The following is a 125,452-nucleotide window of genomic DNA, read 5'->3' on the forward strand; positions in this document are numbered from 1 at the left end:
CTCCAAGCTACATGGGGCACTTGAAGGTGTTATATTGTGCCTTTATAAAGGACATTGCTTAATGTATGGTTTGATTCACACATTGCTCCTTGTCCAAGAAGCAGCAAATGTGCCTTGAGCCATAATCTGCCAAATTCTGCTTTGAAAATTTCTTTCAGCTTGCTGCATGACCTCAAATGAACTGTTCAACCCAAATCATAACACTTGCTCACCTGTCAGGACTTTTGTGGGGAATATTCAGCACTAAACCAGCATTATGATGGCTGATTAAGTTTTCAACCTACAAGACAAATAAAGAATAATTCGATTATAAAACATCATTACCGAGCTGCTCACCATCATCCACCTGAATGTTTTCATTTTCCCAGAACAGCAGCATAAATAAAATGCACCAAGCTGCAACCCTGCTCAACCTTCAAGCCACTTTAGGTCTGCTGCAGTCAGCCAGCCATGTCCCTGCCTTCATAGGAGAGGAGCACCCGGATCCACTCCAGCTCCTTTACTGGGTAACAAAACCAGCATCTTGCACCAGTACCTTCCTGGAGCACAGAGCAGGTCTGCCACAAAGGCACCTTTTAAATAAGAAAAAAGCAGAAGAGCAGCAGGATGAAGGACAAGTGTTAGGGAGCTCCCTGCAGCCTTGGGTCAAGATTTTCTTAGGGTACTGGGACAACCAAAACCACCCCTAATGCAAGCACCTGAACTGTTCACCTACTGGACGTGCCACTTGCCAAGAAGCAAGAGAAGAACGTGAAGGTTGAGTGACTCAGAATGATCAAAGGGAGGAAACACCCATGTTAACACCGATTTGTGTCTCTTCTTTTTGCCTGAGCTGCCTCAAGCAAAGGGATAAAGATGTCAACCCTGCTTAAAATCTCCCCCAAGCAAAGAATAATGGGTGTTTAATCCACCCTGTTACGTTCTGTGTTCACTCACCATCCCCAACCAGTAGCTTTCCTGAAGGAAAAGGATCCCCGTGGCTCAGCATTGAGGTCCACGTGGAAATTCAGACCTGGAGGGCACCGCAGAGAGAGCTGTGGGCAATCACGCTGTGCCCCCGGGTTTGCCAAGGCACAGTGAAAAGGTACCTGTTACCTGCAGACCAGCACAGGTCTCCATGTGGCAGCGCAATAGCAGGTGATCTCCTGATACCCTTAACAACTGCAAAATTTGGGTATGAATGTGAGTCACCATCAAGTCAGGAGGGTTTGTGCCAAGGCGGGAGGAACAGGCCCTGGGAGGAAAGAGCCAACTGCACCCACCTGTGAAATGGATGCTTCCTGGAGCTTTTCCACTTCGTAGCTTACTGCATGCTTAATTATCCTGAAGGAAAACTGCAGGGAGGGAGGGGAGGTTTAAGGTGGACTTCAGCTCAGATAAGGAAGCTGCCTGATCTGCAGACTCCTCTGGTGCTCTGATGTATCTGAATATGCTCTGTCTTTTATGGGATGTGATCCCCGCACAGAAGCAGCACAAAATGATGTGCTCAGTAATACAGCTGGTGAAAGAGGAGGGACTAACGTGAGGGCGCTCTAATTATCGGCTACTGCATCCATCACTGGGCTCTGCCGCTCCCTGAATAAGCAGCCACTGTGCCATAATCACCAGGAGTTTTTTCTGACACATAAGGCAGGCACTGCTCTGTCTATACAGCCACGTCTCGGGGGTGCAAGCAGGAGTTGTCCCCTGGATCCCAGCTCTCCAAAGACCTCTGGCATCACCAAAGCTCAAGGGATGTCTGCCCGAAAATCCAGGACTCAGCCCCTCACTCAAAATAACTCTCCTGAAATCAATATCAAAACAACTCTCCTGAAATCAATATCAAAACAACTCTCCTGAAATCAGTCGGGCTTCCCTAATCTCACATCTCACACAGACTCAACAGGCAGCAACAGGTCCCTGGGCCCTGCCAGGCGGGCAGGACCTGGAAGGGTGGGTGGCCCCCCAGGACCTGTGTAGCTCTCATTAGAGATTTGGGATTCAAACAGGAGCCTGCCCACACCTTTCCCATTCAGGTTTTTGGAAAAGTTCCAGCTCGTTACACGGAATCAGTGAATAATTTAGGTTGGAAGGTCGTCTGGTCCGCACACACCACTGTAAGTTACACACCGATGAAAAATAATGTGTTAAGTGTGAGACTTTCACTTACTTGTTCTTAATTTTTGTTACAGGCACACATTTGTGAGGTTGATCTTTCCTTCCTAATAGATTTTTTCCAAGTTTCACATCGCAAATGTTAAGAAAAGACAAGTCTCAAGCTCCATGAACAGTCCTGTTATAAGAATGGCTCTCTTCCCCAGAAACTCATGTGATGTTAGAAACCCTCTTGATAAATTTAGAGGTGACAGTTTTATTAGCTAGTAGTGGAACGTTATTAGTTCTGCCTACGAACGCTGCATTTTTTCATACCATTTTATATACAGATACAACAGCATTACTCTTACAAACCTGCTTAAACCACTTAAAGTTCAGAGCCTTCATTTTCAGTATGGCTTTTGCCACACTGTCTTTTAAATAACCTGTTGCTGGTAAAGCAACGACTGTAACAGACTACTAAAGCTCTTACAGCGTAGGCCATTTTACCCCAGAGATACAGCAACAGTTTTTTTTCAAATAAGCTTTACAAAGCCTCAGTCTGCTGTTGTTGTTGCTGTTTTAAGGAAGCTATTTGAACTGATAATTTTCATCTCTATAGTTTAAACCATTTCACCCTCAGAAGCGTGATGTCATCTGGCAACAGATATGGGTTTGAAAGCAGAGTTTAGGTGAATAATATTCACTTGTTTTGGTTGGTTGGTTGGTTTGTTTGTTTTCCCAGTCTGATCCCTGCAACACAGCCATCAATCAGGTAAAAAAAAAGCTGTAGCTGGTTCAATTCCTTTGCCAGGCAAGTAGCCCCAAATCATCTTTACTCTAATGCCTTTTTTTGCAGTCATTTCACAATGTTCTCCCTTGTGCATTAGACTGGAAGTTTATGACCTGCCTGGTAGAGATAGGCAAATCTGTGAGGTCAAGAGGTTTTGTTAAAAAACAGTTATTGGAGATTCTAGAATTATTACAATTTTGAGCCCAAGGTGTTCTGACCCCCCAAAAAAGAGGATGTGTAAAATGAAAACAACAGAGCCTGGCTATGTTCCAAGGAGGCCAGGAAAATAGTCTCTTCCTGCCAGGGCATCTCTTGGTCTCTTGGCACTCAACACCTTCAAAAACCACTAGTGACGTTCTTGACCCTGGTGTTAACTGTTAGAACTCTGTGTGTCCCTGGTGTTCCGAGTGAGGAGACAACCAACCAGCTGCACAGACTCACCAGTGTCGTCGCCCTTCCGCTGAAGCAGTGAAACTCGCGCTCTCCACGGGACAGCGGAGTCCCTCCTCTGCTATGCTCATCTTCCTTCAGAGGAAACAGCGCGGGCCAGGACACTGCTCAGATTCCTGCAAGCCTGTTCATTCTGCCCCAAACAAGGAGGTTCCTAGAACCAAGGAAACAAACAGAATTACTTCCAGCTTCTCAAATTCTTCTCAAAATAATATGTCAGCATAGTCTGTGCTGCTATCCTGTAAAAAGAATTTGGAGAAACAAAAGGAAAGAGACAGATTCCCAAGGTCACACTGGGGCTGCTCACTTTACCAGAATGTACGTGGGAAAGAGCTTGTGATGGTATTTTAGGCTTTAGGTGGATTTCAAGGGGATCGCAGCTGAAGAGGCCAGGTTGTGCTGAGTCAGAGGGGAATCCCACGTACCAGCCTCATGACAAGGATCTAAGACCCTTCTTCATTCTTCACATGGCCTAAAACCAGAGTTGAAAGAAAGAATCTTGTGGCAGAAAAATTGCCTGCAACAAAGGGACCTCAGGAACAGAAGCATGAGGTTAATTTGACACTGTACTGATATAGCTAAAGCCAGAACTTTACCCCTAGCATTCCTGTGGCAACTGCACAGTGATTATGCCAGTCCCTGGTTCCATCAGAGAATGGTTTCAGCTGGCAGAGGGCTCAGGGATGTGTTCACTGACCGCTGAACTTCTGAGGTTACTCACACAGCGCTGGCAGTCGCTCCCTCTCTGGTCATTTTGAGCCTGACTTTATGTATTGTCATCCCCCAGCTCAAACAAAGTGTTGTGAGGTACAGAACATTCAAATCAGTGTTTGGTCGGCAAGGCTGTCACATTCCAAAAAGACTATGGAAACCTTCTGCCAGTGCATCTACTGGCCGTGCGCCTTTTCATCAGCAGCAGCCGGTCTCCACAAGCAGACGTGAGGAGCCCTGCTAAGAGCAAAGCCACACAAACAGCAGGCAGAGAGCTCAGCTTTCTGGAGAGGGGTTCCAACAATCTCAGTCCATGGAGCTGTGTTCACACCAGGTTTCAGTGACCTGGACCCAGATCTGTGACCTCAAGACCAAATACATTCTCCTTTCTCAGTTGCAAGGCCCGAAATGGCGTTTCCTGCACAGACCCCCACGGGGCTTGGCAGCTGCTGGTGCAGCTTGTGCCAGGGACTGCTCAGCTCTTTCCCACACTCAGAATCCCATCTCTGCTGTTCCACAGGCTACAGCATCACCAGCCTTTAGGGGAGACGTGTCAGTACCTGCACGCTCCATCTCATCTGCTGCCACGGTACAGCCTCTCCTGCACAGCCAGCACTGGGAGGTCAGTGCTCACTTTAGTTTCGAATGCCAGAAATACCCAACTCAGCAGAGATTTCTGGCTCTTCCATAGGAGCCCCCGGGGAGGGGAAGGGATAGGATTTGCTTAATTGTTTTGTTTTTAAAGTAGCACTCACCTATCCTATTTTTGTTCTAGAGTTGTTTTAATTGGACAGCTCTACAACTCTTCGCAGCTCACTCAAAAGGAGGGAGGGAGAGCAGACCCTTCAGTTTTACCCCTTTTGCACAGTCAGCAACAGTCTGTCCCAGTCTCTTCAGTGCCACTGTCACCTCAGCCTCTGCATTAGTCAGATCTCTCCTACAAGATCAGAACCAGGTCCTTTCTTTTTCCCAAGAGAGAAATATCTGCCCTGGCGCTCCTGGGCAGACAATTCCACGTGCAGCTTTCAAGAAGCTCCTAATTCTGGAGTATCCAGGGTTGTTCTGCCCCAGGTAAGAGCTTAATGGGCAGCATGAACCTCTGGATTTTGGAGGGCATCAGAAGAGCCATGGCAGGAACAGCCAGCAATCATCAGTCCCCATGTTTCTTCTCTATCAGGCTCTCTCCTCAGCTGCACCTTTAGACCCCAACTACCCTCAGCTGAGCACTGCCTCTCCATTTCTTCTGGCAGCCGGGCTGTTTGATGAAGGTTTTGGCTGCCCAGAGGGCTCAGAGCCAGCAGAGGAGCCACTGTCAGCACCCCAAAGCTCAACCCCCTCCTCTGGCAGAGCATCCTGCTCCCCCACATTCCCATGGCAAATACCTGGCACTGCCGTGACCGCAGCAGGATGAGTCACCGGCTCTATGGCCGCAGGATCTGTCCCTCCGCAGTCCCCCGTGGCATTAATCAACATGCTCCTTCTTTGTTTACAAACTAAAGAAACCCAAATTCTTGCATTACTGAGAATTTCCGCTCAGCTGTGGGTCACATTTGAAGATTCCTCTGTTTTTCTTTCCAAGTAACAAATGTTTGTTTTGCTGAAGAAAAACCGGGAGTGATCCTGTTCAACTCAAATGGGTGTAAATCAGGAGTAATTCCACTGAACCTAAGGGGCCAGGAGCAGGGAAAACCCAGCATGAGAAGCAGATACTGCCCATTTCTACGAGCATATGAGGGCCAGATTTCTTAATTCCTTTGCCCCCCCCCGGCTTTTGTTCTCTTCCCACACTTGCCCTGTCTCCCTGTTAGAAAGAAAGTCATGACTGGGATGTCAAAGAACAGTTATCACTAGATGTTTGGTTGTTTTGTATTATTTTTAATAAATATATCATTTTCTCCAGATGCTAAAGAACGAAGTGGGCTTCAGATGATCGCATCTGCTCTCATTTACACAACTATAAATCCTGAGTCACTCCACTTAATTCAGCAGACTAACGACAGATGCAAGCAGAGAAACTAAGATCAGCACCCAACCCCGAGCAACTCAAAGCAAATTGACCAACTGCATTTCTTAGAGAAACTTTTACAATAATTAATGACAAACAGACAAACAAAAGAGGAGCCTTGGGACACATTTCTCTAAGTTGCAGCAAATTTCACTTAAGCAACTGGGACACTTTTTTAAAGCCCCAAACAAGAAAGACAAAACAATTTACTGTGCTCAACTGACCTAGTTTATATGTTTTTTCTTCTTTTTTAAGAAGATACACACTTACTGGGAACATGAATGAAAAGGTCCTGTTCGCAACTTTGCCTTGACATGGCCTGAACTAAAAGTCATTTGGGTTTAAGTCAACATGGGTCAGACATCAGGCAAAAAGACCGTTCCCACAGCCCCAGAGGAGGATCCCTTGCACACTTTTTCTGATTAATTTAGGTTTGACATACACTTAAGTCTCCTGCTTGTGCCACTTCTGAATTGAACCGTGGACATTTGTGTTGTGTTGACACAAATTTATGGACAAGGTTATTTGATTCTTTGAATGTTTACAAGTTCTTTTCTACTTGAGTTCAGATGTGTCAGCATGAGCCAGGACACCTTTCAATATTCTGGTAGCACAAAGCAGCTGTAAATCCAGTTTAGTCAGCCAGTTAAAGTGGATTTGGTGGTGCTTTGGACTTCAAGCTGCTCAGACAGCCAGAGGATATCAGTGAATACTGTCTGCACATGGCACATTTCCAACGGATCCTTACAAAAAGTGCATATTTCCCTTGGAGAGATGTTTGTGATACTTCATGCTCTCTTCCTTCCGTAAACATTAGGCATTTTACTGAAAAAAGCTGGATTTGCACCAGTGTCAAAGAGATGACAGTCTGTGCCCATCTTGTTCTGACATTTACAGGTGTCAAAGATGGTCAGTAAAGCACTTTTTCCTTTGAAGGTGCAAAATGGATATGGCAAGAAAACTGCATTTTAGACACTTGTACAACCTCTTAGATCAGAGTGTCTGGGCACGTTAAAATCCTTTTCACATGGCTTAGTGTTTACTGGTGTCAGAGGTGGATAGCGCAGAGCAGCTGTTTGGCTCATTAGCTCGCAGACATGGAGAATGTTTGTCCTGGGAACAGTATTTATAACCTTTCTGGGCTAAAGAGAGCCAAGATATTTCAAAACACAGTTTATACTGGAGGCATATCTGTCCTCCCAAATAACCCACCACAAAAGTTTCTAACTAGTCTCTGGGATTACCAAGACAGCGAGGAAACAATGGAAAAAGTGTATTCTAGATTTTGTAGGCCAATCCTGCTTTTGGTTAGGTTAAAGAAAGACTAACTTCTTGAATTAATGGATCTGCGGTGTTACCTGGGCAAAGCAAGTTAAGAGCGAATTAGTTCCCATTCCTCTACTATGAGTTTGTGCAGCAGGAGAGTTAGAACAAACTGTTTGCTAATGCACTCTTATTATTAAGAGTTTACAAGAAGGCACAGGTGAGGCTTTCTGAAGTGTTTAAGTGCTACAGGAGTCTATTCGCACCACTAAAGTCATTCTGATCTCATCAGTAAAAACTTTTGTGACAAGACAGAGAAAAACATTTTCTGCAGAATCAGTCATTTGCCTTCTTCCAGATTGAGGTATGGCCCAAAGGAGAACTAATCTCAAATAAACTGATAAGTATCTATTTGGAGATCTTCTGGCAAGTTTTACAGTATCACAGGGTTTCTTAAGAAGCTTTACCAGTGCCTGTGAGCACACATTTTCTTTCTCCACAGAAAAGCAGCAGCTATTTGACATTCTACTCCTCAAGGTGCCTATTTCCTGCACTGACAGCTCATCTCCGAATGACGGACTTCTGTGACCAGCACTGTCCAGACAAAGGGAGCTGCCCGGCTTTTCCCAGGAACATGAAACGGCCGCGTTCGAGAATCTCAAAAGCAGGTAAATATCCTCCTTTTTGCAGATGAGGGATAAACAACTACTCAGCAGAAGCTGTGAAGACAAGATTTGACCCACATCCCTACACTTTCACTAGCAACTGGTGACCCAGAGTATTTTCCAGTCTTGTGCTATATGACGTATGCTTTGCTGTGTCCCTGGGATGCCCCTAACCCATAAAACATGATTTCTGAGCATGACTTTAAAATCTTATAACTTCCCAGGCTGCTATGTAGCATTCAGGTGTAACAGGAATTATGAGGTTGGTTTGCTTAGTGCCACTTAGAACTATATCCAAGGTTTTGATAGATTTAGGCTTTGCTTAGCGCTTTCATTTTTACCACAGGACAATTAACTGGCTGTTTGTGATAAGGAGAAATCTGAAAATGTAAACTCATAATGCAGCAAAAAGAGGGAAAAGGATTAAAAGTGAGCAAGGCCAAGCCTGCTCCAGTGTCACTTCTGATCACACCCAGCCACCCTCTTTCTCTCTTTGCTTCAGTCGTCATTTTCACTGGTGGCAAAAAAAAAATCTGTCTCATAACAAGCTGACCTTCCAGCTGAACCTCTCAGCACCTCCTCACCTTGCGAATCACATGCAAATAATTATACTGATATTGAACATTTCCCTATTCCGGACATAGCGTCTTCCAGCCACAAGGCACCTTGCAGAGTTTACAAGCTCGATGCACCACGGGCGGAGCTGGGCACGGGGAGAGCGGTAACTCACTGGAGGCCACACAGTGCAGACGGCAGCTCTGCTCACTCCCCGCTCCGAGCTTGAGCCAGCCGCTGCTTTTTCTCCAGCACCAAGACAGATATTACAGTGATCCCAGTGAACAAAGAGGCCCCTCTCTGAGCTGCCGCATGCTGCCATGTGTCCCCCTGCTGTCAGTGATTATCCTTGGGATTCCCAAAAAGGACCTGCAGTCACTGGCAACATCTGCTCTGGGGTTTCTCAAGGGGCTGAGGACGGGCTGTTTTTCGCCTTTTGTTTATTTGGACAAGTTCATGGCTTGCCAGAAGTGTTCCCCCCACTGCACACACATGCACACCCCCACGCGCTCTTTTGAGCCGGAGAGGAGGGGACCTTCCATCCCACACAGGCCGCTTTGTAAGTCCCAGCTCTGCAGCAACGCTGCAGATCAGACAAAAGATCTCACCCTCTGTCGGGCTGGGGAACACAGAGGTTGCTGTCATGAGTAAGACTGTTTGCCTGATCAACCAGCATCCTGCTTCTGGCAGTAACCACCCACCCTTGAGGCATTAGAGGAACGTGACCATCCCTTCCACCGGCGCATCTAGCTAGCCATGCAAGGATAAACGTTTCCTTTCTATCCAGCCAACAAAACAGGAAAGATTGAGCTCCTGCTGTCCAGTTGTGTCCCCAAGCTCCCAAATACTTCTTTCAGAGGGAGCCAAGGTGACGTGCTCAGAGCTGCGTGAGCTCTTGGGCTTAGACCAGAAAGGGCAAAGACCCATATTCAAGGATGCTGCATGATGTTGGAAAAGTCCCAGATGTAGGAAGCGCTCAGGAGCTGGATGTTCAATACAGGCATCACACAGAATTGTGTGGACACTTATCACTTAAAGGCACTTACAGGCACGATGCTTATATATGTGCTGGACTGCCAGCCCTGTTTATCAGGTCTCCTCTCACACAGAGCAGCGCAGGACGAGGCTCAAACAGGAATCACTGGGAGCACACGAGACTAAATCTGTTTAAAGAAGATGGTTCACACAGAAGTGACCATTGCCATGCCTGTCTTCCTCCCGGATGTTTTTACTGCGATCCAAAGCTCTCTGGTGCACTTAGCTCTTTACTGCTACAGTTACCAACAAAGGAATTAGTTAAATGGCAAAACAGAAAATATAGTTCTGTGAAATTTTGTTTCCTCTGACAAATCAAGAAAACTCAAAGAGTTCAGAGAACTCAAGAGCCCTGCTCCCCTCTCATCTGTTTGCCAATTTGAAGCGAATCCATTCACATTCACAACTAAACCCCTTTAATTCAGAGGTTTAGTTAATTTGCTGCCAGAACAGCCTATTTTGGAGATGCTGGGATATCTTGAGGTGCTGAAAATCAATTCCAAACATCAACTCCTTAAACAAACAGGTGCAGTACCTATGCTGTAATACATAATTAGGGAGCAATGCTTTGTCTAGCACTCAACATGAGAAGGTTGGCTGCATTTAGATATATTCTAGGAGTATTTTGCAGCGCTAAGCTTTATCACAATGAGCGGGACCTTCGCTGATGCGAACAGCTAAGCCGGGCACAGTAACCAACAGATGGATACAAATTATGTCCTCTGAGGAACACTCACACCCTGCAGGCTTTGGTGCTGCCAGTTCATTACCAACAGACCTCCCAGTCGCTCTTAGCGACTTCTGCAGAGATGTTGCAAGGTCAGGGCACGCTTCAGGGTTGTCAAGTTGACACAGCAGCTAAGAGTGAAATGAAGGTCAGCAGAGACATCAGGAGAAAGGAAGCCTTGTTACGGGTTGTGTCGGGTCCCAGGAGGGAACTGCAGTCACTCTCCAAGGCATTATGAGATCAACAAAAAGAGAGATTCAGCCTGGTCATAAGAAAAGAATGTCTCTGATCCCCCGCTCCTCGCCAGCAACAGGCCACCCCACGCAACAGCGAGGAAGGATGAGTAAAGCAAACACACAGCCCAGGCACCCAATAAAGGGAATTGGTGGGTCCAGAGCAAGAGAGAAGCCCCAGGTTTGTTCCCATTGTTCGGGGTGATGGGTTTGCACTCTCTTGTATTCAGGGTGACCACACAGAGCTCATGTTCTGCCACGGCTGTTGTTCTGCGTGACAAACACAAAGCCTACGGTAGGTGAAATTGCATGTTTGGCTTATTTTAAAAAGCATTAACATTTCAGGAAAACTAGGAACTCATACCACTTTGGGCTAAATCTGAACAACAGAGAAAATAAGTCAGAACAGGCTTCACATACATACTTTTCTATGAAGACAGTTGTTTACAATGCGTATTACACTCCAGAATAAATCTGGGATAAACAAAGCTGAACTCTTACTCCTCTCTGTCCTTTTTCCTGGGAACAAGTCTTTCCAAGTAAGAACCAGCTCACAATCTACTTACCCCATAAGCCCTGTTTAACTTGCTGTGAATATCAGCGCAGACATTGTGGAGGACAGTCTTCTCATCCTGCATGCTACTCAGCTGTGCTGGTGTTTCCCAACGCTCCTTCCCTTGCTTTGCTAGACAAAACACACCTTTCCCAAAGACAGCAGAACAGCTATGGATCTCTTCTGGCAGGCAAGAACCAGCAGCTCCAGCAGAAAGCAGGAGAAGATTAAATCATTAGTTCTCAGGAAGGGCTTAGCACAATTGAAAACTAGGACTTCTTTTCCCTGTACCTGAATGTTTGTACCCCAGGGATTTTATGACAACACCTTTATGCATTCACCAGTAACCACCAAAAACTTGTCACCCGTTGGACCATTAGTCAGATACATTGAATATTGTGTCTGTGATGATGACCAGTTCCTTTCCTACATTAGCACACGTCATTGTGTTATGCAAAGAGGTGCACTTCAAAGAATGAAAAGTAACACCCTAATTTTTGAACATGCAGGATTTAACTTTAAGAAGTCATGTTCCTGAAATGCAGTGAACCCAGCACTTTCCAATCTCCATACGACCTGTTTTTTCCTGAAAATCTAGAGCCAGTCTGTGAGCTTGTTGACCATGGCAGAGCTTTTATGCCCACCAAACAGCAGAGCTTTCTACCTTCTGACCAAACCCTGAAGACACAAACTGTCTCCTTGGACACAAACACCCAACCACACACATAAGTCTTGCTCACTCCTGCAGCCAAGACTCACTTTGAGGTCCCCATGACTCAAAGCAGAACAAAAGAGCTTCTCTTAGTCCGGGCTTAGCCTCTTATTGCACAAGCATTCATTCCACTAGAAGCAACTCCCACATTTCCATCCCTTGTCACCCTCTCACTGTCTTCATGACTTGTTTCTGCAGCTGAAATATGGATTAAGGAACTGACCTGCAATAAAAATAATCTAACAGAAAGAAAACCAACAAAGGGGGAATTTTATTCTTTTTTCTTTTTGAATTAATTCCCTAGCCGGGCCATCACAGGTATGGCAGGAGAGGGGAGCAGAGCAGGCACAGGAACCCTCAGCCACAGCAAGGAGAAAATGGCTGCATTCTAGAAGTGCGCTGCTGCTGAGAAGAAATACTTGCGAAACAAAATCCTGCCCTGTGTTAAGCCTGCCCCAGTTTGGAGGTATTTGTTTTGCACTGGAGACTTGAGAGCCTATCCACTTCTGACTGGGAGCCTCCTATAAAGCAAAATCTTTGCTTGGCTGCCCAGTAACTTGAAGGGATCATTGTGGTGCAGTACTGCCACATTCTTGGGTCCATCTCTGACTCCTTTGAATAAAAACAGCCAGAAAGTTTCAATTGAAAAAATAACTTCGTTGACAGAAGAAGAAAAAAATAAACCTGTTAATGTAACTATTGCTATTAATAATCTTCAAACACCCAGGCTGAAAGTTGGGTAAGACCCACAGGAAAGCAAGAAGCAAGCTCCAGGTCCTCGTGGTTCATGAGAATTTCCTTTCTTGTCAACACACATTTCCTCTGCTTCGGGGAGGGATGGCATCCAAAGCAAATGACATTCTTTTTCTTCACCGGCCACAGTGATGTTCGAAGGAAGGGGCAGCTGAGTAGCTCTAACGCTGACAAATGGTGATTTAAAGACTGAACCACCAGAAGACCAAGCCAAATCAGATATGGGGCCTGAGGGATAGTGGTGGTGACTCCAGTAAGGATGTGCAGATATTACTAAAATTAATTCTGACTGCTGCTTTCCTAAGGAAGCTGTATCCGTGAAATGCTATAGGCTCAGGGAAGAGTAGCTGGAAAGCGGTTCAGCAGGAAAGGATCTGGGGGTGTTGGTGACAGCAGTTGAACATGAGCTGGCATGTGCCCAGGTGGCCAAGAGGCCACCAGCATCCTGGCTGGTACCAGCACTGGTGTAGCCAGCAGGCCCAGGGCAGTGACCGTCCCTGTGCTGGGACCTGGGGAGGCCAAACCTTGAATCCTGGGGAAAGTTTTGGGCCCCTCACACCAAGAAATCCTTGAGGTGCTGGAGCGAGTGGAGAGAAGGGAAAGGAGCTGGTGAGGGGCTGGAGCACAAGTATGATGGAGCGGCTGAGGGATCTGGGGAGCTCAGCTGGAGAACAGGAGCTGAGGGGAGACCTTCTGATCTCTGAACTGCCTGAAAGGAGCTTGGAGCCAGGGGGGTCGGGCTCTGCTCCCCAGGAACAAGCGCCAGGAGCAGAGGAAATGGCCTCAAGTTGCGCCAGGGGAGGTTGAGGTTGGATTTCGGAACAATTTCTTCCCCAAAGGGCTGTGGGGCATTGGAACAGGCTGCCCAGGGCAGTGCTGGAGTCACCATCCCAGAGGGTTAAACAGACAGAGATGAGGTTCTCAGGACATGGGGCAGGGACAGGGCTGGGGGAACAGTTGGACTCAATGACCTTGAGGGTCTTTTCCAACCAAAATGATTCTATGATTCTGTGTTCTTTTTCATCAGCAGACAAACTTCTGGAAATCAGACCCTTTTTCAATCAGATGCCCATGTGGGGACTTAGGAATCTGGGCCATCAGGTTTGTAAATGTTTAGGGCAGGAAATTTCAAAAGCATTTGAAGTATGTGCTTGTGAAAATCCATCCTCTAGCAGTAAAGACCTCAAGGTGTCATGGAAATGTCCTTTAATTAGTACATGTAATTTGTGAGGTTGAATTATTTCCTCAGCCCCACTTTGAAGATGGGAAAGCCAAGGTACAAATGAGGCAGCATGTTTCCCAAGGCTACATAGTGTGCTAGTGCCCGAGCCAGAACCACAACCTACCACTTCTGACTCCTGGATTCTTGCTCTAATTACCAGAAAATTCCTCTCCTCTATGGCACAGCCAACTGGTTCCAATAATAAATCCAAGCTGTTGCAAAGATCAAATCCATTTTTTCACTGCTTAACCCAAAAAAGCATTTAATTTTTAAAACATAGGTTTGGCTTTTCACCAGAGAAAGGATTTGTTTTTCATTATTCATCTGTTTTTTCTTTTTTCCTCTCTTTTTAAAAGTCAAACACTCAATCACTCTGTTCAACATAGAGTTCCTAGGCTAGGAGCACTGTAACTATCATTACTCTATAAATCTTCATTGTTCTTACTATAAATACACTTCTGGAAGGCAGGGACTCCAGAGAGAGTGAATTTGCAAGAGATCAGGTTGCCAGTGACACCAAGGCACAAAAAGTGTGACTTGATAACAGATTGTCTTTATTCAACAGGGTTACCAGCTGCGCGTCTTACTAGCTATCTTGATTTTATGCCAGATTTTGCAATGTTGTAGGGAAGAGCTTGGAAAAATGACCTGAGGGTGCCCTAGGGACTTACAAATCAGAAAATAAATACAATTGTGAATATGTTTTTAATCTTATGATTCTAGCACACCCACAATTACTGAAGAGTTGGTGTTCTAGAACAATCAGTACTGGCCATGCTGCAGGATGATGAGAGAGACACAGGTCCTGCCCGGCACCAAGGATTTTCACTGTCTCCTGCAGAAATGCAGTAAGAGTCAATGTTCACTTTTCATCTGCAGGGAAAAGCGGAGTGAACAACTTTTCATTCTACTCCTGGTTGGTTTCACACATTAGTCACTGAAATGAGAATGCTCCAGGGCAAGATTCGAGGGAAAATTCACACATGGCTTCCGAAGGTTCGGAGGTTTGGCTCTATCGCTCAGTGCTGCTCACATCCCACGATAACAATACCCAATTTCACGACCTGAAAACCCCCAGCCAAGAACCAGCGGCCTTGTGCTGCCCTCCCACGGGCTGCAACAGAGCAGCAAGATCTCTGCTCGCTGAGACGCAGCAGCCACAGAGGCAATAAATAGCACGGGGTTTGGAGTGTCCCTGTCATCATCAGCGGGATTTATGGTGTGCTTGGGCAGCTCTGCCCCGCGCCTGGATTTCCAAAAGAGGGTACAGGGCTTACAAAGCGTTGGGTGATGCCAAAATACCAACCGGCTCACACGCACAGCCCAGAGCATATAACCACATCTTGTACCCTCTAGCAGTTTTACCTCCTCATCTCAGTAAGCCACGCTGAGGCTTTCGCCTTCTGCTGACATTGCCAGCAAGTGTGCGTCTGTGTAAACCATGCGCCAGCACCAACGGCAGCGGCCTCGTCTCCTTCCAGTCACCAGCCTTGGACCCCTCATCTCATCCCCCTCCACTTCAGGCCCACTCACAACCCCACCACACCCCAAACCACTTCCACACACCCCAAGCCTCCTTTAAGAACCCCAAAACGACCTCCTCCCGCCGCCCCAAAACCTCCTCAAATATCCCCAACCCTCTTCCTCTCCTCACATCCGTTCCCGTCTTGCGTCCTCCCTTCTCGTCACCGTCCCCTGCCTGCGCCGTTGTCGTTCCTCCTGCCGGCAGGGGGCGCTGCCGCGGGCCGGGGCGACCGTGGCGGCGGGGCCGCCGCTCTGTCCGCCCGCCGGGCGCCGCGGAGGAGGCGGCGGGGTAGCGCGGCGGCGGAGCGGGCCTGGGCTCGGCGTGAGGCGGCGCTGGCAGCGGCGGGGCCGAGCCGGGAGGCGAAAGCCACGGCCCTGCTGAGGCCGCCCCGGGGCCTGCGGGAGCAGCATGGCCGCCAGCCTATGGATGGGGGACGTGAGTGTCCGGCCGGGACCCGCGCGGGGCTTTGTGAGGCGGGCATCGGGGCGGCCTGGCGGGCGGGAGGTCAGTGGCTGGGGCGGCTGGGCCTGGGGCGACCGCGGGCTGGGGCGCACTGACTGACTGACCCCCTCACACTGACTGACTGACCCCCTCACACTGACTGACTGACCCTCTCACACTGACTGACTGACACTGACTGGCTGGCTGACCCCCTCACACTGACTGACTGACACCCTCAAACTGATTGACTGACACGCTCACACCAACACCTTCACACATCGACACAGCCACATACACACTAACTCTCGAGCTGACACTGTCCCACACGCACTCCTTTGCACTCTGTCAGACTCATGCAGTCTGACACACACTCAGAGATGCAAACCCCAGCCCAGCAGGTGTGTTTGTGAGCAGTTATGTGCTCACAGACACAGTTAGACACACACACCCCGCTGCGTGACCCCCATTACCTGCCTGCTGCCAGGGTGACAGGCACACTCATGGCACTGACACCAGTGTCCCCTGCTGCCTGTGCTCACGCTAGTGGGCAGGCACGCTCATGGGCACTGACATGTTGCCACGTTTCCCTGCTTATGCTCTGTTACACACTCCTTTACACACTCATTAGCCTGTACACTCACAGGCTGTTAGGGTTTATTTAGGCACTTACATGCTCACAGGCAGAGGCTCTAAGGCACTTACTCATGCTTGCACTCACGCTACTAGGCTGACATGCTTGTGCTTACACTTGTAGGCACTTATGCTTGCGCTCGCACGCTTGTAGGCACCTAAGAATATCCCTCATTGCTGGCTGTGCACACATGTAGATGCCCTCACACGCCTATAAGGATTTGCACTCTCCTGTGTGCACAGACACTCCTAAGCACTTACTCACCCCAGTATTTCCATCATTCCTGCTTGCATGTGAGCCTGGCAGCACGCTCACACTCACTCCTTCACCTGCGGGTGCCTCTCACTGTCTGCTCACCTGCACACTGTGGGCACACTCAGATGATGCCCCTTGTTGTCTGCCCTTTGCACACCCCCTCATACTTGTGCACCTGTGTCCCTTACTTCTTGCTGCTGTACACACACACTTTCATACATGCAGATGTGTACTCACACCCAGCATATTGTGGTTTGCCACCCACGCACACGCCCAAATGTGCTTATGCTGTATTGTAGTGTCTGCATTTTCTGCCACTTTTACATAGTCCCATATGCAATCCCACTGCAGTACCATAGTGTCCTTGCTGCCTGCCACATGCTTGTATACACCTGCATATACATACAGATGTGCACATGCAGTTACACCAGTGTATCACAGTTCCCATGTTGCCAGTTAACTTCCATGTACATCTTTCTCCAGCCACTTTCTTACACACTCACACCAGCACGTTGCACAGTCCTGCTTGCACATTGGCATGCATCTTATAGTCTTCCTCAGCCTCTCTCAGATGTGTGCACACACAACCCAGCACATCACTGGGGATCCCACTCACAGCTTTTCTCTTGTACATGCACACCAAGTTTGCCGTTGCATTGTACACAAACACTGACAGATCAGGGAGCCTTCTGCTCCCTGCCACTCCTGCAGACATGCTCTGTAGAGTCTCTTTTCTCTTTACCCACACAAAGAGTTATCATCTACCACCTTTCCACCATAAGGTCATCTTATTTTTCAGTTAGCTCTCTCACAAGCTCTTTGAAATACACACGTACAGCTCCAAGCAACAGTTACCTGTTGCTGTTACAAATCTGACTTTCCTGCACACACACACCACAGGCACAACTGTACAGAATAGTGCCACCTCCTGCTTCTGACACAGGTGACAGAGCCCTTTCTGCTCTGCGCTCACACCTCCTTTTGCATGTGTGAGTGCAATATGGTCACCTGCTCTTGCATACTACACCAGTCCCCACCTTCTGTCACACACACAAGTGACAGAGCCACCTGGTACCTGACAGACACACAAACTGCTCGAGAGTTGTCAGTTACCACGAGGCCATCTGTCTTACGCAGGTGTATATATGGATATATGTGGAGATATAGGTATATATATCCCACACCCCAGCCTTGTGTTAGCTGTCACCTGCAGTGCTCCCCATCAGTCTGTGTATTGCACAAAACCTGCATTTCAGTTAGTTCCCTCCTCCACTTTCTGTTACATCCTTTTCTCTCAGTCCATCACAGATTTGGTGCAAATCGCGGTGCTGTTTCATACTTTGTTTTAAATCCACAGCACCGCTGCCCTGCACTTCACATACACTCTGACGTACACACTGCCACCTTCTCACCTGTGACATGGACACAGTCAGCGCACCCACCTGCAGCACAAATCACAGACCTACTGCGGGACATGAATCGAGGTTTCCCCTTCAAGCGCTGCCCTGCTCCACAGTTACTCGAGGCGGACACAGCTCTGCAGATCCCTGCCCAGCTCAGTGGGCGCTGTGGTACTCAACGTCACAGCACCCCAGGCTGTGCCCCACCTCGCGTATCGATAGTGCTGGCCCAACCTCCCTGTGCGTACAGAGGAGGAGCCTGCCATCTCCTTGTCCCCTGCTCTGTGTAGTGACCGCTCTGTTTGTTGCTGTATGTTTCTGAGTGGCTTTTGTCCTTCTGTGAAAACTCCCTGTTCTCTGAAATTCATGCTGTCTCTTGGGTTCCACTTTGCAGACTGTTGAGCCTGGTTCATGCATGCCTGCTGGTATTGAGTGGCATCGACCCTCTTAAATGAGTCTTCTTTTTGAAGTGTAAGGGTAAAATACTTCTCAATCATGTTTTAACTGCTTAGGGTGACATTGACACATATTTTCTCCTATTTGTAGATGCTTTGGTTTAACTTTTTTTTTTTTTTTTTTGCTTTTATAGCTGGAGCCATATATGGATGAAAACTTTGTTTCAAGAGCTTTTGCCACCATGGGAGAGCTTGTACTGAGTGTAAAAATCATTCGAAACAGGTTGACAGGGTAACTGTTTATGCTTGTTCTCAGTTTGCATTTGGATTGAACCGTTTGCCCTCTGCGTGGCATCACTTTGGTCCTGTCCATATTACAATGATCTTCCCTTTGAGCTTTTTGCCATTGCTGCCTACAATACGAGTGTATTGGTGATAGCAATGGAGAGGACAATTGCTGGCTCTTCGACCTCCTCATCAACAAACCAAGGGAAGTTTGACTTTAGAAGGAGCCATATGAGGGCCTTTGAATTCATTTGGAATAAAAGGAGTGACCATAGGCAGAATAGTTTCTTGTTCTCATAAATGTCGTAATTTCAGTTTTCAATTGTTTAAATTTGAGTGTGAAATTTATACAGTCAGTGAAAGTAAGAAGTAAAAGAATTGTGACCACAACTATTTTCTATGTTATGTTGACATGACTTACTGGTAAGTAGGAGCTATTGCTTAAGAGCCAAGATGACTTTCCCAGCTTCTTTTTGGTAGCTAATGTTTATACTATGAAAAAGAAGTTGTTCTGAGTATTGCAACTATAGGAAATTCCCTACTAGTTATATAAAAATATAATATTCCTCCTCAAATGTGTTTTAAATCTGAAATCTTTCTCTCTGTGTCTATGTTCAGAATTCCAGCAGGCTATTGCTTTGTAGAATTTGCAGATCTAGCTACTGCAGAGAAATGTTTACACAAAATCAATGGAAAACCGCTTCCTGGTGCTACACCGGTAAGTAAGTGAAATCAGCCAGTTGGGAAGCAAAACTGGGAAGGAATAGATAGTGTAGAATCTGTATTTTGAATGATTGGAGACAAATTTGTAGTTGGCACACTGGGATCCTTCTTCTGAGTTTCACTAATAAACATAAAACTATTAATGTTCTTGCTCAGAAAATTGTTGGAAAAATACTCATTTCTGTGTGAATGTCTGGATAAAATCCAGGTGCAGAAATGTGAGGTGGTTTTCTTTTTATTTCTGAGCCTTTCTACTGTTACCAAAGTTGGACTAACGAGAAAGCAGAGAAGAACAAGGAAGAGATACATTGACTATACCCACCACCACCCTTCCCTCTCTCTTCATTTGTAGTTCCACATTAATTTGTTACAATGTGTATGTTGTTATAGGTGTACAGGATGAACTTGCAAGTTCTCACTGGGTTTTGAGCGACTTTGATTTGCAAGAGAAACATGACTTTTATGCCTTACATTATTCTGGGCCCTTAGCAAACAAAAGTTATTAAAACCCATTTGCAGTGGAGAAAGAGCTAGTCCGTGGTATAATTGCAATACGTAACAAATGTCTCGGATACATAAAAGCTGTGTAGTTAGGAAGAAGAGGAGGAATAGTCATAGAGGCTAATTTTAGGATGTTGACTCGAGTGTGTGGTAGATTAAAATGGGACGGCGGACACAGCTGTCCCTTGTACCCACAGGAGTTGGCTGCAGTCACTAGGGTGACTGGTTCACACAGCAGCTCTAGAATAACCTCGGTTACAGTCTGCTATAGGAAGGTAAACTGGTTGAATTAATTCAATGATTTAATTGATTTATAGAACACATGGAGAGAATTACAGAGATCCAGCATGGGCAGCCTCAATCAGTGCACTGAGCAGGCAGCTGTCCAGCTCATCTCTTGTATTTAGATATTTTTTCTCTTGTTTGCAGAAAACCGAATGTACCTCACTCTTTTATTTACTTTTAAATACAAGTTGCTGAACCCTGGTAGGCTGGGGTGGGGAGTTCCAGATGTGCCAAGGGGCACAAATGTGGATTCCTGGGAAACTTGGTTAAAAAGAAAACCAGGTGCAAAGTTTAGGGAGACCTCCAGTGTTCAATGGCAGGTCAGGCTTTCAGAAAAACCTTAGTTTTAGATCTTACTAAATGAGCACATTTGAATGTATGTATGGATTCATTTTTGCCTTGTTTCAGGCAAAGCGATTTAAATTGAATTATGCAACGTATGGAAAACAACCCGATAACAGGTAAACACTCAATATTCAAGTATAAGTTTAGTTTTGCCTTCTTAACGTCTCTTTATCAATTACCTTGCAAAGAGGAAAGAGGATTCAAAACATATAAAACTACAAATTCATAATGGCTTGGTGAGACATACAGCTAGAAAATCTGCATAGGAGAGCACTCATGAGATTTGTACCATTTCGTCCAGCAGTGCCAGATAACTAAATCCCGTAATTAAAAACGCAAGTCCCTTTCGTAACGCCTGCCCAGAAATGCTCACACAGTCAAAGTAACAATAGCACCAGTTTGGGCAGGTGTGTAAAAGGGTGAAAGCAGCACAGTCCTGCAGATTATTAGAGTTAGTCATATTTCAGCAATTATATTTTTATTTTAGATGATTATAGATCTTTTAAAAAATCTTTTTAGATTAGAATCAAGGCACAATAGACAGGGAAAAGAATGAGATTTACATTTGGTAACTAATTCTTAGCAGTTCTTTTTACTCTGAAAATACAGATGGATAGCATAACCTTTCTGATTCCAGCAGCTTGTCTTTAGCAGAGGGAGGATAACTTAGGCTGCCTGTTGGTTTTATGCTTTACCTTTGGCATACCAGATTGTCAGGAGTGTCTTTTGAGATATTTAAACTTTCTAGCATCTATGTATCCTAATTCATATAATTTAAGAACAATATGTTGGAAATTGTTCGCTGTTACTCAGCAGACCTTTCTCTTGTATGATTGTGCTCAAGAAGTTTTCTTTTGATTTCTTTAGTCCAGAATATTCACTTTTTGTGGGAGACTTGACTCCTGATGTGGATGATGGCATGTTATATGAATTTTTTGTTAAAGTTTATCCATCATGTAGAGGTGGAAAAGTTGTTTTGGACCAGGCAGGAGTATCCAGGTAAGTCATCTTTTATTCATTCTTTCACTTCACTGCAACAGTGGACCTACTGTTCACAAACAGAGAAGGGCTGGTGGGGACATGTAGTGGTTGGAGGCCGCCTGGGGCACAGCGACCATGAAATAATAGCATTTTCAATACTCAGAGATGTACAAAGAGAGCCATTACTAAAAGCAGGGACAGCCCCAGCAAAAGTGTTTCATTTACTGTGTTTTTCAAAACGAATTTTGACTTGACTGTAAATATTTTTTTTAAAGTGGCATGGCTTTTTGTTCTTGTTTTATATGAGTTACTCTGTATCTCTGCAGAGGTTATGGCTTCGTGAAATTCACGGATGAACTGGAACAGAAAAGGGCGCTGACAGAGTGTCAAGGAGCTGTGGGGTTGGGCTCTAAACCTGTACGCTTGAGTGTGGCTATACCAAAAGCGTGAGTATAAGTGCAGCCTGGCGTTTGTATCAGTTGATGTGAAATCACATGTATTTATAAATGTCTTTTAGTGGTTTGGGTGCATTTCCTGGATGTTTCCATCACAAAGTAAAGGAATACTCACAAATATAGTAAAGTAGCTGGAGAATCAGAATGCACAGGAATTTAAAAAAATATGACATGAGATCAAGGCTAAGCATTTTACACTGTTTTTAATTGTATACATTATTAAATACACACACATGTACACACACTGTATTTAAATATTATTATTTTTAAAGTATGTGTTCCTTTGCATTAAATTGAAGTAGTCTGAATCTGCTTATTGATTTCTGGATCGCAAAGCTCAATTACCTTGCTAATTCTATTATAATGTCTACTAAATATAAGTCTTTTGGGGCAGAGATTAACTTTTTTTTCTGTGTTTGTTCAGAACCTGATACAATGAGATCCTGGTCTGACTTGGGGCTCATAGCACTAGGGTAATATGAATAATAGTAATTGCTCCCTATTTGAATAATATTTAGATTTTCAGTGACCTCAGAAGTCTTGGGGGGATAAGGAAGAGAAAAGCAGGAAAAGGGGGTGTATCATGGTGAGAAGATTGTTTCCTTCTTCCTACTTCTCACTAATTTCATCATTAGACATAGCTTGATGTGTGACATATTTTCATTTCCAAACAGTATTTGTCATCTCATTACTTCAAATCTTGCTAATCAGGTGAGATTCCCAGTTCCTTGGGAATGCTGCCACTTTATGGCAAGGAATGGGAATTTTGCTCAGCTCACAGGCTATTTCAGTGTATTTCTTTAATTACTTGTAGTCCTTTTTACTTCGTGAGCTCTTCCAACTGTGCATTGGAGACCACCCAGTTCAGTGGGAATGGGGACAGCCAGTTGTTGGTTGGGTGTCTGTGGCAGAAGGAAGAGGTTTTTGTCCATTTTTAGTAAGGAAAACCCCAGTTCTTTTCCAAGGCTCGAAGTCTTTAGCTCTTCATGTAAAGCAAACTCAATACCTTGTGTCAGGAAGCTGCAGAGTACTTAACTTCATCCTGTTTATCAGAAGGAAAAAGGGACCCCAGAATCTGGATCCTGGTTCAGGATTGTTCTAAGCTGAGGCTCACAGTCCTGAACTCTCCTTCCCAAAGCCAGGAAGTGAAACTAAATTAACTCATAAAGAATGGAAGCAATCTTTATTGATGAAGGTGAATATGAATACTGGAAAGGGCGTTAAATTTAAACCACTTATTTCTTTCTGCAAATGTAAGCAAATGATAAATACTGCTGCAGTAAATAGTGAATATATTGTAAAGACTGAAATTTGCATGTTAGACTAAGCCTTGTCTATGTACCATATTTTATCTTAAGCTCTTCTACTGTTCTTTTTTTTTTAATTTTTGTAATTCTTCTGCCTTATTTGCAACTTATTCCTGCTTTATTTTTTAAAGTAATCGTGTGAAATCAATGGAGTATAATCAGATGTACAACTATAATTATAACCAATATTACCAACAATATCACAACTACTACGCCCAGTGGGGCTATGACCAGAACACGGGCAGTTACAGCTACAGCTACCCGCAGTACGGCTACACGCAGAGCACAATGCAGGTAGGAGAACACGATGTCCTCGCTCTGTCAGTACAGAAACACAATGAAGCTTAAAAAAATGGGTGATAAACACATTTTCTTGTCAAGTTCTGGGGTCTTACTGGAACTGCTTGATGAGGAAACAAAACTAATTAGCAGAGCCTGGTATGTATCTTGCCTTGGGGTGGGGGTTGTTGCTGGGACTGGAGAGCACAAAGAGTCTCTTAAGAGAATTGTCATGTTAGAATGGTTCTCTTGATAGGAGCAGTGCTAATGTTGTCTTCTGGCATCCTTCATAAGCTTTGTTTTAGAGGAGAAAACAGGTCAGGATTGAAGAACTGCTGCCTCTGTTAAAAGCTGTGTGGGATTTCCCCTGTGGAGTCTGTTGGGAGAGGAACATGGGGCTTATACAAGAAGAATTCTGTTATAATCACTTAGATATAGAAGTCAGTATATGACAGCAGTAATCAACAGATGATATTTATAAAAGAAAATATAAATATCTGCTGTCCTAATGTTTATTTTTTCCTTGCAGACATATGAAGAAGTTGGTGAGGATGCGTTGGAAGGTATGTTTCTTTAATTTGATATCGAAGTCGTTGTTCTGCACTGATTAGAGATAGTCTTTCTCAAATTGACCCTTAATTGCAGTGTATAATATACCTTTATCTTTGGGTAAATCTGAGGTCTGAGAAGATTAGTGGGTCACAATCACCTAGCGCAATAGCATCCTTATTTTATAGCTGCTGTTCCTAGCCTGAACCTTCTCAGGACTGAAACTAATTGATAACCTGAGCTGTAGGTTGTAGGTGTTACTAGGTGAGCTTTACAGCCTACAAGTGGTTTGGGGAGTATGATGAGTCGATTATTGCCAAATGTGTGCATTGGTAGCGGCAGAGTTGTATCCAGCTCCAAAGTACTTCACAAACATCTCTTTCAACTGTAAAATAAAGGATATATTTGTATGTAATTCACTGGGCGTTGCTGACACTTCTTCGGTTACTAACTGTGAACTGCTTTGAGGTGTTTGCGGCTTTGGCAGACAAGCTCTGGTGACTCTTGTTGCAGCAGCGTAGGATCTACCGTCCCCAACCATCCACTCTGGTCCCGTAGTGGAGGTAGCAGAATGGAACGTGTGCCTGCGTCTCCACTCCTCCACTTCGCAGTCCGGTGCCTTAGTGCCAACCCACCTTCTTGGGCAGTTTAGGTGGCTCCCCTGGGCTGCGAGGTGCAGGTATGCGTTCTCTCTGTTGACTCTGCTATGGGGACAATCACCGCTGCAAAGAGGGATGTATTAGGGTGTAGTTGTTTCTTATCCCTTTGCAGGAAGATTTACTAGGGCTGACCTGGTCAGGTTCATGATTGGGCAAGTGCTGGGAATGTTTTGTGAATCCCCCCATATTTGTTTTGGTCTCTCCTCTCAAGTAGCAAGTGATAGGATGAGAGGAAATGGCCTCAAGTTGTGCCAGGGGAGGTTCAGATTGGATATTAGGGAAAAATTTCTTCCTGGAAGGGGTTGTTGGGCATTGGAACAGGCTGCCCAGGGCGGTGGTGGAGGCACCATCCTGGAGGGTTGAACAGATGGAGATGAGGTTCGCAGGGACGTGGATCAGTGCCAGGGGAGGGGTAACGGTTGGACTCTATGATCTTGAGGGTCTCTTCCAACCAAAATGATTCTATAATTCTATAATAAAACTAAAATGTTTACAGGGTGAGGTTTTTTTCCTGACACATTTGATGTGTTAACTATTCATGTCTATCTTTCCACCTTTAGATCCGACACCTCAGCTGGACGTGCACGAAGCAAATAAACAGTTTATGGAACAGAGTGAAGAGCTCTACGATGCCTTGATGGACTGTCATTGGCAGCCTTTGGACACTGTCTCGTCAGAGATTCCAGCCGTCTTATAGCCTCATTGCTGAGGCGCTGTGTCTGGGTGACAAACCCGCCAGCGTGCTCCGGACCGTCGTGCTGCACCCGGATCTTGCAGCAGTCGGGGGTGGCCCTTTTCTCCACCCAGGTCTGGTACTCAAAGTACAGGAGGACTGTGGCCTTTCCTGTACGGAAGGAGTATTGTAGGAGCATCGTGGTACTTTCTATTCATGGTGGAAGTTAGAAATGCAACAGTTTGATTCCTTTTGTCTTGAAATGAACTCTTAATACTTCTTGGAAATTGTAATTTATAAACTTCAGATGAAATGGCACAGGGGAAAGACTCTACTCCAACGTACAATAAAAATGTTGGTCTTTTAAGTAAAATTACCCTTTGCATTTTGGTTCCTGCCCATCCTTCTGTTTTGCTGCCCATTTAATTGTCTTCAGTCATTTGACCCAACTCTCATGAATGTGTTATTTTAAAAAAATCATTGCTGGATACCACAAAAATGTCTCAAAAGCTTTTTCAGTGGCTGGGTGAGGTTGCTGTAACTTGAGCACAGGAAAGAATCATGTAGATGAAAGTTTATGTTCTGCTTAACCTTAATCAAGATGTGATCTTGAGCTGGCAAGTTTGTAGCTTGGTGTTCATAAGGAATCTACCTGAAGAATGTTTTGGAGAGAAAAGACAGAAAGGAGCGTTATAAAACTACTGCAAACCGGTGCTTTCTACCCGGTGGTGTCTTGCACATTTACCTCTCCTCTCCATCTGTGTATGAAGAAATAATCCCCATCAGCCAACCAGTTTAAAACATTTTTACCAGCAACTTTGTTTAAATGTTATTTTGTGTATCATGCTTTTTTTTTTCCTTGTGGACACCCCTTGATAGTCTCATTGAGATGTTCAGATTTCATAGCGTCTTCCACTGTCCTGTCAGAGGGAATATGGTGAAACTGAAGATCTTGCAGCAAAAACGGGTCAGAGCAATCTAATCGATATATTGTGCAACAAATTGTTGCTGACATGGAAAATGTTTTTCTACTGGATGTTGTATAAGCCGAATGGACAAGCAATATATTTAAGCTAATATTATGTTGCATTAGAGGTGACAGTAAAAATAATAGCACTTATGTATGTGTTATAAGCCCTTTTCAGGCTTTTGTGCCTTAAGCTCTTTGAGAAATAGGAACAGATAAACTACCTGTAATAAATGTCTATCCCAGAAATAGTTTGGTAACTGAAATTGCGACTGCAAAGCGTTTAATTGCCTCCCTGCCCATGTTGATGCAGAGATTTGCCACAAAATTTAAATACTTTCATAAAGCCTACTTCTACTACACCTTTGTTTGTGTCCATAATTATGGTATCTTGTCAGTCTGTGGTCTTTTTATCAACTGCAATGGTGAAAGTACTGTGAATTTGAGGGGAATGGTGACATACGCTGGATTTGTTAATAGCGTATTTCTGAATGAGTGGGACTGGACTACTGGCCCCCTGCATTCTCATCTGCTGTGAATTTTTTTCGCCTCCTGTGTGTCTGACTGTGCTGTTCACAGTGTCCTAACCCCGTTCCTCTGAATTTAGGGAGACGGATGTTCCCTGCATGTGCTGGTTGTGTTTCGGAGGCAGCGGAGAGCTGAAAGAGAGCAAAGTGCCTTTTTTTTCTTCTGATGTAGCTGTTCAGTGGGGCTGGACACTCAGATGATGTCCTGCTTCTTGAAAAGTGCCTGTTCCATGGAGCGGCGTTTCAGAGGTGATGTAAAGAATGATTTCTTTATGTTCTGCTGTTTAATGCTTTCTGGACTAGTTATTCTGTTACTGTGTTCCCATTGAATTCTCCTCTTTTTGACCTGCCCTTCCCTATCCCCCCAAATTTTAGCTTTTATAATGCAGCCCTTCTCATTTGCTATGGGAGGTGACCTAAAGCCACGGTTTATCGCTATGAATTTATGCTGCTGTTCTAAGGCTTGCCAGCGTTGCTGCCCTGTGGAATATTTCCTAACACACAGCTCTTGGCTTTTGTTTTTGTGGCAGAAAGCTGGTAATGATGAGTCTGAGCCATCACAAGTGGCATCCCCTGGTGTCCAGGAGAACTATGTAGAGACCCTTGAGCCCTTATGCAGAGAATGATTTTTGGTGTAGAGAGGCCAGCAAAGATTATCCACTGCAGCTTGTTTTTACTGATGCTGCAGAGCTTAAAATAGCTCAAACATTTCCTTTTAGGAGAGAGGTTGATGTGAGGCTTTAGGCCATGGTCCCTTGATGTGTGAGCCAGCCTTTTGGGATTGCCTGGGAGAATCTCAGCTAATGTGCTGTTGAGCTGTTAATCCCTCTGAATTTTTTTCTGTGCATCACTTATTAATGTTCATTTTCAGCTCCCGGCCACTATTGCAGCATCTGAAGCACAGAGGAGACTTTTATGTGGAGCTACAAAGCAGCCAGTCACCTGGATTTTGTAGGGTTTGCATTTTGGAATCCAAGATAAACAGAATGTGGGATTTTATTTCTCGTGGATGGCTACAGGGAAAGCCCTGATTAATTACCATTTAGCACGACGCAAGACGAAAGACAAGGACTCCGTGTGGTAAGGTAAATTCTGCTTTTATCTTCATGTGCTAAAGGCAAGAAATCCAAGGCAGATGATAACACAGCTGACTGGGATTATGTAATTCTTGAAAATTGCATCAAAACCTGTGACAGGGATTATGGAGCGTTCTGCCTTTCAGCATGCAACATTTCCTAGCAATTACAAAAATGACTCAAACGTTATTGACGAAGCTGTCACGAGCCAATTTACGCTACTGGGAAATTCAGGGACTCTGGGATTACCGTCTGATTTACACAGACTGAAAAACGCTGAGCCAGCTGCAGAGCTGCAAAGATGTGGGCGTCATTCCTGTTGGCCATGAAGCGGCAATTTCCATAGTGTCAAACTGCAAGGCTGCAGGCTTCCCTGTTGCCATTAACATGTGTTTAATTAAAAGCTTGACAGGGGTGGCCTGTGAGAAATACGGACCGGTTTCCAGCGGGATGAGGAGTTTGAAACCATTTCTTTAGCAAATGCGAGTCTGTGCCAGCGCAGCCCCATGTATGGGTCGAGGGGTTTGTCGGGGGCTGACGATGATGTTTTCTGTGTGTGATTAGAGAAAATTCCTGTTCTTGGACCAGTTTCAGGAGACAGGTTCATATCCCACACACTGAGAAGCACCAAACACCCTCAGGTATTTCTCTGAATCCTTTTTGAGGAATGGAGATGTTTGATCTTCACGTACTCAGTTTCTTGTTACTGCCTCGCTAATCCCCAGCTTCTGCACAACAAGATCTGGGAGGAATTTTTACCTTCCAGCCTTGTTATCTGCCAGCGTATCTTGTTCAGCATACTGGATACACCAGTTTCTGGATTTAACTAGGGATTTGTTTAGACATGAAATTAATTCAAAATCAGGATAGGATATGAATTTTAAATGCAACAGCTGCATTTAGAAACTGATAGACCTAGTTCAGAAAATACCGCTCTGACAAAGCTCGCTTGACCTTTTTGCCTGGTTAGAGCATTTCTTCAGAAAATATCTCTCTTGTTTTTTTCAAGTTACTCTGCTTTTCTTCCTTAGCAGTTATCAAAATGGTTTTACCAAGCACAGTCAGTTTGTAAGGAGGGTTTTGGGGGTGCTGGTTGGTGCACACCCCGTTTTTCTCAATGTGCTGCTTTTGTTGTAAAATTTCCAGGGCCAAACCAATGGTAGATAACACAGTTATGATGCTATAGATGGAGATCTCTGTGTGGCTGCGGCTTGTCCCCTCACGTGTTGGATCCCTGAGGTACTGCAGCCCACCCGGATCATTAATTAATACTTTTCCTTGCTGTTAATTTTCCAGAGAGCGCTTCCCTGCAGTTTGTCTGCTCCTGCCTCTCCTGCGGTGGGAACTGCAGCCTCTGCCGGGGTTTGCTCCCCATCCCGCATGTGGAACAGACTGATGTGATGCTCCCAGGTGTCATCAGGGCTTCGCTGACCTTGCGGTCGAGCACCACAGACATGCAAAGGGATTTTCTCTGCTCCATCTTCTCTCTGTCCATCTTCTCATGATGGGCTGAAGTCTGCTGAGCATCCTTTGGTTTTTGGTATTGTTCTTTGGGGTTTCTGCCTGTTTAGCATTTGGAAGATTCTCTTCCCAAACACTTGGTGTTTACCAAGGTTTGAATTTTTGGGGAGGGGTTTGTTTTGGGGTTTTTTTGTGACAACGAGCTCCTGGTTTCTGTCCTGCCCTGGGATCTGACAGGGAGATTTCAAGGTTTGCTGTGCTGAGGGGAATCCAGGCTGCCTGGGAAATGGCTCCGGACTTGGCAGAGCAGCTGTGGGATCTGTGGAGGATGGGACCAGCCGTTTGTAACCTGTCCCCTCAGCCGCGACAGGGGCTGTTTTTAGAAGAGCTTGGTCATACAAGGTTTGAGGCTCATTTCCAGACTGACTTCTATTTTAAACAGGCATTGAGATTATTTTTTTGTTAATAATCCATGTTTGTGGTGGGGTTACCAGCTTGAAAGGGTGATTCCTGAGCACTGCGAATTTTTTGATTGTGAATTTTGCACAGAACAGATTAAAAACTTAATATTGTTTTTCCTCATCCCTTTTGCACTTTCTCCAGGGCAGGAAGCAGTTTAGGGTTTTTCAACCCAGTTTCTCACAGTGGCCACAGCTTCAGCAACAGCAGAAATTTCAGCAGTCCCTTCCACCCAGCTGGCAAATGCTCTTCTAAAATCCTTTCCGTTGATTACGGATCAGGAGCCAGGACAGAGGTATTATTTGACAGCAACATTTTTGTTTCCGAGAAACTTTATTTCCATTCCCCAAGGGTGGGGTGTGCCCCCCTGCCTTCCAAAAAGGAGGAACAAATGGGAAAAACGTGGCTGTTGCCTTCATCTTTTTGAAGAGCAACCCCTGACCTTCACTTTTTGGGGAAGAAAAGAGAGAAATCGGGTTTGTCCCATATGGAGGTTATTTTGGGTGGGGAGAGGGAGCGTGGCGCAGCCTCCAGAGCAAGTGGGGCAGTTGCAGATCATGGTGGGGGTGCTTGGGGATGGGATTCCCTCTGCCTGCCTTGCTGGTGCTGGAGGAGGGGACGCGTTAGTGTCTCGGGGAGAGCGCTGACATGGCGGCGAGGCGGCGGCCGGCAGTGGGAACTACAACTCCCAGAAGGCCCTGCGGGAGGACTCAGCCCCAACAGCCAATCAGCGCCCGCGTTGCTGCCCTATAAAAGGTCACCGCGGCCCGCTTTCTGTCTCTGTCTGTGATGGCGGCCGGGGGTTGCGCGGCGCCCGCTGTGCAGGGACAATCCGCCGCCATCCGCCCTCTCCCGGGCCTCTCCCGCGCCTCTCCCGCCTCTCGGCCCCGCCACATCGACGCGACAGGTCGGGGGCGCTCCGATGGGCTGCGGAGGGGCAGTGCGGCTGCGGGAGGGCCGTGGCCAGGCGCGTAGGGAAGATGCCGCGTCCGCCGTGGGTGAGTGGCCTCGCAGTGGGATGAATTTAAAAAAACCCACCCCGGGAGAGGCGACTGCGGGGCGGAGGCGCCGTGCAGGCCTGGGCGGCCCTATCGAAGCTGCGTCTGTCTCGGTGATGTGGCAGATGTGGTCAAAAAGGAGCCGAGAGCAAAAGGTTTTTCCTTGACGGTCGCCGCTCAGTTTGAGCCTCTGTAACTGTCCGGCAACATTTCAGGAAAATACATGGGCTGGGAGGCTGTGTGGAGGCCAAATACCTGCTTCTGGGGTCCAGATTGGTGTACGAAGGTGGGAGGTGGTGGATATTGCAGCTTTTCTGTTCTAAGATACTTCTTCGATCTTAAAAATGTCCTGAAGCTCAAGATTCTGCTTTTACCCAGCAGCATCCTGGCATCAAAGGTGATCATGGTGCATGAGACGGCTGGTGATGGCCTCAGCTCAGCAGCGTGGGGCAGGTAAGATGTGAGATTCAGGCTCTAAAATCTCCACATATGTTGAATAAAGTAAATTGATCTCTCCAGTGTCACTGGACCTGGTTGGTGGCAGAACTGGGAATCAGACCTTGATCCAGAGCCAGTCGATTGATGCCTTGGCTGCATCTGTGGCTCTGGAGCTTTTCCAGGCGAGAGTGGCCATGACTCTGCATGTTTATCCAAGAGCTGTGGCTCCCTGCAGTAGCCTCAGGTCTCCAACTACATGCAAGAGCAACGGGAAGGTCTTTGACTGCTGGGCCTCTTCTGCCCATTGCTGTCACTCGCCCCTCCTATATATATTTGCAGGAATTAGGCTGTTTATTCCTCCAAGGTGCCGTGGTTCTAGAGTGGGCTGTGTGGGTGACTTGTTCCGGTGAGCTTGCTGCTGACATTTGGGTGTTTGTGATGTGTTCCAGGGTCGCTTGATGTAGCCTGTGGCCTTTCCACCTGACAGATGCGAGGTGAGAACATAGCCCCGTGTTGCAGCTCGTCCCTCCAGATCCCTTTCCCATCAGATCTGAGTACCGATCTTGTGGTCAAAAAAGGAGGAAAAATAAGATCCAAACTGGTCTTGGTCTCTTTGCTGGTGCAGTCCTGCTCTGAGAAGGGCCAGTTTGGAGACAGTCTATGCTGGCCTCGCTCCTGCGGGAAGGCTGGGATGGGAGTGCATCTCCCACTCGAGGCGGCATAAAGGTTGGGTGTGGAGGTGCTATGAAGATTTGCGGGCTGGTGTTTGCTTGGCTGGATCTGGTGCATCGATTCCTGGTGTACAGTGGCCCATTGACTCCAGATACTTACTAGGAGCTCTGTGTTTTTTCAGGAATTACTCGCTTAGTGGAAAAAGCCGAGAGCTCATGAGTCCCCAGTGGATTCTGTTTCCTTAAGGCCTGAATCGCAGGGGAAGCACGTGAGTGTCTTTATGTAACTGCCGGGTGGCGGGTGTTTTGAGTGGGATCTCTCGGGTCCCGGAGGACAAAGGAGAGTTCAAGATGCCTGTGCTGGGAGTGGCCAGCCCATAGTCTGGGCTTCGTAGGGGAATTGTAGAATCATTTAGGTTGGAAAAGACCTTTAAGATTGAGTCCAGCCATTACCCCACCCCTGGCACTACCCCATGTCCTGAGAAACTCATCTCTGGTCTGTTCAACCCTTCCAGGGATGGTGACTCCGCCAGTGCCCTGGGCAGCCTGTTCCAATGCCTGATAGATTCATTAGAAAGGTTCTTAATTGGGTAGGCTATTTGTAGGGCAGAGCGTCAGTGCCCTCTGAGTGCAGCCTGGTCCGTGATGACTCCTTTCTCTGGAGACTGTTGGATGAATCCTGCGGATATGGGGCTGAGGCCAGGCAGGAACCAGCCAAAATAATATTGCAGGGAGAGGCAGTGGCGTGGAATTCCTTAACCCAGGTGAAACCCGAATCAAAACTGAGTCAAACTGCTCCTTGTTCAGACTGGATTGTATTTTTTATCCCCTCTACAGGTCTGAGTGTGGAGCTGAGATGAGCCGCTCCCTGCGGGTTTTGGTGCTGCAGTGGATGACTTTGTCCTTCTCCAGCGCTTTCTTAAACACTTGGGATGGAAGAATCATCCATTCTGTGGAGTTTTCTCTTGAAAAGACTGTCAGGATGAATAAACACAATCACTTGAAACTCTTGCGGAGTCTCCTGTGCTCATGTTTGGGTATGTTGGCCCTCAGGGGTGGGCGGTGCTGAGGATCCTCATCCTGCCGGGTGATGTGCATGAAACTTGACTCGTGAAACGCGAGCAGCTTCTTCCACCTGAGGTTTTGGGTGCCTCTCCTCCATTGAGTCCTGGGGGGCTCTGTCGAGCTCTGGAGGTCCCTGTTGGGCCCTGTCCTGAGCTCTGGGTCTCCTTTGTGCCCTGTAGGGCCTTGTGGGGTCTGCCAGGCTCTGTTGAGCCCTACTGGGCTGCCATGCCCTGTCAGACTCTGTCCGTCCAAGCTCAGGTTGATTCAAACATCTCTCCATTTTCTATATAGCTGCTCTAGAAAGTACAGAAAGGCCACAGTAAGGTCTCCCCAAAGCCTTCTCCAGCCTGGACCACCCCAACTCTCTCAGCCTTTCTCTGTGGCTTTGTATGATGTACAAGGCTTCAACCAAGAGACCCACCACAGTGGCAAGGCCAACAGGTGCTTAAGTCACCCCAGAATCCAGTTTTTCCTTCTCCAGGGGGAAAAACTAATTGCTGGACTGTGGCTTAAGTAAAGCATGAGGCAATAACTTGAATTGCTCCCTGTTTAGGATCACTGAGTCATTTTGGTTGGAAGAGACCCTGAAGATTGAGTCAAAACATAACCCCGCCCTGACACTAACCCATATCCCTGAGAACCTCATCTCTGTTGTCTGTTCAACCCCTCCAGGGATGGTGACAGGAGATGCAAATCTGTTACCTCCACCCAGATACATCACTAGTATCAACCCTACTGCTTCCTGACTTAGTGTTTTTCTCCCTCATGCTTGAAAAATAGTTTAAAGAAAAAAAAAAAAATCTTTTTTCCAGAAGAAAAGCCTCTCAAACCGCACGTGTGCAAGACTACCGCAGTTAAACTTTATTGGAAACATTCAAAAGCTCTGGTAACAAGATCACCTCCTAGTACAAATATAAATTTAAATGCATAAACTAAACCAATTAAAAATCTATTCATGATTACTGTACATGAGTGGAATACTACTGTTTGCTACCCCACTTTGAATTAAATGGAAGGAAAAGTTGAGTTAGGAGAAACAGCTCTAGAAACAAAAGACAATCGGCCCAGGACAATATTAGAAAGAGGTTCTCCTTTCTAACACAGGCACCCTCTGAGGAGACAAAAACAAACTCAAGGCTCTGAAGCTTTGAGGAGTTCAGTTTTCCTATGGCTGTTTACGCTTTCAGTCACATCATCACAGCATTTGAGTCCAGTTAAGAGACTTTCTGCTTGTCCTTGAATTCCAAGGAGGCACTCGCAGAGTAACCAGGACCTTCATAGGCTAGAAAGAGCAAAGACCACCATCCGCATTGCAAAGCTTGGCAGGATAACTCGATACACAGACAAGCATTTGCTTAGAACTAAATCCCTCTGGAAGTCTCTTCACTCGGTATCTGTGGACTTGTAGTGATCGTCATCCACAGTGGAGTAGATGTGTCCCTCGCTGCTGAGGAATTCAACAGCTTGCCTTAGAAGAAAAAAATACAAACAATTGCTAAGTAGTTCCTATCAACACCTTTCTCTCAGGGATTTCCCATTTATAGACCCCATCCCTGCTGTTCCCTCCTGTATTAATTACTGTCTTTGGAATTCAATGTTTTTTTAAGCCTCAGGGAAAAGTTACAAGAAACAGCAAAGGAGAAACAATCTATTCTATCTTGACTAGTGGGCAAAGAGCAGGGTTGTCCTTGAAAAGAAGAAAATACTGGAGGCACCGCAAGACTGCCAGGTACCTCCTGCTTTGCTACTGAACTGCTCAACAGCTTGTTTTGAAAATAGGCAGTGAAGCTTTCTATCACCCCTTCGACTGGCAATGGCTCATTCTAAGTGGCTACAGACTCCAGAAGCTCTGGCTCGCTACCTACTGGGAACATCTGGCAATGTTGAAGAAGTAAAGATCCAGGGTTGTCCGCTGTTTTCCTCTCTGTCTTTTATCAGACTCCAGGAAGGACCATCTGGATTTCCACAACATCCCTTGTTTCTACAAACTTACTTGATTGTTGACATGCTCATATTTTGGAGCTGAAGTTTCAACTCTTGCAGGCTCATCCCTTCGGGGACAGGGCAGTTTTTAATCAAGTTCAGCACCTGGAAAAGCAAGAACCACCATTAGTACACAGCCAAGCTTTTCTGACATCAATGGACAGCAAGGTTGAGGAAGAACTATGTCTTTTTAGAGTAACTGAGCTTGCATTTCTCTGTCACACATGATGCTGCAGCAGCACCCGCCCTGTTCCTGGAGAAGCTGCTCCTACCCACCTGGCTCTGATGGGCTGTGAGTCCATTCACGGCCAGGCTGCTGCCTCCTCCATAGCCCTCCATGTCAACCGTCCCAGCAGAGGAAAACGACTGAGGGACTCTCGACGCTGGCTGCAATCACGAGAATAAGACCGCTGCGGTGACACATGGCATCACAGACTAGGTCTTATTTCAGAAAGACAGTAATTAGAAGTTGATTCCCCAAAATAAACAGCTGAAATGCACCGCAGCCTCCCCAGGGAAGCCAGGATTCCTGTCACATCTTCACCGAAGCTCTTCAACAGCTTCAAGCTTTGCAGCCCCACAACTCATATACAGTTTCTGCAACAAACCAAGAAGCCTCTCTCTTTGGGAGATAACCAGTAACCCAGTAAGGACCAAGATGTAATCAGGATCTTCAAGTACGTACCATATGACTTTTCCTGAGGACCATATGTGCGTGGACAATCTCTAGTATGTGTGAGGTGAACTCATTCATGTTTTCCAGAGGCATGATCTTAAATGCCACCAAGCTTTTCTTATTCTATCAGAAAAAAATAACATCACAGCAACATGTTTAACAGCCAGCCCAACCGTTCTCTCCAGCAACAGGGACAGAGGTGGTAGGAGCTTGTTTGCATAGAACTAATCCAACGTTTTCTGACTTACATTTTCATATGTGATTTTGTAAGACAATGCAAACAGGGTAACTTCTCTTTCTGGTAAATAATTGCACTTTGCTTTAATGTATGCACCATTATTTGAATATTTCTTCAAATATTTAGTTAGAATATTTAGTTGTGAGGCAACCGGATCACATAATATGCTCGTGATAATACACAGAACCTCTTCTCGGCTCTACAGCTCAAACACCCAAAACGCTGGTAGCCAGTGGTCTGTTCTGCCATGAGCAACACGCCAATGCAGAACAGCATTTTAAATGGGTCCCCTGTCCTTTGCACTTAAGAACAATTAAAGTGTTATTAAGTACAGCCCTGGCAAAAATAATTTGAGGATTTGCCCACAGGAAAGGATGAGCAAAGACCACAACTAAGTGGATATTCCACAGGGAGCCCACCAACACCGATCCTTCACGCCACTGCTCAAGCAGAGACAGGCAACACGATCTTACCTGGAACGACCGGACATGACCAGCTATTTTTACGTAAGTTCCTGGAGGCACCACAATGTTCTCACTACCTGCCTCCTAATGGAGAAAGGAAAGTTTTGCTGATGCACACTTTCATTTCTCAATTATCACAATAAATGACTTAGGAAAAGAGGCTTATCTCAAGCAAAGACAAACAACATGCATTCCTGTGTCCAGCAAGAGCAGTTAGGTAGACATAACGGTAAATGAAAAATAGAGAAAAATAACATGGGCTAGTTTCACAGGCCTTCTATACTAGCAGTGAAAATTATCAGCATGCATCAAAAAACAAGACAATATCCATTGGTACATGGCTTTGCCTTAATCACTTGGCCACACAGAAACATCTCTGTTCACTCCCTCTCCTCGTATTTCATAGAATCATATAATCATTTCGGTTGGAAGAGACCCTCAGGATCATCAAGTCCGGCCATAACCTAACTCCAGCACTAACTCACGTCCCCAAGAACCTCACATAAATGCCCTTTAAACCCCTGCAGGGATGGTGACTCCACCACTGCCCTGGGCAGCCTGTTCCAATGCCTGACAACCCTTTCCATGAAGAATTTTTCCCTAATATCCAATCTAAACCTTCCCTGGCGCAACTTGAGGCCGTTTCCTCTTGTCCTAGACAAAGATACTGAGCACGCACCCCTCAGTTCAGTTATGAATTAACTGTTGAGCTTCAGCAGCTAAAGTCTAAAAAATTATTCAAATTATTGTGGAACCACATATGAATTACAAAACAGGAGAAAAGTCATAAACAACACTGGTGATCTCTGCTACAGCTGCACCTCCCTTGGCTTTCAGAGGCGTGTTATTCCTAAAACAGTTATCAAAAAGTTGTGGCTGTTCTGAGAAGTTCTCCCTCAAAATTGAGCACGTCCATAAGGAACCTGGTGCTTACATCGGTATCGACCCACTGCCTGACATCCATCGGAGCCGCCGTCATGTCGTCCACTTTGTAGAGAACATTTGTCGGTGCTTTCTCGGCGTGTCGAATGAGCCCCACGATGGTGACCTGCAGTGGAAAAAAGACAAGTCCACCCTAGGAAACCGGGAGGGGTTTTCCCCGCCGCCGCGTTCCCTGGGCCCACCTGGGAGATCTCCGTGTCCCGGATCCGGAACGTCTCCTCCATGTGCTCTGCCGCCAGCAGCTGCGACACGGTGCAGGGCAGGATGCTCTGGGAGCGGATCCGCTGCAAGGGCCGGCAGGGCCGTCAGCGCCGCGGGGAGCGCCCGCCCCGCCCCGGCGCGCTCCCGGCCTTACCTGCTTCTTCTCGCCCTGGGTGCCAGCGGGGGAGCCGAAGCCCCCCGGGGACTGCATGTACCCGCCCGCGGGGCCCGAGCTGCCGTACCCGCCATCGAAGGTACCTGAGCGGGAAGAGGGAGAGCCCGTGACGCGGCGGCGGGGACGCGCCCTCCGGCCCCAACGCCTCCGCCATCACAGTGCGAGGCGCCGGCCACGGACCCCGCGTCTCCGGCGGGCTCGGACGCCCCACGCCGCCCTCAGCCCGGCCCGGCCCGCACCGTGTCCGCTCCACATGGCGCCGGCCGAACGTGGGGCCCAGCCAGCCCGCGCGCACCGCCTCTCCCCGCGCCGCCGGCTCTCGCCCAATCCGTGGACGTCGCTCGGCTGGCCGGCAGCCAATCGCGACTCTCCGTCTTCCAGTTCCTTCCAATACGAGGAGGCCGCGGGGAGGCGGAAGGCGCCATTTTGAGTGTGGGCGCTGCGGTGAGGAAGGCCGAGGAGGGGCGGGGCCGAGCGGAGGAGGGGCGGGGCCGGCGGCGGTGGGGCGGGGCCGAGATCTGCCCGGGGCGCGGGACGGGACGGGACGGGGAGACCGGTGCCCGGCAGACCGGGGCAGCCGCCATGAAGCCTGTCATGCTCGTCCTGCTGTTCCCGCTGGCCGCGGCTCTGTCCGGTAAGGGCAGGCAGCGTGCCCCGCTCCCCGGCCGGCCGAGAGGCCCCGAGCTGTACCCGGCTGCAGCTCCGCGCGTCCGCCGCGCTGAGCCCCGCCGCCTCTCGGCAGGGCCAGGGCGCTTCTGGCACGTCACCGACCTGCACTGGGACCCCGAGTACAACGCGGCGGCGAGCGGCGCGCAGGTGTGTCCGTCGGGCGGCTCCCGGGCCGTGCCCTCCGCCGGGCCCTGGGGCAGTTACCTATGCGACGCGCCCTGGCGCCTGCTCGTCTCGGCCGCCCGCGCCATGAAGAGCCGCCTGCAGCGGCCAGACTTCGTGCTCTGGACCGGGTGAGGATGAGGGGGCAGTCGGGCAGGGTCCCGGCGGCGGGGACACGGGCTCGGAAGGCGCTGTCTGGTGGGGCTCGGCTTGGGGTCATAACAACCCCATATGAACGCTGCGGGCTCAGGGAAGAGTGGTTGGAAAGGAAAAGGACCTGCGTATGTTGGTGACAGCGGCTGAACACGAGCTGGCATGTGACCAGGTGGTCAAGAGGCCACCTGCTCCTGACTTGTATCAGGAATAGTGTGGCCAGCAGGCTCTGGGCAGTGACCAACCCCTGGACTGGTGAGGCCCAACCTCAAATCCTTTGTTCATTTTTGAGCCACTCATCATAAGGAAGACATTGAGGTGCTGGAGAGAGTGCAGAGAAGGGAGGGGGCTGGAGCACAAGTGTGATGGGAGCAGCTGAGGGACCTGGGGGGTTCAGCCTGGAGGACAGGAGCTGAGGGGAGACAGGGACACAAAGAAACGGCTTCGAGTTGCGCCAGGGGAGGTTGAGGTTGGATTTCGGAACAATTTCTTCCCCAAAGGGCTGTGGGGCATTGAACAGGCTGCCCAGGGCAGTGCTGGAGTCACCAGCCCTGGAGGACTGGACAGACACAGAGATGAGGTTCTGAGGGACATGGGGTAGTGCCAGAGTCAGATTATGGTTGGACTTGATGATCTTGAGGTCTTTTCCAACCAAAATCATTCTATCCTCTACAAATGCCATAAGCATGTTGGTGAAAACACAGCAGCGTTTGTCTGCTGCGCTTGCTTAGGCAGACCTTGGTGATCACAGCCGTGTGGGAGCCATTCCTTTGTTTCTGTTGCTGTTGTTTTTTCTAGAGATGATACTCCTCACGTCCCTGATGAGAAGCTTGGAGAAGAAAAGGTTCTGCATATAATAGAAAACCTGACTTCTCTGATAAAAGAGACATTTCCAGGTAGGATTTGAGGGCATAAGGAGAGAGGGGCACAGAGTCTCATGGGAAGAGCTTCCCAGGGTGCAGAAATGATGGAATTGAGAAGGGGAAAGGCACAGAAGGGCTGTTGGGAGTTGTTTGTCCTCTTCCCAGTCGCTTTGTGGCATGAGGTGTGTCTGAATCGACACATCTGATGCATGCTCATTGTTTCACGCTAACTCAGAAGAGAAGAAAAGAAACGTTTCTCTGTTAGTCATTAAGGCAGAAAAGGCTGCAACATTTCCTCGTGCTTCATTCACGTCCTGAGGAGGGACAGTCTTTGGTGCTGAGAAGCTCAACAGCAAGCGTGGACTCCTCCATGCCTCCTTTTCTCTCTCTCTAGGTACTAAAGTCTATGCGGCCATGGGCAATCATGACTTCCACCCTAAGAACCAGTTTCCAGGGAGGGAGCACAGGATCTACAACCGAACAGCTGAACTCTGGCGTGCCTGGCTGGATGATGCTTCCATTCCTCTTTTTAGAGCGGGTACGGCACGTCTTCTCATGTTGGCAGCGACCCGGGGAGGTGGGGGTGCTTAGGAGAATGCCACGAATGGTCTTCCCTGCTTCTGTGCTCAGAGCAACAGCATTTATAGAATATCTGCAGGGAAAGGGTCCAATTGAATGCTGATGCACCTCATCCAGGTGGTGACTCTGCTGTGAGAGCAGAGAGTGACAAAAACAAAGAGATCTGGGGTCACAGCAGCCACTGTGACCAGACCTCCAGCTTTTTCCCTGCCACTTGCATTTTTCAGGAGCTTTCTACAGCGAGAAGCTGCCCAGCCCGAGTACGAGGGGGCGTGTGGTTGTCCTCAATACCAATCTGTACTACGACCAGAATGACGAGACTGCTGGTGAGGAAGATCCTGCTGGGCAGTTCCAGTGGCTGGAGGAAACCCTGAGCAATGCTGCTAGAGCAGATGAAATGGTATTAAAATAAATTAATAAGGAAAATTTACAGAGGGTCTTCTCGCAGCCTGGCAGCTCTTCTCGCTGCCGCTCTTCCCTTGATGCGTTCACAATAGGGCCGTGCTCTGGGGGACGCAATTTTGCAAACTCTTGCTTTGGTAGGTCTACATCATGGGGCACGTCCCTCCTGGCTTCTTCGAGAAGAAACGAGGCAAGCCCTGGTTCCGGAGCGGCTTCAATGAACGATACTTGAGAATTGTACAGAAGCACCACAGAGTGATTGCCGCCCAGTTTTTTGGGCACCATCACACCGACAGCTTTCGGATGTTTTACAGTGATACAGGTACTGGCTCTGGCCACCCAAGCCTTTGTGTGGATAGCTCTTCCAACCCTCAGAAAAATCACTGTCAATGAGAGTTTTCACTGGCTATTGAGGCCAGAAAAGGTTTGTAAAATATCAGGCTCTGCTCCCAAGGAACAAGTGACAGGCTGAGAGGGAACGGCCTCAAGTTGTGCCGGGGGAGGTTGTGGTTGGGTCTTGGGAACAATTTCTTCATGTAAAGGGTTGTGAAGCACTGGAACAGGCTGCCCAGGACGGTGCTGGAGTCACCATCTCTGGAGTTCATGGGTTGTTTTGCCTTTCTGTTAAGGTTCTCCAATGAATGTCATGTTTCTGGCCCCTGGAGTGACTCCCTGGAAAACAACATTGCCTGGAGTTACCAATGGAGCCAACAACCCCGGGATTCGAGTGATCGAATATGATCCAGACACCCTTCAAGTGCTGGTAGGGGTTCCCCACATGCTGCAATTCTAGGAGGGTGCTTTAATTCCTCTGAGTGGTTTGAACAGGCAGGGCTGCAGGAGCCAAGTGGCCATGAACAGGAGGACCTCAACCAAGATATTTCAACCTTGTGGCTAGCACAGGGATTTAGTAAGAGCATCAGCGCATGACAGGCTTTGTCGTGTTCTTCATGTCTTTAGCTCGTCTACTTCGACGCTTGTTTTACTACTCAGCTGATGGGCATTGCAGAACTTCTCTCTGGGGACTGACAGGCTTTTCAAACCCTCTCCCAGAATTTTTAAGCATCTGGAAAATTATTTGGGCCCCCCTACTTGCTTAAATTGTTTCATTTGTAATGGTGTCTGAATTTAGGTGAGTTGCAGGAGCAGCTTCTGTTTTCCTCTGTCTCTTGTTTGCAAAGAGATAGAGGATGGGGTGTTTGTGCCTTTCTTTGTGATGGATAAAGCAGCTCTGTAGATGCTCTGTTTACATGAGAAATGAATGCTAAAATACACTGTGGGATGTAGTGAAGCAGAGAGAAGAAGGGCAAGACCACGAACAGAAGTTGTGCAAAACTTTATTTTTTTAGGTCAGAGGTGTCAAACTCATCTTCACCGGAGGCCACATCAGCTCTGGTTTTCTCTCCTGACAGGACATGGTGACTTACTACCTGAACTTAACTCGTGCCAACACAATGGCCTCGGTGCAGGAGGAAGAGTTCCCGGCGTGGGAGGAGGAGTACAGGCTGACAGAAGCTTTCCGAGTCCCCGACGGCTCTGCAAGCTCCATGCAGACTGTGCTGGAGAGGATATCAATGGATCCACGCTACCTGCAGCAATACTACGAGCTTAACTCTGTCAGATACGACCTGACCCTGTGCGGGGGGTCCTGCCGCGTTGATCACGTTTGTGCCATCAGGGAGGTGGATTTTGCAAAATACGATGAGTGTGTTAAAAGCAGCAGCTCTGCCACTGCTGTCGCTGGTGTTTGGACTTCATTATACTTTATTATTCTGCAGCAAGTGTTGTAACGACAGAGCAAGAAAAAACAAAGAGAGTGCAGGTTCACAATACATATGGATCAGCAGCTGTGAATGCACCTGACTCTGAGAACTTACTTGGAAAGCAAGACAAAATCAGTGGCTTTTACTAAAAGTTCTAGGATGTTGATTGGAAATCTTACAGAAAAGCTGGATGTACCAGGAAAGAGCAGTGATTGTTACCAAGTCTTTTTGTGCCAGGCTGACTCACACCTGGGGCTCTGTCTCCTTTCTGCTCTGACTTCTGAGGTCGCGTCACTTTGACCTGTCAGCAACTAAGATGGGTAAGAAGCCTGATTGTTACTGGGTTTTAGTTTTTTTCCCCCTGTTGCTGAGCTTAAGCAGCTCTTCCTTTCTGTCGTCTCTTGACTTGCACCCGTTTAGTTTCTTCCTTCGCCAGGGCGCTGCAACTTGACCTCCAGCTGGTGGAGCCGGGGCGACCTGGGGGGTGCAGGGTGAGGGGTGGGGTGCAGGGGATGACTGGGGACAGGTGCTGGGCCTGCCCCCGGCGCTGCAACGGTTGGGGGGGGGGCGCAGGGGGTCCCCGAGGGTGTGCAGGGTTACCGGGGACACCCCTGGGGTGGAAGGGGGAGAGCGCCCGACGCAGGACGCTGCAGCACGTGGCGAGGCCTGGGGGCCTGGCGGGGGCGGGGCCTGCACGGGGCGGGGGCGGGGCTTGTCCGGGGCGGGGCCTTTCCGGGCGTGGGCCGGGGCCGGTTCCGCCGATGGCGCCGCGGGCCCCGGGGCGGTTCGGGCCGCTGCAGTTGGCGCTGGCGGCGGCGGGGGCTGCAGCGGCGGCGCTGGACGTGTTCGCGGACGGGTGGGTGGCGGCGGGGTACGCGCGGGGCGGGCAGCCCGGCCGGGCCGCGCTGGCGCTGGCGCTCTTGGCCGCCGCCTCTGTCGCCACCCAGGCCTGCAGCTGGTTCTGGCTGCGCTCCGATCCGCCCGAGCTCCGCCCCGCCGTGCCCACGGGGCTGCTCGCCGCCCTGCACCTCCTGCAGCTCGGCTTCCTCTTCAGGTAGGGATTCCCCGCCTCGGTCATCCACGGGCATCCCTCCGGTACCTCCCCCCACCCCGCCGGGCACAGGGACCCCCATCCCCGGCTGCCGGGATGTCCAAGGGCTCCCCGGGCAGCGCGGTCTTTCCCAGCCTCGGGTCGGAGCCACCCGGGTCCCCGCCATGTCCCAAAGCAGCAGTTTTGCTCCATCTCCGGGTGCTGCCAGACTGAGCAAGGCTGGGGTGAGCGCTCCAAAACCCTCGTCTCTCCCTTGGCCTGGTAAAGGTGGGGAGCTGGTTTGCACATAAATCGGGCTATTTTCAGCTGCATTGCTCCCCCCGGCAGCCCCTCATCCCCGACCGGTCTCCATGCTTGCAGGTGCCTCTATGCGCTGAGGGTTGGTTGGAAGGTGTGCTGGACGAAGACTGCGGTGGAGGAGGAGCAGAGCCGCATGGCCTTCCTCTCACACGACATCAGCATGCTGCGGCTGTTCGAGACCTTCCTGGAGAACACCCCACAGCTTGTCCTGCTCCTCTACGGAGTCCTGCAGACAAACAAGGCAGAGCCCTCCCAGGGTGAGCTGGGGGGGGCTGTGGGGGGGGGCGCAGGCTTGGGATCAGAGCAGGTTTGGACAGGATGGGCTGTCTAGGGGCTGCAGGACACTGTTCTGTCCTTACTTTAGGTTCTCTGATGTCGTTCTTCTTCATTGTTCCTTCCGTCAATGTGAGACACAGCCCTAGGCCTGGGCTGGGAGGGTTGAACTGAGGGACCCCATGGTCGTTTCCCTACGTGTCCCACAGCGGCTGAGGGTCAGGAGAGAAGTTGGGAGCCTGCTGGGGAGTGGGAAGATGCTCATGTGGATGTGGAGGGTGCAGTGGAGCCCACCAAAGGGACACTTTGCTGCCCGTCCTGGGGTGAGGAAGAGCCAAGTGTTACTACAGTGAAATAGGGAGCCCAGCCATGTGCCAGCACTGACCTCCTGCCCCCATGTGCTGGGGGTTCCCTGAGCTGGAGAGGGGCTCTGCAGAGCCACCCAGGTCCCATCCCAGCCCCGCCCCCGGGGTCTGCCCTCAGCATCTCTGCTGTGTTCGCAGGGCTGGGGATCTGCACGGCGTTCCTGTGTGTGACCTGGTCTCTGCTGGACTACCACCAGTCCCTGCGCTCCTTCTTGCAGGACAAGTACGAGCTGAGGCCGAGCTCCTCCGTCATCTACTTCTTGTGGAACCTCTTCCTTGTCTGCCCCCGTGTCCTCGCTGTCACTCTCTTCACCCTGCTCTGGCCCTATGGTGTGGCCATCCACTTCCCGCTGGTGTGGCTGGTGATGTTCCTCTGGGTCAGCCTGCAGGGCACGGACTTCATGGAGTCTCCAGGCCCTGAGCAGCTCTACCGGGCCACTGTGGCTGTGATCCTCTACTTCAGCTGGTTCAACGTGGCACCGGGGAGAACGCTGGGCCGCAGTGTCATCTATCACAGCTTCATCCTGGCAGACAGCATGCTGCTGGCCTTGTACTGGCTCTGGGGCCAGTCACCCTCAGACGAGCACTCGTACCTCGTCCTGCTGCTCGGCGCCGCCCTGCCCTGCTACCTGCTGGGGCTGTTGCTGAGAGTTGCCTACTACAAGTGGCTGCACCCCAACGCGTGGGCACAGCGGGAGGGTGGCCACGATGAGGTGGATGCCAACAGACTGAAGTTGCGCTGGGCCTCAGCGCCGGCCCTCGTGAACAGGAGGATGTGGTGCCTGGCCCAAGCACAGTTCCCCGTTTGCCAGTGAGTGTGGTGGCGCTTCCTGAATGGAGCAGCTGCTGAGGCTGTGGTTTGAGCCTGCCTCCTCTGGGATGAGGATTTGGCTCCTGGTGCTTCCCTCAGGCTGTTCGGGGCAGCTGGAGGGACCTGGCGGAAACTGGGTGATGTTGCAACCACCCAGTGAGTCCCAGAGCATCCAGTATGGCTCCCACTGTGGTGCTGATGGGGAGAGCTGTGGTGTTTGTGGAGGGACCAGCACATTGTGGCTGCACTGCACTGTCAATTTGTCTTTTGTTTGTAGCTTTTTCCAAAAAAAAACCCCAGAAAAGCAGGAGGTTGTTATCTCTCTCTGCCTGTTGCTGCTCGGGGTGGATACTGGTGGAGGAGAGCACATTCCCTTCTTGGCAGTGGCTGAGCTGTTTCCGGCTGGGATTTTCCTCCTGCTGTTAAGGTCGAAGATCGCCCTTGATTGCGATGTTGATTGGGACAGGGTGGAGGTGATGACTCCCGGGTGCTGGGAAAGCCCAGGAGTGCCCGCACCCTGGGGAGGGGGTTATGAGACAGCACAGGGTCAGGGGGCGTGAGGGGTTTTGTCTCTTCGCAAACAGCAAAGCCCTTTCTAGTGCAGATTCTCCGTGGCCAGAAACGTTCATTGTGCCTGTTGCCAAGTGGGACGGAGCTGAAGCCTCACACTGGGAGCTGACACCTGGGGCCTGGGCTGGGCTGGTCACCACTTTGACCCCGACTGTCGCTTTTCTTGGTCAAGCAGCAAATACTGTTTGTGAGGTGGGGGTGCCGGGGTGTAGCAGAGCCAGTGGACCATCCTCCCAAGCCTGGTGTCACAAGAGATGTGTCACTGCCTGCGCCTGCGGGGATGGCAGAGGACAGGCTGAAGCACTGATTCTAGAAAAATAAAGACTTTTTTTTTTTCCCAGTTTGTAAGACAGTTCTCATTACACAGACCACGAAGGGGTGAAGGCTTCACAGCAACCGCCTGTCGGTACCACAGCTCGGGGTCCTGCTGCTTTCCCCAGTGCCAACACCTGCCCCAGGTGTTGACCAGGGATCAGGGGGTTATTTTAAAACCTCCGGGGCTGCGGTGAAGCCAGTGACACCCCCAGGCCCAGGGAATGTCACTCAGGCTCTGGGGTTTGTCTCCAGCCAGCTCAGGAGGAACAGGAGCACTGGGACAGATGCAAATCAGCACTTGGAGAGAGGTGCTGTTCCTGCACACGAGACAGGAAAAGTCATATAAATTCAGCCAGCAGAGATGAAAAAATAAAATAGCCAGGCCAACCTTTATTCTTCACAGTAAGACGTGCCAGCTCAAAGCAGGTTTTAAGACAAACCTGTCGCTGTTCACCTGAACATATAAACAATGCTTTACCAAACTCGCCACTTCACTCTACAACCCGCATTCACACAGCTGACACACCTCCTGATCAGTATGCAAATCAAGCTTCACCACCTCTTCGATCTCTCCAGTGACTAATGACTCTCTAATGACTAAGACGGGGGGGGGGGGGCGCTCTTAAAGGGCCAGGCACCCCCACTGCCCAGCTGTATTTTTTCACCAAAAAATGGCAAATCCGAGGCCTGGCCGCTGCCCCCACACCCCAACTCCGTCGTAACCCAATATCTGAGCTCCCCTGCATCCTGGGGTGGGGGGGGGGAAAGCAGGGGCCACTGCAGCCCACCCAGGACCCCCAGATACTGGGCAAGCTGGGGGGGGTCTGAGCAGCAGCAACCAGAGGGATCCTTGCCCCTCCTGGCTGCCTCTGAGGTGACAGAACTGCCACCATGAACAATCCCTTCAAGCGTAGTTCAATTTTTCCTTTTAATGTAAAAAATAGGCAAACACATCTTCCTTCCCCCCACCCCAAATGTGTCTCTTTTGCTGTTGTTTTGCTTAATATTTTCCAGCCAAGCAGCTCCCCCTTCATCCCAGCTGTCACAAACCACTGCCCTTCTGTCTTTCCAGGGCAATTGAGCCCCAACGGACACCCAGACACCAGAAGAAAAAAAGGAAAACAGCAGAGCACATATGATTTCAGCAGCTGCCAGTTCTTAATCCTGCCAAGAGATTATAGGAAGAAAGAAAAAAACAAAAATAAATAAGACCACCAAACAAGTAGTGACAAGCATGGAGCAGCCCCAGCACACGATGTAAACAGGAGCTGCCCCAATCCGGAGTCCAGTTCTTCCGGAAAAGCAACAGCACAACATGCTCTGTACACCCCGAAAAGTCCCTGCAGCGCTGAGCAGCCCAGGGGGACGTTGCGGTTTTAAGCTCGACCTTTTTTTTTTTTTTTTTTGCCTTTATGCAAAAGGCCGAAGTGATCTCGGGCTCTCCAAGTGGCATTTGCAGCACCGGCGGGGAAAGGGATGGGGGAAAAGTGCTATGGGAAGAGGAGGGATTGGTATACAGGGACCCTCGAGAGAAGGTTCCAGGGCTTTGTAGCTGGGAAATCTGGACAAGGGAAGGGAGAGAGCAAACGTACAAAAAAATATAGATATAAAACCAATTTGTGTGGAGGAGGAGAATACAGACAGTAAAACCAGGGTTACCGCTGTTTCCCCCAAAAGCAAGAATAATAATTAAAAAAATCCCAGTTGAGGTGACAGAATTCCCTTCCCTGGGGGAAAATAAAAATACAAATGAGGTACCTGTTCCACCCCAAAACTGTCACCCTTTCCCACAGTCACAGCAACGCGCCAGCCACTGGTTTTTGTCTCTCTGAAATAAAATAACGGGGGTCAGGGCAGCCGGAGCAGAAGCCCCACATGTGGCTGGGCCACGGTCTCGGTGCCAGAGCCCTCGTCCAGTTCCTCCCAGTTTGGGTTGTTCAGCAGAGATCCAGTCTCTCCTCAACCCTGTGAACAGGCAGATTTGTTCAGTGCTCCATGGAGACGGAGCCTTTTCCAGGTCTCACGTGTTTCTCCAGCTTTAAAAAAAAAAAAAAAAAAAAAATATATATATATATATATAAAATATACAGTACAATGAAAGTATCCATGGAAACAAATGGGGTAGCTGGAAAAGATACTTAACAAAAAAGCCCAAAATAAAACAAATTCCCCAAACCAAGACTCTCCTTCCCCATTCAGTCCTCCAAAACCACAATCTCCACGTTATGGACCTGGTGCTGATGCTCCTCCACATCTCCCACCACTTTCTCCTCAGTCCTCAGCTCCGTCTCCAAGATCACAGCTTTCCCCTCTGCCTCCTCTGTCTCTGCTTCAGGATCTGGTGCTGGGTCGATCTCGATGATGGTTTGTCCGTCGTCAGAGGTGCCTTCCATAGCTTGGATGGTGGACGTGAGCCCGGACTCCATGGCCACCAGTTCCACAGGGTTGACCACAGTGGCCACGTTGGCCAAGGCCCCGCTGTCCTGCACAGCCGCCGAGCTCAGCAAGGCCAGGCTGGAGGACGGGTGGAGGGTGACGGTGTCGGAGGAGCCAGTTTTGGAGGAGGACACCACGGTGGCGTATCGGAAGAGCTGGGAACCGGAGGGCAAGGTGTGAACAGTCACTGGGCTGGAGCCTTGGCTGATGGTTGCCACCGGGATGTTGCCCACGGAGAATTGTTGTCCGACGGGTGCGATGGCAATGGGGGAGATGACAGTGAATTGAGGCTGCTGAATGGGGGTGGAGGGGCTGAGGACAGTGGCAGAGGCCGGGCGCTGCAGGCGGGGTCTCTTGGGGGGTTTGGGAGCGCTGACGGGCATCAGCACCACGTTCTGGATGGTTTGGGACTTGGCCTTCTGGTCCTTGGCAAGTTTCTTCTGCTCTTCCAGCTGCCGCTCCAGGTCTGCAAAGAGAAAGGCTGAGCAGCGCCGGGGACCACGGCCACCACACTGCCGGGGCTCCGGGGGACTCCACAACCAACCGCTGTGCCCCATGTTTGTGACAGGAGGTCTCCAAAGCACCTAGTTGAGCATGATCTTAGCGTTTTCACTTGTGATCAAACTGCGCTGAAGGAAAAGGTCACGTTCTCCTGCCACCCACACAGACCTGGTCAATATTCTGCACCTGCTCAGGCTCCTTTGGCTGCTGCCAGTGCCTGGATACAGACCAGTCGACGCTCCATCCCCGCTGGCTGGCTGCTCCTACTGAGGAGAAGATGGGGATTTCTGCTCCCAAGACAGACCCACCTACAAGGCAGGGTGGACTAACCCCCCTGGGCAGCAGGAAGAGCTTCTGGGCTCAGCTGGATCCCCTCCCCAGGAAGACAGGCTGAGAGCCTTGGGGTGTTCAGCCTGGAGAAGAGAAGCTCCAGGGAGACCTTATTGTGGCCTTTCTGTACTTAAAAGGGACCAGTAAGAAAGATGGGGACAGACTTTTGAACAGGGCCTGTTGCAATAGGACAAGGGGCGATGGTGTTAAACTAAAGGAGGGAGATTCAGGCTGAACATGAGGAAGAAATTGTTGGCCCTGAGGGTGGTGAGAGCCTGGCCCAGGTTGCCCAGAGAGGTGGTGGATGAACCATCCCTGGAGACACCCCAGGCCAGGCTGGACGGAGCTCTGAGCACCCTGAGCTGGGGAAGATGTTCCTGCTCATGGCAGGGGGGGCACTGGGGGAGCTGGGAAGGCCCCTCCCATCCCAACTCTTCCATGATTCCATGATGATTCTGTGACAGGGAGCAAGACTGGGTCAGTAAAACATCTCCCTCAGCCCTGGTCTGGGTGAACGTTGGTCAGGAGTAGCCCAGTAATCTCACTTATCCGGGGCAGTAGGGGACTAGGACATCCCAGATAAGAACAGGTCCTACAGGACACATGAGGAGGGAGACACAACCCACAAGCAGCTCTGGGGAATCCAGGTCAGGTTATTTGCTTCAGCTCAGGGGAAGCCATGCAAGACACCTGATAGCTTCGCACCAAGACCAGCAGAGAAGTCAGCACCCTGTATGCGGAGAACCTGATTAGTTTGGGCACAGCACAGTGCTGCCCACAGCTCAGACGATGGTGGCACAACTCTTGTTCACAGTATCTATTTCCTAGTGCCAACTGAATCAGAGTTGCAGCCCCAGCAGCCTGGCTGCAGCAAAGGGCACAGACTTCGGGCTGTCAAATGCCTCAGGTGACTGGTCACTCAAAGCAAAGCAGAGGGGAAATTCTACTCAAGCTCTAGGATGGAAAGGGACTGGGACTAATTTGTTTTGGGGCAGTGTGTATTGAAGTGGTGGAGTCACCATCCCTGGACGTGTTGAACAGACACAGAGATGAGGGTCTCGGACGTGAGTTAGTGCTAGGGGTGGGTTATGGTCAGACTCTGTGATCTTGAAGGTCTTCCCAACCAAAATGATTCTGTGATTCTATGAAATATTGGGGAAAATCACATCAGTTCCCAAGAGCAGCAAGAGGATGAGAAGCCTTAATGGGCACTGACTGTACCTGCCAGTGTGTAAAGAAACTGCTCCTCTCCTTGTTCTGTCTGGTTTTTCCTGTTGTCCAGAACCTTCTTGACGGTGTCCATCAGGCCAAATGTGTGAGCAACGTTGTTCAAGACTGCAGCATCTGCAAGGAAAGCGCATGGGGGTGAGTGCTTAGTCCCACCGGTGGACTCAGGTACTCAAAAGATGCTCATATTGCACAAAAAAAAATCTGCTGCTTTTAGTAAAACTCTGGTTTTTTCACAAGGCTGACAAAGGCAGACCCAGCTCCCTCATCCTTGTGACATCCAAGGACTAAATAATCCCATTCACATGATAAAGAAAATGAAACAGAGATGTGTCACCCAAGCAGCTCCAAATTGCTGCAAATGAAAGCATAATTTGCAATCAGAGAGATACAAACGAGCTCTCCTGCTACAAATCATCTCCCCATGCTGCTGGCAGTGTCATTAACATGCCAGCTTCACCGGAAGCTGTGTAAAATTTCTATTATAATCCATGGACTTCAATCACTCACAGCTGCCACATACCAGATACAAAGATCCGCCAGACCAAAGATAAATTAGAAAATAAGGAAAATATCCTGGGTAAAATGAAGTTTGTGGCTACATCGATGTTCTCACAGCAAAAGCATCAACAAGAGATGCTCTCAAACCCTCTGCTCACAGGGGCATGTGCTGAACTGGATTAGGGAATTGATCCGGGTTAAAAATAATGTGAAAGAGAGGAGGTGTGTTATTTTTAAACCAGATCAGTTCCCTCATCTGGTTTAGCCCCAGAAACAGGTTTCCTGGCACAAGTGAACATAGAAGGAGAAGTGAGTGGACAGGACCTGTTCGAGCAGGCACCACCACACAGAAAAGCGTTCAAATAACCTGGTTTGTGAAGTGAAGCTATGCAGGTTTTCATGAGGCCTGGGAGCTGTGGGCAGTCACCTGATGGTCTCATCCTGACTCAACATCTTTAAATGTTGGGGATGAAGCCTTGTCCCTTTTTATTTTTGCCTGAAGCTGCCTTTTTGAGCATCCCTGCTGCAGAGCCAGAGGCTGTGGCTCACAACCTACCCGTCATCTGGAAGGGAGACTGCCCCAGCCTCTGCTGGACACCTCTTAGGACTTCTTCTATCTCCTTCTGGATGTTGCATACGACCTCTTCCATCAGCCCCACATCAGCTATTCCTTTCCAGAACATCAGCGTGTCCTCTGGCACAAGGAGAGTGCAAAAAGAAGCCAACATGTACAAAGATTTGGCATTTTTCCCCCAAGACGACCTTCAACCTTTCAGGCAATTTGGTTGCTGGGGTGGATATAACATGCAAAAAAACCAAACAAACAAACAAAAAAAAAACAAACCAAAAAACACACAAAGAAGCAAAACAGATCCAGGCAGCAAATCAGTAACATCTTCAAACAGCCCCATGACTTCCAAGGTAACGTTTCACATCTCTATAGAATGCAGAGCTTAAAATCTTTGAGGAAATTCTGCCTAAGCTTCTAGGACAGCCGAGGGGCTGAGGCACAGCTCTGTCATGGCCTAAACTCTCCTTATTTTACACATTTTACAACAGGTGAGGAAGGGGGAAAAAAAGAGCCAAGCAGCACCCTGAGCTTACCCGAGATCTCATCTGTGTCCTTTTTCATGCCTTCCTCAGTGGCCATGGTGACGGCAGCCGTCAGAGCCGAGTTCCACTCGATCCCCTCCTCCATGCTCTCCTCTGACAGCGTGATCTGGGTGACGCTCCCTGTGAGAGAGGCACTGTCAGCCATCCCTGCAGCTCCTGGAGCGACAGCCCCGAATTCCTGCTTTGCTTTACACTCTCCTTCACCCCTCCCAGGCTCTTTTTCACCCTCCCGGTCAGGTCGTTTGTATCATTTGTTCAACCAAATGAGCTGAAAGCAAAGACTGCTGCTTCTCGTCAGAACTGTGATTGTGAAAGGCTCTGGGGCTTCTGGAGGGAAAACCATGTCCCCTCCAGAAAACAAATGGGAGTCCTGCTACAAAAGGAGCAGAAAGACATCAGAATAAAGTAGGGAACAAATAAGCCTCAGCCCAGCCACCCTTCTCCCGCTCCTGCATCACCAACAGGGAGCTCTGCATCTCAGAGATGCCCTAATCTCTCAGGAAACGACAGGGTCAGAGTCCAAGCTGGTTTGTAGAAGGGAAATGGATCTGACTCAATCCTAAATTTCTAGATCAAGTTTGGGACTAAGCTAATCTGCAGCCACTCCAAGGTTTTACCATATGCTTTCCACGAGCTTCTCCTTTGCCTATGGACAACTCTGCTGCTTTACCCACCCTGAGTCTTAGAGAAACATAACCTGCCCAGCTGGACGGTACGGTAGGGTTGGGAGAAGTCTTCTCCCTTCACCTCAGTAAAGAGACCCCTTTCTGCTCTGGGATTCGCTGGAATTTGCAGTTGGAATGACAATTGCAGCATGCCCAGCCACCACAGGATGTCCAGGTGATGTGAGCAGGCTGCTTGAGGAGGGCAGCACACCTCAAGTCATTCCTGAGCATCAGCCCATCTCCTGCCTTTGTAACAGACCCTCAAATAGGAAAGATCTCAGCTCTGTCAGAGTGTTTGCTCACATGGTGACCCCAGAACATGGATCCCTGCAAGGTGAGCTTGCCCTGGCTCCCAAGGCAGCCTTTAGTCGCTGCTTAACACCAGTCCTCACGTTACCACAGCACACAACTCCCTGCCAGATGCTGCCAAGGCCTCTGAGCAGACACGAGAAGCATTTTCCTTCCCAGGAACCAGAGCAGTCTCCTGGGACCAGCCTGCTATGCCTGGGGAGAAGGTATAAAGTGCGTGTGTATGGGGTCAACCTGAATTGATTAGCCCGGGGAGGGAGCCATGTGTCACTCTCATGGCATCAGTAACTGGTTTCCTACCGTCCGCTGATGTAGGAGTCTGCACCACACTCTGCTGCCCCGGCACTGGAGCTCTGGCGCTGCTGATCAGGAGATCAAACTTGGTGCTTCGACAAGTGTTGGTACAAACTTTGTCGTGCTGGTAGAAGTCGATTTGCCCCGAGTCCATCATCTTCCTGTGCAGGGAGTGGGGAGAGAACCAGGCTCAGGTCAAACCTCAGCCTGGAGACAAAAGGGAGTATTCCACATAGGGATGATACAGCCATGGGAAGGATGGAAAAAGGGAGACCCAGCACTGTTCTACACACAAAACATCTCCTGCAGGGCTTTCAAATGGCAAATATAAGCAACCACCAGCTTCACATAGAATCACAGAATAGTTTGGGTTGAAGGGACCTTCTCAGATCATACAGCCCAACCCCTGCGATGAGCAGGAACATCTTCCCCAGCTCAGGGTGCTCAGAGCCCCATCCAGCCTGGCCTGGGATGTCTCCAGGGATGGTTCATCCACCACCTCTCTGGGAACCTGGGCCAGGCTCTCACCACCCTTAGGGGCAACAATTTCTTCCTCATATCCAGCCTGAATCTCCCTCCTTTAGTTTAAAACCACCACCCTTGTCCTGTCTATCCCAGGATCTCTGCAAGCTGCTGGCCAGGTAATGCGCTTCCAAGAGATCTCCCAGGGACTGCAAAAGCAGATGAAACACCTTCTCGGGTTCCTGCAGCTGCAGAGATGAAGCCCTGAAGCCGCACACGGTGGGAGGCGAGTCAAATACCTCAGCATGATTCCTCCAAGGCGAATAGCTCTCTTCCAGTCCTTCAAGGTAGACTTCCCAGCCAGGTGAACAAAATGTTTCGGGCTGATCAACTGGTCATTGAACTGATGAGACAAAGACAGGCTCAGCAAACACAGGGTAACGCTGTTTCAGAAGACTGTACTGGGACATCCAACACAGCCAGTCTGCAGCTCATCTAAGTCCCCACTTCTACACATCTTGGAGATCACTGCAGGAATCATTTTGGTTGGAAAAGACCCTCAAGGTCATCGAGTCAAACCATTAACCTAACCCTGGCCTTAACCCATGTCCCTGAGAACCTCATCTCTGTCAGTTCAACCCCTCCAGGGATGGTGGCTCCACCACTGCCATGGGCAGCCTGTCCTTAACCCACTCTTCCCCTGCTTCTCCTCATGCCAAAACCAACTTCAGCACAAACAATCCAGCACACTGCAAAGGCAAAGTCCCTCGGCTCCAGGACAAAGCTTAGATGAAATGCAAAAAGTAAGAAAGTCAAGTGCCAGAGCTTGAGAGCAGAGAAGGAATCCACTGAGAAAACTCCCTTACCTTTACGCACTTGACATTAATTCCCGGACAGACAAACTTCTTCCAGAGCAGAATGGCTTTGCTTTCCCCACAGGTGATGGGATAGGCAATCTCAATCTCCTCATTCGCTTCAATGGTACTGGGGTCTGAAGGACGAAGGGGTGAAAATGAAACTTTACACTCAAGAAGCTCAAAGGTGGGAGCTGAACACTCCCAAGTTGTGAGACCTACACTCAGGAAACCAATGACAGGCTGTTCCCAGTCCAGGATCAGTCCCCTCTTAGTCTAATTACTGGCTCTAACAGCAACTGGCATCTGCTTTTTAACACAACAACACTCAAAATGAAGCTCATCTCTCAGGACAACGTGAGAGCAGAAATATAACACATCTGTAAGAGAGGGGTCAACAAGAATAATCTTTGTGGAAAAATATGCTTTCAAATTTGCAGCACAGACCTCTCTCTGATTTCTTGGAGCTCTGGTATCTCTTTAGCAGAGATAACAGCTATTTGCTGATAATATATTCTCTTCACAAGCAAAGTTTCTGCTAATACTGCCAAAAGACCCACACACCCACGCACAAAGCGGAAAACTCGTTAAGATCTCGTTAAGACAGCACCTAATGACAGGAGCCTTTTCACACATACTCCTTGGGATGGCAGGGAGCACATGGAGCCAACCTCCTCAGTTCTTCTGAACATCCAACCCAAACCATCAGGGTGTTCATCCGGCAAAGAACCAGCAGAGTTTGAGACTTCAGAACCATTAACTGGAACCATCACAGTGTCACCCACCAAGACCAGGGTGAACTCCCGGCTCCCCTGGACCCTGTGGGAGCCCTTACCAGTCATCGCGGGAGAGCCAGGATCTCCGTTCCAGGATTTTGAGCCCAAGCAGTACCAGCAGACTCTTTATTCCAGAGTATGCCCAGACCCTGCACCCACATCCATGCCTGGGAAACAGCATCTGCAGGGGCAGAGCCAGAGGGAAGCCCAGCGAACCAGAGCCACCAGCCCTGTGGAGGAGGGGACCATGCCCACCACTCCCAGCGGGAACTCACCAATCCCTTCTTCCAGCTTGTGGATGGTGTGGGTTTCCACGGCCACTACGGCAGCGCTGGCCTCTGAGCCCTCTTGGTAAATCCTGTTGTGAAAACATCCATCCATAAACAAACTATATAAATCACAGGAAATTAAGATTCACAGCACAGGGGTAAAAACTCAGTTTGTTTCTTTCTGTCCTGTCCTCGAGGGACCTGAATTTTGTTTGATACAGTTGCAATCACAGGCATTTTTTTGGCACATAAGAAAATATGATAACAATCCCAAAAGACTGAAACACATGGAGCCATTCCCAGTCCTGCCAACGCACCTTCCGCTTTGCCAGTGCCACCGAAGCCGCTCCACACTGCGCTTCCCCGTCCCTTCTCCGCTCTCCCATACCCACGACAATGGGAAGCAGAGCTCAGTGCTCCAGGATCTCCCTCCCAGCCCTGTGACATGCAGCACAGGTGATGACACAGGGAAGAATCCCTGTCGGCCTACAGCTGCCCTGCTCTGTGAATATTTATCAAACAAGATGGTATTTTTGTGCCCTGACTGATCCGGAGCTAAGACAAAGTGCCTGGTGGCAGCTGCTTCTCTGCAGAAGCTGCCAGGAGTACCACAAAATTCCCTCCCGCATCCCAGTTGTATTTTAGAGGAGGAGGATTTTAGGGGAAAGCTGGTGCAGAGGCACATGCACATCTGGACACACGGGGACAGATCACCATGTAGAGCAGCTGCAGTGTGGCAAAAACCCATACTGGGGCCGAAGGGGGAAGAAGGGGACTGAGGGGATGTGCGGCCAGGGCAGCACCATGACCACTTGCCCACTGACATTGCCAGACACAGTGTCACCCGGATACGTCCCTGCAGGACCATTTCTTTCCTTGGAAGCCCCATGACAGTGACATGCACAAAAGCTTTTTCGCATTGTATTTTTCTCCCTCCCGTGCGTGGCACAAAACCAATGCAGACTCGGAAAACATAGTGACGCTCAGTCCCCACACCACAAAAATACACAGGGACAGCTCCCCCCATCCCACTCAGTGCCTCCCAGTCACACCAGTCCCACCCAGCTCACCCTTGCTGCACTGGCTGGAGCTGCAGGATCACTTGGGTTTTGGTATCCTCCGGGTTCTCCCCTTCATTGCCATCACTTGGTACAACCACCACATCGCCCACAGGGACACTCACTTCGGCGTTTGCCATCTCTCACATGAAGCCGTAGTTCTGCGGGGGGCAAAGTGGAGGCAGGTCTGTGGCGCGGCTGCACCACTGCCCGCGCAGGCAGGGGTGCAGGCAGGGGTGTGAGCACAATCGCCCAGTCCCACTGCAGGGCCAGCGGACCAGGTGTTTTAAATTCACCACCAAGTCAACACACAGGGGGATTTCTCCTCCCTTCTCGACCATGACAGAGGGAATTTCTCATCCGACCACACTAAACCAACATGAGGCCGATCCTCCCAGTGCCGTCCCACTAATACCCCCACTCGGCTCTCCCTGGCCAAGCAAACCCGCACGGTGGATTTCAGCAAGAGCACAACGTTTTTTGGGATGGAGCTTTTTCCCCTGGCCGGCAGTGCTTCCAGCTGCCTCGGAGATGCTCTGAGCCCCTCGGTACCGGGCACTGACCCTTCCCACTGCACCCATGCTGCGGAGGAGTCGGTGGTCCTGGCGGCAGAGCCTCGGCAAGCACTTGTGTTGGGGCAGGACCCCCAGGGCACGGTGCTCCGTGGCCCCAGGCAAGCCACCGGTGCAGGGGACACGCTCCAGCTTCCACACCGCGCCTGCAGCTGCTCAGGGCTCTGGGCAGCCTGGATCCCCACTACTGCTTCCCCCGGGACCCCTCTGCGCCGCAGCTTCCTCAGGATTTCCGTCCCAGGGGGGCCGAGGGACACGGAGAAGCCCCGGCGGTGACCGCCACCGGGCAAAGGCCCAGCCCAGGCCTTGGGGTGCGGGGCCGGGCGGCCCCGCCGCCCCGGCAGCTCGCAGGCCCGCTGGGCACCGCTAGGCTCAGGGGAGGTCCCGGGCCCCCCCGGCGGGCGGGGGTGACCGAGGCGAGGGGTCAGAGGTCAGCGCCCCCTCCCCCCCCGGGCCGCAGCAGCCCCCCCTCCCCGGAGTCACGGAAGGCGCGGACCCCCCCGCGGCGCCCGGCGGGGTGGGGCTGCCCAAGGGAGGGGTGTGGCCTCTCCCCCCCGCTCCCCCCCCCGCGGGCGGACGCAGTGGCGCGGCCCCCCCTCCGCCCCCCCGCGCCGCGCGACGTGCGCCCTCGCGCCAGCGGCACGTACGGCGGCGCGCGCTGGGGCGCCCCCTCCCCTCCCCGGCGGGACGTTCCCCCCCTCCCGCCCCGCCCCGGCCGCCCCGCCCCGCCCCGACGCGCCGCGCTGCCGCCTGGCTCCTCCCGGCTCCCGTAGCCCGGCGCCGACCGGCCCTTACCGTCGCCGAGCGGCCGAGTCCGGGGGCTGAGAAGGGGGTGGGGGGGTGGGGGGAAACGGGCCGGGCAGCAGGGCGCAAGCGCAGTAACCACCGCAGCCTCGGCCGCCAGCACTTCCGGCCGTCTGCCTGCCTTAAAGGGGACGCCGTCGACGGGACCCGCGCGAGCGGAGCCGTGCTGCCTCCTAGCGGCGGCCGGTGGCACCGCCCCGCGGCTTCCCCCGTGTGACGGCGCGGGGGCACCGGAGGGTTCCTGGCCGCTGCCGGGAATGCGAGGAGTGGGAAGCGGTACCGGGCAACCCCAGCCCGGACCGGGGGCTCTATACCCTCGCAGCGGGTCCGTCCCGCAGCCCCTACGGGCGCATTGGGGCCGTTCCCAGGGCCGCCTCTGGGCTCCGTGTCCCCCAGCCACGAGCGAGCCCGCCCCACGAGGTATCCAGGACCACCCTGCCTCTGACCCGGCCGAGCCCCCGTTTCCCCCGGCCGCGCCTCGCCCACTCCCTTCTGCGGGCCTTGCCGGCTGACTGACAGCGAGGCGGCCCAATGGCGGCTCGAGGCAGGGCGGCGGCAGCCAGTGGGCGTGGCAGGGCAGGAGGGGGCGGGCGGCGGGACCGGCGGCGGCGGCGGCGGGAGGATGCGGACGGACGGCGGGTCGGCGCGGGGGGCGCTGGTGCTGGCGCTGCTCCGCCGCTGCCTCCTGCTGGGACCGCTGGGGCTGCGCCCGGCCGGCGGACAGGACGGTGAGTGCGGATTGTGGGGCACCGGCGGCGGGGCACCCCGCACCGGGACACGGCAGCGGTAGTCTTGCTCCCGCTGACACCCCCGTGGCTCCTCTTCCCTCGCTGGGATGGGCCGTACACCGCGCCCAGGACTGGGTTTGGGATGAAGACCAGGGACCGGACGGGCTCTTCTCTGTCCCGGGACCGATCCGGGACAGGCTTCTCACTTTGTCCAGACCAGGGTGGGTTCCTCGGTACCGATCCAGGACGGTTCCCCGCTGTCCCCAGACCGCCACCACACTGGGACTGAGTCTCCGCGGTCCGCCTGCCCCGGTACCGATCTGGGACGGCGTCCCCGCCATGCTTCTGCTCTGGTACCGGACAGGACGAGCTCCCCGCTGCCTCCAGCATCTCTGCACCGTCCCGGTCCCGCACCCGGTGGTCTCCTCGCAGACCCCGCCGTGCTCCCCTGTGCCCCGGCTCCCGGTACCAGGCTGCCGCCTGCGCCGGGGGTCCCAGGGTCGGTTCTGTCCCTCCCACCCGGCTTCCCCGGGAACCCCTAATCCCCAGCGGCCCGGCTCTGCCCCGGTTTAAGAGGATCGCTGGGGCTTACGGTGCACAGCTGGGAGAGCCGGGCAGCGGCTCCATCCCGGGGGATGCTGCGGGTCCTGGCAGCGTTGCTCCGGGGGGGAGAATTGCAGCCTCTGGGGTCTGGGAAAGGCCCCGAGGGGACGTTCAGCCAAAACCTCATCCTGAAGAAGGACTTCTCCCCGGCATCGCTCATCTCCAACTCATTCGAGCGTCAGGAGAGGGGAACGGGACATCCAAAGCATCACGTCCAGCAAGGGGAAACTGGGGCACGGCCAGGACGTGACCACGGGGCGCAGAACCCCCACTGCGTTCCCCACTTGTTTGATTTGGTACACATCCCACAGCGGGTTCCCACTGTCTCCCAAAGCCCTCGGTGGAGCCCTCCCAGCCCTGGACCGTACCAGGGCTTTTCCTGGAGCATCGCCCTGTTGTGTCTGTCCTGCATCCTCTGAGAAAACAAACAACCCCCCCGGCAGGGATGGTCCCAACGCTGCGGCTTTGCCCTCACTCAGCGGAAATCCAGTTTTCCCATTTTTTTGCAACTGACCTTTTTTGGGGGGGGCTGGGGATTTTCCTGTAGCCAGAGACAAGCCCCCCCATGGCTCTGCCTTCGCTGTTCCATTCTCTCGGTAGTATCTTGGGACCCAAATCATCGGGTGTGCGTGTGTAGCTCTTGGTTTATCTCTGGCATTGCCACCCGGCATGCGCTGGCCACACTGGCCATTTTATCGAGTGTTTCCTTTCCCAGGATGGGTTTTTCCTGGGATGGGGCCCCCCCAGATCCTCCACACCCACCGGCGGTGGGATTGGAGCCGGGGGTGTCCATCCAGGACCCCCAGCTTGGGTGCACATGCCAAGGTGTCCTGGCCAGAGAGGGTTTTCCGTGCCGATCCTGATGGCTCTGACCTTGCTTGTCTGAAACTCCCCCCAAATACCCTAAATTTCTTCCCCTGCGGCACAGCAGCCCCTCTGGGAACCACTTTCCTGGCAGCCCCAGAGGGGTTACACCCACCCAGTGCCCCCCGCCGCCAGCCCCTGAGGGCCTGATCCTTCCCGGCTTTGCCATAATGGCGTGGGAAATTGAGGATTTCACTCAGTCCCGCATGCCTGCCCAGGGGGGTTCACAGGAAAACCCCCCTCCTCCAAGTTTGGACGCCAGCCTTTCCCACAGTCTGGCCAGGAGTGGGCTCTGGGGAGGGCCTGGCATCTTCCACCTCCAGCTCCCCCTTTTTTGATCCCTGCAGGATTTTCTCGTGCCCGTGCTTTGTGCTGTCTCCTGGTGACGGTGATGGCGGCCAAGGCAGGGGCAAGCCGAGCCCATCACTTTTCTTTCTGCCTGTGCTGGGATGATGCTTGGCAGGAGCAGCAGCTTTTTGGGGCTGGGAGGGGAGTGAACAATGCCCCCCCACCTCCCCAGCCATGCAGAGGGGCGGGGTGATGTACTTCCTTTCACCAGTCCTGCCCTGGATACACCAGAAATCCCAAACGGTGCTTGACGCCGGATGCTTTCAGCTCCAGTTTCCACAATATTCCCTTGTGCCCGCGGAGCAGCAAGCCCAGAGAAAGGCCCTTTTTGTGGTGGTTTTGGCATTGACCCGGGGAGGTGGCCGTGGAGATGCAGCTGCCCAAGGTCATCTTCAAGGTCAAGCCAACAGCCAAGGGTGCTCAGGGGCTGCTTGGAGCTGTACAGCCCTGTGGAGGGGGAGTGTTTCCTCCTTGCATCCTCTTGTAGCCCCCAAAATTGGGATCCTCCTGGGCTGGGGGATGGAGAGGGGCTGGAGGTACAGGTCTGCACTGGGTGGTTGTGGGGGAAACTGAGGCAGCTTCACCCCTGGGTCCCCCTGGGGACTGTCCCCAGTGGAGAGAGCAGCCCGAAAAGCCACAAAAAATGATGTTTCAACCAAGGAAAACATTTGAAAGGGCTCCAGGTGCCCATGGGGTGTCCCTGGTGACTGTACCAAGTGGGGAAACTGAGGCAGGCAGCAGCCTGGCTGAGCCCGTACCCCGTCTCTCCACAGGGGATGGCTGCGGCCACACGCTGCTGACACCCCACAGTGGTACCCTCAGCTCCAAGAACTACCCGGGCACCTACCCCAACCACACTTCCTGCCGCTGGTGGCTGCGCGCGCCCCCGGGCACCTCCCTCCTCCTGGCCTTTGGGGACGTGGACCTGGAACCCTCTGAGCGCTGTGCCCGCAGCTCTGTGCTGCTCACCAACCCCCAGGCTGGCACTGCCTATGGTAAGAGGTGGTGTCCTGGGGGAAACTGAGGCAGCACCTGCCAAGGAGCTGCAGATGGGGAGGGGGGAGGGGTGATATTGCTCTATGTAAAATCCTGGATAAGGAGAAGATCATGAAAATCCGGCTTTTTAGCTGGTTTTGTCATGGGAGGGGGCATATCTGAGGAAGGGGGTATCTGAGGATGAGGATATCTGAGGATGGGGATATTTAAGGAATGGGGTACCCAAGGATGGGTGTACCTGAAAAGGGGGGACCTGAAGAGGGGGATATCCAAGGAGGGGGCTACCTGAGGATAGGAGTACTTGAAGAGGGGGATACCTGAGGATGGGGTGCCCAAAGATGCAGCCGCTGATTAATTAGTTCTGTCTGTGGAGCCGCTGCCCAAACGCTTCCAGGATTTTCCTGGAGATATTTAATGGTCTTGGAGGGATTTGACAGCACCTGGAACGTGGCAGGTGCTGGGGGAGACATCTTGGGTTGGGGGGGAAAGCGTCACTGCTGGGGTGTACGTGGGGTGGGATGGAGGAGTAGCCACGAGGCCGGGTGAGGGGCAGGGGACGCTGTGGGAAATGTGGGGTGGAAAGGAGCCAGTTTCGATTCCCCACAGCTCTACCAGGACTGGCATTTTTCCCTGTTTTCCAGGGCTTTTGCCCTTTCCAGGCTGACAGAGAGAGGGTTGACAGCACGTATGTCCCTCATCTCTGCCATGACCTCGGGGACACGTTTATCCCCATCTCCCAGAATCCCAAAGCCCAGACATGGCTTGGGCCAGTCTGAGGGGTCCCAGAGCAGCACAGGACAGGGGAGACCCTCGATGATGCTCCTGGGGGGCTGGCGGAGGTAGGGGGCACCCTTAGCCCCTTTGGGTGTGTGCCACAGTCCTGCTCACTCATGCGCGGCTGACACCAGCCCTTGACAAGTCCCAGATGCTTTTCAGGAAGTGGAGGCTGTGGGCTCCCTCCTGCTGACTCAGAGCTGGTTCCTGGTGCTTGGGCTGGAGACACGTTGGGGTCCCCATGGGGGTGGCAGCCTGAGGCTCAACTGATGAGTCCCCAGCACCCCAAGGGTCTCTGGAACTGCTGACGGAGTGGGCAGTGAGCCAGATGTTGCAGCATCTGTCCAGGACAGTGCTGGCATCTGGCAGCGGGTGGGAAAATGTGTGCACACATGTCATCTGCATCTCATATGCATGTCATTTGCATATGACGCAGAGCCCCCGTCACTTCCATGACTCTGTGACATCCCTGCACACACACGTCCCATGTTCCCTGGGCTTGACCTCTTGGTTAAATATGACCCAGGCAGGGTGAGGGTGCAGGTTGGGGTGGGGAAACTGAGGCATGACACAACTCTGCCCGGGAGGTGTCACTGCCAGCACCATGGGGACACAGCTCCTTGTCCCCAGGGCAACGATGGCATTTTCTCATTTTCTCAAAGCATCTCTGGGTGCCACAACTCCCTGGTGATGGACATGATGCAGAACAGAGAGAAATCGTGTGGGGGTGATGCCAGTCTGGGGACTGGGGCCACCTCTTGTCCCTGGTTGGGACCAGGGGTGTCCCCAAGGAACCTGCCTGTCCTCAAAGCTGAAGTTTTAATCAGGGAGATGGAGACTGCAAATTGATTTGGATTAAATGGGGGGATTTAGGAGGCAGCTACTGCAGTGCCTGTGAAAGGGGAGATGGGGAGGGGACAGGGATGCAGCCCCCATTTTGGGGTCCCATGGGGCCATGCCATGGCATCAGGGGAAGAGTGGCAAGTGCCGAATAAAAGCTGGTGCCTACTTGGGCCAGTAAAGAGGCTCTGGGGGGAAGCATTTCTGGAAGGTGGGTACAGTCCCTGCCTGGCTGGAAGCTCATCTGTCCCTGCTCAGGGAAGTGGGGACATCTTGGGGTGCCACCCTGGGAGCTTGGTCCAGCTCTGACCTCATGCCTGGGGGCTGCGTCCCCGCCGGTGCTGCTCGTGGCTGTGGGGGGACAGTGGGGACTGTGCCCCAGTTACCCCCCCATAGTCTGGATGTAACTGGTCTGGGGATGGGGCCACCCTGTGGCTGGAACCACCCTGGCACAGGGCCACCTTGGCACAAGGTCACCCTGGGCGTGGGACCACCATCAGGATAGGACCACCCCAGAGCTGGGACCAGCCTGGCGTGGGGCTGTCCTGGGGCTGGGGCCACCCTAAGCACAGTCCAAATGCCTGAGCGCCCCCAGCCCTGACAAGAGCTGGGCCAGGGGAGGTGACACCCCAGGGTCTGGGTGCCTGTGCCCATCTCTGGGGAGCCTCAGTCCCCTCCATGGCCCCTTCTCTGCAGGGCCCTACTGCAGGAATGCTGTCCCCACCACCCCACTTCTGGTGACAAACTCCAGCACTGTCACCGTCCTGTTCAACAGCACCAGCCACCACTCAGGACGAGGTCTCCTCCTGTCCTACGCCACCTCGCAGCACCCAGGTAGGGGGGAGCATCTCTCAGGGATGCAGAAACCCCGCCGGGCCGTATTTTGGCCCATGGGGAGTGGGCCGGGGGTGGAGGGAGCTCCTTGCTGACCCCAGGGTGGGCTCCAATTGCCCTGAGTTCACTGAAGACCCAAAATGAGAGAGCCCAGACCACCCAGCCAACTGGGACCCCCCCCCAGCACCCTGGACGCCCAGGTCAGCTGGGACCCCAATCCCAGGCAGAGATGCAGGCGTGGGGCCAATGGCTGCAGGGACCGAGGGACCAGCCTCCCCTGTCCCTCTGGGTGCCCTGGGGTGGGTGGGGGTCCCTCACCCTGGGGTGTCCCTGCCTTGCAGACCTGGTCTCCTGCCTGGTACGAGGCACCCACTACACCCAGGAGCATGTCAGGTGAGTGGCTGGGGGAGTTAGTGGTCCCCGCTTTGGTGTCCCCCACCCTGGCATTGCTGCCGGTCCCCATCTACCCCATTTTTATCTCCATTCCTCTCCCGGGTGCTTGGGGGTGCAGCTGCGGCGGGATGGGCACCAAACGGGCATGCAGAGGGGAATTGGACAGGAGCAAGCCCTGACTCCCCGTCGCCATGTGTTTCAGTGTGTACTGTCCTGCGGGCTGCAAGGACATCGACGGGGACATCTGGGGTAACCCCAGCCAGGGCTACCGGGACGTAAGTGCAGAGCCCGGCTTGCCCCACGGGTGCACCCACCAGGGATGGTTCCCGGCACGTGTGGCCACTGCTTGTCACTCCCCAGCAGACTACAGGGGATGGGTTTGGCCATGGAGTGCCCCATGGGACACCCTTTCCTCCCCGGTCGGGCTGCTCTCACCTGTCCCTGCTCCCCACAGACCTCAGTACTGTGCAAGGCGGCCGTGCACGCTGGGGTGATCGCGGACGAGCTGGGCGGGCAGGTCACCTTGTCCCGGGAGAAGGGGATCACGCTCTACGAGTCAGCCTTCGCCAATGGGCTCCACTCCAAAAGGTGGGTGGGTGGGGCCGGGGTCCCTGGCTGCACCCCATACCCATCTGTGCTGACACCGGGGATCTGCCACCGCTTGATTTTGGAGACCCCACAGATTTGTTCACCTGGGGCCCTTTTCCCCATGTCCGATGCTCCCCATGCTTTCTGCCCGCAGGGGATCCCTCTCTGAGAAGCGGCTCATATTCCACAAAGGTATTTTTTTCCCATTTCCCCTGAAATTAAGCCATATTTTTGGCTCCCAACCTGCTGTCTCTATGTCCAGCTTGTGATGATGTGCTGGAGGTGGCTGCCTTCGATGCCTCGTCCTGGTGGCACGAGGTGGACATGCTGGGCCAAGACAGAACCTGGGTGGCTGAACGGGCAGCGCTGGGCACCACTGGCCACTCCTGGGCCACCGAACCTGGCACTGAGGCCGCCTGGCTGGAGCTGGACCTGGGCACCCGCAGGAATGTCACTGGTGAGTGCTGTCCCCAGGCCACCCTAACCACTGTCTTCCCTATGGTGACATGGGCACCAGCCTCACAGACCCCCCCCACAAAAACTGTCCAGAGCAGTTGCAATACCCAGGAGGAATTTGAGCTCCTTGGGCCATGGTTATACTGGTGCAAACTTAGACACAGACAGTGTCAACCTCCCCAGCTTTCCCCTCTCCCCATTTTGTCCCTGTCCAGCCCCCCGCCATCCGCAGCTATTTCTGGGAGGAACAAGTTAATATTATGCTCTTGCATCTGGTGCCAGTGCATGCCTTTTGTTCGGCTGGAGCTGCTGAAAGCGGGGGCTTTGTGTGGCCGTGGCTGGTGACCGCGGCGAGGAAAATGGGGACATTGTCCAGCCGAAGGCTGAAGGAGGGAGGAATGCGTGGCTCGCAGCCGGGGCTGGAGGTTATTGGCTCCTTGGGGCAGAGTGTGGGGTTCGACACTTAAATCTGCCACCCAAACCCCCTCCCAGGGCTGGAGGGAGCCCCTGGCGGGGGGTTTCCCAGGGGCGTGATATGTCCTCTCTCTTGGTCCCCTCCCATTATGGAGCTGGGTGTCCCAGAGATGGGGGTTATTCTGGCTAGAAAAGCTCTGCCCCATGCAATGGGGCATTTTGGGGGACAAGAGTGGCCCCCCCCAAGCCCTTCCTCAGCCCTGCACCCCCCGGCTGACAGCAGGGCCCACCTTGGGCTCACTCCTGCACTGACAGGCATCATCACGAAGGGATCATCTGAGCAGCACAACTACTACGTGACATCCTACCGGGTCTCCTCCAGCCGTGACGGGAAGAACTGGAGACCCTACAGAGGCAGCAGTGGCCAGGAGGACAAGGTGGATGCAGGGGGGGACAATAGGGGGGTCACAGACCCCCTGCCCACGGATGTGTGGCCATCTGCACCCTCTTCACCCTCTCCGGCAGGTCTTTAAAGGAAACACTGACAGCCAAGGGGAGGTCTCCAATGCCTTCATTCCGCCCATTGTCGCCCGCTACGTCCGTGTCACACCCCAGAGCTGGCACCAGCATGTGGCCTTGAAGGTGGCCCTGGTGGGCTGCCAGCTGGCACGGGTCCGCGTGCCCCGACCCTACGGTGAGCCACTCTGCACACCACCCGACATCCCAAACATCCCCTAGGGACCCCCAACCTCCCTGTGCGCCCAATGGTGGTCCCACACTGACAGTCCCTGCTATGTCCTGCAGTGCCCAGTGTCCCCAAGGAGGTTCCTGTCCCCACCAGCCGCCCAGCCAGCCACACACCCATCCCTGGCATCGCCCTGGACCCGGAGAAGGCAGGTGGGTGCTGGAGGGGGTGGGTGCTGTTCCTGGGGTGCAGCGTTGTTTTGTGGATGCTCTAGGCACTGATGGACCCAGTTGGACTTTAAGATTCCCCTGTGACAACACATTGATTTTCCTTCTCTGGTGGCCTTGACTGGGCTCCTGTCACCCGTGGGTGGACTCCTGTCACCTGTGGGTGCAGAGGGGTGGGATGGGGCACCCGGAGGCTGATGCTGTCCTCCCTCCCCAGGCTCCACACTGCTGGTGATGCTGTTTATTGGTGGTTTCATTCTCCTCTGCTCCAGCCTCCTGCTGCTGGTTTTCCTCTGCCGCAGGAAGAGGTGGGTCCCATCCTGCCCCCCACTTCACCCTGGGGGACCTAGCATTGCCCCCGCAAAGTGCAGTGGCTCCATTTGGCTGCTCTCCAGGTACTGAGTGGTGCAGCCCCCTGTGCAGTGGGTGCAAGGAGGGGGGTGGCGGTGGGTTTGATGGGAACCCTCACCCCCACCTCACTGTCCCCTTGCAGGAAGCTGGCGGCAGAGCTTAACTGTGGGATCATGAAAGGTAAAGAGCCTCCAAACTCCCTTGGGGGTCCTGCCATGCCTGTCCACAAGGGATGGCATGTGACAACCAGAGGCTTCTGCTCTTTGCTCAGGGTACCCCAAGCTGGGCCCGAGCCAGGTGTGCTCCCTGCAGAGCCTGCCGCCCTCTGGCTTTGCACTGGCCTCGTTCCCCATGACGGCTGCACCGGGGGACCTCGACCAGACCCATTCACCAGGTAACAGGGACATTGAGGCACAAATGGGTCCTTCAGCCAAGAGCTGGAGCTGTGTCTCCCCCACTGCACCTTAGGGTGCCCATTGCCCCCCAGCACCACTCTGGTCTGACCCGTCCCACATCATGGTCCTGTACAAAAGGTAGACCTTGGCAGGGCTTATTTATCTTCATCATTTTTATTATTATTATTCTGCATCAAACACGGATGTGGACATTGGAAGGCGGCTGGAGGGCACCAGGACCCCCACTCCATGCTGGTGCAGAGGGACGTGCCCGTCCCTGTGGGGTAGCTGTCCAGCCCCGGCTGGGTTTTGGGATGTGTCTGCCCGGTTTTTCCTGTTTTTTCCACCCATGGGTGCCCTCAGCCCACCCACATCTGGAACAGCACCGCCGCGGGAACAGTCCCCAGCTCAGAGCCCTGCACCCCCGTTGCAGAATATGCTGAGCCAGACCTGGTGCAGGCGACCACCAGCAGCCAGACGGGACCTTCCACCTTCAAGCCTCTCCCGGACGAGGGCTACGCTCTGCCGCTAGTCGTGAGCCACTACGACGTGCCAGGAAAATACCACGAGTACGCAGAGCCGCTGCTGCCTGAGCCCGAGTACGCCACACCGTTCAGCGAGCCCGAACCCGCCAGCACCCGCCACAGCCCCTGCGGCGTGCCAAGGCTCCCCGTTTCCCCCCCGCTGCGGTACGACGCACCCGCCCCGCGGGCCGGGGAGCTGCCCGCCGGGGCGTGCACGACCCCCCGGGCGGAGCAGGCTGCCGGCCCCGGTGGGGATATCCCCTCTGCGGAGGGGCCCGTGCAGGACAGTCCTCTCTCGCACGTGTACCACGAGGCCTTGTGAAGATGCAGCGGGAGCCTGACCCGGGGGAACCGGCAGGGGCTCTGGGAAAAAAAACGCTCCAAGCGTTGGGAGAATATTTTCTAAAAACGGTCGTATTTATCTGTATTAAATACATATATCGTGTTAGAGGGCACGCCCCGTGCGACTCACACTTCACGCACCCCCACTCCGAGAACAAAAACCTGCTTCGGTAGCTCAGACACCCTGTCCCTCCCGCAACAACCACCCCCGCATCCAACCCCCATCCCAGCTCTGCCATTAACAGTTGCCCAGGGCGCCGGAACAAGCGGTTACCAGCGGCCCCTTTCACAAAAATTGTGCTTCCGAAATCTCTTGATGTCGATTCCGCGAGGGCGGCCACGAGAGCCCCCCCGTGCCACGCACGACAGAAGCCCTTTTTAAAAGCGAGCCGTCGGCCGGCTGGGAAGGGAAAGCTCCAAGGCACCACTGAGGTCACGGCGAAGCACGAGTGTTTCCTTGACAAATAGTGTCCAATTCCACATTTCTTCTCTCTTCCTCCTTAAGTTTCACGCCTTTTTTCTAATTTCTGCTTTTATTTCTCCCCCGAAAACACCGATTCTTTCCTCACTGGCCCCAAGCGCTATGCAAATCGCGCGGAGCATGCTGGGACGCCTCCTCGCCGCGCCCTCCCCGAGGCGGAGCCCGGGCTCCTCCTGGCGCGTACCTTAGCGCGCACGCGCAGGTAGCGCCCTCCCGATTGGCGGCGCTGGACGCGTTTCCGGTGCGCGGCGGAGGGAGCGCAGCCGGCGGCGGAGCGTCGGTCCGCCCGCGGGTCATGGGGAGGTACGGGCCGGCGCGGCGGTCGGAGGTCCTTCCCCCGGTGGGAGGGGAGGAACCGGCTGTTTTATACCGGCTTTTACAGCCTAAAATATGGGAGGGAGCCGGGGTGGGTGCGACAGGCTAGTCCCGCCGCTCTTCGGGACAGGCCGCGGCCTGGAGCCGCGGCTCAACCCCCGCCCGGGGAGTGTCAGCAGCCGAGGGGGTCCCGGGGGCTGCGGAGTGACAGGGAGAGGTGTCGGCCCCGGGACCTTGGCCGCGGCGCCCCGGCAGCCTCGGGAAACGTTTTATCCCGGGAGGTTCCGTTCGGTCCCGTCACGGCGTTTCCCGGGGGCGACTGTGGGGCTGGGGTGGATACTGGAAACAGCCGCCCCCTGGGAGCTGCGGCCTCCCGGGGTGGCGAGAGTCGGTGCTTCCGGGCTCAAACGCAAGGCTGTAAACTCTCTTTGAGTCCCATGGCATCTAAAAAAGCACATCCGGGGGAAAAAAAAAAGGACTTTTAAAATTTCTTTTTGCTTTTAACAAGCGCACATGATGGATAAGTACTTGTCACCGACTGTCTCACATTTGCAATAACTAAAGCAAAACCCAAGAACTTTCTCAGTTTTCTCTGTTAACAATAAAGATACACCCAGACCAGATGGTCCTTTGCAAAACTATTTAAATGTTTGGTGCAAATCGTTATGTCTTGGTAGAAGCGGAAGTCCCCCTGAGCACCCCAGGGAATGCGCCAAAGGTTGGTTTGGCTTTACTGTAGACTTTAATTACAGCTGTAATCCTAACAAGTGGTGCTAATTGAGGCCACCAGCCCTATTCCTGCCATGGAGAAAAGCTGCTCCGGGCTCACCTGCACATTGCTGCTGACAGCAGATCCCAAGATAACTCTGTTTTCTGACAGAAAAATGAAATTTGGCCAAATTTCTACTCCCTCTTCAGGATCCTGAGAGATGCCTCGTCCTCCGCTCATGATCGTGTGACAGATAAACCCTCTTGTGCTGCAGTACAGCCAGTGCGTCCTCTCTTGCGTGAAACTTTCCTCTTGTGGTCTGATTGTAGAGTGGGTGATACAAAAAAATATCTGGTGTTCCTGTAGGAATGAGAGTTAAATGGAAGAGGAGGAAGCGAGAGTAGGTTAACGCTGATCACTGACGTTCTGAGAAGGCTTTGGGAAATGGCCTCTCCGTTCGCTGGCCCCATGGCAGTTGCCGATGTAATTAAAGATCTAGACACTCAGATAGCTGTAAGTAAAAAGCACTGGGGTTGGCATGCGGGATTTTTATCCTGGGAATCCACCCATCCCGTTAACTTGGTGTTTGGTGATCTTAATGGCACGCGAAGGGCGTGATGAGATCTGTAAATAAACAAACAAAATAACTTTATGGTGATAAAAGTGCTTTTGGCCCCAGGATTTTGGAGCTTTCTCCCCTCCATGGTCGGTAAGAATTCCTGCTTTGTGGATTTGTAAGCTGAGGTGTGGGGGTGACTGGCCTGAGAGCGGCCTAGGCTAAAACCGAGCCTAGCATACACTGAAGTCCTGATATTGTGCTGAGCTCCTCATCCAGAAATGCCATCTGAGGGGCTTTAGGGTGTGAACGGAATGGTTTTCCATCATTAATTAGTTAAAATGAAGCCGAGAATTTGCTGAGTGCGCCACAGAAACGCGTCTCGGACATAAATTCTAAATTCTCTCTGTGTCTGCGAGTGCAGCATTGCATGAGTTTGCCGTGGAGTGAATCACTAAAGCAACCGCCTCTGAGCACTCCGGTGTGATTCCTGGTGTGTGATTTGGGGTGAATTAACCCAAACTAACCAAGCTTGCTGTGATGAGGGGAACATGTCTGTTTGTAGCTCGTGTAGCAGATGCTCTGTTCATTGTTTTGTACGTGAATGTGCTGTAAAGCTGTTTGAACTCTTTTCTTTCTCTTGTAAGTTAGTTCATCCTCAAGCACTTAGACTTTTTGGAAGTGGCAGCTGCTTCTTGGCTGTCTCTACGCCCAACAGCAGCTGCTACACGAGGAATTTTTACCTCAAACTGCTCCGTACATGCTCATTGCACTTGACAGACCTGTCCCTGCTGCCCACAGCAGTTATGGGGTGGAAGGTCCAGGGTTTCGCTGAGTTTCATTTTGCATAGCATTAAGGACAGAGTGTCACCAAGCCGGGATTTTAGGGCCTTCCAGCCGTGAAACACCACAGCTGCTGGTTGATCTGTGTGTTGGCTCAGTGGGCAACAACCTGAATAACTTAAGGGTGAACATGGAAGATCTGAGTAACCAGTTAAGCTGCCCCAACTCACCTCTGGTTACCTGTTATCGGTAAAGCTGCCTGCACTGGCTGTGGCTCTTGCTGTGTGAAGCACAACTCGAAGGTGTGGGCAAGCGCTTGTGTTTCTCCATCACATTACCTCTGAGAACCCAGACTTGTGCTTTCAGAACCCAAAACGAACCCTTTGTTGTCAAGGAACCACTGTGGGTCAGGCCTGGAGTGCAGTGTTACTGAAAATGAGGCGTCCACCCTGTGGCAGACACCACAGGAGATGAACGCCCTGTCCTCAGGCTCATGGAGAGGACTCGAATGCTGCTCCTGCTCTTCCCTTCACCGCTGCCACGGAAGCAAACCTGTCTCCGTTATTAAATCTCTGTGGGCTCTTCCTTGAAGCTGTTTATGGTCCAAGTGAAATGCATTCAGAAGGGCAGGGGGGACACGTGTGTTGGATTCAGCCCCAGGAAGGAGCTGCTGAGCTGCTACCTCTCGTCCGTGCACTGCCTGCAGCCTCTCGGCTGCTCCTGGCGAATTCCATATCCCAGGGAATGTGTTCTCTTTTTTCTAAACATTTCTCCTCCCTCTTGCTGCGTCTGGAGAGACCTGATCTGCTGTAAAATCCTGGGCCCTATCAGGACACTGTGGTTTCCTCTAGACAAAGCTGCAATCGCCCCATTAAACCCTTTCTCATTGCTAACTTGTAGCTTTTGTATCCTTTTACAGTTGATTGGTTTGGGTCCCCACAACGCCAAGAAGAAACAAGACCTAGATAAACTTTACGACCTAAAAGCTAAAGCCCAACAGATTATGAACCAGTTTGGCCCATCGACCTTGATCAACCTCTCCAACTTCTCTTCTGGAAAGCCCGAACCCGCCAGCACCCCCCCGCAGAGCTCCATGGCCAACAGCACCGTTGTGGCAAAGATGCCGGGGACGCCGAGCGGAGGGGGACGGCTCAGTCCTGAGAGCAACCAGGTAATTTTATCTGCAGCTTTAGGACAACAGGGGAGATGCTCAGACCTGCCTGAGGCTTAATTCCTTTCCTTCCTTAAATTACAAACAAAAACTTAATAAATGTCCGTATCAGTGACTGGGTGAGCAAATGTCTCCATAGATTGTTTCTCTTCCCTGGATGGGGTGTGCATGCTGTAAGTGTAGAGGTTTTTTTTAGTCTCAGGAAAATGTGTATTGAGAAGTTCTTTTTAAATGTGGTTTAGATGGGAAGACTGAAAGTTTGTAGCCTGCATCAGAGTGGGGTAGTGTGAGAGGCAGCATCACTGCCAGGAGCTGCTAATTTGTGTGTGTTTGCTTGTCCTGGTGGGACAACAAGTGCATAAAATGCGCAAGCACTCCAGGAACCCTCCCTGATGTTTCTGCAGTGTCACTGTCACCGGCACCTCTCTGGGAAGTGTCCCCTGGCAAACAGATACAGCAGTTCTTCCCGCAGTGTGAGGGAACTGGGAAGAGGTTTTCCAGGGGTGTCTGGTTCATCTGACCAGATGGATGGATCAGTGCTGAGAACTTTTATCCACATCCTACAAGACTGAAGTGTCCTGTTGTTGTCCAGCAGCAGGAAAATTTCTACTCCCCACCACTTCTGCCCTAGAATAACCCAGCACTGACCTATCTTGCTGTTTTCCTTGTGAAACACTAAAGCTGATAAGCGCTACAGCCATGGAAATACTTCCTTTGTGCCCTGAGCACAAATTTAGTCACTGTCTGCCTCTTAAGACTTCTAATTTTGTCCCCTCTTGCCTGCAGCTCAGTGCCAGTTCAGCACAGGAGACTTATTTATCCTGACCCTCTGCATTCCATTTTTGTTCACTGGTGCTTGAAAATGGCTCCTTAACACCTGATAATTCTTATCTCTGCCATTCTTGAGCTGATAGGCTGTGTCAACACCTGTGACTTGGGCCTGGGGAGGGCTAGCAGGGGAGGAGGTTTTTTGGTGTCTGTGCTAAAGAAGCATGGTAAATCTGGTAAATCCTTCCCTCTTCTCCCACACCCTCAGGTTTTAACAAAGAAGAAATTGCAGGACCTGGTGCGGGAGGTGGATCCGAACGAGCAGCTGGATGAAGATGTGGAGGAAGTAGGTACCAACCCATGGCAGGGGCTACAAAATAGAGCTAATCTTGGATTTGTCACAAACTGGTGGCCCTTTGTCCAAGGCAGGGACGGCTGCTTCATATTACACTTCTGTGTTCTCACGTTTGCTGCAGCCTTCAGCCATCCGTGTCTGTTCCTGCGTCCCAGCATCAAAAAGCATTTTAAACCAGTGATTGTAGCAAACGCCTTTGAAATACAGACTTCTGAGGACTCATTTTCATGCTTTCTGCATAACTTCAGCTGCTCGGTACTGACAAGACAGGTTGTTGTCCTTGTCCTGCCGCAGATGCTGTTGCAGATCGCTGACGATTTCATCGAGAGCGTGGTGACAGCAGCCTGCCAGCTTGCGCGGCATCGCAAGTCGAACACCCTGGAAGTGAAAGATGTCCAGTTGCATCTTGGTGAGTGATTTTCTTTTCTTTTTTTCTCAGCTGAGTGCTGGGTGTAGTGTTGGGCTGGAAACCCACAAGTAGCTACAGATATGTAACTACAAAAATGTTCCAAGGGCTGGAACAGCTCTGCTGGGAGGACAGGCTGAGAGAGTTGGGGTGTTCAGCTGGAGAAGACAAGGCTCCGGGAAGACCTTATTTGTGGCCTTTCTGTACTTAAAAGGGGACGATAAAAAAGATGAGGACAGACTTTTGAGCGGGGCTTGTTGCAATAGGACAAGGGATGATGGTTTTAAACTAAAGGAGGGGAGATTCAGGCTGGACGTGAGGAAGGAATTGTTGCCCTGAGGGTGGTGAGAGCCTGGCCCAGGTTGCCGAGAGTGATGGTGGATGAACCATCCCTGGAGACATCCCAGGCCAGGCTGGACGGGGCTCTGAGCAACCTGAGCTGGGGAAGATGTTTGTGCCTGTTTGTGAGGACAAGGCTGCCCTTGGGGTGGGCTGTTGGGGGCGATCGTGCTGACCTGGCTGCTCTCTTCCAGAGCGTCAGTGGAACATGTGGATCCCAGGCTTTGGTTCTGAAGAAATCCGGCCCTACAAAAAAGCCTGCACTACAGAAGCTCACAAACAGGTGAGGAGCCCTCAACAACACCAAGCATCACGGGGCAGAAGCCTGATATGGGGAGGGTGGCCTCAAATTCCTGGCATGACATGAATTTTTAGCCTCTTCTAAGTGGTTTGGGCTTGAAATAACTTCCATAGTCTCATCGCCTGTTTGTGCAGAGAGGACTGAGGTTGCTCTGGCCCCACTCTGGTGGTGGCTGCACCCTAAGGGAAGCAGCAGAACTTGCAGCTCAGCTCGGAATGGTTTGAAAACCAGCTGAGAGGCTGTGAAGTGGGGTTTGATCCGGGCACTCTTTAATCCCACTTTTCTCACTAGTGTCGGTGTTGCACTTCCAACCCTGGGTTTTGAGGAGCACAGACGTTTCCCTTTTCCCCTGGGATCCCATTAAGATTCAAACAGACCTGACAGACCTGTGCGGAAACGAGTCAGGCAGAGTCCCGAGAGAACCTGAGATACGTTGTTCCTGCACAGTTGCTTTGCAGTAACCTTGTCTGAGATGCTTAGATTCCCACGTTTTTCTCTTTTTACAGAGAATGGCACTGATTCGCAAAACTACCAAGAAATAGCTCCTGGGAAGAGCCAGGAGAAGATGCCTCTGTGTTTTGGGATGTCTGCCTCTCCACGATGCCATCCATGGGATATTTTTTTTTAAATGCTTTACAGAGAAGCATATATTTTTTATTAATGGTGCAGCAATATCTTAACTTGATGATGAGATCTGCCAAAAACATTCTACACCCTCTTCCTCATCCCCCTCTAAGACCACAATGCAAAACAAAGACTTTTTATTTGTGACTTGAAGGTGGTTTATTGTGTAAGTGATCATCCAAGGGAGAGAGTGTTTGCTCTTGTGTGGGACAGTATTAGAAGCATCTGTAGAGGTTTTTGTTTCCTCCTTCCTGCCCTGACCTGCTCCAGTACTTTGTAATGTCAGTGTTTATATAAATACCTGCGTTTGTTTTACATGAATAAAGAAATTATTAATCTAAAACCATGGGAAAGTCATGTGCTCTTCTAATGGCGTGTGGGGGAGTTGCTGGTGAAACAGGAAGCCCCACTTTTCTGGTCTGGGTGGGGGGTTTGTTCTGGTCAGAGATCTGCCCTGAGCTCTGGGGTGAGTGGAAGGATTTTTCTGATGGGGAGCGGCTGGGGGACCTGGGGGGTTCAGCTGGAGAACAGGAGCTGAGGGGAGACCTTCTGATCTCTGAACTGCCTGAAAGGAGCTTGGAGCCAGGGGGGGTCGGGCTCTGCTCCCCAGGAACAAGCGCCAGGAACAGAGGAAACGGCCTCAAGTTGCGCCAGGGAAGGTTGAGGTTGGATCTGGGAAACAATTTCTCCTCCAAAGGGCTGTTGGGTGTTGCAACAGGCTGCCCAGGGCAGTGCTGGAGTCACCATCCCTGGAGGGTTGAACAGACGGAGATGGGGTTCTCAGGACATGGGGTAGTGCCAGGGGTAGGGGAATGGTTGGACTTGGTAATCTTGAGGGTCTTTTCCAACCAAAATGATTCTATAAGGAAAGGCCACGTCCTGCTGGCTGAGGTAATTTGGAAACCAGTATGGGCTCCCAGTTCAGACACCAGTATGGGCTCCCTTGGCTCCTTGAAGAAACCAGGGAGTGTGACACACACAAACGCAGCCCCAGGTGGGGCTGTTCCTGCACTGCAGCCACTGCTGGGAGGAATGTGGGGGATGTTCAGCAGCTGCTCCAGCTCAGGGTGCCCGGGGAGAGCTGCCATTCCAACCAGCCCACCCTGACCTCCCAGGGATGGAGACCAGCTCTGAGCGAATAAAACAGGGAGTAAAAAGGGTTTTAGGTCAAAACTGATCTGACATGGGACCCTGGGGGGCTGGGAGGACCCACAGTTTCTCTCTGGGGGATGGGGAGAGCCTTGGAGAAAGGGGTTTGTAGAGGGAATAGAGGAAAGGTGGGTGACACCTGGGTCTCTGCAGAATTCACCCTTCCCGTGGCCACTTCCTCAGGAAAACATGGGCAGGCAGAGAGATGACCAGGGGTGTTTAATCCGCGCTTGCTGCTCCATCTCTGCCTCATCCCTTGTGCATCGTGGTGGGGTGTCCCATCCCTCCCAGCGTCACCAGCTCTAACACAAGCACCTCTTCCACTTCTCCTCCTTCTCTGGCACTGCAGCCTTGCATGGCAGCGGGATGCTGCTCTTCACCCCGTCCCATGCCTCGCTGGCCACCAGCTGCCCCGTTTGCAGTGCCTGATAGATGCCCAGCGTCAGTGTTTGGAACGCCTGGACCACGTTGCTGGCGTCCTTGGCTGAGGTCTCCACGTACTGCACCCCCAGAGAGGCTGCCAGCTTCTCTGCCTCCCTCCTGCCCACCCGCCTCTGCCCCACCAGGTCGCTTTTGTGCCCCACCAGCAAGAAAACCATGCGGAATGGCTGGACTGTCTCTGTCACCTCCCGGTGCCACCGGCGGACGCTCTCAAAGGACGCACGGTTGGTGAGGTCAAAGAGCAACATCCCCCCCGCCGAGTTGCGATAGTAGGAGCGAGTCACGGACCTGGGACATGAAGAGAAATGGGGTGAGACCCCCCCTGGGGTCTCCAGTGCTGCCGTGGGCAGCATCTCCCCTGATGCAGGGCAACCCCAGCATCTCCTCCCGCCCACAACTGTCACCTTGCTCCTGAGAGTGAGAATTGTCCCTTTGGCTCTATCAGCAAGTGGTCTGGGCAGCTCTGTCCCTACTCAGCCACCAAAGCTCGTCTGTCCCCTGCTCCCACAGCCCCCGAGCTCCCCTGTCCCCAGCAGCCATGTCCCACAAGCTGTCCTCTCCCCACAGCCATGTCCCTCGAGCTCTCCTGTCTCCACAGCCTTGTCCCTCACACTCTCCTGTTCCCAGCAGCCTGGCCAGTGGTGGCAGCCCCAGCCATGAGGTGCCAAGGCTCCCAGCAGCTGTGCTGGGGAAGCTGCTTTGCTCAGCTCCCACTGGGCTCCCAGTCTTTTCCCCCAGATCCCTGCAGCTGAGGGGGCAGAATAGAGTTTGCGGGGGGGTCCCGTACCCCCTTTGGAGCTGGAGCCAGGGCTGACGAGGCAACCCCAAGGGCTCTTTTCCTGGGAACACCCTTGGCTTTGGCTCATCATTGAGGTTCCTCACTCATGGGGTGGGGACACACACACACACCCCTGTACCCAGGAACTCCCTGGGGTTGAGATCACAACATCCCACCCACACCCCAAATACAGGGGGACACTTGGCTTCATCACCCTCCCCCACACACCCCACAACCTGGACCCACCTGAACCGCTCCTGCCCGGCCGTGTCCCAGAACTGCAGCTTCACCTGCAGCCCCGGCTCCAGCTCCACGAACTGAACATAGAAATCCACCCCCACCGTCTGGTTGACAGCATCCAGGAAGATACCCTCGGTGTAGCGCCGCAGCAGCGAGGATTTCCCTACCGTCGAGTCCCCCAGCATGATCACCCGGAACTGGTATTGCCACCGCAGCTCCATCGGCACCTCCGTAGGCTGCCGGGACCCGCCGCCCCCGCGCTGGGAGCATGTGCAGGCAGGACCCGGCGTCTCCACCCAGGAGGCGTTCCCACTGCTATGAGCACTGAGTGGCCCATTCTGAGCCTCCTTGCTCCCTTTTTCCTCAGTTTCATCGAGTTGGAAGCACTCGGGAGGTGCCTTGTCCCATTTTCCCAGGGGGTCGCCCTGTGACACAAGGTCAATAGAATCACAGAAGAGTTTGTGTTGAGGGGACCTTCCTAGGTTCCCCAGTGCCACCCCTGCCATGACAGGGACATCTTCACCGGCTCAGGTTGCTCAGAGCCCCATCCAGCCTGGCCTGGGGTGTCTCCAGGGATGATTCATCCACCACCTCTCTGGCCAGCCGGTGCCAAACTCCCACCACCTGCAGGGGCAACAATTTCAGCCTGAATCTCCCCTCTTTTAGTTTAAAACCCTCACCCCACCATGTGACACAGGGCAGCTTTACACCACCAGCGACCCCCCAAAAGCAGAGCATCCCCCATGTAATGGACTGAGCATGGCAGTTTGTCCTTGTCAGGGGTCTGGCGCTCAGCACAACCTTTATTTAGCGTGGAAAAGCATCAGATTTATTAAAAACACTCTTGTAACAGGATATTATTTTTTTCAGAGCCCCCAAATTAAAGCTTGAAATAAACCCAAGGCTGGGTAGGGATGCAGCCCAAGGAGGAGGGAGAGAGAACCACACCCATCAGGGGAGGGTCTCATGTCCCCCCCATGTCCCCATCAGCACTGGCACCATGCCTGGGGCTCCCCACGTACTGGGCGCCAGAGGCCGCTCTGGCTGGGGATGAGCCTGATGCCACCGCAGTCCCGGTGCGAGGTAAGAGTCCCCTGTCCCAGCGCCTGCTGGATGTCCCCTGCCAGTGTCTGGAAGGCCAGCTCCACATTGAGGTTGCCACGGACCGAAGTCTCCACGAAGGCCATGCCCAGGGTGGCTGCCAGGTCCCCAGCCTCCTCCGCTGACACGACGCGCTCGGCCACCAGGTCACACTTGTGTCCCACCAGCATGAAGACAGGGGAACAGTCCCCGACGGCCTCACGGTACCACTCGGGGATGTGCTCGAAGGACGCACGGTTAGTGAGGTCAAACACCAGCAGCACCCCCACCGCGCTCCGGTAGAAGGACCTGGTGATGGACCTGGGGACACCGGGGGAGAGTTTGGGGGACAGCCCATCACCCCCCACACCTACTTAACCTGGGGGCGTATTTGGGTCCCAGCTGGGACCTCAGGAGCAGGAAGGTGAGGCCTGCCCACACCATTTGCACCCCAATTTTCTGTTCAGCATCCCCCCCCAAGACTGGGACGCTTCAGAGGAGACCTGGGTGGGGTTTCAGGGGCTCCAGGATCCCTCTGCCCCCCCACAACCCATGGTGCAGCAGAAATGGGTGGGTGCTGAAGGGGCTGAGAAATGGGGCACCCCCAGACTCTGGGGTCCCCAAAAGGCTCCTGGGGATTGGGAGGAGAGTGAGACCCCTCACTCCAGCAACAGCACCTGGCTTGTCACCCCATCACACCCCATTTGAGCCTCTTTCCCACTTCCAGGAGCTCCTCATTTCAACCTGATGTAATCAGGAAGGAAATCGCGCACCCCCAGTGCCCTGACACCCCAGGACTAGACTAGCACCCCAGGACTCACACACCAGGACCAGCATCCCAGGGCACTACACCCTGCCCTACACACTTGGCCAGCTCTGGCTTCGCTGCAAGTTCAGCAGAAGGTTGCAACAGCCTCTAAAGTGTCCCCAGCCCAACGAACCATTGTCGCCTGTCCCTGCATGCCTGGCCGGGGACTTCACACCCACCCTGGCATGGAGGGATGAGTCAGCTGGGTCCTGCGGTCCCGTGCGGGGGGCATGTCCCCGTCCCTGTCCCCACCTCACCTGAACCTCTCCTGGCCGGCTGTGTCCCAGAGCTGCAGCTTGGCCTTGCCGGCGGGTGACAGAGGGACAGTGCGGCTGTAGAACTCCACACCGACGGTGGGACAGGGGGTGGCCGTCCCCACGTCCCCTCCACCTGTCCCCTCTGCAAAACAACGTAGCAGTGATGACTTCCCCACCGCTGCGTCCCCCAGCACGATGACACGGAACTGGTAGTGTCCCCTGGGGTCGGGGGCTTGGTGGGGTTCTGTCACTGTCCCCATGGCAGCAGCTGTGCCGGATCCCGACCCAGCCGGGCTTTGCTGTGCTGGCAGGGCTGGGGACAGGTCTCCACCCTTGTCCCCACCTCGCGGCACCTTCCGGGGGGACAGACTCTGGCCTTGCTGTCACCTGGGGCAGACAAACAAACTGTCCCTGGGAGGAGGGAGAAGCCGCCAACCCTGTCCTCCTGTCCCCGAGGTGTTGTGTTTGGTGTTGTCACGTGCCAGGTCTGTCCCGCTGCCTGGCTTTGGTGACAAAAATGGGGACAGGCAGGCTCTGGGTGCACAAACATACTGCCACAGAGAGGCTGGTGTACCCAGGGAAGCCAAAGTCCTAGGTAAGCTGGGAGGGACAAGCTTGAGGGGAAAGAGGCTTTGGGTCCACCTGGGGAGAAGGGATGAGGGGTCAGGGACATGAACTGTGTCATTTGCCTTTGTTTTTGCAGGTGCCACAGGCAAACTCAGAGGGGTGAAGCTGCATGCCCATTGGCGGCTGACAAGGTGAGGCGGTGGTGGGAGTTGAGGAGCACAGTATTGCCTGATAACTCAGTTCAGTGTTTCCTTCTTGTTTTGTAGGAACTTTGTGGGCCCCTTTGGACTTGGATGAGTCTTTCTTTGCTGAGAGCTGGGACCAGGCACGCGCTCACGAACTGTCCGTAAGTCGTGGTACGGAATTTAGGCAGGATAGCACGTACAGGCTTGCGAGCGCCTTAAAGGCATACGGTAGTTGCTGCGGAGTTGTTTGTGTGGCCAGCTTTTGGTATCGGTTGTTCCGGTGCTCCGTTGTGGTGTAAAGCCAGCTCTGTATGTAGCGGTGAGGCGTACCGTAGTTCGGTTTAATTCTCGGATAGGCCTTGGTTCTGACTGTGCACTCGAACGGCAAAAACTACAGCAGAAGCTGCCGTGGCTTTAACGTGCAAGGGGTGTGAGCGTTGTGAAGCCGCCTGTGTTGCAGAGTGTCCTGATTGCGGTGCTGAGTGTTAGATAGATTTGAGCTGCGTAGGGGAATTGTTTTGTTTTGGAGAGGGTGCGATAAACGTGGAGCACAACTTGTGAGGGCGGTATGTCGTGGGTAGGTTTTAGTATTATCTGTGGAGTACTGCTATAAGCGTTCATAGTTATTGCTTGTCTTTGTTACAAGATGAGCCGTGTCGTTCTGCGTGACGTGTAACGGGAGGACGGCGTAGTAGCGTCATTCTGAAAAAGAGCCCGTTAGGGTGTATTTTAGCTCGCAGGAAAGAGATTGGGGAAGCACCTGCTGATAATGCGAGTAGAGCAGCCTTGACGAAATCTGATGAGCAGAGGACATTGTATGAATTGGACAAGGAAGGAAAGTCTGTGGGCAAAGCGCGGTGCTGCACCCGGCCGCCCCAATGCGGTGCCGCGGCGCGCCTCAGTGCTGCCGCCCTGTGGCGAAACTCGGGTACTGCAGCGCACGGCCAGGGGGCAGAGACGCTGTTTGACCCGCAGGGTTCGCAGTCAGGTCTCTGCGTGTCAGTGTTCGTCCCCCGACGGGGGTCAGGTCCCCGTTTGTGTGCAAACATCCCTCCCTCGCTGGCTCCTTAGAAGGGTTAATCCCAATCCTCGTTCTTTTGGCAGCGGTGGATCTGTGACCTCGCGGGAAGCCCAGGCTGCTGCACAGAGCTCGTGGGGAGCGGGAACTGCGGAGGCGGGGCCTCGACGAGCCAGAGCTGCGGCAGATGGACGCGGCGCGCTGCGCCGGGGCTGCGTCAGGCAGAGCCGAAGTGACCTGTGGTGGCAACGAACGGGAGCCGCTCGGAGCTGGAGCGGCCGTTGGCCGGGCTGTCCCCGGGGAGGTGAGCGCGGGGAGCCCGGCCTCTCTCTCCCTCGGGGATTAAACCCACGCCCGTCCGTGCCCTTCCCGGGGGCAGCCGCGAGGTGGGGTCCCCCGGCTCTCCCGGGGCGGCCCCGCTGCCAGGGAGCACGGGCGAGGCGGCAGCGCCTCCTCGGTGCCGGGGGACAGAGGGGAGAGAGACCTGCCGGCCGGAGCTGCGGGGCGCGCGGCCCCTTGGCCAGGGTGCTCCCGGTCTCTTGGCCGCAGGCTGGAGGTGGCAGATGGGTTCAGGTGCTTTGGCCTGCTTTTTTGCCAGCGTCGCCTTCTCCGTGCCGTGAAGAAAATCCCGCGTGGTTGATTCCGCTCGCTGCTCAGGAGATTCCACGTCTGGGGCCATGGACTGGGGAAGAACATTTGCGAGTTGGAGGACGCTACAAGATATTCCACGTGGAAGCTGGAGAAGAGGCAATTGGCTGCCAGTGGAGCTGTGTTCCATGCAGTCTTCAGTTTAGGACGTTCAGTTTGTCCTTCCAGAAGAGGACCAGTCATTGGTTGGACTGAGAGAGGCTTTTAAGTGCATGATCAGACTTGAAGCCAAATTGCACTTGACCTTGCTGCTGTCAGTCTTGGCTTTCACTGGTTTCCCCACGGCTGCCTAATGTTTGGGAGCTCGGAGTGGGCATGTTTTTTCCCCAAGGAGAGGCTGTGCTTAAAAAAGAATTTGTTTCCTCAGAGAAGTGCAAGTCCATGTGTGTAAGACAGACAAAAACCCCAGCCTAGTCAAGTTCTGAGTGTCTGTCTGTCAGACGGCTGCTTTACTTTAACGAGTTCACAGCTGTGGGATTGTAATGGCGAAGGGCAATGCAAGACGGAAGGGTTTTTTCTGCTGTGGGTAACCAGCCGCCGCCCCCCTTTTCAGCGTAAAGCAGAGGAGCGCGGTTTGTTGTTTCCTTTTAAACGCGGCTGCTGGAAGCCGCGCGGCCAAAGGGCGTGGGGGGCCCGGCAGAGCAGGCGGGTGAGGATCCAGAGCGGGCCAATCAGATCGCTCGGGAGGGCTGGAGGGGCGGAGCGCCGATAGGCGGGGAGAATGGCAAGTGACGTGCGTAGGCAGCCAATGAGATTGCCGGGGGGGCGGGCGTTGAGGTGTCCGTACTGCGCATGCCCAAACTGCGCAGTCTTCAGTCAGGTCCGACCCTGAGGCGGGCACCTGGGCGCGGACCGCGGGAAGGCGCATCCAATAGGAGCACGGCGCGGTGGGGTGGAAAGCAGCCAATCAGAGCGCGTCGACTCAATCCCGTTTGAACAGCTGCCTCCCTGGCAAACGCGTCCGTGGTGTCTCGGGGCGGGTACCGGGAGTTAACGGGGAAACGGGGGTCGGGGCGAGGGAGGAGAGGCTGTGGAGCGCTCATTTTGGCCTCTCCGTCCCTTTTGCCTCTCTCTCCCTCTCTCTGTGTCACCTTGTCTTGCTCCCTGTCACTGTCTTTCTCTGATAAGCTGACCTGCTCTTTGCTCTCCTTTTTTTGTGGAATCACAGGCTCATTCTGCTTGGAAAAGACACGTGCAATTTTAAATTTGGGGTTGACTTCTAGGGTTTTTTTTTTTTTCCCCCATTAGTGTAAATCGATGGCACATTGTCCTGTGGCTCAATTCCCGTTCTGTTCCGTGGAGTCTTCAATTTAGGATGTTCAGGTAAGAAAGTTTGTCCTTCCAAAAAAGGAGCAGTCATTGGTTGGACTGAGAGAGGCTTTTAAGTGCATGATCAGAACTGAAGCCAGATTGCACTTGACGTTGCTGCTGTTGGTCTTGGCTTTCACTGGTTTCCCCACGGCTGCCTAGTGTTTTGGAGCTCGGAGTGGGCATGTTTTTTCCCCAAGGAGAGGCTATGCTTAAAAAAGAATTTGTTTCCTCAGAGAAGTGCAAGTCCGTGTGTGTAAGACAGATAAAAATCCCAGTCTAGTCAAGTTCTGAGTGTCTGTCTGTCAGACGGCTGCTTTACTTTAACGAGTTCACAGCTGTGGGATTGTAATGGCGAAGGGCAATGCAAGACGGAAGGTTTTTTTCTGCTGTGGGTAACCAGCCGCCGCCCCCCTTTTCAGCGTAAAGCAGAGGAACGCGGTTTGTTGTTTCCTTTTAAACGCGGCTGCTGGAAGCCGCGCGGCCAAAGGGGGTGGGGGTCCCGGCCGAGCAGGCGGGTGAGGATGCAGGGCGGACCAATCAGATGGCGCGGGAGGGCTGGAGGGCTGGAGGGGCAGAGCGCTGGTTGGCTGCCTAGGCACGTCAGTTGCCATTCTGTCCGCCTATCAGATTGCCGGAGGGGCGGGAGTCGAGGGCTCCGTACTGCGCATGCCCCGAAGAGCGAGCGCTGATGGGCGGTGAGATGGTGATTGGCGTGTCACCCGCAGCCAATGATGTTGCCGAAGAGGCGGGTGCTGCGGTCTCCCTACTGCGCATGCCCCAATCGCGAGCGCTGATAGGCGGCGAGAGAGGTGATTGACGTGTCCTAGGCAGCCAACCGGGACGCGGCAAGGGGCGGGTGCTGCGGTCTCCCTACTGCGCATGCCCAAACCGCGAGCGCCTGGTTGGGGGGGGGGGTAACCGGGAGGGGGGGGGTAACCGGGAGGGAACGGGAACGGGTGCCGGGGTGGCTGCGGAGCGCTCGCTGCAGCCAGCGACCGGGCATCTGGAGGCAGGCGGCTCAGGGCCGCCCTTCGTGAGGTTCCCCGGAGGCGGCAGAAGGGCAGAGGGGGTCTCCGGGGCGCGGCGGGTGTCGGTGCCCGCGGAGCCCGGCGGGACGGCGGGAGAGCGCGAGGGGAACGGAGCGGCGAAAGAGGCGGCAGGTGAGTGCGGCCACGGTGACCGTGCCGTTGGAACGGGGGGAGCGGGATGGGCTCCGTTTCCTCCCCGCCCTTACGGCCGAGCTGGCGAAGCTGGTGGGAGGCGTGCGACCCCGAGGGCAGGTGCAGTTTGTCCTTCCAAAAAAGGAGCAGCCATTGGTAGTTCAGGGGGGGACCCAGGAGTTCAGGAGGGACCCCAGGAGTTCAGGGGGGACAGAAATGACATTTGTGCCGCGGCTCTCCGTGTGCTTTTTTGTTTGTTTTTTGTTTTTTTTTTTTTTCGGGATTCTCGCGACACGCGGCGCGACCGCTCGCCCGGGGCTCCGCGGCGGGTCTCAGTGTCGCCGCCCTGTGGACAAAGCGCGGTGCTGCACCCGGCCGCCCCAATGCGGTGCCGCGGCGCGCCTCAGTGCTGCCGCCCTGTGGCGAAACTCGGGTACTGCAGCGCACGGCCAGGGGGCAGAGACGCTGTTTGCCCCGAAGCAGCCAGAGGTGCCAGATAAGAAATACAAGCAGTCAGAGGTGCCAGATAAGAAACAAACGTCAGAACCGACAGGAGCTGGGGCTTCACAGTTCTGTCAGAGTTGATCTTATGACTCTGATTTTGATGCGAGTCATTTTGACTTACATTATGCTACAGTGTTCTGTTTGGTACTGCTAGTGGGTAACAAATAATTGTGCTGTACCACAGCACGAGATGATAATATTTTGTAGGTTTATACTGCCAAAGAATTTGCAAGTATATTGAAAAGGGGGGAATTCAAGAGAAGCTGCCAAGTTAATGTATGCTGCGATGAAGTTATAGAAGATGTACCCTCATTAACCGGCTGACGTGAGGGAAATGCTTTCTGAGCGCCTGCACGGTGAGGGGACATTTTTCACCTTTTAGATCCTTCTGCATGACAAGAGGGAGACGGAAGGTCAAGTAACACGTTGTTTAGAAGCTGAGAGCTTCGTTTATATTTAACTAATAATTAACAGATGTGTTGTCAGCGAGAAACCAAACGGTTATAACTAACCTCATCAAATGCAGCACAGAACGCGGCTTAGCAGTGCCGCTGACTCTGCCGTCCCGTTTCTTTCCCCGTTTCAGGTGGCGAGGCGGCCAGAGGACCCGCTCTGTGCGGCCGCAGGACCCGTGGAGTCGAGGACTCTCTCGGCGCGCCCCGGGGATTTCTCTGGAGAGACTCCTGGTCTCGGTCGATCGCTGCGGGGACGCCCGAGGACGGGTGAGGAGTCTTTCTTTGCTGAGAGCTGGGGCCGGGCTTTTGGGATCAGCTGTTGCGGTGCTCCGTTGCGGTGTAAAGCTGCTCTGTATGTAGCGGTGAGGCGTACCGTAGTTCGGTTTAATTCTTGGATAGGCCTTGGTTCTGACTGTGCACTCGAACGGCAAAAACTACAGCTTTTCCCTTTTCCAGGTTCAGAGCCCGTGCCTCATTTGGTTATATCTGTAAACCTTCAACATCTTAGCATGAATCACAAGTGCATTTTTCACAGTTCCCCCGTTTTCTTTTTATTCTCTTGATTCGTGCTTTGGCCTCAAAGTTAGCTAGTACTTGCCTAGCGGCGGCCAGGTCCAGTTTGGTGTTATCTTTGAAAATCATCAATTTATACCCTGTTCCTTTTGTTGCCATTTCAGGATCTATAGGCATGGCTGAGATTTGCATGGCTTGGAGTACTGAATGTATTAACCGAATAAAGCACGGGATCATACATGGTACAAACAGCTCCCCCAAAGAAGTTATCCCACCAATGGCCGGTAAGTATAGAATTCCATTTCTGTACTGGGACACGCGCAAGTCGTTTTATCTCCTCTGCTGTTTTCATGATAGCTTCCCCATTACCATCTATTTCTAAACAACACTCAGAAGTATTCCGTTTCCCACAGACACCCCCTTCTTCAGCTAAAAGATAATCTAAGGCTACCCGATTTTGGTCCACTGCAGCCCTGGTCTGAGACAATTGTCTTGCTATGAGATTCAGTGCCTCAGCTGTCCGGTTGCTTATTACTTCAGCCACTGCTTGCAACCGGGTAATTCGGTTTAGCATGTATATTGGGGTACGGTATCCCCAGCTTCCATCTTGGGCCCAGGTGGCTGGATCATAGTATTCAATTATCCTTTTCGCAGGTGTCGAGGGTTAAGATTGCGGGGTGACAATAAAACCCTGGCAGATGTATTGTTAACCTCCTCTCCTCCCCACTTCCCCCGTTTTGCCCCTCCCTCTCCCCCCTTCCCACTAAGGACAGGCGATCGGGAGGGAAAGAAGGACAGAGAGAAGAGAGTTGGAAAAATTAAAGATATTTTACTAATGCTACTAATAAGAATAGAGAAAATAATACAAAATATACAAAACCAGTCTTGAAAGTCTCAGCAACTGCAGAGCCGGCCACCAAAGTCCTGGATTAGACTCTGCAACCAAGCGGAGCTGGATTCAGTCTCTCACTAGGCCTCAGTTCTCAGGGACGACCAGCCAGATCCTCTCCTAAGGTCGGCCATAAGGAAAAAGGGAAAAGATCCTCGTGATCTCCCACTTTTATATGAAGTATTCACGTGAATGGAATGTTATACACAGTTGGTCAGTTTCTTGGTCACTTGTTTCTCATCGCCCCTCTCGCGAGATGTCCATCCATGCTTATCAATATGTTTGCATTCCATTGCTAGGTTTACCAAAACATGGGTCTGGTTCTCCAGGAAAATGCAGTTAATATGAAGGCTTTAGCTGACAGGCAAAATTCACTGAAAGAGAAACTTGTTTTTAGCAAAACCAGGACATTCCACCCCTTATAATATGCCATTTACTGAATACTTAAACCTTATCAAAACAATCTATCAACACAATCTAATTAATCACTACTACTATATATATATATACATATATACACAGGAGTAATTAATCAGTGGACCAATGTTTTAAAAAGTTCATTAAGTTCATTTTGTCACAACAGTCTCCCAGGGCAGGAAAATATGGTACAAGTGCATCTCATGACCACTGTTTGTGGGTTAAAGACATCAACTTCGAGGAATTTGTCAGGCGCCACTCGAAGAAGCTAGCTCTGGTTTCATCATCACTGTCTTGATCTGAAAGACACTTATTAAATACTGTTAGTATGGCAATTCACATCCTGCAGTTCAGTATTGAATATTTTCACCAAAACTCATATCCCCTTGAGGTACACACCGAACTTCTCCATCCTTAAGCATCACCCACCAGGTGCTGCCAGGTCCCTGGGCAAAAACAATCCCACGAATGGGCTTGCCTTTGCCTGAGGCAGGAGTAACCCAGACTGCCTTTCCTAACATGTTTTTCATGTGTACTACAGGGACTTTATCTCCTTCTACAGTCCGTAGAATTTCTGATTGGGCAGGCCCGGCTCGATTGGTTGATCCCCTGGTGTTGACCAACCAAGTGGCTTTTGCTAAATGTGAATCCCAGTTTTTAAAGGTTCCACCACCAAGTGCCTTTAGTGTAGTTTTTAACAAACCATTGTACCTTTCAATTTTCCCAGAGGCTGGTGCATGATATGGAATATGATATACCCACTCAATACCATGTTCTTTGGCCCAATTGTCTATAAGACTGTTTTTGAAATGAGTACCATTGTCTGATTCAATTCTTTCTGGCGTACCATGTCGCCAAAGGACTTGCTTTTCAAGGCCCAAGATAGTATTTCGGGCTGTAGCATGAGGTACAGCATATGTTTCCAACCATCCAGTGGTTGCTTCTACCATTGTAAGTACATAACGCTTACCTTGACGTGTTTGTGGAAGTGTAATATAATCAATCTGCCAAGCTTCTCCATGCTTATACTTTAACCATCGCCCCCCATACCATACAGGCTTTAACCGTTTCGCTTGTTTGATTTCGGCGCAAGTTTCACATTCATGAATAACCTGTGAAATAGTGTCCATAGTTAAATCCACCCCTCGATCGCGAGCCCATTTATATGTTGCATCTCTACCTTGATGCCCTGAAGCATCATGGGCCCACCGAGCTAGGAAAAGTTCACCTTTATGTTGCCAGTCCAAGTCCACCTCAGCTACCCTAATCTTAGCAGCTTGATCCGCTTGTTGGTTGTTTAGATGTTCCTCGGTGGCTCGACTTTTAGGCACATGAGCATCTACATGCCGAACTTTCACAGGCAGGCTCTCTAGCCGAGCAGCAATGTCTTGCCACAGTGTGGCAGCCCAAATGGGTTTACCTCTACGCTGCCAGTTGCTTTTCTTCCATTGCTGTAGCCACCCCCACAAGGCATTTGCTACCATCCATGAGTCAGTATAGAGATAAAGTATTGGCCACTTCTCTTGTTCAGCAATGTCCAAAGCCAGCTGGATGGCTTTCACTTCTGCAAACTGACTCGATTCACCTTGTCCTTCAGTGGCTTCTGTAACTTGTCGTGTGGGACTCCACACAGCAGCTTTCCACCTTCGATGTTTTCCTACAAGACGACAGGATCCATCTGTGAACAGTGCATACTGCTTATCAGTCTCTGAAAGAGAATTATACGGTGGTGCTTCTTCAGCACGTTTTACTTCCTCCTCATCTGGAGACATCCCAAAGTCTTTGCTTTCTGGCCAGTCTGTAATCACTTCTAAGATCCCTGGGCGATTGGGACTTCCAATTCGAGCTCGTTGCGTGATCAATGCAATCCATTTACTCCACGTAACTTCGGTTGCATGATGTGGAGAGGGAACCGTCCCTTTGAACATCCAGCTCAGCACCGGCAGTCGAGGTGCCAGGAGGAGCTGTGCTTCAGTACCGATCACTTCTGAAGCAGCTCGGACTCCTTCATATGCTGCTAGTATCTCTTTTTCAGTTGGAGTATAGTTGGCCTCAGATCCTTTGTATCCTCGACTCCAAAAACCTAAGGGTCGACCTCGGGTTTCTCCTGGTGCTTTCTGCCAGAGGCTCCAGGTAAGTCCATTATCTCCGGCTGCGGTGTAGAGCACATTTTTAACATCTAGTCCAGTCCGAACTGGTCCAAGGGCCACCGCATGAGTTATCTCACGCTTAATTTGTTCAAAGGCTTGTCGTTGTTCCGGGCCCCACTCAAATTGGTTCTTTTTACGAGTCACTTGATAGAGAGGGCTCACAATGTGGCTGTAGTCAGGAATATGCATTCTCCAAAAACCTACAACACCCAAGAAAGTCTGTGTCTCCTTTTTATTAGTAGGTGGAGACATTGCTGCAATTTTGTTGATCACATCCATTGGGATCTGACGACGGCCATCTTGCCATTTTATTCCTAAAAACTGGATCTCTCGTGCAGGTCCCTTGACCTTGCTTCGTTTTATGGCAAAACCAGCATCCAAAAGAATCTGAATTATTCTCTCACCTTTCTCGAAGACTTCTTTCGCTGTGTCGCCCCATACAATGATGTCATCAATATATTGCAGGTGTTCTGGAGCTTTACCTTGCTCCAATGTGGTCTGGATCAGTCCATGGCAGATGGTAGGACTGTGTTTCCACCCCTGGGGCAAGCGATTCCACGTGTACTGGATGCCTCTCCAGGTGAAAGCAAACTGCGGCCTGCACTCTGCTGCTACAGGAATAGAGAAAAATGCATTAGCAATGTCAATTGTAGCATACCACTTAGCTGCCTTTGACTCCAGTTCAAATTGCAGTTCTAGCATGTCAGGCACAGCAGCACTCAGTGGTGGCGTAACTTCATTCAGGCCACGATAGTCCACAGTTAGTCTCCACTCGTCACTAGACTTACGCACTGGCCAGATTGGGCTGTTAAAAGGTGAGCGAGTCTTACTGATCACACCCTGGCTTTCCAATTGACGGATCAACTTCTGGATAGGAATCAAAGAGTCTCGATTGGTGCGATATTGCCGGCGATGCACCGTCGTGGTAGCAATTGGCACCTGCTGATCGTCAACCATCAGCAGTCCTACAACAGAAGGATCATCTGAAAGACCAGACAAATCAGACAGCTGTTCAATTTTCTCAGTGTCCACAGCTGCTATACCAAATGCCCACCTATACCCTTTTGGGTCCTTAAAATACCCTCTCTTGAGGTAGTCTATGCCAAGGATGCACGGAGCATCTGGACCAGTCACAATAGGATGCTTTTGCCAGTTTTTTCCAGTTAGGCTCACTTCAGCCTCTACAACAGTCAGTTCCTGGGATCCCCCAGTCACTCCAAAAATATTGATGGATTGCGTTCCTTTATAATTAGAAGGAATTATTGTGCACTGAGCACCAGTGTCCACTAAAGCTTTGTACTCCTGGGGGTGTGTTGTACCAGGCCATCGTATTTGTACAGTCCAATAAACTCTGTTATCCCTTTCCTCCACCTGGTTGGAGGCAGGGCACCTCTAATTTCTGTTTTGCACAGTCTCTGGGTGTGAATTAGAGGTTCCTTCAAGAGCATCAGAATCTCTTCTGCTCCTTTTGTAAACTGGAGCAGCCACCTTCCTAGGAGTTTTTCCTTTGATCTCACGTACTCGTTCCTGAAGTTCTGAGGTAGGTCTTCCATGCCACTTATTCATGTTTTCTCCCTGCTCATGTAGGAAGAACCACAGTGAACCTCTTTTTGTGGGCTGCCTCTGTCCTCTCTCTCGAGACTGGAAACGCCTTTTCCTAACAGCTGAAACATAGGTTTGTGCAGGTCGTGAATGGTATGTGTCTTCTCTGAGTTCTTTGATTTCTTGCAACAGCTTTTCAAACCGATCATCAGATTTTTCACACAGTTTCTCTACAGCAGAGACACAAGCCCGTAGAGAACCAGCAAGGCTGTCCTCAAAGTTCCGGAGCTGCTCAATCACTTCAGTAATATCTTGTATACCTCGTGATGACCAGACCATTCCTGCCAATGACTTAGCATATGCAGGTGGTGCACTTTGTACAAATCTGCGCCACAGAGGTCGTGTACAATTGATTCTATCTGGGTCTGTCCCCTCTTGGCTGTTTGGTTCAAAATAAATGATCTCTCGCACAGCTAATTCTCTCAGGAACTGAATACCTTTCTCCATAGTATTCCATTTCCCTAACTTGGATATACAATCTTCCTTGTAGGGAAATCTTACTTTCATAGCTGCCAGGAGTCGGGCCCAGAGAGTAGTGGCATTAGACTCTCTTGAAATTGCCCTATCAATGGTGGAATCTCTTGACAGAGATCCCAGCTGCCTGGCTTCACCACCTTCCAATTCAATTGTTCCTGCCCCATTGTCCCAGCATCGGAGCAACCAGGTTAAAATATTCTCTCCTTCACGACGACTAAAGTCTTTTCGCAGATCTCTCAGCTCACCTGGAGAAAAGGACCGAGTAGTGGTCACTTCATCTCCTCCCTGTCCTGATGATGATGGCCCTTGGGTTGATGTTGGCCCTGTGCCATCATCTGCTGCACGGGTAGTCTTTCTAGTGACTTTCTTACAACCGGCAACTGATGCTGATATGGGTTTACCATCATTTGATTCATTTCCAGAGTCTGAATGACTGTCACAGTGGTTACTGTGGTTACAGCAGCAACAGTGCCCAGTGTGTGAAGAAGGGGGGGCTGCCTTAGCCTGTGAGGCTGGAGAAGTAACGTTATCAGTAGCGGCAGAGAAACTCTGCGTAGGAGTTGTACCTTCAGCCTGGGAAGTGGCTGCAGCCGTTTTTGCTGTTTTGCTCTTTCTCGAGCGGCTAGGAGAGCTTTTTGCTAAAGCTTCCGAAGACGCACCGCAAATCTCAGGACAACAAAGAGACGCAAACCTCCTGTTGAATGCCATTTCTCTTAACAGAAGCACAAACTGACACACATTCAGCAAACCAGATAATACCATCACAGTTCTATCAAAACTCCAAGGATACTCAAAATTCTCTAAAACATTTGCGAACTCTCCTAGCGAAAAAACGAAAGTATTGTTAGTCAGCCTTTCTAAAGATTCGCTTGACCAATTAGCAAACACAGAGCCGTTCTGCTCTTTAATCTCTCCTGGAGGCTTTTCAAGGTAAAGCAGAAGCGAGTAGAAATTAATTAGCGGCTGCAGTATAATGAAATAAACCAGTGACAAACCACACAGTATCATCATAATCATTGTCCAGTTCCTTGTTGTTATATAATGAATACTCCGATTTAAAAAGAAAGCCCAACACAGATATGGAATCAGTGAGCACAATGTAGAAAACAACTGATACAACTTATGCCATAACATCTTTAAATCAATGTAATTCACTTTGCCTTAATACCACTAAATAATGTCTGAAGCAAACAGACACGCGAGTATCACAACTCTATGAGTTGGCACCGTGCCAAGAAAACTGAAAGGTACGTCAGAGCAGCAGAAAAGCCAAAAATCTTCACATTTACCCCTTTCTCGTGCCCCACGTTGGGCGCCAATTATCTGTCGAGGGTTAAGATTGCGGGGTGACAATAAAACCCTGGCAGATGTATTGTTAACCTCCTCTCCTCCCCACTTCCCCCGTTTTGCCCCTCCCTCTCCCCCCTTCCCACTAAGGACAGGCGATCGGGAGGGAAAGAAGGACAGAGAGAAGAGAGTTGGAAAAATTAAAGATATTTTACTAATGCTACTAATAAGAATAGAGAAAATAATACAAAATATACAAAACCAGTCTTGAAAGTCTCAGCAACTGCAGAGCCGGCCACCAAAGTCCTGGATTAGACTCTGCAACCAAGCGGAGCTGGATTCAGTCTCTCACTAGGCCTCAGTTCTCAGGGACGACCAGCCAGATCCTCTCCTAAGGTCGGCCATAAGGAAAAAGGGAAAAGATCCTCGTGATCTCCCACTTTTATATGAAGTATTCACGTGAATGGAATGTTATACACAGTTGGTCAGTTTCTTGGTCACTTGTTTCTCATCGCCCCTCTCGCGAGATGTCCATCCATGCTTATCAATATGTTTGCATTCCATTGCTAGGTTTACCAAAACATGGGTCTGGTTCTCCAGGAAAATGCAGTTAATATGAAGGCTTTAGCTGACAGGCAAAATTCACTGAAAGAGAAACTTGTTTTTAGCAAAACCAGGACAGCAGGCCATTCATCATCTTTCCAAGTTTGCGTTCCTCCTATGGGGACATTTATTAAACCCCTCTTCTCCCTGTTTAAAGTTTCATACAGAGGTTTCCCCAGATGACTCCCTTTTTCCTTTGGTAAAAGGAAAAATGCTGGTTGAATCATCCCTATTGTACAAGACCCTCTCCATTTAGGCATTAACTCATTCTAAGCTCTGTTCCCACATATCCAAAATAATCCATCGGGGGCTTTCCATGGTTCGTTGACATCGGTAGAGCCAGGAATCTGCCAAGATCTCCTTAATTCCCCCATTTCCTCCAAGGGGTTTGCTTTGCTTCGATTCTTCCAGCATATCGTTTCATTTCCCAGGCTACAATTTCGAGACCAATATCCATTAGGTGGACCTGGCCACCGAGTGGGAGGAATAGAGGTATTTGATGAATTTGCCCGTAACACTGACTTACAAGGGGTTTGTCCAGCGTATTCAGTAAAATCCAGTTTACCATCATCCCTTGATAGGCATATCTGCCCTATTATTAAGTGACTTAATACCCATCCTCCTGGTCTTTTTTCTCGAGTTACGTGAGTTCTGTTCCGTACCAGTAATCCTTCTGGGCTTACACTCTCTCCTCTCCAAGGCCACCGTTCTGCCGTTGGAGACCCCCCACATATCCAGCATGATGTGACATTTAATTTCCGAGCTATCTTTTCCATAAGATCTATAAACAGGCTTTTCCCTACTGTTGGTAATTGTAATCCCTTGTCTCTTTTCCTTATTTCTTCATACCAATCGCTATTTTTCAGTACCAATTTCTGTTTCTGATGCCTTCTTTTCAATTCCTGAGTGGCACTCTTAACTAACTCCTCCTTATACTGATCTTGCACTCCCCTCCATCTGAACAGCCGCACATAGCAGCTTGTGTAAAACAGATACTCTGTTCTCCCCTAGGGCAGGAGACAGAGCCCACACCGAGTCCACCTTTCCCTAGGTGAGTTGCTACCCATAACTTCTGCCCTTAGATTTCACATTTTTCCAATTTTGTTCTGTCATAACACCCAGAATTAACATGAGTGTGATAACCGAGAACATCCTGTATCAGTCGTCCTATTCTCACGCGCTCATAGCATTTGGTACAGGGGTTGGCCAGGCTAAGTTGGGAACAGTAAGTCCCCACTCCTAGCAAGAGGATCAGGTCTAGGTTTCTACACCCTCTGCCTCTCTGGCCGACCAGGTTGCAGCCGCAGCCGAGTTTGTCATCTTCTCGGCAGCAAGGGCGGCGCGGAGTCGAGGACGTTCTCGGCGCGCCCCAGGGATTTCTCTGGAGGTGGCTCTGGTATGTACGTATGGAAATGGCATTTTAAAGTAATGAGCTGCCCGCTGGGGCTGTTTTCCTTTTCTACCTTTTTTTTTTGGAGTGAATCAATGGGGGGACTCAGGGGGTGACGATGATGTTACCGGAGGAGCAGGCCAGCGAGAGATGGGGGCTCACAGCCCCAAAATGCCTGAAGAATCAGGGGCAGGGTGTTCAGTGGCACTGTGGGGAATAGAAATTTCTCCCTGTCCGCTACAGGGAAAACAGAACAATCCCCCATCAAAGCTGTCCTAGAGAAATACTTGCCGTTTGTCATTCAGGCTCTAGAACGGCCCAGTGTCCCGTTAAAGGTTGCGGTGGTGCGGGTCAGGGATCCCCAGGCTGTACCGGGACCACAGGACGGCTGCTGGTGGAACCAAAGTCCAGGACAACTTCTCAGAGGTAAGAACCTTTCGATTTGTTCTCCTCAGGACACGTCCCTTTGCCTCTGGACCCATCACAAGCTTACTTGCCTAATGTCGCCATAAGCAGAAGGGACGAAAAAGGGCAAAGAGGACAAGATCCTCACGATCTCCCACTTTTATATGAAGTATTCACGTGAATGGGATGTTATACACAGTCGGTCAGTTTCTCGGTCACCTGTTTCTTGTTGCCCCTCTTGCAAGATGTGAATCTGACCTTAGCAACAAGTTAGCATTCCATTGCTCTGTTTACCACAACATGTATCTGGTTCTCCAGGAAAATGCAGCTAATATGAAGCTTTAGCTGACAGGCAAATTCACTAAAAGAGAAACTTGTGTTGTAACAAAACCAGGACAGCCTCCCACTGCGAGGGGCATGTTTTTTTCCCCCAGGAGTTCAGGGCGGGGGGACCCAGGAGGTCGGGCGGGGGGGGGGGACCCAGGAGGTCGGGCGGGGGGGGGGGGACCCAGGAGGTCGGGGGGGGGGGGGGGGGGACCCAGGAGGTCGGGGGGGGGGGGGGGGGACCCAGGAGGTCGGGGGGGGGGGGGGGGGACCCAGGAGGTCGGGGGGGGGGGGGGGGGACCCAGGAGGTCGGGGGGGGGGGGGGGGGGACCCAGGAGGTCGGGGGGGGGGGGGGGGACCCAGGAGGTCGGGGGGGGGGGGGGGGACCCAGGAGGTCGGGGGGGGGGGGGGGGGACCCAGGAGGTCGGGGGGGCGCCAGGCGTTCAGGGCGGGGGGGGAACCCAGGAGTTCAGGAGGGGGGGAACCCAGGAGTTCAGGAGGGGGGAACCCAGGGGGGGAACCCAGGAGTTCAGGAGGGAGGACCCAGGCGTTCAGAAGTGGGAGGACCCAGGCGTTCAGAAGTGGGGGACCCAGGCGTTCAGAAGTGGGGGACCCAGGCGTTCAGGAGTACCAGGGGGGGACCCAGGAGTTCAGGGGGGACAGAAATGATGCACAAATGAGATTTGTGCTGCGGCGGGTCTCAGTGTCGCCGTCCTGTGGACAAAGCGCGGTGCTGCACCGGCCGCGCCCAATGCGGTGCCGCCGCGTGCCTCAGTGCTGCCGCCCTGTGGCGAAACTCGGGTACTGCAGCGCACGGCTGACAGGCAAATTCACTAAAAGAGAAGCTTGTTTTTTACGAAAACCAGGACGGCCCCCCACCACGATCCCCTCAGAACTCCTCTGATTCCCATCTGCTCCTCTCAGGACAGCTGAGCTTGTCTTTTGGGCCCCTGAGAGCCCCCATTTACCTTCTTTTACCTACCTTTGCTGTTGTTTTTAGCCTATCCTGGTGTTTTCCATCCTTCGGGACTTACTTGTTACTGTTGTGAGAGTCAGAGAGAAAATGAGGAGTCTCTGTGACTTACAACTGTCATTGTTGATCTGCAGTGTTTTAGAGACGGATTCTTGCAGGATTTATTTCTGGTTTGTCCTTCACTCCTCCCCAGAACGCGGCGCTGGTGCGAGTTCCCCAGCACACGTGTGTGTGTCCAGCCGGTCCGTCTGGGGGCGAGCGCGTCAGGGTGGGCAGACGGCTGAACGGACGCGCTGTCAGCGACTGCCGGACGAGCTGGGACTTCTTCGACCGTGTCCAGCCTTGTGCGTGTGGTTTGTTTTCACTTGCAGGCTGAAACAGCAGTTTCCTTAACGAAAAACACCCCAGCATGTCCCCCAACCCCCAACAAAAATAACATCAAAAATGCCACCGAAAGAAACAGGGAGTTTTTAAACTCACTGTTGGCGGAGCCGGCACCGACGATCTCTGGACACGTTGAGGCGCTGCGGTGGGTTTTCCTGGAAATTCCAAGGCCCTGGTGTTTTATGATTGTAACTACTTACTTACTGTAAGACATTGAGAATTAAAACATAAATAAGAGTAACCAGAAGAGTTTTTGGGAGTAAATAATGCCTGTCATCTACTCTAGCTGTTACTCAAAACTCTGCAGACAGTAATTATCCCCAATTGATGTAGTAAAATTTAAAAGAGTGGAATATAAATACTGGAGCACTAATTGGAAGTAATACCTGTAGAGAAAAAACCTCTAGTTTATATCTATAATAAAAAATAATGTGTGCTAGTTAATCCACCTGGTAGTAATGTAATGATAAAAATGTTAGAGTGTAAATAAATGAAATTATTTAGGCGTGAGCAATAACTAAATTTAATTTCAGCTATTACTTCTTGGTGAACTAGGCAGCAGTTATTCCCAATCTGAATCCCAGTTTAAAAACCACATTGTTTGGAATTCCTTTGAAATGGTAAAGGCAGAAAACTAATGTGGAGTCATTGGTAGCTCCATTTGCACAACCGTTATGAAATAAACTGCAGGCACGAATGACTGCATAGGAAACAAAGTAAGGAAGCTTTAGATTTTAAACAGCATTGGAAAGTAATGGGGAGTGTTTAGTATTTAAATTATAACAGAGCCATGAGATTGGAGGCAACAAAGCTCAGAACCAAACGGAGTCAAAACGTTATTTTTTTTTTAAAGAGAAGTAAAAAGGAACCACTAAATAGTGGCTGTTTATTTAGATGTAAAATAAAATCAGAAAACAGTGAGTTATGACAGTCTGAATTTAACCACAGCTTTTCTGGGGTTGTGCAAAAACATGACTGGTATTAATTACCTCTGAGTTAAAATAAAAGACAGCAAACTCGATGTGGTTAACAACAGGTAATTTTAATTTTTTCAGTGTGCTGTCCAGTCTGGCCTCTCCCTCCAGGGGCGTGGTCTGACAAGCCACACCCCCAACTCCACCCCATCAAAGCTCCACCCCTGCCAGTCTGTGCCCTCCCCGAGGGGCGTGTCCCTAACAGACCCCTCCCCTTTCATCGCGCCCACCCCACAGCAGCATGATGTATCAAAGCCCCGCCCCCATACTCAGCCCCTCCTAAGCCACGCCCCTCAGAGCACGTGCTGTACAGAGCCCACCCTTACCTCCGCTCCACCCCTCCCTTCCTAAGCTACGCCCCCTTCGGGCGTGCCCTCTCCCTACCCCAAGAGGCTCCTCCTATGGGGGCATGACACAAGGAGGCTCCACCCCCTGCCCACTTTCCCCAGGGGGACCTCCCAATGGGCGTGTCCTCCCAGTCCCGCCCCTCAGCACTGACCCCGCCCGCGTGGGTGGGGCCACACTCAGCTGCGCGCGCTGCTGCCACCCCCCCCCCCCCCGGTGACCCCAAAGTAACTCCATAGCAGCCCTATGGCTGCCCCACAGGTACCGCTACAGCAGCCCCGTTCCTGCCCCATAAGCTCCAGACTCGCCTCTGAGGAGCCCCCCACAGCAGCCACCTAAGTGCCCCGCAGGTTATCGCCACAGCCGCCCCTCCCGCCCCACGGCCGCCGCTCGGGACCCCCGGAGCCCCCGGCCCCGCACCCGCCCGCAGCCCCGCAGCGCGCGGGCTCGCGCCCCCAGTGCCCGTGAAGCCACGTCCTGGCCGCGGCCGGAGAAGCCGCCGGTTCCCGCCCCCACATCCCCCGATCGCTGCTGCTGCCGCGGCCGGAGAAGCCGCCGCTGTTCCGTCCCCCCACATCCCCGATCGCTGCTGCTGCCGCGGCCGGAGAAGCCGCCGCTTTTTCGCCCCCCCCCCACATCCCCGATCGCTGCTGCTGCCGCGGCCGGAGAAGCCGCCGCTGTTCCGTCCCCCCACATCCCCGATCGCTGCTGCTGTCGCTGCCGGAGGAGCCGCCGTGGCCGAAGGAGCCGCCGGTTTTCCGCTCAGCCCCGACTGTCCTCCTTCCTCCTCAATCGCCGCCGCACGCAACCATGACGTCTCCTCTTCCGCCATCTTGTCTCCCTCTTCTGTTCGCATTCGCTCTTTTATACCGAGGGAGGGAGGAGGCGCTCGCTGATTGGCTGACGGTGTCAGCCACGGGAGTCGTCCATTGGCTCATCCCCACGTGGGGTTCTCAGAGGGGGTGAGAGAAAGGCGCTGATTGGTCATCGTGTGGCTGAGGGGAGGAAGGCACTGATTGGTCACTGCCTTTCTGCCAAATTTCGCGCTCCCAGTAACCGGCGCTGATTCGCTAGCGCTCCTGAGGTAGAGAAGGCGCTGATTGGTCGTCGTTTTCCGCCGACGTTCGCCCACAGCAACGGAGCGCTGATTGGGCAGCGCGGCTGAGGGCGCCGCTCGCCCATGGCCGGAGGGCGGGCGGGGGGCGGGACTGGGCGGGACAACGAGGTGATAAAGGGGGCGGCGCAGAGCCCGCGCAGGACCAGACACGTGGAGGCGGCAGCGGCTGCGCGAGCTCCTGAGCGCTGAGGAACCGGCTGAGCACCCCCCCCCCCCCCCCCCCCCGCGGCGGGAAACCCGAGAGCGGCCGGAATCGGGTAACGGGGCGGGCTAGGGCGGTAATTACCGTGCGGGTGTTAATTGGGGCTCGGCGGGTTAATGAGCGAGCGGCGGGCTGGGGTGGGGTTGGGGGTTTTGATCGGAATTGGGGTTTTAAAGCCGCGGGTTTGTGTTGGGGGGGGGGGGGGGGGCGGTTAAGGCTCCCGGAGCCGCTTTAACGGTTTGAATCGTTGTGTTGAAAGCGGAGCCGGTTCGGGGCTTTTCTCAGGAATCGCGGCTGGTTTGGGTCGAATTCGGCTTTTAAAAGTTCTTTTACGTAATTTTTGGGTATTTTGGGTCCCGATTTGTGCCAAAAGGCGCCTTTAAAATCTGTTTATTAGCGGTTTATCGGGTGAATTAAAGTTCAAAGCTCGGGAAGATTTGGGGCTTTTCCCCGGGATTTTGAGTCCAAATCAGGGTTTTAGAGCCCTTATTTATTTGAATTATTGTGTTTAACGGGGCTTTTTGCGGTTTAATTTCGCTGAGCTGGTTCGGGGTTCGCGGCTCCTGCAGACGGTGAATTGTTTCATCGTTCAGAGCTGCGGAGCCGCTCGGGCCGTTGGGCTCCATCGGCTTTTAAAGGTTCGTTTAACGCGTTTGGAGCCCGAGCGGCCGATTCGCGACTTTAAAGCTTTTTGAATCCACTCGTGATCAGAATTTCTGCAGTAGATTGATGTTTAGAGCCCGGGGGGATTTGGGGCTGTTTCCAGGGTTGCGAGTCCAAATGCTTTTTTTTCTTTTAACCGCTTATTAATTTAAATTATTATATTTAAACGGGGCTTTTTGAGGTTTTATGAGGGTTTTTTTGAGCATTTTGGGCGGTTCGGAGGCTCCTAAAGCCGCTTAATTGTTTAAATTATTAATTGTTAAAATAATTTAAATAGTTGTTGAAATCAGTGTGTAAATTATTGTATTTAAAGTCGGGAGGGCATTTCGTTGCTTTTTGGGGGTTTTAGGGCTGAATTCACTTTATTGAACGTGTCTGGGGGGGTCCCAGATCTGGTGCTGATTTGCGCCCCAAAAAAAGCTTTAAAAATCTATTTATTGATAATTTACTGAATTAATATTTAAGCGGGAACAAATTCGGCTTTTTAACCCGCCGCCATTTTGTCTCCCCGTCCCGTTCTCCCCCCACGCTGAGGGGCCGAGGAGCCGCTCGCTGATTGGCCGGTGCCGTCTGGCGGGAAAGCCTCCCGCTGGCTCCGCCCCGCGCGCTGTCTCGAGGAGAGGAAGGTGAACCCGCTGCATTGGTTACATGGGATTTTTACATTTAGTTATGGATTTTAATTTAATTTTAATTAATGTTAATTTATTATTTAATTTATTAAATAATATATTAATATTAAATGTATAGATAAAATCCGTATAGTAATATACTACAATAAGATATAATATGATGAATAGCAGAAATATATATAATATATAATCTGATATAATTAACTGATCAACTAATATTCAATGATATTACTTAATGTAATTTATAATTAATATATAATGGCATAATATAATAATATATAACTTAATATTGTAATAATAATGATATTCATTATATAATATTAATATCTATATTAATATATAATTACTATGTAATGTATCTAATCTATTTTTACATAGATATCTTATCATATAAAGCTGTGAGGGACCATATTTGGGCGGGTTTTTGAGATTTTTAAGGCTGCTTGGTCTCAAATTCAATTTACTTCATTTTGGGGCTGTTTTTAGGATAATTTGTGCTCAAAGAAGCTTTTAAGATCCATTTTTTTGGCAGTTAATTTGCTCACTGGGTTAATACTGAAGCGGGGGATTCGGGGCTGTTTCCCAGGACTGTGACACAAATAACGGCCCTTTCCTTCCCTTTCCCACTGCAGCTCCTGCTCAGAGAACAGCGAAGGCAGCCTGGCCGCCCCCCTCCGGCTGGCTGCGCCCCGCAACTCCGGCTGACTGCGCCCCCCAACTCCGGCTGCCTGCGCCCCCCAGCTCCGGCTGCCTGCGCCCCCCCCAACTCCGGCTGCCTGCGCCCCCCAGCTCCGGCTGCCTGCGCCCCCCAGCTCCGGCTGACCGCGCCCCGCCCAACTCCGGCTGGCTGCGCCCCCCAGCTCCGGCTGCCTGCGCCCCCCAACTCCGGCTGACTGCGCCCCCCAACTCCGGCTGCCTGCGCCCCCCCCAACTCTGGCTGCCTGCGCCCCCCAACTCTGGCTGCCTGCGCCCCCCAACTCCGGCTGCCTGCGCCCCCCAGCTCCGGCTGCCTGCGCCCCCCAGCTCCGGCTGACCGCGCCCCCCCCAACTCCGGCTGACTGCGCCCCCCAGCTCCGGCTGACTGCGCCCCCCCCCAACTCCGGCTGACTGCACCCCCCAACTCCGGCTGACTGCGCCTCCACTGCACACCATGGCGGGGACGGGAGGGGGGATCACAAGGGTCTATGGGGCGGTGTGGGGGTCAGGGCGGCTGTGAGGTCAACGGGGCTGTTGTGGGGTGAAACACCCCTGAAGAGCCTGAACGCCCTGCAGGTGAGTGAACCACACGCTGACCCACAGTGACCCACAGTGCTCCATAGCACCTCCATTCTGCCCTATAGATCCACAACACTGCCCCCCAGCACCATATAGCTCCTATACTCTGCCCCATACATCCACAGTAGTGCCCCCCAGCACCCCATGGCTCCTGCACTCTGCCCTATAGATGCCCAGTAGTGCCCCCCAGCACCATATAGCTCCTGCACTCTGCCCCATAGATGCCCAGTACTGCCCCACAGCACCATATAGCTCCTGTACTCTGCCCCATACATCCACAGTAGTGCACCACAGCACCATATAGCCCCTGTACTCTGCCCTATACATCCACAGTAGTGCCCCCCAGCACCCGATGGCTCCTGCACTCTGCCCTATAGATGCCCAGTAGTGCCCCCCAGCAACATATAGCTCCTGTAGTCTGCCCTATAGATGCCCAGTACTGCCCCCCAGCACCATATAGTTCCTGTACTCTGCCCTATAGATGCCCAGTACTGCCCCCCAGCACCATATAGCTCCTGTACTCTGCCCTATACATCCACAGTAGTGCCCCCCAGCACCCCATGGCTCCTGCACTCTGCCCTATAGATGCCCAGTACTGCCCCCCAGCACCATATAGTTCCTGTACTCTGCCCTATAGATGCCCAGTACTGCCCCCCAGCACCATATAGCTCCTGTACTCTGCCCCATACATCCACAGTAGTGCCCCCCAGGACCATATAGCTCCTGTGCTCCGCCCCATACATCCACAGTGCTGCCCCCCAGTACCATATAGCCCCTGTACTCTGCCCTATACATCCACAGTAGTGCCTCCCAGCACCCCATGGCTCCTGCACTCTGCCCTATAGATGCCCAGTAGTGCCCCCCAGCACCATATAGCTCCTGTACTCTGCCCTATACATCCATAGTAGTGCCCCCCAGCACCCCATGGCTCCTGCACTCTGCCCTATAGATGCCCAGTAGTGCCCCCCAGCACCATATAGCTCCTGTACTCTGCCCTATACATCCACAGTAGTGCCCCCCAGCACCCCATGGCTCCTGCACTCTGCCCTATAGATGCCCAGTACTGCCCCCCAGCAACATATAGATCCTGTACTCTGCCCCATACATCCACAGCAGTGCCCCCCAGCACCATATAGCTCCTGTACTCTGCCCCATACATCCACAGTAGTGCCCCCCAGGACCATATAGCTCCTGTGCTCTGCCCCATACATCCACAGTGCTGCCCCCCAGTACCATATAGCTCCTGTACTCTGCCCCATACATCCACAGTAGTGCCCCCCAGCACCCCATGGCTCCTGCACTCTGCCCTATAGATGCCCAGTAGTGCCCCCCAGCACCATATAGCTCCTGTACTCTGCCCTATACATCCACAGTAGTGCCCCCCAGCACCCCATGGCTCCTGTACTCTGCCCTATAGATGCCCAGTACTGCCCCCCAGCAACATATAGATCCTGTACTCTGCCCCATACATCCACAGTAGTGCCTCCCAGCACCCCGTGGCTCCTGTGCTCTGCCCTGTAGATGCCCAGTACTGCCGCAGAGCACCATATAGCTCCTGTACTCTGCCCCATACATCCACAGCAGTGCCCCCCCAGCACCATATAGCTCCTGTACTCTGCCCTATAGATGCCCAGTACTGCCCTCTAGCACCATATAGCTCCTGTACTCTGCCCCATACATCCACAGTAGTGCCCCCCAGGACCATATAGCTCCTGTGCTCCGCCCCATACATCCACAGTACTGCCCCCCAGTACCATATAGCTCCTGTACTCTGCCCCATACATCCACAGTAGTGCCCCCCAGCACCCCATGGCTCCTGCACTCTGCCTTATAGATGCCCAGTAGTGCCCCCCAGCACCATATAGCTCCTGTACTCTGCCCTATACATCCATAGTAGTGCCCCCCAGCACCCCATGGCTCCTGCACTCTGCCCTATAGATGCCCAGTACTGCCCCCCAGCACCATATAGCTCCTGTACTCTGCCCTATACATCCACAGTAGTGCCCCCCAGCACCCCATGGCTCCTGCACTCTGCCCTATAGATGCCCAGTACTGCCCCCCAGCAACATATAGATCCTGTACTCTGCCCCATACATCCACAGCAGTGCCCCCCAGCACCATATAGCTCCTGTACTCTGCCCCATACATCCACAGTAGTGCCACCCAGCACCCTGTGGCTCCTGTGCTCTGCCCTGTAGATGCCCAGTACTGCCGCAGAGCACCATATAGCTCCTGTACTCTGCCCTATAGGTGCCCAGTACTGCCCTCTAGCACCATATAGCTCCTGTACTCTGCCCCATACATCCACAGTAGTGCCTCCCAGCACACCATGGCTCCTGCACTCTGCCCTATAGATGCCCAGTAGTGCCCCCCAGCACCATATAGCTCCTGTACTCTGCCCCATAGATGTCCAGTAGTGCCCCCCAGCACCCCATGGCTCCTGTACTCTGCCCGATAGATGCCCAGTAGTGCCCCACAGCACCATATAGCTCCTGTACTCTGCCCCATACATCCACAGTAGTGCCCCCCAGCACATCATGGCTCTTGCACTCTGCCCCATAGGTGCCCAGTACTGCCCCACAGCACCATATAGCTCCTGTACTCTGCCCCATGCACCCACAGTAGTGCCCCCCAGCACCCCATGGCTCCTGCACTCTGCCCTAAAGATCCCCAGTACTGCCCCCTAGCACCATATAGCTCCTGTACTCTGCCCCGTACATCCACAGTAGTGCCCCCCAGCACCCCATGGCTCTTGCAGTCTGCCCTATAGATGCCCAGTACTGCCCCACAGCACCATATAGCTCCTGTACTCTGCCCCATACATGCACAGCAGTGCCCCCCCAGCACCCCATGGCTCCTGCTCTCTGCCCTAAAGATGCCCAGTACTGCCCCACAGCACCACATAGCTCTTGTAATTTGCCCCATACATCCAAAGCAGTGCCCCCCAGCACCCCATAGTGACTCTACTCTGCTCCATAGACCCACAGTGCTGCCCCACAGGACCCCATAGGACTTGACTCTGCCCCTTAGACCCAGAGAGCTGTCCCACAGCAGCGTGTAGGTGCTGCATTCTGCCCCGTTGGTGCAACATGCTGCCCCACAGCACCCAACACCTCTGTCCACCTGACCACCCCTCCCTCCTGACCACGCCTGCACTGCCCACTATGGGTGGGTCACAAGGGTCTATGGGGCGGGTGTGGGGGTCAGGGGGGCTGTGGGGTCAATGGGATTGTTGTCAGGTGAAACACCCCTGAAGAGGCTGAACCCTCTATGAGTAAGTGACCCACACAGTGACCCACAGCAGCCCATAGCCCTTCTGCCCTATAGAGTCACTGCACCCCATAGCTGCTTTTACTCTGCCCCATAAATGGACAGCACTGCTCTACAGCACCCTATGTCTCCACTCTGCCCCATACATCACCCACAGCACCCTGTATCTTGTTTACTCTGCCCTATAGACCTACAGTATAACCCCACAGCACCCCACAGTTCTTCTGCCTTATAGATCAACAGCACTGTCCCAGAAAACACCGTAGCTTGTTCACACTAGCCCATAGGCCAGCAATGCTGCCCCACAGCACACTGTAGCTCCTGCACCCTGCCCCATAGACCCACAGCAGTGCCCCACAGTGCCCCACACATCCAGTCTGCCCTGTACATCCACAGCACTGCTTTGCAGCACCATATAGTTCCAGCACTCTGCCCCATTGATATGTAGCACCCCACAGCTACTGGGTTCTGCGCATAGATCCACATTCCTGGGTCCTGTCACCCCACCAGATGTCCTGGGTTGCGATGCTGCACGGGGCCCTGTGCACAACAGAAAATGAGGGCAGCGTGGCTGCTGGGCTCCACCCTGCTTGGAATCCAAGATGGCTGGGGGGGGCTGGCACCCCTGCTGGCACTGCCAGACGGGCTGTTCATCTGGGCCGTGCTCAGGCAGCAGCTCCCGGCTGTATTGGCTGCTCCCACTGGCTGCCCCTGTGGCCCTGCACCCTGCCCATGGGAACAAGATGGCTGCCCTGATGGGTGGCCATCTCGGCTGCTGTGTCCCTGCTGGTGGGCGGGGCCATGGCTGCCATGGCTGTGCTGGAAGGGTGGGGCTGAGGTGGGCGGGGCCTGCCTAGGGTGGCCATTTTGGGGTGGGGCCCAAGGTGGGTGGTGGGACCTGTGACTCTGTTTACCCCGATGGCCATCTTGGAAAAGGGCAGCGCTGTGCCGCTGTCATCCTGACATTGCTCCCCCAGGGCCATGCTGGGGGATTTTTAACCTGGTTTTGGGGCCAATTTTCACCCAATAAAATTAAATAATGTAAAAAACCTTAAGCATGTGGTTTGTTCCATTTCCAGTGAGGAATTTGGGGGTGGGGTTTAGGGTTGAGGGTGGGGCTGAAAGTGTGGGCGTGGCCACTGCCAACCCCACCCCCCTCCCAAGCTCTCCCCAATGTGCCTTCCTGGAGGGGTGTGCCCCAACCAGGCCCCACCCCCTTTCCAAGCACCCCACCCTCCCAGCTGGGCTCCTCCCCCTTGACCCACACTTCCACCCCTATTGGTGGGCTCCCTGCAGGGGGTGTGGCCTACAGACCTACAACTCCTTCCCCGCCCCTGCTGAGCCGTGTACCTGACAGAGCATGACAGGGGCAGACAAAGCTCAGGAAGGACCAACAGAGCCAGGCAGGGCCTGAGAGCTTGAGAAAGTCTGACAGGTCTCAACACTGCCTGACAAAGCCCGACAGGGCCCGAGAGAGTTTGGCGGATCCTCACAGAGCCTGACAAAGCTTGACAGAGCCCAACAGGACCCGTCAGGGCCTGACAAATCTTGTCAGTTCCTGATAGAGCCTCAATGTGTATGACCGAGCCCTGGGGGCCTCAACAGAGCCTGAGAAATCTTGACAGGGCTCAGCAGAGCCCAACAGGTCTCAACAGAGCCCTACAGAGCCCATCGCAGCCTGATAGAGCCTGACTGACCCCAAGAGGTCTCGACAGAGCCCTACAGAGCCCATCGCAGCCTGATAGAGCCTGACAGACCCCAAGAGGTCTCGACAGAGCCCTACAGAGCCCATCGCAGCCTGATAGAGCCTGACAGACCCCAAGAGGTCTCGACAGAGCCCTACAGAGCCCATCAAAGCCTGATAGAGCCTGACAGACCCCAAGACGTCTCGACAGGGCTTCACAAAAACCAACAGTGGCTGACAGAGCCCGACAGGAGTGCAGGTGCTGTCATTTCCAGTGAGGGTCCAGGTGATTTGATAAGGGTGGTGGGCGGGGCCTGGGGTGATTGATCCCTCCCCTTTCCAGGGGATTGTGGGAAGGGGTGGGCGGGGCTCAGGGTATTTGAGCCCTAGTCCCCGGGTAGGGAGCTCACTCTGCTCCAGGATGGCTTTGGTGCAGGTTCTCTGTTGCTCCTTCAGCAGTCAGCAGCTTTTGAGCCATTTCAGCTACGTGGGCAGACGTCTCAGGAGAAGCGGAGGTGTCCGTTTGAGGGAAGAGCTTCGGGCGCAGCAAAGGTTCAGTAGCAGCTGTAGTAGAAAGGTTGTTTGTCATTATGTTTCATTTGTTGATTCAGTTCTAGGGGCTTTGCATTTTCCAGTAGTTCCTGACCATGATGAAGATGGAGCATTGGTTATTGTATCTCCTTTCTATGTGCTCCCTAGAAAACCGAAGTTGACATCCATACTGAGTCTCATTGTAGATGCAATAGCAGTAATAAAGTGCAGGTGCTGTCACTTCAAGTGAGATTCCAGGTAATTTGATAAGGGTGGTGGGCAGGGCCTGGGGTGATTGATCCCTCCCCTTTCCGAGGGGTTTGTGGGCAGGGGTGGGTGGGGCTCAGGGTATTTGAGCCCCAGTCCCCGGGTAGGGAGCTCATTCCTTTCCAGGACGGCTCCGGTGCAGGTCCTCTGCCGCTCCTTTGGCAGTCGGCAGCTTTTGAGCCATTTCAGCTACGTGGGCAGACGTCTTAGGAGAAGCGGAGGTGTCCGTTTGAGGGAAGAGCTTCGGGCGCAGCAAAGGTTCAGTAGCAGCTGTAGTAGAAAGGTTGTTTGTCATTATGTTTCATTTGTTGATTCAGTTCCAGGGGCTTTGCATTTTCCAGTAGTTCCTGACTACGATGAAGATGGAGTGTTGTTTTTTGGTTTGTATTGCTGTATTAATAGCTGTTAATATAATCTCTTCTCCTAGCAGAGTGTTTTGTTTCCAGAACCTTTGCAGCGTGCAGCAGCCCCTGGTAGGTCATTCAAATGTACCTCCCGGAACTCAGCCAAGGTGAGCAATGACTCGTAGGCTACTACCGATAAATATTATGTTGGTGCCTAATGTACATATGTCCTTGCTTTCCTTATTGTAGGTGATGATGGAGAAAGCGACAACTGCAGGAAGATCCCCGTTAGCCCACATCGCGTTTTCCTCTGTTGAAGATGGATTCGGTCCCTTGGCCCTCTGAAAGTTAAGTGGAGGCACGAGGGCTGGGAAGGGGCTGGGAATTGCAGGGAGGGTTTAAAGTTCTCAGACAGAAAAGGGCAGTCCAGGAGCAGTCCCCTTTGGGCAGATAAAGGGGGTCAGGGACCTTTACGGTGCCATGGCAGCGTGTGCCGGGCAGGGCAGCTCCAGCCCGCGTCCGTTGTCGCGTAGTTCGGGAAGCCGCCTCGTGCCCGTCAGACGATCCTGGGGTATCATTGCGCTCCAGGGGCACGAAAGTCATTTCAAGCGCCATCCCGGGGTCTGGAAAGCCGGTGCCGATCGGCGTAGCGCCAATCGGCTGCTGGTTTTCTTGTATCGGCAGCCGAAAGGGTGCACGGTTCTTGCATCTTGAACATTTTCGGTCAGTTGTGTTTTACGGTGTAGTTCTGGGCTGCATCATCAGCAGCTCTGCTCTCTACCCATCCAGTCTAAGGGACTGGCACTTCTTCCCAGCATCTTGAAGGTTTTAAGTCTTGCAGCAGCTTCTTGTATTTGCACCCTCTCTGTGTGTTTGCGCCAGCGCCGCCGTCTCTGTGTGTTTGCGCCAGCGCCGCCGTCTCATAACGGGCCGTGCCGTTCGGCTCTTATTTTTTTCTGGAGTTGCAGTAGAGACTCCTCGCCTCACCGCTGCCTCCCTGCAGGTTCTTTTGATCGATGCAGTCTCTGGTTTGGAGTCGTTGTTGTTATAGAGCGTTTTTGGTGCTGTTGATGTGTTGTCTATAACGTTCTGAGGTGCGTCTGTCTGCGCACGTGCGCCTTTGGCTTGGAGCTGCTCTGCCCGGAGGCGTGGAGTCAGGGGTGGGTGGACGGAGCTCTAGGGGTGCACGGTTGATCTGTTGACGTGTTAAACTGCGCAGGCCAAGGTGGTGCAGTCATCTGGGATGGAGTAGCTGTGGGCAGGGGAGCGGACTGTCCCTTCCGCAGTGTTTTAGAGACTCAATTAGAGCTTCTGGTGGGATTCCTAAACAGAAAGCAGACCTGTGGGATGGTCAAGCTGTTGATGATCATCTGGGTGACTTGTTGAATACCTTGATTTCAGGTGCAGAGGGACGACTTGGCCCGGAAGAGCGACGGAGGAGGCGAGCCGCGCGCCATAAGCAGGTGGGTCGGTGCGTGGCGCCAGAGGGAAGCTGTGCCGTGTGGCTCTCGCTGAGCTTGGTTGTTTCTCTGTTTCCTAGGTGTTCCTGCAGACGCTGAAGAGGAACCCGGCGATGCTGGAAGATCCCAGTCAGCGCACGTGGCGTTTTCATCCGTTGAAGATGGATTCGGTCTCTTGGCCCTCTGAAAGCTAAGTGGAGGCTGGGGGGCTGGGAACGGGCTGGGAACTGCAGGGATGGGGGTAAAGTTCTGGTAAGGGAAAGGGCCGTCCAGGAACAGTCCCCTTTGGGCAGGTTAAGGGACCAGGGAATTTCACAGTGCGACGCCAGCGTGTGCCGGGCAGGGCAGCTCCAGCCTGTGTCTGCGTTGTGTAGTTCGGGAAGCCTGCCTTGCGCCTGTCAGACGATCCTGGGGTCTCGTTGTGCTCAAGGGGCACAACGTGCATCTCGGGTGCCATCCCGGGATCTGGATGCCAGTGCCAATTGGCTTGGTGCCAATTGGGTCCTGGATTCTTGTGTCATCAGCCAAAAGTGTGGATGGTGTTTGCATTTCGGATGTTTCCGGTCAGTTGTGATTTATGGTGTTGTTCTGGGCTGCATCATCAGCAGCTCTGCTCTCTACCCATCCAGTCTAAGGGACTGGCACTTCAAGATGCTGGGAAGAAGTTCTTAGTCTTGCAGCAGCCTCGTGTGTTTGCGCCAGCGCCGCCGTCTCTGTGTGTTTGCGCCAGCGCCGCCGTCTCTGTGTGTTTGCGCCAGCGCCGCCGTCTCTGTGTGTTTGCGCCAGCGCCGCCGTCTCATAAGGGGCTGTGATGTTCGGCTCTTATTTTTTTCTGGGGTTGCGGTAGAGACTCCTCGCCTCACCGCTGCCTCCCTGCAGGTTCTTTTGATCGATGCAGTCTGGTTTGGAGTCGTTGTTGTTATAGAGCATTTTTGGTGCTGTTGATGTGTTGTCTATAACGTTCTGAGGTGCGTCTGTCTGCGCACGTGCACCTTTGGCTGGGAGCTGCTCTGCCCGGAGGCGTGGAGTCCGGGGTGGGTGGACGGAGCTCTAGGGGTGCACGGTTGATCTGTTGACGTGTTAAACTGCGCAGGCCAAGGTGATGCAGTCATCTGGGATGGAGTAGCTGTGGGCAGGGGAGCGGACTGTCCCTTCCGCAGTGTTTTAGAGACTCAATTAGAGCTTCTGGTGGGATACCTAAACAGAAAGCAGACCTGTGGGATGGTCAAGCTGTTGATGATCATCTGGGTGACTTGTTGAATACCTTGATTTCAGGTGCAGAGGGACGACTTGGCCCGGAAGAGCGACGGAGGAGGCGAGCCGCGCGCCATAAGCAGGTGGGTCGGTGCGTGGCGCCAGAGGGAAGCTGTGCCGTGTGGCTCTCGCTGAGCTTGGTTGTTTCTCTGTTTCCTAGGTGTTCCTGCAGACGCTGAAGAGGAACCCGGCGATGCTGGAAGATCCCAGTCAGCGCACGTGGCGTTTTCATCCGTTGAAGATGGATTCGGTCTCTTGGCCCTCTGAAAGCTAAGTGGAGGCTGGGGGGCTGGGAAGGGGCTGGGAACTGCAGGGATGGGGGTAAAGTTCTGGTAAGGGAAAGGGCCGTCCAGGAACAGTCCCCTTTGGGCAGGTTAAGGGACCAGGGAATTTCACAGTGCGACGCCAGCGTGTGCCGGGCAGGGCAGCTCCAGCCTGTGTCTGCGTTGTGTAGTTCGGGAAGCCTGCCTTGCGCCTGTCAGACGATCCTGGGGTCTCGTTGTGCTCAAGGGGCACAACGTGCATCTCGGGTGCCATCCCGGGATCTGGATGCCAGTGCCAATTGGCTTGGTGCCAATTGGGTCCTGGATTCTTGTGTCATCAGCCAAAAGTGTGGATGGTGTTTGCATTTCGGATGTTTCCGGTCAGTTGTGATTTATGGTGTTGTTCTGGGCTGCATCATCAGCAGCTCTGCTCTCTACCTATCCAGTCTAAGGGACTGGCACTTCAAGATGCTGGGAAGAAGTTCTTAGTCTTGCAGCAGCCTCGTGTGTTTGCGCCAGCGCCGCCGTCTCTGTGTGTTTGCGCCAGCGCCGCCGTCTCTGTGTGTTTGCGCCAGCGCCGCCGTCTCTGTGTGTTTGCGCCAGCGCCGCCGTCTCATAAGGGGCTGTGATGTTCGGCTCTTATTTTTTTCTGGGGTTGCGGTAGAGACTCCTCGCCTCACCGCTGCCTCCCTGCAGGTTCTTTTGATCGATGCAGTCTGGTTTGGAGTCGTTGTTGTTATAGAGCATTTTTGGTGCTGTTGATGTGTTGTCTATAACGTTCTGAGGTGCGTCTGTCTGCGCACGTGCGCCTTTGGCTGGGAGCTGCTCTGCCCGGAGGCGTGGAGTCCGGGGTGGGTGGACGGAGCTCTAGGGGTGCACGGTTGATCTGTTGACGTGTTAAACTGCGCAGGCCAAGGTGATGCAGTCATCTGGGATGGAGTAGCTGTGGGCAGGGGAGCGGACTGTCCCTTCCACAGTATTTTAGAGACTCAATTAGAGCTTCTGGTGGGATTCCTAAACAGAAAGCAGACCTGTGGGATGGTCAAGCTGTTGATGATCATCTGGGTGACTTGTTGAATACCTTGATTTCAGGTGCAGAGGGACGACTTGGCCCGGAAGAGCGACGGAGGAGGCGAGCCGCGCGCCATAAGCAGGTGGGTCGGTGCGTGGCGCCAGAGGGAAGCTGTGCCGTGTGGCTCTCGCTGAGCTTGGTTGTTTCTCTGTTTCCTAGGTGTTCCTGCAGACGCTGAAGAGGAACCCGGCGATGCTGGAAGATCCCAGTCAGCGCACGTGGCGTTTTCATCCGTTGAAGATGGATTCGGTCTCTTGGCCCTCTGAAAGCTAAGTGGAGGCTGGGGGGCTGGGAAGGGGCTGGGAACTGCAGGGATGGGGGTAAAGTTCTGGTAAGGGAAAGGGCCGTCCAGGAACAGTCCCCTTTGGGCAGGTTAAGGGACCAGGGAATTTCACAGTGCGACGCCAGCGTGTGCCGGGCAGGGCAGCTCCAGCCTGTGTCTGCGTTGTGTAGTTCGGGAAGCCTGCCTTGCGCCTGTCAGACGATCCTGGGGTCTCGTTGTGCTCAAGGGGCACAACGTGCATCTCGGGTGCCATCCCGGGATCTGGATGCCAGTGCCAATTGGCTTGGTGCCAATTGGGTCCTGGATTCTTGTGTCATCAGCCAAAAGTGTGGATGGTGTTTGCATTTCGGATGTTTCCGGTCAGTTGTGATTTATGGTGTTGTTCTGGGCTGCATCATCAGCAGCTCTGCTCTCTACCCATCCAGTCTAAGGGACTGGCACTTCAAGATGCTGGGAAGAAGTTCTTAGTCTTGCAGCAGCCTCGTGTGTTTGCGCCAGCGCCGCCGTCTCTGTGTGTTTGCGCCAGCGCCGCCGTCTCTGTGTGTTTGCGCCAGCGCCGCCGTCTCTGTGTGTTTGCGCCAGCGCCGCCGTCTCTGTGTGTTTGCGCCAGCGCCGCCGTCTCTGTGTGTTTGCGCCAGCGCCGCCGTCTCTGTGTGTTTGCGCCAGCGCCGCCGTCTCATAAGGGGCCGTGATGTTCGGCTCTTATTTTTTTCTGGGGTTGCAGTAGAGACTCCTCGCCTCACCGCTGCCTCCCTGCAGGTTCTTTTGATCGATGCAGTCTCTGGTTTAAGAGTCGTTGTTGTTATAGAGCGTTTTTGGTGCTGTTGATGTGTTGTCGATCATGTTCTGAGGTGCGTCTGTCTGCGCACGTGCGCCTTTGGCTGGAGCTGCTCTGCCCGGAGGCATGGAGTCCGGGTTGGGTGGACGGAGCTCTAGGGGTGCACGGTTGATCTGTGGACGTGTTAAACTGCGCAGGCCAAGGTGGTGCAGTCATCTGGGATGGAGTAGCTGTGGGCAGGGGAGCGGACTGTCCCTTCCGCAGTGTTTTAGAGACTCAATTAGAGCTTCTGGTGGGATTCCTAAACAGAAAGCAGACCTGTGGGATGGTCAAGCTGTTGATGATCATCTGGGTGACTTGTTGAATACCTTGATTTCAGGTGCAGAGGGACGACTTGGCCCGGAAGAGCGACGGAGGAGGCGAGCCGTGCGCCATAAGCAGGTGGGTCGTTGTGTGGCACCAGAGGGAAGCTGTGCCGTGTGGCTCTCGCTGAGCTTGGTCGTTTCTCTGTTTCCTAGGTGTTCCTGTAGACATTGAAGTGGAACCCGGCGATGCAGGAAGATCCCCGTTAGCACACGTGGCGTTTTCATCCGTTGAAGATGGATTCGGTCTCTTGGCCCTCTGAAAGCTAAGTGGAGGCACGGGTGCTGGGAAGGGGCTGGGAACTGCAGGGATGGGGGTAAAGTTCTGGTAAGGGAAAGGGCCGTCCAGGAACAGTCCCCTTTGGGCAGGTTAAGGGACCAGGGAACTTTACAGAGCGACGCCAGCGTGTGCCGGGCAGGGCAGCTCCAGCCTGTGTCTGCGTTGTGTAGTTCGGGAAGCCTGCCTTGCGCCTGTCAGACGATCCTGGGGTCTCGTTGTGCTCAAGGGGCACAACGTGCATCTCGGGTGCCATCCCAGGATCTGGATGCCAGTGCCAATTGGCTTGGTGCCAATTGGGTCCTGGATTCTTGTGTCATCAGCCAAAAGTGTGGATGGTGTTTGCATTTCGGATGTTTCCGGTCAGTTGTGATTTATGGTGTTGTTCTGGGCTGCATCATCAGCAGCTCTGCTCTCTACCCATCCAGTCTAAGGGACTGGCACTTCAAGATGCTGGGAAGAAGTTCTTAGTCTTGCCGCCGTCTCTGTGTGTTTGCGCCAGCGCCGCCGTCTCATAAGAAGCCGTGATGTTCGGCTCTTATTTTTTTCTGGGGTTGCAGTAGAGGCTCCTCGCCTCACCGCTGCCTCCCTGCAGGTTCTTTTGATCGATGCAGTCTCTGGTTTGGAGTCGTTGTTGTTATAGAGCGTTTTTGGTGCTGTTGATGTGTTGTCTATAACGTTCTGAGGTGTGTCTGTGTGCGCACGTGCACCTTTGGCTGGAGCTGCTCTGCCCGGAGGCGTGGAGTCAGGGGTGGGTGGACGGAGCTCTAGGGGTGCACGGTTGATCTGTTGACGTGTTAAACTGCGCAGGCCAAGGTGGTGCAGTCATCTGGGATGGAGTAGCTGTGGGCAGGGGAGCGGACTGTCCCTTCCGCAGTGTTTTAGAGACTCAATTAGAGCTTCTGGTGGGATTCCTAAACAGAAAGCAGACCTGTGGGATGGTCAAGCTGTTGATGATCATCTGGGTGACTTGTTGAATACCTTGATTTCAGGTGTGGAGAGACAACCTGGCACAGAAGGGGCGACGCAGGAGGCGAGCCGTGCGCCGTAAGCAGGTGGGTCATTGCGTGTTGTCAGTGGGAAGATGTGCCTTGTGCCTTTATACTGTGTGCTCTCTCTGCTTAGTGAGGTTGTGTTTTCTCGTGTTGCTGTAGATGTTCAGGAGGAACCCGGCGATGCTGGAATATCCCCGTCAGCGCACGTGGCGTTTTCATCCGTTGAAGATGGATTCGGTCTCTTGGCCCTCTGAAAGCTAAGTGGAGGCACGGGTGCTGGGAAGGGGCTGGGAACCGCAGGGAGGGGGGTAAAGTTCTGTTCGGGGCAAGGGCTATCCAGGAACAGTCCCCTTTGGGCAGGTGAAGAGCCCGGGGACCTTTCCAGTGTGATGCCAGCGTGTGCCGGGCAGGGCAGCTCCAGCCTGTGTCTGCGTTGTGGTGTAGTTCGGGAAGCCTGCCTTGCGCCTCTCAGATGATCCTGGGGTCTTGTTGCGTTCGAGGGACATGAAAGGCGTCTCGGGTGCCGTCCCGGGATCTGGAATGCCGGTGCTGATTGGCGTAGCGCCAATTGGGTGCTGGTTTTCCCATATCAGCAGCTGAAAGCGTGGCAGGTCATTGTGTTTTGGATGTTTCTGGTCAGTTGGTGTTGTTGAGGGCTGCGTCGGCAGCTCTGCTCTCTACCCATCCAGTCTCAGGGACTGGCACTTCTTCCCAGCATCTTGAAGTTTTTAAGCCGTTCCGCCGTCTCTGTGTGTGTTTGCGCCAGCGCCGCCGTCTCTGTGTGTGTTTGCGCCAGCGCCGCCGTCTCTGTGTGTGTTTGCGCCAGCGCCGCCGTCTCTGTGTGTGTTTGCGCCAGCGCCGCCGTCTCTGTGTGTGTTTGCGCCAGCGCCGCCGTCTCATAAGGGGCCCTGACTTTCAGCTCCTTTGTTTTCTGGGGTCGCAGTGGAGGCTCCTTGCCGCACCAGTGCCTCCCCGCAGGTTATTTTGATCAATGTGTGTCTGGTTTGGAGTCGTTCTCATCGTTGGGAGTTGTCAGTGCCGTTGCCATCGTGTGGTCCATAACATGCTGTGGAGCGTCTGTCTGCGCACGTGCGCATTTGGCTGGAGCTGCTCTGCCCGGACATGTGGAGTCAGGGGCGGGTGGGCGGAGGTCTGGGAGTCCCCAGTTAATCTGCTGACGTGTTAAATTGCGTAGGCAGAGGTTGTGCAGTCACGTGGGATGGAGTAGCTGTGGGCAGGGGAGTCGATAGTCCTTTCAGTGGTGTTTTGCAGTTGTTACTAAGAACATTGTTCACTAGTGTTTTCTGTAGTGTGCTGTTTTTTCAGTGATGAAGCGTGTTTTAATGACATCTTTTTTTTTCCTTTCCTTTGCAGGTGATCACATTGTCAAATTGGGTCACTTACTTATAAAAAGGCATTTTGTTAGGCTATGTAACACTCAGTTATAGCCTTTTTTGATGGTAACCAAAGCAGCTACAGACTCTGATCAACACTCGTGAGATAAGGCCTGCTTTACACCTTTTTGAAGAAATAGGCTTCTTTCAGTGAAAACGCCACAGTCAAGGCTGGAAGGAAGCTCCTACGGACCATAAACAAAATCTACAGCTGCGCGGAGCCAAGTCCGGTCCGAGGTCAGCGCAAAGGATCCACCGAGAAGCAAGAAGACCACAGACTCAGCTATTGCTATTGGCCCGAATCACAGTGTAGAGGGGTGGGTGAATAGTTTGTAAGGGTATCAATACCCAGGGATTTCTATGCTTGGCTGGGACTTAAGCAGAAGCAGCAGCTCCAGTCAGCCTTTCCGCCGTACTGTTCTGTTTGGTTAGTTATTTACACGGTTTTTGCCTGAGTTTGCCCCAATAGATCAAGGATTTAGACCCCAACCCACCCGTCCCCACGCCCCTGGAAGGGAGGTAGGGACGTCGAGGTGTAGAGCGATGCAATTTTGAAGTTCAGGCTGAGCGATATAAGGAATGAGGTGTACACGTACAATCCTTTGGCTGTATGTAAATATAATATCTTAGGTGTTTCCCCTGTCCCCTGCGAGTCCGGGAGCCAAACCGTAGATCCGGCGCGGGGCTAAGTTTGGATCCAGCCGCACCTAGACTCCCCTCTTGGAGGAGTTTAGAAAGCAAGGGGGTCCATTCGAACCTCACGACTCAACGGAAAGGCCTCCCTGTAGCCTTTGGCATCTCCCGTCCATGTAGAAATCAATCTGAATGAAGTTCCAGCCGATTTTGTTTGGCATATTTTGTCCACTTAGCAAGCAATAGCGTCCCTCACCATCACATTCCACGACGTCACGATTGGGAAGCCGTGGAAGAATAGGTCACCGTGGTCAAGAACTATATGAAGGATGGCAAGGGAATTAAGTGCAAACTGTTTTCCTTTCCTGACAATTAGCTCGAGGCAGGTACTTAAAAGGGTCGGTGCGGTAGATGACGCGCAGCACGTTGGGATAGCGTGAAACCTCGAGCGAATGTAGCTCGGGGTTTTACGTTTTTTTTCCTTGGACGTTCAAATTTTTTTCCTTTTCAGGTAAATTCCAAAGGTAAAGAATAGAAAAAGCCCCAGCTGGAGGGTTTTACCCCCCCGTCCAGGTTTTTTCCCCCGGTCCTGGCGGCTCCACGAGGCGACATTAATCCCCAATATACGGACTCGTGTCTGGCCGGGACCGGGGTTTAGCTGGGCGGGGCGAGTTTGAGGGCGCCAGGAATGGCGTTTCCGAGGGGCGACGCGGAGACGGGGTGAAGGCCCAGGGGGAGAAGGGCAGAGAATGTGTGCGGTGGTGTCGGTAGGCGAATGAGTGGTGTGTTAATGTTGTGTGATGTGGTAATATTGTGTTTTGGGGTTGTAGTTATTTGTTCTGGCAGGTTAATGGTTTTTCCCTTTCAGCTCAATTTAAACTTTAAAATAGAATAAAAAAACCCCAGCCGGGGGATTTTTTTTTTTTCCCCCGGCTGGGTTTTTTTTTTCCCCGGTCCCGGCCGCTCCGTGAGGCGACGTTCGTCGCCAAGGTTCGGACACGGGCGCCTGTCGGGCCGGGGTTTTGGCAGGCAGGGAGCGTTTAGAGGCTCCTGGGAACGGTGTTCCCGAGGGGCGACGCAGACGCAGGGCGAGGGCACGAGCTGGGAGAATGGCCACCGGGAGAGCATGTGGTGGGTTAGGTGTCTGAGTGAGTGGTGCGGTTTGGCTGTGTGATCTGGTACGATTGTGTTTTGGGGTTGTGGGTTTTTGTCATTGCAGGTTAATGTTTTTTTCGTTTCAGCTCAATTTAAACTTTAAAATAGAATAAAAAAACCCCAGCTGGGGGATTTTTTTTTTTTCCCCTGGCTGGGTTTTTTTTTCCCCGGTCCCGGCCGCTCCGCGAGGCGACGTTCGTCGCCAAGGTTCGGATGCGGGCGCCCGTCGGGCCGGGGTTTTGGCAGGCAGGGTCATTTTTGAGGCTCCCGGGAACGGCGTTCCCGAGGGGCCACGGGGAGAAGGGGTCACGGCGCACGGGGAGAATGGCAGAGAACGGCTGCGGTGTGAGCGTGCGGTGGTGTCGGTAGGCGTAGGAGCAGTGTGGTTAGCTGTGTGAGTTGGAATGATTGTGTTTTGGTCCTGTATTTGTTTCTTTGCAGGTTAATGGTTTTTCCCTTTCAGCTCAATTTAAAATAGAATAAAAAAACCCCAGCTGGGGGATTTTTTTTTTTTCCCCCAGCTGGGTTTTTTTTCCCCTGGTCCCGGCCGCTCTGTGAGGCGACGTTTGTCGCCAAGGTTTGGACGCGGGCGGCCGTCAGGCCGGGGTTTTGGCAGGCAGGGAGCGTTTAGAGGCTCCCGGGAACGGCGTTCCCGAGGGGCGACGCAGACACGGGGCGAGGGTACGAGCTGGGAGAATGGCTGCAGAGCGAGCACACGGTGGGTTTGGTATCCGAGCGAGCGGTGCGGTTTGGCTGTGTGATATGGTATGATTGTGTTTTTGGGTTGTAGGTTTTTTTAATTTACCTGAAAAGGAAAAAAAAAAGAAAAATTGAAATAGATTACAAAAACCCCAGCCAGGGGATTCCCTACCCATGTGTCTGTCCACTGCCCTCAGGAGCCTGTTCTATCCTAGGTCCACACTGCTCGGTGCGGTCACGTTACCTGACAATGTTCAGATTCAGGTCAGTCTGGGACGGTGGTTTCAGAGGCAGGGTTATCATCGAGGCTCCCAGGAACAGCCTTTCTGGCGATGCCCGTTCCGGATCGCGGCCACGGTCGGTCCTCGTCAGGAGGCCCGTTTAGGGAAAGGTCCCAGGAAGGTGCTTTTGATCGGCCCAGGAGCAGGGTGAGTAAATGGCTGAGGACAGGGACAGGGTTGTGATAGGAGCATGTTATCCTCTGTAATGGGATGTGAGAAAGATGAGTTGGATTTTCTGTGTTGTTATAATTGTACTACCTCAAATGTGTAATCATTGTAATACCTCCAATATGTAGTAAAGGTGCGTGTTTGATATTTGGGCCGTCAGTTACGATGAAACGACGTAAAAGAGCCGTAAGGGTGAGGAGTCGGTTCCGCCGCGCGGTGAAACGCACGCGGGAACCGAGAGTCTGTTTAAGGTTTGCCCTCGGGCGAGAAACGCTGTAATGGCCACGCACCTGAAGTGATTGCGTTCTCTGTCGCCTTATGCATTGTGATACATTATGTTTAAAAGCTGTAATAAGGAGGAGTTTTTCAGGTTATGGAAACTGTGACCATGGAACAGTGTAAAGTAAGCATGTTTGTAATCTGTTGGCTTAGATTAAATAAATAGTTGGTTAAGATGTTGTAATGTTTGGTTTGAAGAGGTAGGTCCTACCTAAGGGCCACCACAAAGCTAATAAAGCAGACATACCTTTTTGTCGTCCGGCGTCTTTTTTTCGGTTTGAGTGGAGCGACAGCTGGATGTTTGGTGCACGTACCCAAGTTTGAGAGCGTGCGGATCGTGCAGGTGAGTGTGTGCTGGACTTTGTCTTTGTCTGTGTTGTGTGTGTGTGTGTGCTGGACTTTGTCTGTGTCTTGTGTGTGTGCTGGACTTTGTCTGTGTCTTGTGTGTGTGCTGGACTTTGTCTGTGTGTGCTGGACTTTGTTGGTGTTGTGTGTGTGTCCAGGACTTTGTCTTTGTCTCTGTGTTGTGTGCATGCTGGACCTTGTGTTCTGTTTGAATGCTGGACTTTGTCTCTGTCTCGTGTGCGTGCTGCACTTTGTCTCTGTCTGGTGTGTGTGTGTGCTGGACTTTGTCTCTGTCTGGTGTGTGTGTGTGCTGGACTTTGTCTCTGTCTCTGTCTTGTGTGCATGCTGGACTTTGTCTCTGTCTCTGTCTGGTGTGTGTGTGTGCTGGACTTTGTCTCTGTCTCTGTCTTGTGTGCATGCTGGACTTTGTCTCTGTCTCTGTCTTGTGTGTGTGCTGGACTTTGTCTCTGTCTGGTGTGCATGCTGCACTTTGTCTCTGTCTGGTGTGTGTGCGTGCTGGACTTTGTCTCTGTCTGGTGTGTGTGTGTGTGCTGGACTTTGTCTCTGTCTCTGTCTTGTGTGCATGCTGGACTTTGTCTCTGTCTCTGTCTTGTGTGCGTGCTGGACTTTGTCTCTGTCTCTGTCTTGTGTGTGTGCTGGACTTTGTCTCTGTCTGGTGTGTGTGCTGCACTTTGTCTCTGTCTGGTGTGTGTGTGTGCTGGACTTTGTCTCTGTCTCTGTCTTGTGTGCATGCTGGACTTTGTCTCTGTCTCTGTCTTGTGTGCGTGCTGGACTTTGTCTCTGTCTGGTGTGTGTGTGTGCTGGACTTTGTCTCTGTCTCTGTCTGGTGTGTGTGTGTGCTGGACTTTGTCTCTGTCTCTGTCTTGTGTGCGTGCTGGACTTTGTCTCTGTCTCTGTCTTGTGTGCGTGCTGGACTTTGTCTCTGTCTGGTGTGTGTGTGTGCTGGACTTTGTCTCTGTCTCTGTCTTGTGTGCATGCTGGACTTTGTCTCTGTCTCTGTCTGGTGTGTGTGTGTGCTGGACTTTGTCTCTGTCTCTGTCTGGTGTGTGTGTGTGCTGGACTTTGTCTCTGTCTCTGTCTGGTGTGCATGCTGGACTTTGTCTCTGTCTCTGTCTGGTGTGCATGCTGGACTTTGTGTTGTGTGTGTGTCCTGGACTTTGAGTGGAGTGACAGTTCATGTTGAATGTGGTTGAGTGTGCTGTTATGGTAGAGTTTGTTTTGGATGGCAGGTAGTTGGGTTTTATTAAAACTAAGCAAAAGTTATTGTTTTTTTCACATGCAGCAGTAGGGCTTTGGATGCTCAAGGGGAGGAAAAAAAAAAGAATAAAGAAATCAAGTACTCCCCTTGAGCATCCAAAGCCCTACTGCTGCACCAGACTTATTATTTTTATTCTTTTTTTATACACAAATATACAAACACCATATGGGCCCCCACAAAAAAACATTTGCATGGCCAGGGGAGTACTCCCTAATTAATCAACACAACAAACCACAACATTAATTAGGGACTACTCCCCTGGCCATGCAAATTAAAAACTAATTATGCAAATGAGCTCATTAAATATGCAAATTAGGCAAAAAATTTTTTTCCCTCAACACACACACACCATTCCAACACAAATGCACACATAACTACACACAACACAATTAACACAAAAATATCAACAAATGCACAAGAAGACCCCACATATGCAAATTAGCAACATGTAAAAAAAATCATAACAAAACATGACAACAACCAAAATTCCAACAACATACAAAAATAAAACAAGACAAAGAAAAAGACACAGAAAACCAAAAAAACCAACTCCATCAAAACAAACATTAAACTACAACTACAATTGCAATAACAACAAACTTCACAACTACACAAACAAGACATACAGACACAAAATCATACAACTTAAAAAATATCAACACACACCACCAAATAAAAAGCAAAAACTAACAATCAAATATGCAACAACAATCAAAACATCAAGAGCACAAAACAGAAACAAACACCAAACACACTCATTGCACAACAAAAACAACAATAACAAACCACCAGGACACCTACACAAACACAAAAAATAAAAACAACAGCAACATCAACACACTTACAACTACACTATAGCACTACAATATCAAACAATACTTACAAAGTCAACTTACAATCTCCACTGCCAAAATCAAATCACACTTAACATAACAAAGTCAGGTTACAGTCTCTGCTGAAGATCTGCACTGACAATATCAAAGAACACTATCACATGACGACTGACGGTTACGAATAGGGTGTAGCATTACAGCATCAAGTTACAGTATCAGGTGAAAGTTACGGTGTCAGGTTAGGGTGTCGGGTTAGGGTGTCGGGTTAGGGTTAGGGTGTCGGGTTAGGGTGTCGGGTTAGGGTTAGGGTGTCGGGTTAGGGTGTCGGGTTAGGGTGTCGGGTTAGGGTTAGGGTGTCGGGTTAGGGTTAGGGTGTCGGGTTAGGGTTAGGGTTAGGGTTAGGGTTAGGGTTAGGGTTAGGGTGTCGGGTTAGGGTGTCGGGTTAGGGTGTCGGGTTAGGGTGTCGGGTTAGGGTTAGGGTGTCGGGTTAGGGTGTCGGGTTAGGGTGTCGGGTTAGGGTGTCGGGTTAGGGTGTCGGGTTAGGGTGTCGGGTTAGGGTGTCGGGTTAGGGTGTCGGGTTAGGGTGTCGGGTTAGGGTGTCGGGTTAGGGTGTCGGGTTAGGGTGTCGGGTTAGGGTGTCGGGTTAGGGTGTCGGGTTAGGGTGTCGGGTTAGGGTGTCGGGTTAGGGTGTCGGGTTAGGGTGTCGGGTTAGGGTGTCGGGTTAGGGTGTCGGGTTAGGGTGTCGGGTTAGGGTGTCGGGTTAGGGTTAGGGTGTCGGGTTAGGGTGTCGGGTTAGGGTGTCGGGTTAGGGTGTCGGGTTAGGGTGTCGGGTTAGGGTGTCGGGTTAGGGTGTCGGGTTAGGGTGTCGGGTTAGGGTGTCGGGTTAGGGTGTCGGGTTAGGGTGTCGGGTTAGGGTGTCGGGTTAGGGTGTCGGGTTAGGGTGTCGGGTTAGGGTGTCGGGTTAGGGTGTCGGGTTAGGGTGTCGGGTTAGGGTTAGGGTTAGGGTTAGGGCCATTAGGGTTAGGGTGTCGGGTTAGGGTGTCGGGTTAGGGTGTCGGGTTAGGGTGTCGGGTTAGGGTGTCGGGTTAGGGTGTCGGGTTAGGGTGTCGGGTTAGGGTGTCGGGTTAGGGTGTCGGGTTAGGGTGTCGGGTTAGGGTGTCGGGTTAGGGTGTCGGGTTAGGGTTAGGGTGTCGGGTTAGGGTGTCGGGTTAGGGTGTCGGGTTAGGGTGTCGGGTTAGGGTGTCGGGTTAGGGTGTTAGGGTGTCGGGTTAGGGTGTCGGGTTAGGGTGTCGGGTTAGGGTGTCGGGTTAGGGTGTCGGGTTAGGGTTAGGGTTAGGGTTAGGGTGTCGGGTTAGGGTGTCGGGTTAGGGTTAGGGTGTCGGGTTAGGGTTAGGGTTAGGGTTAGGGTTAGGGTTAGGGTTAGGGTTAGGGTTAGGGTTAGGGTTAGGGTTAGGGTTAGGGTTAGGTTAGGGTTAGGGTTAGGGTTAGGGTTAGGTTAGGGTTAGGGTTAGGGTTAGGGTTAGGGTTAGGGTTAGGGTTAGGGTTAGGGTTAGGGTTAGGGTTAGGGTTAGGGTTAGGGTTAGGGTTAGGGTTAGGGTTAGGGTTAGGGTTAGGGTTAGGGTTAGGGTTAGGGTTAGGGTTAGGGTTAGGGTTAGGGTTAGGGTTAGGGTTAGGGTTAGGGTTAGGGTTAGGGTTAGGGTTAGGGTTAGGGTTAGGGTTAGGGTTAGGGTTAGGGTTAGGGTTAGGGTTAGGGTTAGGGTTAGGGTTAGGGTTAGGGTTAGGGTTAGGGTTAGGGTTAGGGTTAGGGTTAGGGTTAGGGTTAGGGTTAGGGTTAGGGTTAGGGTTAGGGTTAGGGTTAGGGTTAGGGTTAGGGTTAGGGTTAGGGTTAGGGTTAGGTTAGGGTTAGGGTTAGGGTTAGGGTTAGGGTTAGGGTTAGGGTTAGGGTTAGGGTTAGGGTTAGGGTTAGGGTTAGGGTTAGGGTTAGGGTTAGGGTTAGGGTTAGGGTTAGGTTAGGGTTAGGGTTAGGGTTAGGGTTAGGGTTAGGGTTAGGGTTAGGGTTAGGGTTAGGGTTAGGGTTAGGGTTAGGGTTAGGGTTAGGGTTAGGGTTAGGGTTAGGGTTAGGGTTAGGGTTAGGGTTAGGGTTAGGGTTAGGGTTAGGGTTAGGGTTAGGGTTAGGGTTAGGGTTAGGTTAGGGTTAGGGTTAGGGTTAGGGTTAGGGTTAGGGTTAGGGTTAGGGTTAGGGTTAGGGTTAGGGTTAGGGTTAGGGTTAGGGTTAGGGTTAGGGTTAGGGTTAGGGTTAGGGTTAGGGTTAGGGTTAGGGTTAGGGTTAGGGTTAGGGTTAGGGTTAGGGTTAGGGTTAGGGTTAGGTTAGGGTTAGGGTTAGGGTTAGGGTTAGGGTTAGGGTTAGGGTTAGGGTTAGGGTTAGGGTTAGGGTTAGGGTAGGGTTAGGGTTAGGGTTAGGGTTAGGGGTTAGGGTTAGGGTTAGGTGTTAGGGTTAGGGTTAGGGTTAGGGTTAGGGTTAGGGTTAGGGTTAGGGTTAGGGTTAGGGTTAGGGTTAGGGTTAGGGTTAGGGTTAGGGTTAGGGTTAGGGTTAGGGTTAGGGTTAGGGTTAGGGTTAGGGTTAGGGTTAGGGTTAGGGTTAGGGTTAGGGTTAGGGTTAGGGTTAGGGTTAGGGTTAGGGTTAGGGTTAGGGTTAGGGTTAGGGTTAGGGTTAGGGTTAGGGTTAGGGTTAGGGTTAGGGTTAGGGTTAGGGTTAGGGTTAGGGTTAGGGTTAGGGTTAGGGTTAGGGTTAGGGTTAGGGTTAGGGTTAGGGTTAGGGTTAGGGTTAGGGTTAGGGTTAGGGTTAGGGTTAGGGTTAGGGTTAGGGTTAGGGTTAGGGTTAGGGTTAGGGGTTAGGGTTAGGGTTAGGGTTAGGGTTAGGGTTAGGGTT

The 125,452-nt window shown here is 52.3% G+C and overlaps 10 protein-coding genes and 1 long non-coding RNA gene across 23 annotated transcripts; 7 read left to right on the forward strand and 4 right to left on the reverse strand.

Annotated features, from left to right (window-relative positions):
* Positions 1-15,522: 15,522 nt before the first annotated feature.
* On the forward strand, positions 15,523-26,768 carry TRNAU1AP (tRNA selenocysteine 1 associated protein 1). 5 transcript variants are annotated; one of them, XM_082071322.1, is made up of 11 exons: positions 15,560-15,710; positions 17,960-18,030; positions 18,397-18,473; positions 18,592-18,689; positions 19,301-19,400; positions 20,600-20,652; positions 21,404-21,535; positions 21,844-21,963; positions 23,411-23,573; positions 24,088-24,121; positions 25,327-26,768. In XM_082071322.1, the coding sequence occupies exons 4-11, from the start codon at positions 18,604-18,606 to the stop codon at positions 25,461-25,463; spliced, it is 825 nt and encodes a 274-aa protein (XP_081927448.1). In that variant the 5' UTR covers positions 15,560-15,710; positions 17,960-18,030; positions 18,397-18,473; positions 18,592-18,603; the 3' UTR covers positions 25,464-26,768. The 5 variants fall into 5 exon arrangements, 4 of the variants coding, with proteins under 4 accessions (XP_081927446.1, XP_081927449.1, XP_081927447.1 ...); XR_014185932.1 differs by lacking the exons at positions 17,960-18,030; positions 18,397-18,473 and adding an exon at positions 24,621-24,786 and having other exon boundaries at positions 15,523-15,710; positions 25,327-25,458; XM_082071323.1 differs by lacking the exon at positions 17,960-18,030 and having other exon boundaries at positions 15,551-15,710; positions 18,397-18,479.
* Positions 26,769-30,693: 3,925 nt separating this feature from the next.
* Positions 30,694-33,047, forward strand: LOC309449314. Its single transcript, XR_014185933.1, has 5 exons — positions 30,694-30,927; positions 31,309-31,380; positions 31,815-31,859; positions 32,219-32,305; positions 32,874-33,047. It is a non-coding gene; the product is annotated as an uncharacterized lncRNA (long non-coding RNA).
* An 892-nt stretch (positions 33,048-33,939) lies between these two features.
* RPA2 (replication protein A2) lies at positions 33,940-38,207 on the reverse strand. The gene is made up of 9 exons (XM_082071694.1): positions 38,020-38,207; positions 37,760-37,863; positions 37,587-37,688; positions 37,397-37,510; positions 36,472-36,546; positions 35,770-35,883; positions 35,361-35,471; positions 35,095-35,189; positions 33,940-34,569 (listed from the first exon to the last, which is right to left on the reverse strand). Exons 1-9 carry the CDS (start codon positions 38,033-38,035, stop codon positions 34,485-34,487), a joined length of 816 nt encoding a protein of 271 aa, XP_081927820.1. The 5' UTR covers positions 38,036-38,207; the 3' UTR covers positions 33,940-34,484.
* A 96-nt stretch (positions 38,208-38,303) lies between these two features.
* Positions 38,304-42,779, forward strand: SMPDL3B (sphingomyelin phosphodiesterase acid like 3B). Of its 2 annotated transcripts, XM_082071548.1 has the most exons (8): positions 38,304-38,414; positions 38,523-38,742; positions 39,563-39,660; positions 40,022-40,165; positions 40,434-40,606; positions 40,750-40,930; positions 41,238-41,371; positions 42,021-42,779. In XM_082071548.1, the coding sequence occupies exons 1-8, from the start codon at positions 38,363-38,365 to the stop codon at positions 42,396-42,398; spliced, it is 1,380 nt and encodes a 459-aa protein (XP_081927674.1). In that variant the 5' UTR covers positions 38,304-38,362; the 3' UTR covers positions 42,399-42,779. The 2 variants fall into 2 exon arrangements, with proteins under 2 accessions (XP_081927674.1, XP_081927673.1); XM_082071547.1 differs by having other exon boundaries at positions 38,322-38,742.
* Positions 42,780-43,117: 338 nt separating this feature from the next.
* Positions 43,118-46,081, forward strand: XKR8 (XK related 8). 2 transcript variants are annotated; one of them, XM_082071691.1, is made up of 4 exons: positions 43,118-43,425; positions 43,783-43,979; positions 44,499-44,583; positions 44,743-46,081. In XM_082071691.1, exons 1-4 carry the CDS (start codon positions 43,133-43,135, stop codon positions 45,173-45,175), a joined length of 1,008 nt encoding a protein of 335 aa, XP_081927817.1. In that variant the 5' UTR covers positions 43,118-43,132; the 3' UTR covers positions 45,176-46,081. The 2 variants fall into 2 exon arrangements, with proteins under 2 accessions (XP_081927817.1, XP_081927816.1); XM_082071690.1 differs by having other exon boundaries at positions 44,499-46,081.
* A 340-nt stretch (positions 46,082-46,421) lies between these two features.
* Positions 46,422-58,673, reverse strand: GMEB1 (glucocorticoid modulatory element binding protein 1). Of its 6 annotated transcripts, none has more exons than XM_082071515.1 (11): positions 58,219-58,673; positions 56,864-57,012; positions 55,800-55,882; positions 54,761-54,885; positions 54,194-54,297; positions 53,439-53,593; positions 52,156-52,320; positions 51,608-51,745; positions 50,545-50,667; positions 48,288-48,958; positions 46,422-48,092 (listed from the first exon to the last, which is right to left on the reverse strand). In XM_082071515.1, exons 2-11 carry the CDS (start codon positions 56,989-56,991, stop codon positions 48,042-48,044), a joined length of 1,743 nt encoding a protein of 580 aa, XP_081927641.1. In that variant the 5' UTR covers positions 56,992-57,012; positions 58,219-58,673; the 3' UTR covers positions 46,422-48,041. The 6 variants fall into 6 exon arrangements, with proteins under 6 accessions (XP_081927641.1, XP_081927644.1, XP_081927643.1 ...); XM_082071518.1 differs by having other exon boundaries at positions 52,156-52,284; positions 58,219-58,670; XM_082071517.1 differs by having other exon boundaries at positions 46,422-48,958; positions 58,219-58,672.
* Positions 58,674-58,822: 149 nt separating this feature from the next.
* On the forward strand, positions 58,823-68,739 carry LOC309449360 (discoidin, CUB and LCCL domain-containing protein 1-like). Its single transcript, XM_082071428.1, has 15 exons — positions 58,823-58,955; positions 61,544-61,765; positions 64,077-64,214; positions 64,556-64,607; positions 64,810-64,882; positions 65,062-65,195; positions 65,350-65,387; positions 65,458-65,652; positions 66,381-66,502; positions 66,591-66,759; positions 66,870-66,962; positions 67,195-67,285; positions 67,471-67,508; positions 67,600-67,722; positions 68,157-68,739. Exons 1-15 carry the CDS (start codon positions 58,850-58,852, stop codon positions 68,567-68,569), a joined length of 2,007 nt encoding a protein of 668 aa, XP_081927554.1. The 5' UTR covers positions 58,823-58,849; the 3' UTR covers positions 68,570-68,739.
* Positions 68,740-69,251: 512 nt separating this feature from the next.
* Positions 69,252-75,740, forward strand: TAF12 (TATA-box binding protein associated factor 12). Of its 2 annotated transcripts, XM_082071474.1 has the most exons (7): positions 69,299-69,373; positions 70,461-70,607; positions 72,353-72,604; positions 73,641-73,718; positions 74,022-74,136; positions 74,667-74,755; positions 75,280-75,740. In XM_082071474.1, exons 2-7 carry the CDS (start codon positions 70,539-70,541, stop codon positions 75,313-75,315), a joined length of 639 nt encoding a protein of 212 aa, XP_081927600.1. In that variant the 5' UTR covers positions 69,299-69,373; positions 70,461-70,538; the 3' UTR covers positions 75,316-75,740. The 2 variants fall into 2 exon arrangements, with proteins under 2 accessions (XP_081927601.1, XP_081927600.1); XM_082071475.1 differs by lacking the exon at positions 70,461-70,607 and having other exon boundaries at positions 69,252-69,373.
* A 1,108-nt stretch (positions 75,741-76,848) lies between these two features.
* Positions 76,849-78,226, reverse strand: LOC309449418 (ras-related protein Rab-39B-like; the record flags this gene model as incomplete). Its single annotated transcript, XM_082071534.1, has 2 exons — positions 76,849-77,275; positions 78,012-78,226. The coding sequence occupies 2 exons, from the start codon at positions 78,224-78,226 to the stop codon at positions 76,849-76,851; spliced, it is 642 nt and encodes a 213-aa protein (XP_081927660.1).
* A 765-nt stretch (positions 78,227-78,991) lies between these two features.
* On the reverse strand, positions 78,992-80,410 carry LOC309449440 (ras-related protein Rab-42-like; the record flags this gene model as incomplete). Its single annotated transcript, XM_082071557.1, has 2 exons — positions 78,992-79,406; positions 80,151-80,410. 2 exons carry the CDS (start codon positions 80,408-80,410, stop codon positions 78,992-78,994), a joined length of 675 nt encoding a protein of 224 aa, XP_081927683.1.
* Positions 80,411-84,845: 4,435 nt separating this feature from the next.
* LOC309449365 (uncharacterized protein) lies at positions 84,846-97,530 on the forward strand. Its single transcript, XM_082071434.1, has 6 exons — positions 84,846-85,039; positions 86,676-86,795; positions 94,948-94,987; positions 95,231-95,332; positions 95,662-95,752; positions 97,222-97,530. Exons 2-6 carry the CDS (start codon positions 86,687-86,689, stop codon positions 97,402-97,404), a joined length of 525 nt encoding a protein of 174 aa, XP_081927560.1. The 5' UTR covers positions 84,846-85,039; positions 86,676-86,686; the 3' UTR covers positions 97,405-97,530.
* The last annotated feature ends 27,922 nt before the right edge of the window (positions 97,531-125,452 follow it).

The sequence above is a fragment of the Streptopelia decaocto genome (assembly GCF_964273445.1).
Source record: "Streptopelia decaocto genome assembly, chromosome: 23".
NCBI lineage: Eukaryota > Metazoa > Chordata > Aves > Columbiformes > Columbidae > Streptopelia > Streptopelia decaocto.

What these genes read in the sequence shown, in the direction of transcription:
- TRNAU1AP (XM_082071320.1), top strand. Translation starts at nt 15,684, where the DNA reads ATGGCCGCCAGCCTATGGATGGGGGAC. An exon ending in CCAGCCTATGGATGGGGGAC is followed by an intron (nt 15,711 to 18,591) that starts GTGAGTGTCCGG and finishes TTGCTTTTATAG; the next exon opens with CTGGAGCCATATATGGATGA. An exon ending in TGGTGAGGATGCGTTGGAAG is followed by an intron (nt 24,122 to 25,326) that starts GTATGTTTCTTT and finishes TTCCACCTTTAG; the next exon opens with ATCCGACACCTCAGCTGGAC.
- RPA2 (XM_082071694.1), bottom strand. An exon ending in CCCAGGGCGAGAAGAAGCAG is followed by an intron (nt 37,689 to 37,759) that starts GTAAGGCCGGGA and finishes CGGCCCTTGCAG; the next exon opens with CGGATCCGCTCCCAGAGCAT. An exon ending in GTCATGTCCGGTCGTTCCAG is followed by an intron (nt 35,884 to 36,471) that starts GTAAGATCGTGT and finishes TTTTTCTGATAG; the next exon opens with AATAAGAAAAGCTTGGTGGC.
- SMPDL3B (XM_082071547.1), top strand. Translation starts at nt 38,363, where the DNA reads ATGAAGCCTGTCATGCTCGTCCTGCTGTTCCCGCTGGCCGCGGCTCTG. An exon ending in GACTTCGTGCTCTGGACCGG is followed by an intron (nt 38,743 to 39,562) that starts GTGAGGATGAGG and finishes TGTTTTTTCTAG; the next exon opens with AGATGATACTCCTCACGTCC. An exon ending in CAGACACCCTTCAAGTGCTG is followed by an intron (nt 41,372 to 42,020) that starts GTAGGGGTTCCC and finishes CTCTCCTGACAG; the next exon opens with GACATGGTGACTTACTACCT.
- XKR8 (XM_082071690.1), top strand. Translation starts at nt 43,133, where the DNA reads ATGGCGCCGCGGGCCCCGGGGCGGTTCGGGCCGCTGCAGTTGGCGCTG. An exon ending in CAGCTCGGCTTCCTCTTCAG is followed by an intron (nt 43,426 to 43,782) that starts GTAGGGATTCCC and finishes CCATGCTTGCAG; the next exon opens with GTGCCTCTATGCGCTGAGGG. An exon ending in CAAGGCAGAGCCCTCCCAGG is followed by an intron (nt 43,980 to 44,498) that starts GTGAGCTGGGGG and finishes CTGTGTTCGCAG; the next exon opens with GGCTGGGGATCTGCACGGCG.
- GMEB1 (XM_082071515.1), bottom strand. Translation starts at nt 56,991, where the DNA reads ATGGCAAACGCCGAAGTGAGTGTCCCTGTGGGCGATGTGGTGGTTGTA. An exon ending in CTTGGAGGAATCATGCTGAG is followed by an intron (nt 53,594 to 54,193) that starts GTATTTGACTCG and finishes CTCCCTGCACAG; the next exon opens with GAAGATGATGGACTCGGGGC. An exon ending in GGACACAGATGAGATCTCGG is followed by an intron (nt 51,746 to 52,155) that starts GTAAGCTCAGGG and finishes TCCTTGTGCCAG; the next exon opens with AGGACACGCTGATGTTCTGG.
- LOC309449360 (XM_082071428.1), top strand. Translation starts at nt 58,850, where the DNA reads ATGCGGACGGACGGCGGGTCGGCGCGGGGGGCGCTGGTGCTGGCGCTG. An exon ending in AATGGGCTCCACTCCAAAAG is followed by an intron (nt 65,196 to 65,349) that starts GTGGGTGGGTGG and finishes TTCTGCCCGCAG; the next exon opens with GGGATCCCTCTCTGAGAAGC. An exon ending in TAACTGTGGGATCATGAAAG is followed by an intron (nt 67,509 to 67,599) that starts GTAAAGAGCCTC and finishes CTCTTTGCTCAG; the next exon opens with GGTACCCCAAGCTGGGCCCG.
- TAF12 (XM_082071474.1), top strand. Translation starts at nt 70,539, where the DNA reads ATGGCCTCTCCGTTCGCTGGCCCCATGGCAGTTGCCGATGTAATTAAA. An exon ending in TCAGTCCTGAGAGCAACCAG is followed by an intron (nt 72,605 to 73,640) that starts GTAATTTTATCT and finishes CCACACCCTCAG; the next exon opens with GTTTTAACAAAGAAGAAATT. An exon ending in TGGATGAAGATGTGGAGGAA is followed by an intron (nt 73,719 to 74,021) that starts GTAGGTACCAAC and finishes GTCCTGCCGCAG; the next exon opens with ATGCTGTTGCAGATCGCTGA.
- LOC309449365 (XM_082071434.1), top strand. Translation starts at nt 86,687, where the DNA reads ATGGCTGAGATTTGCATGGCTTGGAGTACTGAATGTATTAACCGAATA. An exon ending in AGTTATCCCACCAATGGCCG is followed by an intron (nt 86,796 to 94,947) that starts GTAAGTATAGAA and finishes GTTCTCCCCTAG; the next exon opens with GGCAGGAGACAGAGCCCACA. An exon ending in CCGAGTCCACCTTTCCCTAG is followed by an intron (nt 94,988 to 95,230) that starts GTGAGTTGCTAC and finishes CTGGCCGACCAG; the next exon opens with GTTGCAGCCGCAGCCGAGTT.